This window comes from Sprattus sprattus, assembly GCF_963457725.1.
Source record: "Sprattus sprattus genome assembly, chromosome: 1".
In the NCBI taxonomy this organism is placed as follows: Eukaryota; Metazoa; Chordata; class Actinopteri; order Clupeiformes; family Clupeidae; genus Sprattus; species Sprattus sprattus.
In genome coordinates this window covers 48,791,451-48,935,629 of record NC_137920.1, presented here as the reverse complement: position 1 = coordinate 48,935,629, position 144,179 = coordinate 48,791,451, and the positions used below count along the sequence as shown (strand labels likewise).

At 39.6% G+C, this 144,179-nt stretch overlaps 2 protein-coding genes across 2 annotated transcripts; both read left to right on the top strand.

Annotated features, from left to right (window-relative positions):
- The first annotated feature begins 55,735 nt into the window (after positions 1-55,735).
- Positions 55,736-88,708, top strand: acat1 (acetyl-CoA acetyltransferase 1). Its single transcript, XM_080835927.1, has 12 exons — positions 55,736-55,880; positions 59,053-59,106; positions 62,528-62,645; positions 64,925-65,020; positions 65,102-65,202; positions 75,678-75,821; positions 75,904-76,054; positions 76,143-76,238; positions 76,706-76,819; positions 76,969-77,033; positions 84,005-84,162; positions 87,960-88,708. Exons 1-12 carry the CDS (start codon positions 55,830-55,832, stop codon positions 88,078-88,080), a joined length of 1,269 nt encoding a protein of 422 aa, XP_080692053.1. The 5' UTR covers positions 55,736-55,829; the 3' UTR covers positions 88,081-88,708.
- A 10,709-nt stretch (positions 88,709-99,417) lies between these two features.
- Positions 99,418-137,547, top strand: vaspa (vasodilator stimulated phosphoprotein a). The gene is made up of 13 exons (XM_080854709.1): positions 99,418-99,556; positions 102,665-102,836; positions 118,109-118,289; positions 118,390-118,447; positions 118,609-118,918; positions 119,797-119,891; positions 120,046-120,094; positions 120,426-120,459; positions 122,975-123,014; positions 123,121-123,195; positions 135,818-135,887; positions 136,295-136,352; positions 137,444-137,547. The coding sequence occupies exons 1-13, from the start codon at positions 99,552-99,554 to the stop codon at positions 137,491-137,493; spliced, it is 1,197 nt and encodes a 398-aa protein (XP_080710835.1). The 5' UTR covers positions 99,418-99,551; the 3' UTR covers positions 137,494-137,547.
- The last annotated feature ends 6,632 nt before the right edge of the window (positions 137,548-144,179 follow it).

Sequence of the window (144,179 nt, the reverse complement as noted above, 5' to 3'; positions counted from 1 at the left end):
CACACACTATACATACACACACATACACACACATACAGAGATACACTTACACATACACACGCATGCATATGTACACTTCTATATACACACATACACATACACACATTCAAACAAACACTCAATTACACATATAGACATACACACACACACAGATTCACACACACCTACACACATGGATACACAATCACACAAATACACACATACGCACACAACCATTCAAATACACACACACGATGAGGCCTTTCAAGGCCAGACATAGCCTTTCATCATGTGATAACCAAGAAAATTGGCAGGAGGATCTTTCCTCCCCAAAGCAAAAGTCCCCTCGCAACAGGTGAGGGAGAATATTCTGAGTGGCTAATAATGAGGATAAAACGTGTGAAAGTATGAGGGAATATTATGATTGGGTCATTTTTAGATAAGGGGATGTCCATGACTTGCATAAACTGACGAATTATGAGTATGAAAGACAATGCATTGGGTCTTAGATTCAGAGTTTGCCCGGGGACCCCCACTCTCATATTTGGATGATCTGTCTGCAGGATTGAATAAAACTTCAGTTCATCGGACTCCGGACTTCTGACTCTGATTGAATATTATCTCTAAGTTATTGGAAACAGTTGTATTTTCGCTACAACAACAGTAAGGCTACCGTACAATGGTAGTTACAGTAAGTCACTGGCAGCAGTGTTGCCTATGAGTTACTGTAAAAATACAGTAAAAAGTCTAACAGTGTACTCTCTTCATCAATGTGTTAATGTTAAAATCAAAATGTTAATGTTGACGTCAAAATGTTAATGTTACCGTCTGGAATTGCACGCTGAGCTATTCCCTGATTGAGACCTGTATGCTTTTGCTTCGATTATTGTTGTGTCCCTGTCACGGGGTGACTACGTTCTGTGGGGGAGGAACCACGCCCTCGGGAATTAGGTCCCCAGGGGAACACCTTGAGTGTAGCACCTTGGACCTAGAAACAATAACAGCCCAGGTGTAGCCCATTATCTGTCGTATCAAGCAAACTAGCTACAGCTGCAAAGCAGAAAATAACCTAGCTAGTCATTGGCTAACTGCAGGAGTGGAGTGCTTTTATACACAGGTAACCGTCAGTATGAAAGGGGGGAAGGACTTGGAAGAAGGAAGGAAGAGAAGAAGGAGCCAGAGAGGCTGGGATCTGAACGGGGTACGGCGCCTCAGTCCCAGACGACCAAGGAAGGTCGGACGGACTGACAGACCGACATGCAAGCCACGGAACGGAGCTCACAGAACGGCATACTGCCGGAGCTGGACATCGTGCCCCAGCCAGAAACCGGCATTGTGTCGGAGATGAACGTCACGAGCTTCCCCCAGTAACGCTAAGTAACCTACCTCCTTGTTGTTTTACAGACTGTCAACTTCAGGTTAGCCGTTGGCTAATGGTTAACCTGTACTGTTCTCAAGGAAGCTACCTTTTGTCTCCTGCTGCGTTCGCTTTACCCCTGCTCCCCAGAAATACATTGGTGCACCACCCAGCTAGCCACTGAAGCCTATTGCCCGGACCGTTCCATTTGTTTTACTTAAATCACGTGAGTTCACTGTGTTGAGTGCCACTGTTGGAGTGACGTTACTGAGTTACACGTAAGAGTGATTGTTACAAGTTTCCACCAAGTCCCTGCACTGTCGTCCTACTACAGTTCCGGGTGACTGGCTACACGTAGCCTGGGTAGGCTTTACCAATTCATATACAGGGCTCGCCTGATGACTTGTTTACTATCCGCTAACCTTCCACGGCCTAAGGTCCCCTGCTGTAGGAGGCGAGGAGCAGCATGCACCAACTGCCCCAGGCCCTCTACAGGAGGCATGGGGAACGACCGCCGTGCCACGGACTAGGCACCCACTGCACCATTCCTCGGCCCTCTACACCACCATTATAGAGACTCTTCTTTTTAAACTATTTAATAAAATAAGCTTTTTATATGCTGATTCCTGCAGTCTGACATCATCTTTGGGGTGGGGATACGGTTTTGCTCCTCAGTCAGGGTGACAGTCTAAAGATTTAAGTGGAGGCCCCAGTGCCCCCCCCCCCCCCCACCTGTGACATCCCCTTTGTTGTTGATCTTAATGTTTTTGATATGTTCTTCCACTGCATATTGCAGTCCATTTTGCCTTGATCTGGAGGATATCGCGGATATATTACTCCAAAAAGAATCACTGACACCGACAGATATAGCGCTTGTCCTCGTCCTAGCCATGCTTATACAGTCCTAGGAGTTTTGTCTGACGTAGCAACGGTAAGGGGGCTTTTGCGAACGGTCAAAATCGCATTAACGTGCGCTAGGACAGCTGATTCGCCAAACCTGCTTGGAGTCTGTGTTCTACCACAGTCCCTGACTTTGGTCTCATCACTCTCATGATTATTATTTTTTCTAAAGATGATTCGATTTTGTAACGAGTAACGAAGGTTTCAGGGGAAATGTATCGGAGTAAAAGTATCAGTTTTCTTTGCAAAATGTAGCGAAGTAAAAGTCAACAGAAATATAAGTAGTAAAGTACAGATGTCCAAAAAAAACTACTTAAGTACAGTAACGAAGTATTTCTACTTCGTTACTATACAACACTGCCCGGGAATCGTTGACAGAAAATCGGCAAAGAAAAAATTCGACCAAACCTATATGAGGTTTAGGTTTAGTCGTTTTTTAACTTTTTCTGTTTGCTGATTTTCTGTCAACGATTCCCGGGCAGTGTTGTATAGTAACGAATAATACAGTTATTTTCTGTAAAAAAAATTGAAATCCATGTAATTTGGCATTATCCTTAAAATAGCAGTCGTGTTTTTAATTTATAGTTAACCTTGATTATTATGACCGGCGCGCTGTTTGCCGATTTTCTGTCAACGATTTCCGGGACACTGAAACACCAGGGTGCACGAAATTTGGTGGGCATGTAGCCCTACTAGATTAGCGTGGAACCACTGATTTTCGTTTTGATCCGTTGCACCCCCGTCGGACTGGACCCGTTTTATAGAAGGTGGGGCGATCAGTTTTCTGTGAAGGGGAAAAACCCCTGCGCATTGAGGTTATTTTGGCGAAGCTTGACGGAATTCGGTACACGTCTTCATCATGCATGGACGCACCAAAAAGTCTCTTGACGCCATGGTGGCAGGTCCACAGGAAGTCGGCCATTTTGAGTGGAAGATGCGTTTTGACGGCGTTTGCACACCTCGCATCTGATCGAACTCCTCCGACAGATTTAATGGTAACGCCTTGAAATGTGGTCCGGCTACTCTTCAGCCATGGGCGACTAAAAGTTATATTGGATATTCTCATTAGTCAGAAGGGGTGGGCGTGGCAGACCCTCAAACTTTGCCAACTTGTTAGTGCTTGCCACAAAACACAAAGTGTCTTATAACTCAATTGCATATATGTCGAAGTGCTGGAAAAATTACCAAATTTGCCAGGGACATCAAGCCTGTAACCATCCATCTTCGGTAGAGTTTTTGCCCATGGATGGAGCAAAATGGCTCTGTAGCGCCCCCTAGAACGTTGCAAAAAAACCTGCGCATTGGGGTTATTTTGCCGTAGCTTGACGGAATTCGGTACACGTCTTCATCATGCTTGGACGCAGTCAAAAAGCCTCTTGACGCCATGGTGGCAGGTCCACAGGAAGTCGGCCATTTTGAGTGGAAGATGTGTTTTGACGGCGTTTGCACACCTCGCATCTGATCGACTTCCTCCGACAAATTTAATGGTAACGCCTTGAAATGTGGTCAGGTTACTCTTCAGCCAAGATTTTCTCATTAGTGTGGGCGTGGCAGATCCTCAAACTTTGCCAACTTGCCAGTGCTTGCCACAAAACACAAGCCTCTTATAACTCTTGCGTACATTGTTTGATCCAGAGAAAATGTCTTAGGGTGGACGCTGGATCCAGCCTGAACGTGTACATATGCCTGACTGATATCACCTATAGCGCCACCTGTTGGTGGTTGGAAACTTCACTTTGTTTCCACACCTCTTTATTTGACCTGTTTTAACAAACTACATTGCAAAAGAAAATATACCAAAACAATCCACAAAAAAGTAGTACACAAAACATTACATATTACCAAATCATCAAAATCTATCACAAATAATTCCTTTAATACAAATGAAACACAAACCAATGTACACACACAAAATACATAAAAACAAACAAACACACTGACAACCATGACTCATTCTGTGCCAAAACCTACTGAACAGTTCGGCGTTCGTCAGGCGAGCGTTCGTCATATTTTGTAACGCTTTGTTACGTCTAGTTATACGTAGTTTTGTATACAATTTCACAAAACAGAAAACTACTGTAAAACTGTAAAGTTATTACCTGTAAAATTATTATTATTTTTTTTTTTACAGTGTATGGTAGTTATGACATAAGTACGGTAAATAAATAACATATTGTTGTTTTTGTAATTATGAAGTTTCTTGTATCTTTTTTAGAGATTCATGAAATACATAAACTGACAAAATAAATCTACAAACTTTCAGTAGGGATGTGTCTGTTAACAGGCAAACATATTGGCTAATGATTTGCAGCAACATATATCGCGTGATCACCCTTTCCTATGATTGCTGTGGGACACATTCCAACTCTGTCATGAGGTTGGGAGCAGCTTGCCTATTTGTGGCCTGTAATCACATTTTCTACTCGGTATCTTAATTGGTATGCACTCCTTGACTTTCCTCCTCCCTGTAGTACAACTTGAGAAATACATCTCAACCACAGTCAGACCGTTGAGCCATTCTAGGAGAGTCTACCTTTTCAGAGGCAATGATGAAGTCGTCTGTGTTTGCACTGTTTTTTTTAATACTTGTGGTGCTATCAGTTCAAGGTAAGTTTCATTCTACAACATGTGGTACATTTACTGTGAAATACATTTTTGTAAATTGACTGAATTTGGTGAATTGAATCTCATGTTGGTTTTTGCATGTTTAAGCATAATTTCACATATTCATGTATGAAAAGAACTGGACACATGGAGTCAGTGCCAGTGATATTTTACTCTCTGGTATTAGTTGAAGGGAAACCATTTCCATGGACCTGTGCCAGTCTTAATGGAGTTTGTCGTCAAGGAAAGTGCCTACCTCTTGAGCTTTACTTTGGACCTTTGGGATGTGGCAAAGGATTCCTGTGAGTTTGAACCTAGAATGTAAAATCTATTGCAATCATATAGTCTAGTACAGATGCTAAAAAAGTCTATTCTCTTCACAGATGCTGTGTTACACACTTCTTATGAATTTTGGACACAGGATCCCTACTCTGAGAGCTTGCCCTTGAAGTGGAGCCTGTAATAAAAATTGCTCATCTGCTTGAAAATGTATTCATTCTTTATTTAACAGTCTGCCTTCATGCCTGATTAATTTGAGATCTTTAAGAATACAAAGGTCACTGTGATAGAGCAGTTGAAGTCCCCGTTCAGGCTAGGAGATGCTCTGTAACATTTGTAAAGGCATACATTTGTGTGTTATGTTGCCTCTAACCAAAAGGTCTGTGTCTCCAGCAATGTACGTGTGAAAAGATAATAAAGGATGATGTATTCAACATGTTCAGGTTGTTCTTTCATTGAATGATTTCATGTTAACCCTTAGGATGTTGAAATGATCTGGCTAAGATTGAATGTCTTTGCCTGTTGTAAACAAGGGTGTACACAGAAATGTTTATAACACAGCTTTATAAAACAATTGGGTTCTAGCGCGTAATTTAGCTGTTTCTGATTGGACGAGAGACGTTCCATGCTATAGGTTATTCTTCAACATACCTACAGTTACGGGACTTTTCACAGCTAAAAATAAATCACTCCGCGATGAAACATTCGCATTGATGATAACCGTTAATTCAAAGTTTTTAAAATTCCAAACCAAGACGTTGACAATGGAACTATTTTTTGTTTCGGAGAAACAATGGCGAAATAAACCATTTTTAATCAATAACTTCGTGTTGAAATGTTAATTTGTTGACTGTAGAATTGTTTTATAAAAGCGGCCTCGGTGGCTACGGCCGAACACCACCCGTGGGATTATCCCTTACCTACCCCACTCCCACTCGTGCTATATTGCTTAAGTATACATTCTTGACGGTAACCCGTTCCTAAGAATGTTAATTTAATTTGTCAGTTCAAAACTGCATTAAGGCTCCAGGTTTGCTAAACTTGTTACACTACCAAGTCACTTTGATATTCTAACTGTCACTTCTGTTTAGAAAATTAAATGTTACAACCAGATATTATAAATACAAGAAACAACATTGGTAGGTTTTTCATCTAACTTCAACCTTAGTGTGATAAACACAAGAGATCTGTAGCCTACTTTATAAAAAGTTTGTACAGATTTCATCTTAGAATATGTGTATGCTAAAAGAGGGTTGCTTTCTCATTCTTTTTCTAATTTTGAATATAAGCAGTAGTTGTGCTGGTTGTTTTATTAGCAGCTGTTGCAGTGGTATCACAAGATTGCACTCACACCGCCTATGCTATCGTGTTTAATGGTTTACGGGGATGAAAAGCACAAAATAATTCAAAGTATGTGTGTTCTATTAAAAGTTTGAAATCAGGATAATTGAGAAATCCTTTAAGGTAATTTAGTTAACATGCATTTTGTAGGCCTGAAATTATCAAGTTTAAGTTAACCCAAGCATCTCCTCTTTCTTTATTAATAAGTGTGGCTCTTGGGTGCTCCAGTGTACCTTAAATGGTAAAGCAGAGTTCAGAGTTCACTGTATTTTAGGCCTAAAGGCTAGACAGAGAGTTTTTTACTTACTGTAACTTAAATGTAAATTTAGCAGAATGGCAGCTGTAGCCTACCTAGTCAGACACTCAGACTCTGGCTAAAAGGGGTTGTTTCCCTATTTGGGTAGTGTTAGAGACAATTCATATGTGAAGGTACAATTACATACTATTCTGGGATGCCTGGAAGGTATAAGAACAACTCGTAGTCTGTATTTGTTAGAACGATGACCGGAATCCTTCTCTTGTTGCCTTGGCAATAATAAACCCAGCTCCAGTGTTCTTCAAGCCTTGACTCTCGACTCTTCTGATTATCGAACTCAGATTTATCAATAAGTAATAGTTTAATTCTCTCCAATAATTTCTTGTACAAAGACTTGACGTAGAGTATTTTTCCCTGAGAAACTGATTTTTTTCAACTGACAAAAATGCCCTGAGCTGCAGAAAAAAAAACTGGTAATCCTAATGGTGTTCCAAAAGAACGCCTGGGACAATTTAAAAACATGGTGTACTCCACAGGACTATTATGTAAAACATACACTGATTACTTAAACTAGACGTAGCGCAAAGCGTTACAAAATATGACCGCCAAACTGTTCAGTAGGTTTTGGCACAGAATGAGTCATGGTTGTCAGTGTGTTTGTGTGTTTTTATGTGTTTTGTGTGTATAAATTGGTTTGTGTTTCATTTTTATGCATTAAAGGAATTATATGTGATAGATTTTGATGATTTGGTTATGTGTAATTTTTTGTGGATTGTTTTGGTGTATTTTTCTTTTGCAATGTAGTTTGTTAAAACAGGTCACATAAAGAGGTGTGGAAACAAAGTGAAGTTTCCAGCCACCAACAGGTGGCGCTATAGGTGATATCAGTCAGGCATATGTACGCGTTCGGGCCGGATCCAGTGTCCACCCTAAGACATTTTCTCTGGATCAAACAATGTACGCAAGAGTCATAAGAGACTTTGTGTTTTGTGGCAAGCACTGGCAAGTTGGCAAAGTTTGAGGGTCTGCAACGCCCACACCTTCCGACTAATGAGAAAATCTTATATAACTTTTAGTCGCCCATGGCTGAAGAGTAACCTGACCACATTTCAAGGCGTTACCATTACATTTGTCGGAGGAGTTCGATCAGATGCGAGGTGTGCAAACGCAGTCAGAACGCATCTTCCACTCAAAATGGCCGACTTTCTGTGGACCTGCCACCATGGCGTAAAGAGACTTTTTGATGCGTCCAAGCATGATGAAGACGCCAAAATAACCCCAATGCGCAGGTTTTTTTGCAATGTTCTAGGGGGCGCTACAGAGCCATTTTACTCCATCCATGGACAAAAACTCTACCGAAGATGGACGGTTACAGGCTTGATGTCCCTGGCAAATTTGGTAATTTTTCGAGCACTTCGACATATATGCGATTAAAATACCTCATTTTTGCTTTTGAATTTTTAACTAGGTGGCGCTATACATGTAATGACTGGTTATGGTATGGGTTGACATGGCCCCTTGACACAAACATACAAGAACAATTTGGCCCTCCAAGGCCCTACGGTTCTCGGGATATTCAAAGAAAACTGTATCGCGCCACCTACAGGCCAGTTGGTGTATAATCATATAAATCAATTTACTGCATGCCAACCCCCCCCCCCCCCCCCCCGTGAACGGAATTCCACGAAACTTAACGTGCAGTCAGAAGGTGTCATAATGATCCCACACCTCCGATTTCGTGCAGTTCTGACCTTGTCAACTTACAATTAAAATGTTTTACAACACTCCATTTTTGCTTTTTCATTTGAAACTAGGTGGCGCTATACATGAAATAAGTGGTAGTGGAATGGTTGACGTGGCCTCTTAAGACCAAAATACAAAAAAAAATGTGGTCCTCCTAAGCCCTACGGTTTTCGACTTATTCACAGAAAACTGAATCGCCCCACCCTCTTTAAAAGGGGTCCAGTCCGATGGGGGTGCAACGGATCAACACAGAAATCAATGGTTCCACGCTAATCTAGTGGGGCTACATGCCCACCAAATTCCGGTGCTTCAGTGCAGGGCCGTGCAGAGACCTTTGGAGGGGCAGGTGCTCAAAGTTAAAAAGGGGGCACATGTAGCACAGATTTGTAAAAATGTATTTATCTAGGCCTTTTCTATAGCCTATGTCCACTGGTGTGACGGTCATTTCCACCAGTGTGACGCTGAGTTCATTTCACACTATAGGACAGTGTTATCACCAGCGTCGGAAATTAGCGAGGGCAAAGGGCAAAACTGCCCCTAAGAAATATAGTTTTGCCCCTAAAATGACTAGGAGAGGGGCAAAAAATGCCCCCATAATTTTGTGTTATAATAATTTAATGAACGTGTCAAAAACATCGTAGCCTATATGACCCGGTCAGTTACCATTAAATGTTTTGATTTTCGACTTGACTGATTGTTGCGTGAAGAACCGAACGTTCTAACTAAAAATATTTGGAGCGCTTCCTAATCAGACCTGTGTGACTGCGAGAGTAAGGAGAAATGAGGATCAGCGCAGTCTGTGTAAATTAGATTGGCCTGGGGTGGAGGACGACGACGACGAGAAAAAGACCAGATTTTTTTTTCAAGGCATGTCGGACTTGTGGACAACTAGTTGCCCAAGTCGTTGTCAGCACAGGCAAATGTTTCTGCTGACTTCTTCAAGGGGAGCGAAAACATACAGAAATCCATGGCCTTTCGTCACCAGGCGCCAAGCAACACGCCATCGCCTACGGTGAATGATAACTAGTGATAATACTTTTAGAAATGATTTAGTTCGGTTAAGCTAGTTAAATGTTAGTTAGCTAACGTTAGCTATCTCTGATTGTGCGTTAGCTACAAAGGCTTGCTTGCAAGCTAGTTTACTAGTCTTAACTGTATTTCCTGTAGGCCTACTATGGTAGGTATAACATGATTAAAGGTAACACAAAAATCCATAAATATAATGTGTTATTATTATTAAAAAAAGAAAGAAAAAAACGATTGTTAATAGTTGAATAATTAAATAATAATAATAACAAATAATAACCACAAAGAAATAAGAATAAACGTGAATATGATTGTGTAATTTACGTTGTCTGTTTGGTTTTTCTTCAAAAAATCTTAGAAAACACTTTGAATATGTAGACTAATGCCTAATAGTCTTATTATTGCCATTTAATGACAATTGTTCATATACTTTAAAGTAACACTATGCAACAATTTAACACTTTTTGAGGTATGGTTTTATAGGCAACTAGTTTTGGTACCATCCTCTAATTCATTTTGATCGCATATGGTCATGTGAAGGACAGATCAAGACCTGTGTCTTTCCCACTAGCCATCAAAGATATGCCCTATGTAGTTCTTTGTAACGGGCTGGAACACCCTGCAAAAATGGAAGAAAAGCTTTCACATGCATGACATGCCAGGTACTGCAGAAATACACCAGTTAGTGTGTTGGCAAGCTTCTATCTGTGTCAGCTGGGCTGTTGGTGGTGGTTACAAGGTTTTTTGCATGCCTTTTAGGTAGTTAGCGTACTAGTTTTGGAACAGAATTCCGTATTGCTGCTTTAAGCCTAAATAAGTGTGTTTATTATTTTGAACAAAGGTTACATGTTTTTCACAAGTTTCTAAAAGTGCCCCCAATTTTTTGTGAAATGCCCCTGGATTTCAGTAAGTGGGGGAAAAAATTGCCCCCTAAAAAATATGTAAATTTCCTACCCTGGTTTATACCCCCAGACACATTACAGTGTCTCCACAGCTGCCAACACACACACACACACACACACACACACACACACACACATACACACACACACACACATACATCCATTTCACAAACAGGTGCATACTCATTAGGTTTTAAATGAGCAGGGGAACTATATGGGAACAAGGCCTTTAAACTATAATTTTACAGGCAGCAAGTACTGTAGACAGCTGTGTTTCACTGTGAGTATGAAAGTTGTCAAAAGGGTGCAATGTTTATAGTCAATGTGGGTCCATTTCAACATACAATTTTCAATGAGTGAGATGGATGGAGAGAGAGGGAGGGAGTGAGAGATGGAGATAGTGAGAGAGGGAATGAGACGGATGGAGAGAGGGAGGAGGGGGGGGGGGGGGGGGGAGAGATCCTGCTCAAAACGGATTGTCTGCACTCAAATACACTGTTGCTTGCAAAATTGCCGTGTTTCAGTTTAAGTTGTCGCACTGAAATACACTGTTGCTATCAGAAATTCCCTGTGTTTCATTTTAAGTTCAAAGACTTCTGCTCGCTCTCGCTATCTGGCCCTCTCTCTCTCTCTCTCTCTGATTGATAAGAAAATAACGTTACAAAAATTCACCAACCAATACAAAATCATGACGTGAAATGAACGAAAATGCTCTCAGATTTAAAGACCACGCTCTATATTAAACGATACAAACTTCATACGTTGACAAGTTTATTTACGGGAGTTAATCAACTATTTTTGGCTCATATTTGCATGCAGTCATTTAGCAGACGCTTTTGTTCAAAGCGACGTACAAGAGAGAGGCATATAAGCCCCTATAGCAAACTTTACACCAAGCTATTCCCGAGTCATCATGGCACATTTGGCATCACAAGGCTACTCGGCTTACCTAGAAAACGGGAGCTGTAGAGAAATTGATCCGAGGCGTCGGTCAGCAGGGCACGTCAGGGCAGAGAGAGGGCACGTTGTGGATCATGTGACCGACCAAGGTAGATCTAAATTATTATCATTTCGTTAAATGTATTATTATTTTGGGCCGCACAGACAGACTTTTCACACACAAATTAAAAATAAATAATAACTAGAAAATGCATTTCCTGAAGGAAATACCAGTGCATGAAATGCAAAAGTTAGGAAAGGAAGAAGAAAAGAAAGAAGAGTGAAAGAAGGAAATAAGAATGGAAAGAAGAGTGGAAGAAGGAAAGAAGAAAGGAAAGAAGAGTGAAGAAAGGAGAGAAGAGAGGATGAAGGAAAGAAGAGTGAAAGAAGGAAAGAAGAAAAGAAAGAAGAGTGAAGAAAGGAAAGAAGAGTGGAAGAAGAAAAGAAAGAAGAGTGAAGAAAGGAAAGAAGAGTGAAAGAAGGAAATAATAGTTGAAGAAGGAAAGAAGAAAGGAAAGAAGAGTGAAAGAAGGAAAGAAGAAAGAAAGAAGGAAAGAAGAAAGGAGAGTGAAGAAAGGAAAGAAAAGTGAAAGAAGGAAAGAAGAGTGGAAGAAGGAAAGAAGAAAGGAAAGAAGAGTGGAAGAAGGAAAGAAGAGTGGAAGAGAAAAAGAGAGTGAAAATATTGAAAAAAGGAGATAAAAATGGAGTGAAGAAGAGAGATTGAGTGTGAGAGAAAGTAGACTGAGAGGGATAGAGAGAAAGATGGAGAGAAAAAAAAGTAGAGAATGGCAGGTGTCTTAATGTTCCTAGTTACAGTTAAATTGAGAGAGACAGAGAGAAGGTTCCTTTGATTTGGTGCAGCTGTCAGTGAAGCACAGGTGCAAGCCAGTTTAAAGACTAGTGCTGTAGCGATGCGTCGATGATGTCGACGCGTCGATTTCAAAATTACGTCGACGCCATATTTTTACGTCGACGCTTCGCCACATACACGTGGTTGACCACAGAAACAAACATTGCGCAAGGACTGAAAGAGCAGAAACCCAGGGAATTGCTTGGCGCCATTAGTTGATATTGGCGATCTAACGTAGTGAATCATGATACATACTATAAGCTGACCAACACCATGACTTAGCTCTCTGTGCCGTTTGTTCATGCTTAGTTGCCGTGTTCTGCAGCCGTAAGTTAACGTTAACTAAACTGACACACTAGTAGCTAGCTAACGTTAACTACTAGCAACCAAGCACGAACAAACTGCACGGAGAGCTAAGTTTGCTAGCACCACCGAAGTGCGCAGAGCTCAAGCTACACAACACACTGAACAAACGTTAAATTAATGTAACCAACGTTACTTATTGTCCCCTTCACGAGAGACAATGGGGTGCGTTTCTATCTCCATTCTCAAACGCACCCTATTGTCTCGTATTTAACGTTTGTTCAGTGTGTTGTGTAGCTTGAGCTCTGCGCACTTCGGTGGTGCTAGCTAACTATCTTCTTAGCTCTCCGTGCAGTTTGTTCGTGCTTGGTTGCTAGTAGTTACGTTAGCTAGCTACTATAGCGGCAGCGGCTAGACAGCTGTGTCAGTTTAGTAAACGTTAACTTACGGCTGCAGAACACGCCAACCAAGCACCAACAAACGGCACAGAGAGCTAACTCATGCTGTGGTCATTTACGAGTCAAACACATAACATTAGACTAACATTGGCCAGCTTATAGTATGTATCATGATTCACTACCACGTTAGATCGCCAATGTCAACTAATGCAGCCAAGCAATGTCCAGGACAGGGCTGCACATAAGGTGGTGCGCAGTGCTCATCAATGAATGAATGTTTTTATAAGCACTGAAAACATTTAAATTAATGAGCAGCACCACATCCAAATGTGATAGGGCTCATTTGAGTACCAAACATTTTTACTGTGAACTCTAGATAAACATGAAATGCATTGTTGGACTTTTGCTGTGCAAAACGGTACTCATTAAAGTATATTATTAAGATTTTTTGGGGTATTTATTTGAGATACATTATGGTTTTAATCGAGCAACAGAAAAATAATCGTTAGACTAATCGTCCAATTAGTCGTTAGATTAGTCGACTATTCGATAAAATAATCGCCAGATTAATCGTTTTGAAAATAATCGTTTACCCCCAGCCCTATTAAAGACCCTATTATGATGTCATAATGGCCCAATGTAAGTCAATGGGAAAATTTAGATTCGTTTTTATTTAATATCTTAAAAAGTATAAAGTTTAGAAAAGTGAAAAATACATAGCATAAGTGTCCTTTACAAGACCTACGCGACAAAGTTTGAATGAAGTTTCTACGTTAAGCGGTTCGGGCTGAATTACCGTAATTCTCGGACTATAAGCCGCTACTTTTTTCTCACGCGTTGAACCTCGCGGCTTATACAATGACGCGGCTTATTTATGGATTTTCCCCACTTTCACAAGCTTAATGCCTGAGGGGAGGCAAACAGTAACTCTGCCTAAATGAGGGGGGCGTGCGAGAGCCTGAAACTGGACTTTAAATCGAAACGTGAATGTTAAATAATGGAAGATCAATGCCGGAGCTAACAGGTATGCTTCAAACGACGGGACAGAAAATAACTTGATCGACAACTCACATTTAAAACCAACTTGCTTTTGAAAAATGTTGGAACCTCAAGAATAGATTTGGCTTTAGACGAAGAGCGGAGTCTAAAGCATGAGCAATATTCGCTAACATTACATTGATATCAGAGTGAGCCCTTGCTCTATCGATTTCCCATTATTTCTCTTAGGTATGTTTATATCTATGTGAAGCCATTTAACATTCCACAAGTGGTTGTAATCACGTAGAACCCAAGACTGCTTTTTCAATGGTGAGATGATTTTGAAAAATTAAACTCTGCAGCTTAAGTTGTGTTTCCTGGTTGTTACTGGTTATCGAATTGCTGTGCTAGCTAAGGGAACTTTAAATAACCTCAGCATAAACGATTTAAATGGAAGAGTTACAGTTGCATAAAACGATAGCTAGTCATCTAGTATCCTCGATTTAACTCATAAAATTATAATGGGAAGGGGTATAAGCCCTCAGGGTGCCTGTGCAACTTCGTATGAAATAGTTCATATTCACAGATATTAATACGAGTTCATCACAAGCTAGCAGCTGCCAACTGTATGTACCTTACCTATGTGTGTGAAAATGATAATATGAAATATGATAAACAATAGACAATGTTCGAGCTGCCAATTGAATTATGGTTTTACGTTGCTTGTGCTTACACCTTTGGCTAAAACAACACGGCGACACAACTGTCTTTTATTCTTTTATGGTCGAGATCGGATATTTTGAACTCAAACCGGTTCCAAACAGAGGTGCCACCTTTTTAACCAAATCGTCATCATCCTGCTCTTGAGCAACATCACTTTCTGCGTGTTAACTTATCCTCGATTGTTCACTTTAGCATTTATAATAAGCTAAATATTTGTAAAATTTAATACGTTGCATGCCTACTAACTGTTCTTGTCATGCCGAGTTTCGTTAAAGCCCGTGTAAAGTTAATTTGTTTTCAATGTACCGGTAGGAACCTGCGGCTTATAGACAAGTGCAGCTTATTTATGTTCAAAATAAGTATTTTTTTTTAATTCAGTGGGTGCGGCTTACATTCAGGTGCGCTTAATAGTCCGGGAATTACGGTAATCGCAGAAAAAGGTAACAAGAACTAGAAAATGCATTTCCTGAAGGAAATACCAGTGCATGAAATGCAAAGGTTAAGAAAGGAAGAAGAAAAGAAACTAGAAAATGCATTTCCTGAAGGAAATACCAGTGCATGAAATGCAAAGGTTAAGAAAGGAAGAAGAAAATAAAGAAGAGTGAAAGAAGGAAAGAAGAAAGGAAAGAAGAGTGGAAGAAGGAAAGACAAAAGGAAAGAAGTGTGAAGAAAGGAGAGAAGAGTGGAAGAAGGAAAGAAGAAAAGAAAGAAGAGTGAAGAAAGGAAAGAAGAGTGGAAGAAGGAAAGAAGAAAAGAAAGAAGAGTGAAATAATGAAAGAATTAAAGGAAAGAAGAGTGAAGGAAGGAAAGAAGAGTGGAAGAAGGAAATAAGAAAAGAAAGAAGAGTGAAAGAAGGAAAGAAGAAAGGAAAGAAGAGTGTAAGAAGGAAAGAAGAGTGAAGAAAGGAAAGAAAAGTGGAAGAAGGAAAGAAGAGTGGATGAAGGAAAAAAGAAAGGCAAGAAGAGTGGAAGAAGGAAAGAAAAATGGAAGAAGAAAATAAGAAAGGAAAGAAGAGTGGAAGAAGGAAAGAAGAGTGAACAAGAGTGGCTCTGGATGAAGAGATAAAGAGAGAGTGAAAATATTGAAAAAAGGAGAAAAAAATGGAGTGAAGAAGAGAGATTGAGTGTGAGAGAAAGTTGACTGAGAGAGAAAGATGGAGAGATGGAGAGAAAAAAAATAGAGAATGAATGGTGTCTTAATGTTCCTAGTTACAGTTAAATTGAGAGGGACAGAGAGAGAAGAGGTTCCTTTGATTTGGCACAGGTGTCAGTAAAGCACAGGTGCAAGCCAGTTTAAAGACCCTATTATGATGTCATAATGGCCCAATGTAAGTCAATGGGAGAAATTTATATTCGTTTTTCTTTAATACCTTAAAAAGTATAAAGTTTAGAAAAGTAAAAAATACATAGCATAAGTGTCGTTTACAAGACCTACGCGACAAAGTTTGAATGAAGTTTCTACGTTAAGCGGTTCATGCACTGTAACTAGAAAATGCATTTCCTGAAGGAAATACCAGTGCATGAAATGCAAAGGTTAAGAAAGGAAGAAGAAAAGAAAGAAGAGTGAAAGAAGGAAAGAAGAAAGGAAAGAAGAGTGGAAGAAGGAAAGACAAAAGGAAAGAAGAGTGAAGAAAGGAGAGAAGAGTGGAAGAAGGAAAGAAGAAAGGAAAGAAGGAAAGAAGAAAAGAAAGAAGAGTGAAGAAAGGAAAGAAGAGTGGAAGAAGGAAAGAAGAAAAGAAAGAAGAGTGAAATAATGAAAGAAGAAAGGAAAGAAGAGTGAAGGAAGGAAAGAAGAGTGGAAGAAGGAAATAAGAAAAGAAAGAAGAGTGAAAGAAGGAAAGAATAAAGGAAAGAAGAGTGTAAGAAGGAAAGAAGAGTGAAGAAAGGAAAGAAAAGTGGAAGAAGGAAAGAAGAGTGGATGAAGGAAAAAAGAAAGGCAAGAAGAGTGGAAGAAGGAAAGAAAAATGGAAGAAGAAAGGAAAGAAGAGTGGAAGAAGGAAAGAAGAGTGAACACGAGTGGCTCTGGATGAATAAATAAAGAGAGAGTGAAAATATTGAAAAAAAGAGATAAAATTGGAGTGAAGAAGAGAGATTGAGTGTGAGAGAAAGTTGACTGAGAGAGAAAGATGGAGAGATGGAGAGAAAAAAAATAGAGAATGGATGGTGTCTTAATGTTCCTAGTTACAGTTAAATTGAGAGGGACAGAGAGAGAAGAGGTTCCTTTGATTTGGCACAGGTGTCAGTAAAGCACAGGTGCAAGCCAGTTTAAAGACCCTATTATGATGTCATAATGGCCCAATGTAAGTCAATGGGAGAAATGTATATTCGTTTTTCTTTAATATCTTAAAAAGTATAAAGTTTAGAAAAGTGAAAAATACATAGCATAAGTGTCGTTTACAAGACCTACGCGACAAAGTTTGAATGAAGTTTCTACGTTAAGCGGTTCGGGCTGAATTAATCGCAGAAAAAGGTAACAAGAATAAGAAGAAGAAGAAGAAGCCTAGGAATAACAATACAGGGCATTTCATGCACTGTAACTAGAAAATGCATTTCCTGAAGGAAATACCAGTGCATGAAATGCAAAGGTTAAGAAAGGAAGAAGAAAAGAAAGAAGAGTGAAAGAAGGAAAGAAGAAAGGAAAGAAGAGTGGAAGAAGGAAAGACAAAAGGAAAGAAGAGTGAAGAAAGGAGAGAAGAGTGGAAGAAGGAAAGAAGAAAGGAAAGAAGAGTGAAAGAAGGAAAGAAGAAAAGAAAGAAGAGTGAAGTAAGGAAAGAAGAGTGGAAGAAGGAAAGAAGAAAAGAAAGAATAGTGAAATAATGAAAGAAGAAAGGAAAGAAGAGTGGAAGAAGGAAATAAGAAAAGAAAGAAGAGTGAAAGAAGGAAAGAAGAGTGTAAGAAGGAAAGAAGAGCGAAGAAAGGAAAGAAAAGTGGAAGAAGGAAAGAAGAGTGGATGAAGGAAAAAAGAAAGGCAAGAAGAGTGGAAGAAGGAAAGAAAAATGGAAGAAGAAAATAAGAAAGGAAAGAAGAGTGGAAGAAGGAAAGAAGAGTGAACAAGAGTGGCTCTGGATGAAGAGATAAAGAGAGAGTGAAAATATTGAAAAAAGGAGATAAAAATGGAGTGAAGAAGAGAGATTGAGTGTGAGAGAAAGTTGACTGAGAGAGAAAGATGGAGAGATGGAGAGAAAAAAAATAGAGAATGGATGGTGTCTTAATGTTCCTAGTTACAGTTAAATTGAGAGGGACAGAGAGAGAAGAGGTTCTTTGGATTTGGCACAGGTGTCAGTAAAGCACAGGTGCAAGCCAGTTTAAAGACCCTATTATGATGTCATAATGGCCCAATGTAAGTCAATGGGAGACATTTATATTCGTTTTTCTTTAATATCTTAAAAAGTATAAAGTTTAGAAAAGTGAAAAATACATAGCATAAGTGTCCTTTACAAGACCTACGCGACAAAGTTTGAATGAAGTTTCTACGTTAAGCGGTTCGGGCTGAATTAATCGCAGAAAAAGGTAACAAGAATAACTAGAAAATGCATTTCCTGAAGGAAATACCAGTGCATGAAATGCAAAGGTTAAGAAAGGAAGAAGAAAAGAAAGAAGAGTGAAAGAAGGAAAGAAGAAAGGAAAGAAGAGTGTAAGAAGGAAAGAAGAGTGAAGAAAGGAAAGAAAAGTGGAAGAAGGAAAGAAGAGTGGATGAAGGAAAAAAGAAAGGCAAGAAGAGTGGAAGAAGGAAAGACAAAAGGAAAGAAGAGTGAAGAAAGGAGAGAAGAGTGGAAGAGGGAAAGAAGAAAGGAAAGAAGAGTGAAAGAAGGAAAGAAGAAAAGAAAGAAGAGTGAAGAAAGGAAAGAAGAGTGGAAGAAGGAAAGAAGAAAAGAAAGAAGAGTGAAATAATGAAAGAAGAAAGGAAAGAAGAGTGAAGGAAGGAAAGAAGAGTGGAAGAAGGAAATAAGGAAAGAAAGAAGAGTGAAAGAAGGAAAGAAGAAAGGAAAGAAGAGTGTAAGAAGGAAAGAAGAGTGAAGAAAGGAAAGAAAAGTGGAAGAAGGAAAGAAGAGTGGATGAAGGAAAAAAGAAAGGCAAGAAGAGTGGAAGAAGGAAAGAAAAATGGAAGAAGAAAATAAGAAAGGAAAGAAGAGTGGAAGAAGGAAAGAAGAGTGAACAAGAGTGGCTCTGGATGAAGAGATAAAGAGAGAGTGAAAATATTGAAAAAAGGAGATAAAAATGGAGTGAAGAAGAGAGATTGAGTGTGAGAGAAAGTTGACAGAGAGAAAGATGGAGAGATGGAGAGAAAAAAATAGAGAATGGATGGTGTCTTAATGTTCCTAGTTACAGTTAAATTGAGAGGGACAGAGAGAGAAGAGGTTCTTTGGATTTGGCACAGGTGTCAGTGAAGCATACTAAGGCAGAAGGCAGTAACTTCTATGTTAAAGCTCAGTGGTATGATAACAATGGAATAATGACCCTATTAATTAATCAGTAGTAATACTATTTAATTTATCACAATTACCAATACAATGATTATCTCACACACACACACACACACACACACACACACACACACACACACACACACACACACACACCATTGAATTATCACATTAAGCACATAAAACAATGAACTTGAATTGTCACATGAAACACATAAAACATCTATGTCAGTCCATTGGGGTGTGTGTGTGTGTGTGTGTGTGTGTGTGTGTGTGTGTGAGAGAGAGAGAGAGAGAGAGAGAGAACGATAGAGAATGAGGCCCATTTTCCCCCTCCACATGCCCCCGCTCGCCAAGCGAAGTTACCCGATTTAGATGCACCTTTTTCGGACTAGCCACAGGCACTGGGTGGGGGAATAGCCCGATAGCTTAGCATATCTGCCATGCAATTCTAATGGTAATGCTACCTAGCTTGGTATGCTAACTGTCGGTAGCCTATACATCGTGAAATCAACCAAAATACTGATGTCACTGGCTTTAATTTGATAATGGCATGTTAGTAGTACATTTAATATCAGTACATTTGTTTAATTACTGCTGATATTTTACAAATACGTCAAAAACTCATTTTTGACCAAACTTGAAGTTACGGTCTTTTGCCTTAGCACGGCAGAGTAAAGCACAGGTGCAAGCAGTTTAAAGACCCTATTATGATGTCATAATGGCCCAATGTAAGTCAATGGGAGAAATTTATATTCGTTTTTCTTTAATATTTTAAAAAGTATAAAGTTTAGAAAAGTGAAAAATACATAGCATAAGTGTCGTTTACAAGACCTACGCGACAAAGTTTGAATGAAGTTTCTACGTTAAGTGGTTCGGGCTGAATTAATCGCAGAAAAAGGTAACAAGAATAAGAAGAAGAAGAAGAAGAAGCCTAGGAATAACAATACAGGGCATTTCATGCACTGTAACTAGAAAATGCATTTCCTGAAGGAAATACCAGTGCATGAAATGCAAAAGTTAGGAAAGGAAGAAGAAAAGAAAGAAGAGTGAGAGAAGGAAAGAAGAAAGGAAAGAAGAGTGGAAGAAGGAAAGAAGAAAGGATAGAAGAGTGAAGAAAGGAGAGAAGAGAGGATGAAGGAAAGAAGAGTGAAAGAAGGAAAGAAGAAAGAAGAGTGAAGAAAGGAAAGAAGAGTGGAAGAAGAAAAGAAAGAAGAGTGAAGAAAGGAAAGAAGAGTGAAAGAAGGAAAGAAGAAAGGAGAGTGAAGAAAGGAAAGAAAAGTGAAAGAAGGAAAGAAGAGTGGAAGAAGGAAAGATGAGTGGAAGAAGGAAAGAAGAGTGAAAGAGAAAAAGAGAGTGAAAATATTGAAAAAAGGAGATAAAAATGGAGTGAAGAAGAGAGATTGAGTGTGAGAGAAAGTAGACTGAGAGGGATAGAGAGAAAGATGGAGAGAAAAAAAGTAGAGAATGGAAGGTGTCTTAATGTTCCTAGTTACAGTTAAATTGAGAGGGACAGAGAAGAGTTTCCTTTGATTTGGCGCAGCTGTCAGTGAAGCACAGGTGCAAGCCAGTTTAAAGACCCTATTATGATGTCATAATGGCCCAATGTAAGTCAATGGGAAAATTTCGATTCGTTTTTATTTAATATCTTAAAAAGTATAAAGTTTAGAAAAGTGAAAAATACATAGCATAAGTGTCGTTTACAAGACCTACGCAACAAAGTTTGAATGAAGATTTTACGTTAAGCGGTTCGGGCTGAATTAATTGCAGAAAAAGGTAACAAGAATAAGAAGAAGAAGAAGAAGCCTAGGAATAACAATACAGGGCATTTCATGCACTGTAACTAGAAAATGCATTTCCTGAAGGAAATACCAGTGCATGAAATGCAAAGGTTAAGAAAGGAAGAAGAAAAGAAAGAAGAGTGAAAGAAGGAAAGAAGAAAGGAAAGAAGAGTGGAAGAAGGAAAGACAAAAGGAAAGAAGAGTGAAGAAAGGAGAGAAGAGTGGAAGAAGGAAAGAAGAAAGGAAAGAAGAGTGAAAGAAGGAAAGAAGAAAAGAAAGAAGAGTGAAGTAAGGAAAGAAGAGTGGAAGAAGGAAAGAAGAAAAGAAAGAAGAGTGAAATAATGAAAGAAGAAAGGAAAGAAGAGTGGAAGAAGGAAATAAGAAAAGAAAGAAGAGTGAAAGAAGGAAAGAAGAGTGTAAGAAGGAAAGAAGAGTGAAGAAAGGAAAGAAAAGTGGAAGAAGGAAAGAAGAGTGGATGAAGGAAAAAAGAAAGGCAAGAAGAGTGGAAGAAGGAAAGAAAAAAGGAAGAAGAAAATAAGAAAGGAAAGAAGAGTGGAAGAAGGAAAGAAGAGTGAACAAGAGTGGCTCTGGATGAAGAGATAAAGAGAGAGTGAAAATATTGAAAAAAGGAGATAAAAATGGAGTGAAGAAGAGAGATTGAGTGTGAGAGAAAGTTGACTGAGAGAGAAAGATGGAGAGATGGAGAGAAAAAAAATAGAGAATGGATGGTGTCTTAATGTTCCTAGTTACAGTTAAATTGAGAGGGACAGAGAGAGAAGAGGTTCTTTGGATTTGGCACAGGTGTCAGTAAAGCACAGGTGCAAGCCAGTTTAAAGACCCTATTATGATGTCATAATGGCCCAATGTAAGTCAATGGGAGAAATTTATATTCGTTTTTCTTTAATATCTTAAAAAGTATAAAGTTTAGAAAAGTGAAAAATACATAGCATAAGTGTCCTTTACAAGACCTACGCGACAAAGTTTGAATGAAGTTTCTACGTTAAGCGGTTTGGGCTGAATTAATCGCAGAAAAAGGTAACAAGAATAAGAAGAAGAAGAAGAAGAAGAAGAAGAAGCCTAGGAATAACAATACAGGGCATTTTATGCACTGTAATAAGAAGAAGAAGAAGCCTAGGAATAACAATACAGGGCATTTCATGCACTGTAACTAGAAAATGCATTTCCTGAAGGAAATACCAGTGCATGAAATGCAAAGGTTAAGAAAGGAAGAAGAAAAGAAAGAAGAGTGAAAGAAGGAAAGAAGAAAGGAAAGAAGAGTGTAAGAAGGAAAGAAGAGTGAAGAAAGGAAAGAAAAGTGGAAGAAGGAAAGAAGAGTGGATGAAGGAAAAAAGAAAGGCAAGAAGAGTGGAAGAAGGAAAGACAAAAGGAAAGAAGAGTGAAGAAAGGAGAGAAGAGTGGAAGAGGGAAAGAAGAAAGGAAAGAAGAGTGAAAGAAGGAAAGAAGAAAAGAAAGAAGAGTGAAGAAAGGAAAGAAGAGTGGAAGAAGGAAAGAAGAAAAGAAAGAAGAGTGAAATAATGAAAGAAGAAAGGAAAGAAGAGTGAAGGAAGGAAAGAAGAGTGGAAGAAGGAAATAAGGAAAGAAAGAAGAGTGAAAGAAGGAAAGAAGAAAGGAAAGAAGAGTGTAAGAAGGAAAGAAGAGTGAAGAAAGGAAAGAAAAGTGGAAGAAGGAAAGAAGAGTGGATGAAGGAAAAAAGAAAGGCAAGAAGAGTGGAAGAAGGAAAGAAAAATGGAAGAAGAAAATAAGAAAGGAAAGAAGAGTGGAAGAAGGAAAGAAGAGTGAACAAGAGTGGCTCTGGATGAAGAGATAAAGAGAGAGTGAAAATATTGAAAAAAGGAGATAAAAATGGAGTGAAGAAGAGAGATTGAGTGTGAGAGAAAGTTGACAGAGAGAAAGATGGAGAGATGGAGAGAAAAAAAAATAGAGAATGGATGGTGTCTTAATGTTCCTAGTTACAGTTAAATTGAGAGGGACAGAGAGAGAAGAGGTTCTTTGGATTTGGCACAGGTGTCAGTGAAGCATACTAAGGCAGAAGGCAGTAACTTCTATGTTAAAGCTCAGTGGTATGATAACAATGGAATAATGACCCTATTAATTAATCAGTAGAAATACTATTTCATTTATCACAATTACCAATACAATGATTATCACACACACACACACACACACACACACACACACACACACACACACACACACCATTGAATTATCACATTAAGCACATAAAACAATGAACTTGAATTGTCACATGAAACACATAAAACATCTATGTCAGTCCATTGGGGTGTGTGTGTGTGTGTGTGTGTGTGTGTGTGTGTGTGTGTGTGTGTGTGTGTGTGTGTGTGTGTGTGTGTGTGTGTGTGTGTGTGTGTGTGTGAGAGAGAGAGAGAGAGAGAGAGAGAGAACGATAGAGAATGAGGCCCATTTCCCCCCTCCACATGCCCCCGCTCGCCAAGCGAAGTTACCCGATTTAGATGCACCTTTTTCGGACTAGCCACAGGCACTGGGTGGGGGAATAGCCCGATAGCTTAGCATATCTGCCATGCAATTCTAATGGTAATGCTACCTAGCTTGGTATGCTAACTGTTGGTAGCCTATACATCGTGAAATCAACCAAAATACTGATGTCACTGGCTTTAATTTGATAATGGCATGTTAGTAGTACATTTAATATCAGTACATTTGTTTAATTACAGTGCATGAAATGCCCTGTATTGTTATTCCTAGGCTTCTTCTTCTTCTTATTCTTGTTACCTTTTTCTGCGATTAATTCAGCCCGAACCGCTTAACGTAGAAACTTCATTCAAACTTTGTCGCGTAGGTCTTGTAAAGGACACTTATGCTATGTATTTTTCACTTTTCGAAACTTTATACTTTTTAAGATATTAAATAAAAACTAATCTAAATTTTCCCATTGACTTACATTGGGCCATTATGACATCATAATAGGGTCTTTAAACTGGCTTGCACCTGTGCTTCACTGACAGCTGCACCAAATCAAAGGAACCTCTTCTCTGTCCCACTCAATTTAACTGTAACTAGGAACATTAAGACACCTTCCATTCTCTACTTCTTTTTCTCTCCATCTCTCCATCTTTCTCTCTATCCCTCTCAGTCTACTTTCTCTCACACTCAATCTCTCTTCTTCACTCCATTTTTATCTCCTTTTTTCAATATTTTCACTCTCTTTTTCTCTTCCACTCTTCTTTCCTTCTTCCACTCTTCTTTCCTTTCTTCTTTCCTTCTTCCACTCTTCTTTCCTTCTTTCACTTTTCTTTCCTTTCTTCACTCTCCTTTCTTCTTTCCTTCTTTCACTCTTCTTTCCTTTCTTCTTTCCTTCTTCAACTATTATTTCCTTCTTTCACTCTTCTTTCCTTTCTTCACTCTTCTTTCTTTTCTTCTTCCACTCTTCTTTCCTTTCTTCACTCTTATTTCTTTTCTTCTTTCCTTCTTTCACTCTTCTTTCCTTCATCCTCTCTTCTCTCCTTTCTTCACTCTTCTTTCCTTTCTTCTTTCCTTCTCCCACTCTTCTTTCCTTTCTTATTTCCTTCTTTCACTCTTCTTTCTTTTCTTCTTCCTTTCCTAACTTTTGCATTTCATGCACTGGTATTTCCTTCAGGAAATGCATTTTCTAGTTACTGCTGATATTTTACAAATACGTCAAAAACTCATTTTTGACCAAACTTGAAGTTACGGTCTTTTGCCTTAGCACGGCAGAGTAAAGCACAGGTGCAAGCCAGTTTAAAGACCCTATTATGATGTCATAATGGCCCAATGTAAGTCAATGGGAGAAATTTATATTTGTTTTTCTTTAATATCTTAAAAAGTATAAAGTTTAGAAAAGTGAAAAATACATAGCATAAGTGTCCTTTACAAGACCTACGCGACAAAGTTTGAATGAAGTTTCTACGTTAAGCGGTTCGGTCTGAATTAATCGCAGAAAAAGGTAACAAGAATAAGAAGAAGAAGAAGAAGCCTAGGAATAACAATACAGGGCATTTCATGCACTGTAACTAGAAAATGCATTTCCTGAAGGAAATACCAGTGCATGAAATGCAAAAGTAAAGAAAGGAAGAATAAAAGAAAGAAGAGTGAAAGAAGGAAAGAAGAGTAGAAGAAGGAAAGAAGAAAGGATAGAAGAGTTAAGAAAGGAGAGAAGAGAGGATGAAGGAAAGAAGAGTGAAAGAAGGAAAGAAGAAAAGAAAGAAGAGTGAAGAAAGGAAAGAAGAGTGGAAGAAGAAAAGAAAGAAGAGTGAAAGAAGGAAATAATAGTTAAAGAAGGAAAGAAGAAAAGGAAAGAAGAGTGAAAGAAGAAAGGAGATGAAGAAAGGAAAGAAAAGTGAAAGAAGGAAAGAAGAGTGGAAGAAGGAAAGATGAGTCAAAGAAGCAAAGAAGAGTGAAAGAGAAAAAGAGAGTGAAAATATTGAAAAAAGGAGATAAAAATGGAGTGAAGAAGAGAGATTGAGTATGAGAGAAAGTAGACTGAGAGAGAAAGATGGAGAGAGAAAAAAATTGAGAATGGATGGTGTCTTAATGTTCCTAGTTACAGTTAAATTGAGAGGGACAGAGAGAGAAGTGGTTCCTTTGATTTGGCGCAGCTGTCAGTAAAGCACAGGTGCAAGCCAGTTTAAAGACCCTATTATGATGTCATAATGGCCCAATGTAAGTCAATGGGAGAAATGTATATTCGTTTTTGTTTAATATCTTAAAAAGTATAAAGTTTAGAAAAGTGAAAAATACATAGCATAAGTGTCGTTTACAAGACCTACGCGACAAAGTTTGAATGAAGTTTCTACGTTAAGCGGTTCGGGCTGAATTAATCGCAGAAAAAGGTAACAAGAATAACTAGAAAATGCATTTCCTGAAGGAAATACCAGTGCATGAAATGCAAAGGTTAAGAAAGGAAGAAGAAAAGAAAGAAGAGTGAAAGAAGGAAAGAAGAAAGGAAAGAAGAGTGGAAGAAGGAAAGACAAAAGGAAAGAAGAGTGAAGAAAGGAGAGAAGAGTGGAAGAAGGAAAGAAGAAAGGAAAGAAGAGTGAAAGAAGGAAAGAAGAAAAGAAAGAAGAGTGAAGAAAGGAAAGAAGAGTGGAAGAAGGAAATAAGAAAAGAAAGAAGAGTGAAAGAAGGAAAGAACAAAAGAAGAATAAAAGAAGAGTGGAAGAAAGAAAGAAGAAGGGGAGAAGAAAGGAAAGAAGAGTGAAGAAAGGAAATAAGAAAAGAAAGAAGAGTGAAAGAAGGAAAGAACAAAAGAAGAATAAAAGAAGAGTGGAAGAAAGAAAGAAGAAGGGGAGAAGAAAGGAAAGAAGAGTGAAGGAAGGAATACCAGTGCATGAAATGCAAAGGTTAAGAAAGGAAGAAGAAAAGAAAGAAGAGTGAAAGAAGGAAAGAAGAAAGGAAAGAAGAGTGGAAGAAGGAAAGACAAAAGGAAAGAAGAGTGAAGAAAGGAGAGAAGAGCGGAAGAAAGAAAGAAGAGTGAAAGAAGAAAAGAAAGAAGAGTGAAGAAAGGAAAGAAGAGTGGAAGAAGGAAAGAAGAAAAGAAAGAAGAGTGAAATAATGAAAGAAGAAAGGAAAGAAGAGTGAAGGAAGGAAAGAAGAGTGGAAGAAGGAAATAAGAAAAGAAAGAAGAGTGAAAGAAGGAAAGAACAAAGGAAAGAAGAGTGAAAGAAGAAAATAAGAAAGGAAAGAAGAGTGGAAGAAGGAAAGAAGAGTGAACAAGAGTGGCTCTGGATGAAGAGATAAAGAGAGAGTGAAAATATTGAAAAGAGGAGATAAAAATGGAGTGAAGAAGAGAGATAGAGTGTGAGAGAAAGTTGACTGAGAGAGAAAGATGGAGAGATGGAGAGAAAAAAAAGTAGAGAATGGATGGTGTCTTAATGTTCCTAGTTACAGTTAAATTGAGAGGGACAGAGAGAGTAGAGGTTCCTTTGATTTGGTGCAGCTGTCAGTGAAGCACAGGTGCAAGCCAGTTTAAAGACCCTATTATGATGTCATAATGGCCCAATGTAAGTCAATGGGAGAAATGTATATTTGTTTTTCTTTAATATCTTAAAAAGTATAAAGTTTAGAAAAGTGAAAAATACATAGCATAAGTGTCGTTTACAAGACCTACGCGTCAAAGTTTGAATGAAGTTTCTACGTTAAGCGGTTCGGGCTGAATTAATCGCAGAAAAAGGTAACAAGAATAAGAAGAAGAAGAAGAAGCCTAGGAATAACAATACAGGGCATTTCATGCACTGTAACTAGAAAATGCATTTCCTGAAGGAAATACCAGTGCATGAAATGCAAAAGTTAAGAAAGAACGAATAAAAGAAAAGTGAAAGAAGGAAGGAAGAAAGGAAAGAACAGTAAAAGAAGGAAATAAGAGTTGAAGAAGGAAAGAAGAAAGGAAAGAAGAGTGAAGAAAGGAAAGAAGAGTGGAAGAAAGAAAGAAGAGTGGAAGAAGGGAAGAAGAAAGGAAAGAAGAGTGAAGAAAGGAAATTAGAGTGGAAGAAGGAAAGAAGAGTGGAAGAAGGAAAGAAAAGTGGAAGAAGGGAAGAAGAGCCGAAGAAGATAAGAAGAAAAGAAAGAAGAGTGAAAGAAGGAAAGAAGAAAAGAAAAAGGTAAGAAGAGTGGAAGAAGGGAAGAAGAAAGGAAAGAAGAGTGGAAGAAGGAAAGAAGAAAGTAAAGAAGAGTAGAAAGAAGGAAAGAAGAGAGGAAGAAACAAAGTAAGGAAAGAAGAGTGAACAAGAGTGGCTCTGGATAAAGACAGTAAAGAGAGAGTGAAAATATTGAAAGAAGGAGAAAAAAGTGAAGCAGAGAGATGGAGTGTGAGAGAAAGTAGAGTGAGAGTGATAGAGAGAAAAAAAAGTAGAGTATGGAAGGTGTCTATTAATATTCCTAGTTATACAGTTGAATGGAGAGGTACAGAGAGAAGAGGACCCTTGGAGGCTTGCTGCAGGTGTCAGTGAAGCACAGGTGCAAGCCAGTTTAATTACCCTATTATGATGTCATAATGGCCCAATGTAAGTCAATGGGAAAATTTAGATTCGTTTTTCTTTAATAACTTAAAAAGTATAAAAATACATAGCATAAGTGTCCTTTACAAGACCTACGCGACAAAGTTTGAATGAAGTTTCTACGTTAAGCGGTTCGGGCTGAATTAATCGCAGAAAAAGGTAACAAGAATAAGAAGAAGAAGAAGAAGAAGAAGAAGAAGCCTAGGAATAACAATACAGGGCATTTCATGCACTGTAACTAGAAAATGCATTTCCTGAAGGAAATACCAGTGCATGAAATGCAAAAGTTAGGAAAGGAAGAAGAAAAGAAAGAAGAGTGAAAGAAGGAAAGAAGAAAGGAAAGAAGAGTGGAAGAAGGAAAGAAGAGTGGAAGATGGAAAGAAGAGTGGAAGAAGGAAAGAATAAAAGAAAGAAGAGTGAAGAAAGGGAAGAAGAGTGAAAGAAGGAAAGAATAGTTGAAGAAGGAAAGAAGAAAAGAAAGAAGCGTGAAAGAAGGAAAGAAGAAAGGAAAGAAGAGTGAAAGAAGGAAAGAAGAAAGGAGAGTGAAGAAAGGAAAGAAAAGTGAAAGAAGGAAAGAAGAGTGGAAGAATAAAGGAAAGAAGAGTGGAAGAAGGAAAGAAGAGTGAACAAGAGTGGCTCTGGATAAAGAGAAAAAGAGAGTGAAAATATTGAAAAAAGGAGATAAAAATGGAGTGATGAAGAGAGATTGAGTGTGAGAGAAAGTAGACTGAGAGGGATAGAGCGAAAGATGGAGAGATGGAGAGAAAAAAAAGTAGAGAATGGAAGGTGTCTTAATGTTCCTAGTTACAGTTAAATTGAGAGGGACAGAGAAGAGGTTCCTTGGATTTGGCGCAGGTGTCAGTGAAGCACAGGTGCAAGCCAGTTTAAATACCCTATTATGATGTCATAATGGCCCAATGTTAGTCAATGGGAAAATTTTGATTCGTTTTTATTTAATATCTTAAAAAGTATAAAGTTTAGAAAAGTGAAAAATACATAGCATAAGTGTCCTTTACAAGACCTACGCGACAAAGTTTGAATGAAGTTTCTAAGTTAAGCGGTTCGGGCTGAATTAATCGCAGAAAAAGGTAACAAGAATAACTAGAAAATGCATTTCCTGAAGGAAATACCAGTGCATGAAATGCAAAGGTTAAGAAAGGAAGAAGAAAAGAAAGAAGAGTGAAAGAAGGAAAGAAGAAAGGAAAGAAGAGTGTAAGAAGGAAAGAAGAGTGAAGAAAGGAAAGAAAAGTGGAAGAAGGAAAGAAGAGTGGATGAAGGAAAAAAGAAAGGCAAGAAGAGTGGAAGAAGGAAAGACAAAAGGAAAGAAGAGTGAAGAAAGGAGAGAAGAGTGGAAGAGGGAAAGAAGAAAGGAAAGAAGAGTGAAAGAAGGAAAGAAGAAAAGAAAGAAGAGTGAAGAAAGGAAAGAAGAGTGGAAGAAGGAAAGAAGAAAAGAAAGAAGAGTGAAATAATGAAAGAAGAAAGGAAAGAAGAGTGAAGGAAGGAAAGAAGAGTGGAAGAAGGAAATAAGGAAAGAAAGAAGAGTGAAAGAAGGAAAGAAGAAAGGAAAGAAGAGTGTAAGAAGGAAAGAAGAGTGAAGAAAGGAAAGAAAAGTGGAAGAAGGAAAGAAGAGTGGATGAAGGAAAAAAGAAAGGCAAGAAGAGTGGAAGAAGGAAAGAAAAATGGAAGAAGAAAATAAGAAAGGAAAGAAGAGTGGAAGAAGGAAAGAAGAGTGAACAAGAGTGGCTCTGGATGAAGAGATAAAGAGAGAGTGAAAATATTGAAAAAAGGAGATAAAAATGGAGTGAAGAAGAGAGATTGAGTGTGAGAGAAAGTTGACAGAGAGAAAGATGGAAAGATGGAGAGAAAAAAAATAGAGAATGGATGGTGTCTTAATGTTCCTAGTTACAGTTAAATTGAGAGGGACAGAGAGAGAAGAGGTTCTTTGGATTTGGCACAGGTGTCAGTGAAGCATACTAAGGCAGAAGGCAGTAACTTCTATGTTAAAGCTCAGTGGTATGATAACAATGGAATAATGACCCTATTAATTAATCAGTAGTAATACTATTTCATTTATCACAATTACCAATACAATGATTATCACACACACACACACACACACACACACACACACACCATTGAATTATCACATTAAGCACATAAAACAATGAACTTGAATTGTCACATGAAACACATAAAACATCTATGTCAGTCCATTGGGGTGTGTGTGTGTGTGTGTGTGTGTGTGTGTGTGTGTGTGTGTGTGAGAGAGAGAGAGAGAGAGAGAGAGAGAACGATAGAGAATGAGGCCCATTTTCCCCCTCCACATGCCCCCGCTCGCCAAGCGAAGTTACCCGATTTAGATGCACCTTTTTCGGACTAGCCACAGGCACTGGGTGGGGGAATAGCCCGATAGCTTAGCATATCTGCCATGCAATTCTAATGGTAATGCTACCTAGCTTGGTATGCTAACTGTCGGTAGCCTATACATCGTGAAATCAACCAAAATACTGATGTCACTGGCTTTAATTTGATAATGGCATGTTAGTAGTACATTTAATATCAGTACATTTGTTTAATTACTGCTGATATTTTACAAATACGTCAAAAACTCATTTTTGACCAAACTTGAAGTTACGGTCTTTTGCCTTAGCACGGCAGAGTAAAGCACAGGTGCAAGCCAGTTTAAAGACCCTATTATGATGTCATAATGGCCCAATGTAAGTCAATGGGAGAAATTTATATTCGTTTTTCTTTAATATCTTAAAAAGTATAAAGTTTAGAAAAGTGAAAAATACATAGCATAAGTGTCGTTTACAAGACCTACGCGACAAAGTTTGAATGAAGTTTCTACGTTAAGTGGTTCGGGCTGAATTAATCGCAGAAAAAGGTAACAAGAATAAGAAGAAGAAGAAGAAGAAGAAGAAGAAGAAGAAGAAGAAGCCTAGGAATAACAATACAGGGCATTTCATGCACTGTAATAATAAGAAGAAGAAGAAGCCTAGGAATAACAATACAGGGCATTTCATGCACTGTAACTAGAAAATGCATTTCCTGAAGGAAATACCAGTGCATGAAATGCAAAAGTTAGGAAAGGAAGAAGAAAAGAAAGAAGAGTGAAAGAAGGAAGGAAGGAAGGAAAGAAGAGTGAAGAAAGGAGAGAAGAGAGGATGAAGGAAAGAAGAGTGAAAGAAGGAAAGAAGAAAAGAAAGAAGAGTGAAGAAAGGAAAGAGGAGTGGAAGAAGAAAAGAAAGAAGAGTGAAGAAAGGAAAGAAGAGTGAAAGAAGGAAATAATAGTTGAAGGAAAGAAGAAAAGGAAAGAAGAGTGAAAGAAGGAAAGAAGAAAGGAGAGTGAAGGAAGAAAAGTGAAAGAAGGAAAGAAGAGTGGAAGAAGGAAAGAAGAGTGAAAGAGAAAAAGAGTGAAAATATTGAAAAAAGGAGATAAAAATGGAGTGAAGAAGAGAGATTGAGTGTGAGAGAAAGTAGACTGAGAGGGATAGAGAGAAAGATGGAGAGATGGAGAAAAAAAAAGTAGAGAATGGAAGGTGTCTTAATGTTCCTACACTGTAAAAAAAAAAAAAAAAGTTGGGTGAACTCAAAATTTTAAGGCAACAAACTTCAGTAAAATTTTAAGGCAACAAACTTCAGTAAAATTTTAAGTTTTGCTTTTGAGTTTGCTCAACTCTGAATTCTGATTTTGGTCAACTCAAGAGTAAGTTCTACTAACTCATAATTTTACATTGTAATAACATTTAATCCTTACTTGTGCCAACTCTCCCCTAAGTTGTACTTACTTATTATTTAACATTGTAATAACATTTAATCCTTACTTGTGCTAACTCTCCCCTAAATTGTACTTACTTATTATTTAACATTGTAATAACTTTTAATCCTTACTTCTGCTAACTCTCCCCTAAATTGTACTAACTTATTATTTAATGTTGTAATAACTTTTAATCCTCACTTCAGCTAACTGTCCTGTAAATTGTAGTAATTTATAATTTTACATTGTAATGAGTTCTTATACAGAATTCACTTTAAATGGGTTTAGTTAGTATAGCAGAATAATTTAAGAGGAATTTAAAATCGCACACTGCAATAGTTTATAATGTAACTCAACTTTATAATTTATAACCAGGAACTTCTAATCAAATGTATAGATAATTACAGACGCAACATATACATTCAAAACATTTGTTTTATTTATACTGTATCAAATCCCTTCCAAAAGGGGCAAGTAAATGCAAACTATCGAGACCATGTAACATGTTTCAGAAAAACCAACCAAAAAAAAAATGTTTCAGAAAAAACTAAACAAAATAAGATGCAAAATAAATGTAAAGTGGGAGATCGAGATACACAACAGTTGATTAATTAACATGGAGTTGGATGGACAGAAGGGAACAATTCCAGATCCAAGTAAATGTAAAGTGGGAGATCGAGAATACACAACAGTTGATTAATTAACATGGTGTTGGATGGACAGAAGGGAACAATTCCAGATCCAACACTTTACTTCACTGAAGAAGTTTGTTTTTTAGGGATCTGACCGTTGCAGAGAGGTCCGACCCCAGTTCCATTATGACCTTTCGGACAGTTTCAAAGGTGTATTTCAAATCCTTTGGGTAACTAAGGTTTAATGTATAGATCAGTCCAACAAGGTAGGCAAATGCAGTTGGCAGGTAAGGGAGATCTTGGAGGACAATCTCTTCTTCCAACACAAGAGCAACATTCCTGACACTTTTAGAGACTGCTCTGCTATCATCCTCCAACACAGTGAGGATACCCACAATGAGGCCTTTCGTCTGTCCCTCTTCTGGGTCAGTGTCCTTGTGTTGACAGACAGAAAACACCAAAACATGAATTGCAAGACATTAGTAATTAAAATACTGTGAATCAGAATAAGCTCTTAATCTAAAATAACTCAAAATATTGTATAAACATTTTTTTTCCAAATAGAATTAATTATGAGTTTGACATATTAACTATTTCCATCCCATACACCACAATCAAAAATGTAACCCTCATACACACATCATATGACATCAATTAGGCTACATCAAGTCAAGGGCAGGACAGTGAAACTACAGAAGACACTCTGGACATGGTTAGGGAACCAGGAGGACAGAGAGGTTATGGTTGAAGACAACGTTAAATACAGCACTATAAATACAGTATAATAACATATTTACAATTTCTATTCATAGCCACTCACAGTTCCTGAAGAGCTTCTCCTGACTCTCACGGAGATGCAAGGGAAGGCCCTTTAAAGCTGCAGTTTGTCTATGTGCAGTGATGTCAGATGTCTGAAACAAGAGTTGCATGAAACATTACAAGATGTAATTGACATATAAGAAGTAGAGTAAACATGCAGGCAGCTGTCCTTTTCAATATCCAAAATGATTGCTACGATTACGATTGCTCACTGTGAAGGTATATCCACTGGAGGTGCTTTTTGTGTCACTGACAGGCTCATATCATTATCAGTGTCTGACAACATTATGAAAAGGCTCCCCACAGAGCAATGTCTTTTTGTTTTTAAGATTACAATACCCTTTGTTTAACAAGAAAAAGCCGCTATCACCTCGATTTGAAAACTGAATCAAAAACGTCTAAAAATGACCCATATATTCCACAATTCACACTACATGGACAAAGATGTAAACAGTGTTGTTGGACTGATCATTAACTTCACTGGAGCAATTCCAAGAACGCGATTGGATAACAACGACAAAACGTCACGATTATCGGACCCAAAGTGTAGCTGCCCTCTCCATTTGCCTCGGGAATAAAGTTATCGATAACGACTTAATAAGCAATAACTGCAAGTGGCAACAATTTTTGTCTAAACGTGAATACAAACGTAGAACATATGTACAAAAACATGGCTTCTCCATATCCAGGGAACGTTAAAATGCACGAAATCGCACCTCGGCCCACCAACTACACACGATGGCAGACAATGCTAATATTTGTATGATGTACGCAAAAAATGAGCTCCCCCTCTTTGAAAGATCAGCAGCTGCCACTGGTGGGGCAGGCAGAACCGAGCAGCAACCTGTCGCTGGCCCCGCTCTCTCTCTGCCCCTACTAAACCAGCCTGCTCACCTGCTACCTGGAGCAGAGACGGAGCATGACTACCACTGTGTAGTAACACTACACTTCTGAAAGATGGCATAAAATGTCAGCTAATGTTGCAACCACAATTTTGAGTTAGCATTAATACCATAATGTCTTTTTTGTATCTGTAACAAGCTGGCAAACACGAATTAAAGCAGCACAACGGATCAATAGCTATACGCTAGCTATATGCTATCAGCTAAAACTGACGAAATCTCTTGAAATGTGCTGACTTTGACATTATTACAAACTAGTTATTCAACAACTGTCCTTACACAGTCAAGCAAGTGCAACACAAGACAAAGCAAGATGGCAAATAAGCTTACTAGTTCAGCAGACAGTGGAAAGTTGGGCGGCAAAACTACAAAACGAAGTTATGTGCCTATAGACCCTGCATAGCAATGGCGCGGATGCAATTCTCCATATTAAGAGTCATTGTAGCGCCCCAATTTTTTTCAAGCTGTTATTTTTAGGTTAAACTGATTATCCTAACCCTAATCATGACGTATAATTGTTGCATTGTGTTACTTTAACACAATACCAACAGTCAGAAGATAACATGCCTGTCCTGTTTGAATAGGTTGCCTGACTGATGCTAGCTTTCTCTAATGACTGAAAAGCTTTGTGTAAATGTCTAGGTCGCTTTCTCCATTAAACGACGTACAACATAGGCCTACTGCACAACACAACTCAGAATAAAATTCGTGCATCATTTTAATTTAATTAAAGGTTGATTTAAAACGTACCTGTTTGGACTCCAGCAAGAGGCAGCAGCACAGCCAGAATGAGACTTCAATTGTAAAGTGCCAACGGACAGTTGGCTATTTGGCGCAGCTGTCAGTAAAGCACAGGTGCAAGCCAGTTTAAAGACCCTATTATGATGTCATAATGGCCCAATGTAAGTCAATGGGAAAATTTCGATTCGTTTTTATTTAATATCTTAAAAAGTATAAAGTTTAGAAAAGTGAAAAATACATAGCATAAGTGTCGTTTACAAGACCTACGCGACAAAGTTTGAATAAAGTTTCTACGTTAAGCGGTTCGGGCTGAATTAATCGCAGAAAAAGGTAACAAGAATAAGAAGAAGAAGAAGAAGCCTAGGAATAACAATACAGGGCATTTCATGCACTGTAACTAGAAAATGCATTTCCTGAAGGAAATACCAGTGCATGAAATGCAAAGGTTAAGAAAGGAAGAAGAAAAGAAAGAAGAGTGAAAGAAGGAAAGAAGAAAGGAAAGAAGAGTGGAAGAAGGAAAGACAAAAGGAAAGAAGAGTGAAGAAAGGAGAGAAGAGTGGAAGAAGGAAAAAAGAAAGGAAAGAAGAGTGAAAGAAGGAAAGAAGAAAAGAAAGAAGAGTGAAGAAAGGAAAGAAGAGTGGAAGAAGGAAAGAAGAAAAGAAAAAAGAGTGAAATAATGAAAGAAGAAAAGAAAGAAGAGTGAAGGAAGGAAAGAAGAGTGGAAGAAGGAAATAAGAAAAGAAAGAAGAGTGAAAGAAGGAAAGAATAAAGGAAAGAAGAGTGTAAGAAGGAAAGAAGAGTGAAGAAAGGAAAGAAAAGTGGAAGAGGGAAAGAAGAGTGGATGAAGGAAAAAAGAAAGGCAAGAAGAGTGGAAGAAGGAAAGAAAAATGGAAGAAGAAAATAAGAAAGGAAAGAAGAGTGGAAGAAGGAAAGAAGAGTGAACAAGAGTGGCTCTGGATGAAGAGATAAAGAGAGAGGTAAAATATTGAAAAAAGGAGAAAAAAATGGAGTGAAGAAGAGAGATTGAGTGTGAGAGAAAGTTGACTGAGAGAGAAAGATGGAGAGATGGAGAGAAAAAAAATAGAGAATGAATGGTGTCTTAATGTTCCTAGTTACAGTTAAATTGAGAGAGACAGAGAGAGAAGAGGTTCCTTTGATTTGGCACAGGTGTCAGTAAAGCACAGGTGCAAGCCAGTTTAAAGACCCTATTATGATGTCATAATGGCCCAATGTAAGTCAATGGGAGAAATTTATATTCGTTTTTCTTTAATACCTTAAAAAGTATAAAGTTTAGAAAAGTGAAAAATACATAGCATAAGTGTCGTTTACAAGACCTACGCGACAAAGTTTGAATGAAGTTTCTACGTTAAGCGGTTCGGGCTGAATTAATCGCAGAAAAAGGTAACAAGAATAACTAGAAAATGCATTTCCTGAAGGAAATACCAGTGCATGAAATGCAAAGGTTAAGAAAGGTAGAAGAAAAGAAAGAAGAGTGAAAGAAGGAAAGAAGAAAGGAAAGAAGAGTGGAAGAAGGAAAGACAAAAGGAAAGAAGAGTGAAGAAAGGAGAGAAGAGTGGAAGAGGGAAAGAAGAGTGAAAGAAGGAAAGAAGAAAAGAAAGAAGAGTGAAGAAAGGAAAGAAGAGTGGAAGAAGGACAGAAGAAAAGAAAGAAGAGTGAAATAGTGAAAGAAGAAAGGAAAGAAGAGTGAAGGAAGGAAAGAAGAGTGGAAGAAGGAAATAAGAAAAGAAAGAAGAGTGAAAGAAGGAAAGAACAAAGGAAAGAAGAGTGAAAGAAGAAAATAAGAAAGGAAAGAAGAGTGGAAGAAGGAAAGAAGAGTGAACAAGAGTGGCTCTGGATGAAGAGATAAAGAGAGAGTGAAAATATTGAAAAAAGGAGATAAAAATGGAGTGAAGAAGAGAGATTGAGGGTGAGAGAAAGTTGACTGAGAGAGAAAGATGGAGAGATGGAGAGAAAAAAAAGTAGAGAATGGATGGTGTCTTAATGTTCCTAGTTACAGTTAAATTGAGAGGGACAGAGAGAGTAGCGGTTCCTTTGATTTGGTGCAGCTGTCAGTGAAGCACAGGTGCAAGCCAGTTTAAAGACCCTATTATGATGTCATAATGGCCCAATGTAAGTCAATGGGAGAAATTTATATTTGTTTTTCTTTAATATCTTAAAAAGTATAAAGTTTAGAAAAGTGAAAAATACATAGCATAAGTGTCGTTTACAAGACCTACGCGTCAAAGTTTGAATGAAGTTTCTACGTTAAGCGGTTCGGGCTGAATTAATCGCAGAAAAAGGTAACAAGAATAAGAAGAAGAACTAGAAAATGCATTTCCTGAAGGAAATACCAGTGCATGAATTGCAAAGGTTAAGAAAGGAAGAAGAAAAGAAAGAAGAGTGAAAGAAGGAAAGAAGAGTGTAGAAGGAAAGAAGAGTGAAGAAAGGAAAGACAAAAGGAAAGAAGAGTGAAGAAAGGAGAGAAGAGTGGAAGAGGGAAAGAAGAAAGGAAAGAAGAGTGAAAGAAGGAAAGAAGAAAAGAAAGAAGAGTGAAGAAAGGAAAGAAGAGTGGAAGAAGGAAAGAAGAAAAGAAAGAAGAGTGAAATAATGAAAGAAGAAAGGAAAGAAGAGTGAAGGAAGGAAAGAAGAGTGGAAGAAGGAAATAAGGAAAGAAAGAAGGGTGAAAGAAGGAAAGAAGAAAGGAAAGAAGAGTGTAAGAAGGAAAGAAGAGTGAAGAAAGGAAAGAAAAGTGGAAGAAGGAAAGAAGAGTGGATGAAGGAAAAAAGAAAGGCAAGAAGAGTGGAAGAAGGAAAGAAAAATGGAAGAAGAAAATAAGAAAGGAAAGAAGAGTGGAAGAAGGAAAGAAGAGTGAACAAGAGTGGCTCTGGATGAAGAGATAAAGAGAGAGTGAAAATATTGAAAAAAGGAGATAAAAATGGAGTGAAGAAGAGAGATTGAGTGTGAGAGAAAGTTGACAGAGAGAAAGATGGAGAGAAAAAAAATAGAGAATGGATGGTGTCTTAATGTTCCTAGTTACAGTTAAATTGAGAGGGACAGAGAGAGAGAAGAGGTTCTTTGGATTTGGCACAGGTGTCAGTGAAGCATACTAAGGCAGAAGGCAGTAACTTCTATGTTAAAGCTCAGTGGTATGATAACAATGGAATAATGACCCTATTAATTAATCAGTAGTAATACTATTTCATTTATCACAATTACCAATACAATGATTATCACACACACACACACACACACACACACACACACACACACACACCATTGAATTATCACATTAAGCACATAAAACAATGAACTTGAATTGTCACATGAAACACATAAAACATCTATGTCAGTCCATTGGGGTGTGTGTGTGTGTGTGTGTGTGTGTGTGTGTGTGTGTGTGTGTGTGTGTGTGTGTGTGTGTGTGTGTGTGTGTGTGTGTGTGTGTGTGTGTGAGAGAGAGAGAGAGAACGATAGAGAATGAGGCCCATTTTCCCCCTCCACATGCCCCCGCTCGCCAAGCGAAGTTACCCGATTTAGATGCACCTTTTTCGGACTAGCCACAGGCACTGGGTGGGGGAATAGCCCGATAGCTTAGCATATCTGCCATGCAATTCTAATGGTAATGCTACCTAGCTTGGTATGCTAACTGTCGGTAGCCTATACATCGTGAAATCAACCAAAATACTGATGTCACTGGCTTTAATTTGATAATGGCATGTTAGTAGTACATTTAATATCAGTACATTTGTTTAATTACTGCTGATATTTTACAAATACGTCAAAAACTCATTTTTGACCAAACTTGAAGTTACGGTCTTTTGCCTTAGCACGGCAGAGTAAAGCACAGGTGCAAGCCAGTTTAAAGACCCTATTATGATGTCATAATGGCCCAATGTAAGTCAATGGGAGAAATTTATATTCGTTTTTCTCTAATATCTTAAAAAGTATAAAGTTTAGAAAAGTGAAAAATACATAGCATAAGTGTCGTTTACAAGACCTACGCGACAAAGTTTGAATGAAGTTTCTACGTTAAGTGGTTCGGGCTGAATTAATCGCAGAAAAAGGTAACAAGAATAACTAGAAAATGCATTTCCTGAAGGAAATACCAGTGCATGAAATGCAAAGGTTAAGAAAGGAAGAAGAAAAGAAAGAAGAGTGAAAGAAGGAAAGAAGAGTGAAAGAAGGAAAGAAGAGTGTAAGAAGGAAAGAAGAGTGAAGAAAGGAAAGAAAAGTGGAAGAAGGAAAGAAGAGTGGATGAAGGAAAAAAGAAAGGCAAGAAGAGTGGAAGAAGGAAAGACAAAAGGAAAGAAGAGTGAAGAAAGGAGAGAAGAGTGGAAGAGGGAAAGAAGAAAGGAAAGAAGAGTGAAAGAAGGAAAGAAGAAAAGAAAGAAGAGTGAAGAAAGGAAAGAAGAGTGGAAGAAGGAAAGAAGAAAAGAAAGAAGAGTGAAATAATGAAAGAAGAAAGGAAAGAAGAGTGAAGGAAGGAAAGAAGAGTGGAAGAAGGAAATAAGGAAAGAAAGAAGAGTGAAAGAAGGAAAGAAGAAAGGAAAGAAGAGTGTAAGAAGGAAAGAAGAGTGAAGAAAGGAAAGAAAAGTGGAAGAAGGAAAGAAGAGTGGATGAAGGAAAAAAGAAAGGCAAGAAGAGTGGAAGAAGGAAAGAAAAATGGAAGAAGAAAATAAGAAAGGAAAGAAGAGTGGAAGAAGGAAAGAAGAGTGAACAAGAGTGGCTCTGGATGAAGAGATAAAGAGAGAGTGAAAATATTGAAAAAAGGAGATAAAAATGGAGTGAAGAAGAGAGATTGAGTGTGAGAGAAAGTTGACAGAGAGAAAGATGGAGAGATGGAGAGAAAAAAAATAGAGAATGGATGGTGTCTTAATGTTCCTAGTTACAGTTAAATTGAGAGGGACAGAGAGAGAAGAGGTTCTTTGGATTTGGCACAGGTGTCAGTGAAGCATACTAAGGCAGAAGGCAGTAACTTCTATGTTAAAGCTCAGTGGTATGATAACAATGGAATAATGACCCTATTAATTAATCAGTAGTAATACTATTTCATTTATCACAATTACCAATACAATGATTATCACACACACACACACACACACACACACACACACCATTGAATTATCACATTAAGCACATAAAACAATGAACTTGAATTGTCACATGAAACACATAAAACATCTATGTCAGTCCATTGGGGTGTGTGTGTGTGTGTGTGTGTGTGTGTGTGTGTGTGTGTGTGTGTGTGTGTGTGTGTGTGTGTGTGTGTGTGTGTGTGTGAGAGAGAGAGAGAGAGAGAGAGAGAGAGAGAGAGAGAGAGAGAGAGAGAACGATAGAGAATGAGGCCCATTTTCCCCCTCCACATGCCCCCGCTCGCCAAGCGAAGTTACCCGATTTAGATGCACCTTTTTCGGACTAGCCACAGGCACTGGGTGGGGGAATAGCCCGATAGCTTAGCATATCTGCCATGCAATTCTAATGGTAATGCTACCTAGCTTGGTATGCTAACTGTCGGTAGCCTATACATCGTGAAATCAACCAAAATACTGATGTCACTGGCTTTAATTTGATAATGGCATGTTAGTAGTACATTTAATATCAGTACATTTGTTTAATTACTGCTGATATTTTACAAATACGTCAAAAACTCATTTTTGACCAAACTTGAAGTTACGGTCTTTTGCCTTAGCACGGCAGAGTAAAGCACAGGTGCAAGCCAGTTTAAAGACCCTATTATGATGTCATAATGGCCCAATGTAAGTCAATGGGAGAAATTTATATTCGTTTTTCTTTAATATCTTAAAAAGTATAAAGTTTAGAAAAGTGAAAAATACATAGCATAAGTGTCGTTTACAAGACCTACGCGACACAGTTTGAATGAAGTTTCTACGTTAAGTGGTTCGGGCTGAATTAATCGCAGAAAAAGGTAACAAGAATAAGAAGAAGAAGAAGAAGAAGAAGAAGAAGAAGAAGAAGAAGCCTAGGAATAACAATACAGGGCATTTCATGCACTGTAATAAGAAGAAGAAGCCTAGGAATAACAATACAGGGCATTTCATGCACTGTAATAAGAAGAAGCCTAGGAATAACAATACAGGGCATTTCATGCACTGTAACTAGAAAATGCATTTCCTGAAGGAAATACCAGTGCATGAAATGCAAAAGTTAGGAGAGGAAGAAGAAAAGAAAGAAGAGTGAAAGAAGGAAAGAAGAAAGGAAAGAAGAGTGTAAGAAGGAAAGAAGAAATGAAAGAAGAGTGAAGAAAGGAGAGAAGAGAGGAAGAAGGAAAGAAGAGTGAAAGAAGGAAAGAAGAAAAGAAAGAAGAGTGAAGAAAGGAAAGAAGAGTGGAAGAAGAAAAGAAAGAAGAGTGAAGAAAGGAAAGAAGAGTGAAAGAAGGAAATCATAGTTGAAGGAAAGAAGAAAGGAAAGAAGAGTGAAAGAAGAAAGGAGAGTGAAGAAAGGAAAGAAAAGTGAAAGAAGAGTGGAAGAAGGAAAGAAGAGTGGAAGAAGGAAAGAAGAGTGAACAAGAGTGAAAGAGAAAAAGAGAGTGAAAATATTGAAAAAAGGAGATAAAAATGGAGTGAAGAAGAGAGATTGAGTGTGAGAGAAAGTAGACTGAGAGGGATAGAGAGAAAGATGAGAGAGATGGAGAGAAAAAAAAGTAGAAAATGGAAGGTGTCTTAATGTTCCTAGTTACAGTTAAATTGAGAGGGACAGAGAGAGAAGAGGTTCCTTTGATTTGGCGCAGGTGTCAGTGAAGCACAGGTGCAAGCCAGTTTAAAGACCCTATTATGATGTCATAATGGCCCTATGTAAGTCAATGGGAGAAATTTATATTCGTTTTTCTTTAATATCTTAAAAACTATAAAGTTTAGAAAAGTGAAAAATACATAGCATAAGTGTCCTTTACAAGACCTACGCGACGAAGTTTGAATGAAGTCTCTACGTTAAGCGGTTCGGGCTGAATTAATCGCAGAAAAAGGTAACAAGAATAAGAAGAAGAAGAAGAAGAAGCCTAGGAATAACAATACAGGGCATTTCATGCACTGTAATAATAAGAAGAAGAAGCCTAGGAATAACAATACAGGGCATTTCATGCACTGTAACTAGAAAATGCATTTCCTGAAGGAAATACCAGTGCATGAAATGCAAAGGTTAAGAAAGGAAGAAGAAAAGAAAGAAGAGTGAAAGAAGGAAAGAAGAAAGGAAAGAAGAGTGGAAGAAGGAAAGACAAAAGGAAAGAAGAGTGAAGAAAGGAGAGAAGAGTGGAAGAAGGAAAGAAGAAAGGAAAGAAGAGTGAAAGAAGGAAAGAAGAAAAGAAAGAAGAGTGAAGAAAGGAGAGAAGAGTGGAAGAAGGAAAGAAGAAAAGAAAGAAGAGTGAAATAATGAAAGAAGAAAGGAAAGAAGAGTGAAGGAAGGAAAGAAGAGTGGAAGAAGGAAATAAGAAAAGAAAGAAGAGTGAAAGAAGGAAAGAATAAAGGAAAGAAGAGTGTAAGAAGGAAAGAAGAGTGAAGAAAGGAAAGAAAAGTGGAAGAAGGAAAGAAGAGTGGATGAAGGAAAAAAGAAAGGCAAGAAGAGTGGAAGAAGGAAAGAAAAATGGAAGAAGAAAGGAAAGAAGAGTGGAAGAAGGAAAGAAGAGTGAACACGAGTGGCTCTGGATGAATAAATAAAGAGAGAGTGAAAATATTGAAAAAAAGAGATAAAATTGGAGTGAAGAAGAGAGATTGAGTGTGAGAGAAAGTTGACTGAGAGAGAAAGATGGAGAGATGGAGAGAAAAAAAATAGAGAATGGATGGTGTCTTAATGTTCCTAGTTACAGTTAAATTGAGAGGGACAGAGAGAGAAGAGGTTCCTTTGATTTGGCACAGGTGTCAGTAAAGCACAGGTGCAAGCCAGTTTAAAGACCCTATTATGATGTCATAATGGCCCAATGTAAGTCAATGGGAGAAATGTATATTCGTTTTTCTTTAATATCTTAAAAAGTATAAAGTTTAGAAAAGTGAAAAATACATAGCATAAGTGTCGTTTACAAGACCTACGCGACAAAGTTTGAATGAAGTTTCTACGTTAAGCGGTTCGGGCTGAATTAATCGCAGAAAAAGGTAACAAGAATAAGAAGAAGAAGAAGAAGCCTAGGAATAACAATACAGGGCATTTCATGCACTGTAACTAGAAAATGCATTTCCTGAAGGAAATACCAGTGCATGAAATGCAAAGGTTAAGAAAGGAAGAAGAAAAGAAAGAAGAGTGAAAGAAGGAAAGAAGAAAGGAAAGAAGAGTGTAAGAAGGAAAGAAGAGTGAAGAAAGGAAAGAAAAGTGGAAGAAGGAAAGAAGAGTGGATGAAGGAAAAAAGAAAGGCAAGAAGAGTGGAAGAAGGAAAGACAAAAGGAAAGGAGAGTGAAGAAAGGAGAGAAGAGTGGAAGAGGGAAAGAAGAAAGGAAAGAAGAGTGAAAGAAGGAAAGAAGAAAAGAAAGAAGAGTGAAGAAAGGAAAGAAGAGTGGAAGAAGGAAAGAAGAAAAGAAAGAAGAGTGAAATAATGAAAGAAGAAAGGAAAGAAGAGTGAAGGAAGGAAAGAAGAGTGGAAGAAGGAAATAAGGAAAGAAAGAAGAGTGAAAGAAGGAAAGAAGAAAGGAAAGAAGAGTGTAAGAAGGAAAGAAGAGTGAAGAAAGGAAAGAAAAGTGGAAGAAGGAAAGAAGAGTGGATGAAGGAAAAAAGAAAGGCAAGAAGAGTGGAAGAAGGAAAGAAAAATGGAAGAAGAAAATAAGAAAGGAAAGAAGAGTGGAAGAAGGAAAGAAGAGTGAACAAGAGTGGCTCTGGATGAAGAGATAAAGAGAGAGTGAAAATATTGAAAAAAGGAGATAAAAATGGAGTGAAGAAGAGAGATTGAGTGTGAGAGAAAGTTGACAGAGAGAAAGATGGAGAGATGGAGAGAAAAAAAAATAGAGAATGGATGGTGTCTTAATGTTCCTAGTTACAGTTAAATTGAGAGGGACAGAGAGAGAAGAGGTTCTTTGGATTTGGCACAGGTGTCAGTGAAGCATACTAAGGCAGAAGGCAGTAACTTCTATGTTAAAGCTCAGTGGTATGATAACAATGGAATAATGACCCTATTAATTAATCAGTAGTAATACTATTTCATTTATCACAATTACCAATACAATGATTATCACACACACACACACACACACACACACACACACACACACACACACACACACACACACCATTGAATTATCACATTAAGCACATAAAACAATGAACTTGAATTGTCACATGAAACACATAAAACATCTATGTCAGTCCATTGGGGTGTGTGTGTGTGTGTGTGTGTGTGTGTGTGTGTGTGTGTGTGTGTGTGTGTGTGTGTGTGTGTGTGTGTGTGTGTGTGTGTGTGTGTGTGTGTGTGTGTGTGTGAGAGAGAGAGAGAGAGAGAGAGAGAGAGAACGATAGAGAATGAGGCCCATTTCCCCCCTCCACATGCCCCCGCTCGCCAAGCGAAGTTACCCGATTTAGATGCACCTTTTTCGGACTAGCCACAGGCACTGGGTGGGGGAATAGCCCGATAGCTTAGCATATCTGCCATGCAATTCTAATGGTAATGCTACCTAGCTTGGTATGCTAACTGTCGGTAGCCTATACATCGTGAAATCAACCAAAATACTGATGTCACTGGCTTTAATTTGATAATGGCATGGTAGTAGTACATTTAATATCAGTACATTTGTTTAATTACTGCTGATATTTTACAAATACGTCAAAAACTCATTTTTGACCAAACTTGAAGTTACGGTCTTTTGCCTTAGCACGGCAGAGTAAAGCACAGGTGCAAGCCAGTTTAAAGACCCTATTATGATGTCATAATGGCCCAATGTAAGTCAATGGGAGAAATTTATATTCGTTTTTCTTTAATATCTTAAAAAGTATAAAGTTTAGAAAAGTGAAAAATACATAGCATAAGTGTCGTTTACAAGACCTACGCGACAAAGTTTGAATGAAGTTTCTACGTTAAGTGGTTCGGGCTGAATTAATCGCAGAAAAAGGTAACAAGAATAAGAACTAGAAAATGCATTTCCTGAAGGAAATACCAGTGCATGAAATGCAAAAGTTAAGAAAGAATGAATAAAAGAAAAGAAAGTGAAAGAAGGAAGGAAGAAAGGAAAGAACAGTAAAAGAAGGAAAGAAGAGTGGAAGAAAGAAAGAAGAGTGGAAGAAGGGAAGAAGAAAGGAAAGAAGAGTGAAGAAAGGAAATTAGAGTGGAAGAAGGAAAGAAGAAAGGAAAGAAGAGTGAAGAAAGAGAAGAAGAGTGGAAGAAGGGAAGAAGAGCCGAAGAAGATAAGAAGAAAAGAAAGAAGAGTGAAAGAAGGAAAGAAGAAAAGAAAAAGGTAAGAAGAGTGGAAGAAGGGAAGAAGAAAGGAAAGAAGAGTGGAAGAAGGAAAGAAGAAAGTAAAGAAGAGTAGAAAGAAGGAAAGAAGAAAGGAAAGAAGAGAGGAAGAAACAAAGTACGGAAAGAAGAGTGAACAAGAGTGGCTCTGGATAAAGACAGAGTGAAAATATTGAAAGAAGGAGAAAAAAAGAGTGAAGCAGAGAGATGGAGTGTGAGAGAAAGTAGAGTGAGAGTGATGGAGAGAAAGAAGGAGAGAGAGAAAAAAAGTACAGTATGGAAGGTGTCTATTAATATTCCTAGTTATACAGTTGAATGGAGAGGTACAGAGAGAAGAGGACCCTTGGAGGCTTGCCGCAGGTGTCAGTGAAGCACAGGTGCAAGCCAGTTTAATTACCCTATTATGATGTCATAATGGCCCAATGTAAGTCAATGGGAAAATTTAGATTCGTTTTTCCTTAATAACTTAAAAAGTATAAAGTTTAGAAAAGTGAAAAATACATAGCATAAGTGTCCTTTACAAGACCTACGCGACAAAGTTTGAATGAAGTTTCTACGTTAAGCGGTTCGGGCTGAATTAATCGCAGAAAAAGGTAACAAGAATAAGAAGAAGAAGAAGAAGCCTAGGAATAACAATACAGGGCATTTCATGCACTGTAACTAGAAAATGCATTTCCTGAAGGAAATACCAGTGCATGAAATGCAAAGGTTAAGAAAGGAAGAAGAAAAGAAAGAAGAGTGAAAGAAGGAAAGAAGAAAGGAAAGAAGAGTGGAAGAAGGAAAGACAAAAGGAAAGAAGAGTGAAGAAAGGAGAGAAGAGCGGAAGAAGGAAAGAAGAGTGAAAGAAGGAAAGAAGAAAAGAAAGAAGAGTGAAGAAAGGAAAGAAGAGTGGAAGAAGGAAAGAAGAAAAGAAAGAAGAGTGAAATAATGAAAGAAGAAAGGAAAGAAGAGTGAAGGAAGGAAAGATGAGTGGAAGAAGGAAATAAGAAAAGAAAGAAGAGTGAAAGAAGGAAAGAACAAAGGAAAGAAGAGTGAAAGAAGAAAATAAGAAAGGAAAGAAGAGTGGAAGAAGGAAAGAAGAGTGAACAAGAGTGGCTCTGGATGAAGAGATAAAGAGAGAGTGAAAATATTGAAAAAAGGAGATAAAAATGGAGTGAAGAAGAGAGATTGAGTGTGAGAGAAAGTTGACTGAGAGAGAAAGATGGAGAGATGGAGAGAAAAAAAAGTAGAGAATGGATGGTGTCTTAATGTTCCTAGTTACAGTTAAATTGAGAGGGACAGAGAGAGTAGAGGTTCCTTTGATTTGGTGCAGCTGTCAGTGAAGCACAGGTGCAAGCCAGTTTAAAGACCCTATTATGATGTCATAATGGCCCAATGTAAGTCAATGGGAGAAATTTATATTTGTTTTTCTTTAATATCTTAAAAAGTATAAAGTTTAGAAAAGTGAAAAATACATAGCATAAGTGTCGTTTACAAGACCTACGCGTCAAAGTTTGAATGAAGTTTCTACGTTAAGCGGTTCGGGCTGAATTAATCGCAGAAAAAGGTAACAAGAATAAGAAGAAGAAGAAGAAGAAGCCTAGGAATAACAATACAGGGCATTTCATGCACTGTAACTAGAAAATGCATTTCCTGAAGGAAATACCAGTGCATGAAATGCAAAAGTTAGGAAAGGAAGAAGAAAAGAAAGAAGAGTGAAAGAAGGAAAGAAGAGTGGAAGAAGGAAAGAAGAAAGGATAGAAGAGTGAAGAAAGGAGAGAAGAGAGGATGAAGGAAAGAAGAGTGAAAGAAGGAAAGAAGAAAAGAAAGAAGAGTGAAGAAATGAAAGAAGAGTGGAAGAAGAAAAGAAAGAAGAGTGAAGAAAGGAAAGAAGAGTGAAAGAAGGAAATAATAGTTGAAGAAGGAAAGAAGAAAAGGAAAGAAGAGTGAAAGAAGGAAAGAAGAAAGGAGAGTGAAGAAAGGAAAGAAAAGTGAAAGAAGGAAAGAAGAGTGGAAGAAGGAAAGATGAGTGGAAGAAGGAAAGAAGAGTGAAAGAGAAAAAGAGAGTGAAAATATTGAAAAAAGGAGATAAAAATGGAGTGAAGAAGAGAGATTGAGTGTGAGAGAAAGTAGACTGAGAGAGAAAGATGGAGAGATGGAGAGAAAAAAAAATTGAGAATGGATGGTGTCTTAATGTTCCTAGTTACAGTTAAATTGAGAGGGACAGAGAGAGAAGAGGTTCCTTTGATTTGGCACAGCTGTCAGTAAAGCACAGGTGCAAGCCAGTTTAAAGACCCTATTATGATGTCATAATGGCCCAATGTAAGTCAGTGGGAGAAATTTATATTCGTTTTTATTTAATATCTTAAAAAGTATAAAGTTTAGAAAAGTGAAAAATACATAGCATAAGTGTCGTTTACAAGACCTACGCGACAAAGTTTGAATGAAGTTTCTACGTTAAGTGGTTCGGGCTGAATTAATCGCAGAAAAAGGTAACAAGAATAAGAAGAAGAAGAAGAAGCCTAGGAATAACAATACAGGGCATTTCATGCACTGTAACTAGAAAATGCATTTCCTGAAGGAAATACCAGTGCATGAAATGCAAAGGTTAAGAAAGGAAGAAGAAAAGAAAGAAGAGTGAAAGAAGGAAAGAAGAAAGGAAAGAAGAGTGGAAGAAGGAAAGACAAAAGGAAAGAAGAGTGAAGAAAGGAGAGAAGAGCGGAAGAAGGAAAGAAGAGTGAAAGAAGGAAAGAAGAAAAGAAAGAAGAGTGAAGAAAGGAAAGAAGAGTGGAAGAAGGAAAGAAGAAAAGAAAGAAGAGTGAAATAATGAAAGAAGAAAGGAAAGAAGAGTGAAGGAAGGAAAGAAGAGTGGAAGAAGGAAATAAGAAAAGAAAGAAGAGTGAAAGAAGAAAATAAGAAAGGAAAGAAGAGTGGAAGAAGGAAAGAAGAGTGAACAAGAGTGGCTCTGGATGAAGAGATAAAGAGAGAGTGAAAATATTGAAAAAAGGAGATAAAAATGGAGTGAAGAAGAGAGATTGAGTGTGAGAGAAAGTTGACTGAGAGAGAAAGATGGAGAGATGGAGAGAAAAAAATAGAGAATGGATGGTGTCTTAATGTTCCTAGTTACAGTTAAATTGAGACGGACAGAGAGAGTAGAGGTTCCTTTGATTTGGTGCAGCTGTCAGTGAAGCACAGGTGCAAGCCAGTTTAAAGACCCTATTATGATGTCATAATGGCCCAATGTAAGTCAATGGGAGAAATTTATATTTGTTTTTCTTTAATATCTTAAAAAGTATAAAGTTTAGAAAAGTGAAAAATACATAGCATAAGTGTCGTTTACAAGACCTACGCGTCAAAGTTTGAATGAAGTTTCTACGTTAAGCGGTTCGGGCTGAATTAATCGCAGAAAAAGGTAACAAGAATAAGAAGAAGAAGAAGAAGAAGAAGAAGAAGAAGCCTAGGAATAACAATACAGGGCATTTCATGCACTGTAATAATAACTAGAAAATGCATTTTCTGAAGGAAATACCAGTGCATGAAATGCAAAGGTTAAGAAAGGAAGAAGAAAAGAAAGAAGAGTGAAAAAAGGAAAGAAGAAAGGAAAGAAGAGTGGAAGAAGGAAAGACAAAAGGAAAGAAGAGTGAAGAAAGGAGAGAAGAGTGGAAGAAGGAAAGAAGAAAGGAAAGAAGAGTGTAAGAAGGAAAGAAGAGTGAAGAAAGGAAAGAAAAGTGGAAGAAGGAAAGAAGAGTGGATGAAGGAAAAAAGAAAGGCAAGAAGAGTGGAAGAAGGAAAGAAAAATGGAAGAAGAAAAGAAGAAAGGAAAGAAGAGTGGAAGAAGGAAAGAAGAGTGAACAAGAGTGGCTCTGGATGAAGAGATAAAGAGAGAGTGAAAATATTGAAAAAAGGAGATAAAAATGGAGTGAAGAAGAGAGATTGAGTGTGAGAGAAAGTTGACTGAGAGAGAAAGATGGAGAGATGGAGAGAAAAAAAAATTGAGAATGGATGGTGTCTTAATGTTCCTAGTTACAGTTAAATTGAGAGGGACAGAGAGAGAAGAGGTTCCTTGGATTTGGCACAGGTGTCAGTAAAGCACAGGTGCAAGCCAGTTTAAAGACCCTATTATGATGTCATAATGGCCCAATGTAAGTCAATGGGAGAAATTTATATTCGTTTTTCTTTAATATCTTAAAAAGTATAAAGTTTAGAAAAGTGAAAAATACATAGCATAAGTGTCGTTTACAAGACCTACGCGACAAAGTTTGAATGAAGTTTCTACGTTAAGCGGTTCGGGCTGAATTAATCGCAGAAAAAGGTAACAAGAATAAGAAGAAGAAGAAGAAGCCTAGGAATAACAATACAGGGCATTTCATGCACTGTAAAAAAGGATTCTGAGAAACGTTTTAATGAGGTGCAGTCAATACGCTTATCGTCATAGGACACTTCAAGATGTGGCTGTGTGCTCTGATAAGGCATACCTGAAGACTAGCGTACCAAAGCATATGCTGACTTTGAGGGAGCCCACTGAGGTGTAGTTACTTACTCACATTTCTTCGCGGTGACCACTGCACCGTGTTTCCTGTCGTGCCTTGACACATTTTCAATAACCTGTCCAACAGAAAATCTAATTATTGTGAGACCAGGATTAACTAGAAAATGCATTTCCTGAAGGAAATACCAGTGCATGAAATGCAAAGGTTAAGAAAGGAAGAAGAAAAGAAAGAAGAGTGAAAGAAGGAAAGAAGAAAGGAAAGAAGAGTGTAAGAAGGAAAGAAGAGTGAAGAAAGGAAAGAAAAGTGGAAGAAGGAAAGAAGAGTGGATGAAGGAAAAAAGAAAGGCAAGAAGAGTGGAAGAAGGAAAGACAAAAGGAAAGAAGAGTGAAGAAAGGAGAGAAGAGTGGAAGAGGGAAAGAAGAAAGGAAAGAAGAGTGAAAGAAGGAAAGAAGAAAAGAAAGAAGAGTGAAGAAAGGAAAGAAGAGTGGAAGAAGGAAAGAAGAAAAGAAAGAAGAGTGAAATAATGAAAGAAGAAAGGAAAGAAGAGTGAAGGAAGGAAAGAAGAGTGGAAGAAGGAAATAAGGAAAGAAAGAAGAGTGAAAGAAGGAAAGAAGAAAGGAAAGAAGAGTGTAAGAAGGAAAGAAGAGTGAAGAAAGGAAAGAAAAGTGGAAGAAGGAAAGAAGAGTGGATGAAGGAAAAAAGAAAGGCAAGAAGAGTGGAAGAAGGAAAGAAAAATGGAAGAAGAAAATAAGAAAGGAAAGAAGAGTGGAAGAAGGAAAGAAGAGTGAACAAGAGTGGCTCTGGATGAAGAGATAAAGAGAGAGTGAAAATATTGAAAAAAGGAGATGAAAATGGAGTGAAGAAGAGAGATTGAGTGTGAGAGAAAGTTGACAGAGAGAAAGATGGAGAGATGGAGAGAAAAAAAAATAGAGAATGGATGGTGTCTTAATGTTCCTAGTTACAGTTAAATTGAGAGGGACAGAGAGAGAAGAGGTTCTTTGGATTTGGCACAGGTGTCAGTGAAGCATACTAAGGCAGAAGGCAGTAACTTCTATGTTAAAGCTCAGTGGTATGATAACAATGGAATAATGACCCTATTAATTAATCAGTAGTAATACTATTTCATTTATCACAATTACCAATACAATGATTATCACACACACACACACACACACACACCATTGAATTATCACATTAAGCACATAAAACAATGAACTTGAATTGTCACATGAAACACATAAAACATCTATGTCAGTCCATTGGGGTGTGTGTGTGTGTGTGTGTGTGTGTGTGTGTGTGTGTGTGTGTGTGTGTGTGTGTGTGTGTGTGTGAGAGAGAGAGAGAGAGAGAGAGAGAGAACGATAGAGAATGAGGCCCATTTTCCCCCTCCACATGCCCCCGCTCGCCAAGCGAAGTTACCCGATTTAGATGCACCTTTTTCGGACTAGCCACAGGCACTGGGTGGGGGAATAGCCCGATAGCTTAGCATATCTGCCATGCAATTCTAATGGTAATGCTACCTAGCTTGGTATGCTAACTGTCGGTAGCCTATACATCGTGAAATCAACCAAAATACTGATGTCACTGGCTTTAATTTGATAATGGCATGTTAGTAGTACATTTAATATCAGTACATTTGTTTAATTACAGTGCATGAAATGCCCTGTATTGTTATTCCTAGGCTTCTTCTTCTTCTTATTCTTGTTACCTTTTTCTGCGATTAATTCAGCCCGAACCACTTAACGTAGAAACTTCATTCAAACTTTGTCGCGTAGGTCTTGTAAACGACACTTATGCTATGTATTTTTCACTTTTCTAAACTTTATACTTTTTAAGATATTAAAGAAAAACGAATATAAATTTCTCCCATTGACTTACATTGGGCCATTATGACATCATAATAGGGTCTTTAAACTGGCTTGCACCTGTGCTTTACTCTGCCGTGCTAAGGCAAAAGACCGTAACTTCAAGTTTGGTCAAAAATGAGTTTTTGACGTATTTGTAAAATATCAGCAGTAATTAAACAAATGTACTGATATTAAATGTACTACTAACATGCCATTATCAAATTAAAGCCAGTGACATCAGTATTTTGGTTGATTTCACGATGTATAGGCTACCGACAGTTAGCATACCAAGCTAGGTAGCATTACCATTAGAATTGCATGGCAGATATGCTAAGCTATCGGGCGATTCCCCCACCCAGTGCCTGTGGCTAGTCCGAAAAAGGTGCATCTAAATCGGGTAACTTCGCTTGGCGAGCGGGGGCATGTGGAGGGGGAAAATGGGCCTCATTCTCTATCGTTCTCTCTCTCTCTCTCTCTCTCTCTCTCACACACACACACACACACACACACACACACACACACACACACACACACACACACACACACCCCAATGGACTGACATAGATGTTTTATGTGTTTCATGTGACAATTCAAGTTCATTGTTTTATGTGCTTAATGTGATAATTCAATGGTGTGTGTGTGTGTGTGTGTGTGTGTGTGTGTGTGTGTGTGTGTGTGTGTGATAATCATTGTATTGGTAATTGTGATAAATGAAATAGTATTACTACTGATTAATTAATAGGGTCATTATTCCATTGTTATCATACCACTGAGCTTTAACATAGAAGTTACTGCCTTCTGCCTTAGTATGCTTCACTGACACCTGTGCCAAATCCAAAGAACCTCTTCTCTCTCTGTCCCTCTCAATTTAACTGTAACTAGGAACATTAAGACACCATCCATTCTCTATTTTTTTTTCTCTCCATCTCTCCATCTTTCTCTCTGTCAACTTTCTCTCACACTCAATCTCTCTTCTTCACTCCATTTTTATCTCCTTTTTTCAATATTTTCACTCTCTCTTTATCTCTTCATCCAGAGCCACTCTTGTTCACTCTTCTTTCCTTCTTCCACTCTTCTTTCCTTTCTTATTTTCTTCTTCCATTTTTCTTTCCTTCTTCCACTCTTCTTGCCTTTCTTTTTTCCTTCATCCACTCTTCTTTCCTTCTTCCACTTTTCTTTCCTTTCTTCACTCTTCTTTCCTTCTTACACTCTTCTTTCCTTTCTTCTTTCCTTCTTCCACTCTTCTCTCCTTTCTTCACTCTTCTTTCCTTCTTACACTCTTCTTGCCTTTCTTTTTTCCTTCATCCACTCTTCTTTCCTTCTTCCACTTTTCTTTCCTTTCTTCACTCTTCTTTCCTTCTTCCACTCTTCTTTCCTTTCTTCTTTCCTTCTTTCACTCTTCTTTCTTTCCTTATTTCCTTCTTCCACTCTTCTTTCCTTCCTTCACTCTTCTTTCCTTTCTTCTTTCATTATTTCACTCTTCTTTCTTTTCTTCTTTCCTTCTTCCACTCTTCTTTCCTTTCTTCACTCTTCTTTCTTTTCTTCTTTCCTTCTTTCACTCTTCTTTCCTTTCTTCTTTCCCTCTTCCACTCTTCTCTCCTTTCTTCACTCTTCTTTCCTTTTGTCTTTCCTTCTTCCACTCTTCTTGCCTTTCTTTTTTCCTTCATCCACTCTTCTTTCCTTCTTCCACTTTTCTTTCCTTTCTTCACTCTTCTTTCCTTCTTACACTCTTCTTTCCTTTCTTCTTTCCTTCTTTCACTCTTCTTTCTTTTCTTCTTCCTTTCTTAACCTTTGCATTTCATGCACTGGTATTTCCTTCAGGAAATGCATTTTCTAGTTACTGCTGATATTTTACAAATACGTCAAAAACTCATTTTTGACCAAACTTGAAGTTATGGTCTTTTGCCTTAGCACGGCAGAGTAAAGCACAGGTGCAAGCCAGTTTAAAGACCCTATTATGATGTCATAATGGCCCAATGTAAGTCAATGGGAGAAATTTATATTCGTTTTTCTTTAATATCTTAAAAAGTATAAAGTTTAGAAAAGTGAAAAATACATAGCATAAGTGTCGTTTACAAGACCTACGCGACAAAGTTTGAATGAAGTTTCTACATTAAGCGGTTCGGGCTGAATTAATCGCAGAAAAAGGTAACAAGAATAAGAAGAAGAAGAAGCCTAGGAATAACAATACAGGGCATTTCATGCACTGTAACTAGAAAATGCATTTCCTGAAGGAAATACCAGTGCATGAAATGCAAAATTTAGGAAAGGAAGAAGAAAAGGAAGAAGAGTGAAAGAAGGAAAGAAGAAAGGAAAGAAGAGTGGAAGAAGGAAAGAAGAAAGGATAGAAGAGTGAAGAAAGGAGAGAAGAGAGGATGAAGGAAAGAAGAGTGAAAGAAGAAAAGAAAGAAGAGTGAAGAAAGGAAAGAAGAGTGGAAGAAGAAAAAAAGAAAGAAGAGTGAAGAAAGGAAAGAAGAGTGAAAGAAGGAAATAATAGTTGAAGAAGGAAAGAAGAAAAGGAAAGAAGAGTGAAAGAAGGAAAGAAGAAAGGAGAGTGAAGAAAGGAAAGAAAAGTGAAAGAAGGAAAGAAGAGTGGAAGAAGGAAAGATGAGTGGAAGAAGGAAAGAAGAGTGAAAGAGAAAAAGAGAGTGAAAATATTGAAAAAAGGAGATAAAAATGGAGTGAAGAAGAGAGATTGAGTGTGAGAGAAAGTAGACTGAGAGGGATAGAGAGAAAGATGGAGAGATGGAGAGAAAAAAAGTAGAGAATGGAAGGTGTCTTAATGTTCCTAGTTACAGTTAAATTGAGAGGGACAGAGAAGAGGTTCCTTTGATTTGGTGCAGCTGTCAGTGAAGCACAGGTGCAAGCCAGTTTAAAGACCCTATGATGTCATAATGGCCCAATGTAAGTCAATGGGAAAATTTCGATTCGTTTTTATTTAATATCTTAAAAAGTATAAAGTTTAGAAAAGTGAAAAATACATAGCACAAGTGTCCTTTACAAGACCTACGCGACAAAGTTTGAATGAAGTTTCTACGTTAAGCGGTTCGGGCTGAATTAATCGCAGAAAAAGGTAACAAGAATAAGAAGAAGAAGAAGCCTAGGAATAACAATACAGGGCATTTCATGCACTGTAATAATAAGAAGAAGAAGAAGAAGAAGAAGCCTAGGAATAACAATACAGGGCATTTCATGCACTGTAATAAAAAAACACTCTGACAAAAGGGCACTTTGGGCATCAAGGGCAAAAGGGGCAGGTGCTCAAGCCCCCTTAGCCCCCCCCCCTCTGCACGTGCCTGCTTCAGTGTCCCGGGAATCGTTGACAGAAAATCGGCAAACTGAAAAAGAAAAAAACAAAAAAAACGACTAAACCTCTGCTTTAGGAAATTGACTCTAACTGGACCTCGTTGAATTCTAATTGAATACCCCTGCCCAAAGTGCATGTCTAAGGGGCATATTGAGATCCATGAAGTGGCAGTTATTATGTGGCCTGGCGTGAATGATATGAACAAGAACACGCCGAAGAAGAAAAGGGGGAGGATATTCAGGTCCGTGGAGCTAGCGACAATAAGTGATAGTAGGCGGCAATATTGTGGCAAAAAGCGTCAAAATAAAAGTAAATTTCAAGGTTTTATTTGAAAATACGTTGTTATAATATGAATATTGCATTCGACTCCAAATAACTATGGAATGAGTAAGTTGCTGGTTAGGTACAAAACAAAAAAAGTTTTTTTTCGTTTGTAGATTCTGGCCTACTGTAAAACTTGGCAGTGCAACTTGGACACTGTGGAAGAGGACCTGATGTAGATGTGAAGGGCTCATTCTAGGCTAACAAAAACACGATTCAGTGTTACAGGTCATGTATACACAAAGGAAAACCTATTTCTGAATTCAATTTTCCATTTTTACTAATAGATGCCACCAAAATATATACTCTGTATCTTTGATTCTATTAAAGACCGCCACATCCAGACAGCTGATTAAAACAAAAAAACATGGAATACCCTATCACTGAATAAATTGAGCATATAGACAGTGTTGATTATGAATAGGCAGAACAGAGTTGTGAGTTGAACTTCCCCTATTATATGACCTATTTGAAATGTATACAGATATGTATAACATAATGTTAACACACACAAATACAGAAATACACGTGTGCAATATAAATTTATAACAGCCTCGATGGGGGGAAAAATATTTAAAAAACACACGAAACACACGAACTCGAAATACAACTCCACAAGTTGTATAACACATGCCAATTACTTTTTTTCCTCCATTAAAATCCAATAGATAAGTTTCAGCTTTTATTTTATAAACCATTATGAATGGTGGCCATATTGACATTTCCGTTATTTTCGCTGACTACACAATGCTTCTGCACACAGTCTGTACCTTTGTTGGCTGGTGGTATTGAACGGTCGAAGGTGAAAGTCATCCAAGAGTGCGAAAAGTCGAGAGTGAACCTTGCATCACCATTATGTCATCTTGTGGGCTTTTTGCTGCACACACACAGCTGTACAAGCGGTTGGTAAGTTGCGGCGTTTATTATGAACAGTGTTTTACAGGGTCTGCAGCAAAAGTTGGCACAGACAGATGTAGATAAAAACGCCAGCAGCTACTTGCTAACTTGGCTAAGTAAAATGCATACCAGTATATAAACATATATATATATATATACCTAACGTGGCAAAATTCACTCGAAGAACACCACATTTCTCTGACATATCTTGTCAACAGTAACTACTGTCAAAAATCCAAGGAATATGCTCGTTATCTTAAGTTAAGCGTTCTCCTACACCCATAACATAATTTTCTATGATAATCAGTATTCAGTGACCTCAACACATCATGAATGGGTTCGGTAGACAACTCCAAAAAAGCCGACTGTAGCCGTATACGCAGTGTTTTTTTTAGTGGCTATGGGTATACATTCACTGTAAAACTTCAGTGTACACATGGTGGTGGTGGTGGTGGTGGTGTTACTGGCTATAGTAGTGTTGTCAAGTTTAACACGTGTTTGTCCATTATGTTCCATAAAGCTTTTTAGAATAGGGGTCAATGGAGACTCAATGAATGGTAATTACCCTTTCCCTTGGATTTCATTTTGCCTTTTTGGAAAGGGGATATTTTTTATGATACGTGTAATGTAGGGGACCTTTGGTTTACACTGATTATAGTTTGGGAACATTAAGCCACGTTAAGCATTATAAAAAGACAAGTGACTAGACATGCCTACCAGCTGGCTAGCCTGCTAGCGATAACTAGCGCGCTAGTTCAGTCTGTTATGCTATTTCCAAACGCTACGTCACGCCCACTCAATGCGATGGAAGCGTTTCGCGTTGCTGGCATGTGTTCTTTTGAGGCAATAGGAATAACTGTTGAATGTTTGGAATGTATTTAGGTAGGCAACTTGGTACGTGTCTGTGAAGAATACATTTGGATGCTCTCCTTGTGTAGGCTACAAACAACAAACAACATTTGCTCGTAATACACCAGATAAATATCAATTTTAACTCGAATGTGTCACATCTGCTGTCAAAATACGTATGATGAGCAGGGGCGTAGCCAGAACATTATTTCTGGGGGGGGCGGCTCTGGCCATTCTTTTATTTGGGGTGGCACTTGATTGTCAAAAACTACTATTTTACAACTCACACGCTGCATCACTCAGAGCAGCAGTTTAATTAACGGTTCATCTAGCCATAAACAATGTATTGAACATTCTTATGTACACTAATGATGTTTTATTGATAATCCCATGTTATTGGAATGGGTGCTTTGATAATGTGCAAGTGCGATTTGTCATGACTAGGGAGTTGGTTCGGGACCTTAGCATGAGACGGGGACGTTTTTAGTAAAAGTGACAGACACGATATGAATTGTCATTTTAGGCGATCATTTTTTAAGGGTAAGCTGTAGCATTTTAAGTGCAATATTCCATTAATTTGCAATAATATAAAATATATAAATAGAAAGAAAAGCAAAAACATAACATCACGCACACACATGTCCCATAATACATAAAGAAAAATAAATATCAACAATATGTAAAATGTACATTGAACAGTATCACTACAAACAGTGAACAATATCACTAGCTTACTATATCAAACTGATTGTGGTGCTGAATGAAAACAGAGCACTGACAAACCAGGTCTAGAAGGGGCAATCTCTGTTTGCTTGTGTGTGAGTGAGTGAGTGAGTGAAGATCCATGCCAATTATTTTACAATTGTCCTTTGTGTTTGTTAGAGGTCGGGTCTTCACTTGTGAAGTATCCTAACCAGGGGGGGACTGCCTACCACTCACCCTTAAAGTTCCTGTTTCGTTTTCCCTGGAGTGTCTTGGGGAAATTTAGTTGAGGTTGCGCTGGAGCTTTACCCCTGGACTTGGAAATGTCTGAAAAACACCAAAGAATCCCATTAGTATCAGCTTTTAACATAAGTGCTATCCACTTCCAATTACATGTTGTTCTTTTATTGTTTTTTTTAAGACTAAACATGCAATCATTAACATTTTACAGATTGAATAAATATATGTTTATTATATGGCCAGCCTTAAAATTATTTTAGTTTGCCATAACCCAACCAACCCTGTCCCATTCTTCAGCTACTGATAACCACTCACCTGGTGACCTCAGACTTGTTTATCAGTTCTCCTCTCCCAAAATTGCTCTCCTCTTCCTGCTCTGTCTCTGACAACTAGTCTTCTGAACATTCACTGCCACTGGCTTCTTCCCTTTCTGCAACTGTTCTGCTTTCTCCACTAGCTCCTTCTGTTTCCCTTACATCTATTTCTGCGATATTCTCTGTCGTGCTTTTCCTGTCTTCCCCTGAGGCACTTATCCTTTTCATTGTGCCAATTTAAAGACAAGTTTTACACAACATTAACTATAGACAGATTTATTTCAATTTCAAGTGTAAACTAGCGACAGTGTGTTATCTATGACTAATTGACACCTGGGAATGGACTCTAGCTAACTAGCTAGCGCTAGCTCACTAGCCAGAAACTTTAAGAAACTTTAAAAGTTTCAAAAATAAGCAGCAGCAGCAGCAGCCTAACTCAACTCACTCTGCCACAATTCCTCAACCTCGACACATTCTTAAACATTTAATTGAGTGTGAAGATCACTTTATGAACTTATCATTTCAATGATCCTTTCAAGTATTACTAACTTACTCACCTGTTAGTTACAGTGGTATCCAGTGGTTAGCTGCTAGTCTCCATTGAAACGCTGTCAGAATGCAGGCACAAAATGTTGGTTTGTGTCTTACGCTGTTGATGGGGGCGTGGCCCAACATGTTGTGAATATGGGGCTTGTAGCGTAAGTGACAAATGACAATATAAGACGACTTGATTAAAAAAAAATACAAATGCATTTATTTCAGCTTTATACCTTTTCTGTTCAGGAGGGTTTTTTGTATTTATTTATTTTTTGCCGTGCTGTGAGGTTGGGCAGGGGGGGCCGGCAGGGTGGCCATTCTCTGACCAATGGTGGCCGTGGCCCCCCCTGGCCACCATGTGGCCACGCCCCTGATGATGAGCGATGACTCTGTACACCGTCCTTGGGCAGAAGACTTAAAATGACTTTAAAGGGAATTTATTTTATTTTGCAAGAATAAGTGAATGTTAAACATTTAGCATTAATTAGGGCTTATATTCTGTGGAGTCTAAACTATGTTTGATTATGCTTCCTTTCCAGGTGACCTTACACCAGCGTCTGTCAAGAAACTACACATCACATCCAGCTCTAAATGTGAGTGCTATCAATAATCCAAAATATATTGGCCTAGCAGTGTATATTTTGCCAGTGTTACAGTTCAACTGGTTTCCATGTTAATTGGTAATGGTTGCTAACCTTTTGGCTCCCATTTCTACTGATGTGGACAGCTTTGTCAATTCCAAGTCTAATGTGCAAAGTTAAATTCTAGGCTTTGTAACTTATTTAAGGCTGACCTAAAACTCAATCCCTCCTGCTTTAGACCTACCGTTACCTGAACGGTACACTGTAATATCCATCATACATCAAAGTGTGTAGAATGACATGTTGCCAAGTTTGTTTACCATGTGTTGCAGTCCTTTTTTTGTGACGGTATACTATTAATTAGAGTACATCATTGAACAGTATCAAGTACTTTACTTTTTATAAATATAAGATTCATTACTCTATAAACTGTAGCCTATAGACTATAGTGAAAACTATTTTAATATCTCAAATGTTTTAATAATAATAATGCCTTTGCACTGAAATTATTCTATTAATGAAAATTGTAGCTCTTAGGGTCTAGCGTTGTGGACACAATAGCACTGCTGCTGAAAACCATCCTTGGAAAAACACTTTGCTAATGCACAGTTCGAACAGTCATTTTGATGCACGCAGATTCTGTGTGTTAAGCCACTTGCCCTGCTTTTTTTTTAGAAACTTGAAGTTGACGCAAAACATTAGTAAACAAACAGATCCGTTTGCAAGAATTTTGAAAAACCTAGAAATAATTCAACATCGTGGTGAAATCTAGAAAAAAATATTATGTTGGTTTATATATGTCACCCAGCGTAGTATTTGAACCAGGATTCTTGGTTAACTTAATGATAATTGTGTTCTGTACCAACCTGTCCAGCAAAATTATCTATATATATGGGGAATATTAAGATAGTACACAGTCAAATAGGTAAGGGTTAATGAATGATACAGAGGTAGGGTGGCAGAAAATAATATATGTTTGAGGTGGTAATGCACACCTCGAAAGTAGATTATTTTCTTCTACCAGAACGCCATGGCCATTATCCCACTTATGCCTAGTTTGTTGACTTATTAGGTTGATTGTCGGGTTTATTTTTGTTCTTTCTTGTGCCTCAGGCTATGTGCACACAAAGTCTAGTTTGTCTTCGTCCGCAACGTGCAGAATACGATAGCCCTATCATAAATATGAACACTCTCTATCCGCACACGGTTTCCGCAGCGATCGAAGTCTGGGGTAGAAAGTGAGTAGATTTGAATCGGTACGGGGGCTGGTGTTCGTCTGCACGGTTTCACGCAACCTGATGACGTCATTGCCCCACGTGATCGTTTTGCGATCTCCAACCACAATATATATAGCTTGTTCTCCCTCAAAATCTCACTCGTGGTGGGCCTCGAATTCACTAACATTAACCCAGCCTTCTGATTTTTGATTAGCCTCCTATCTTGATATAATTCTTCTTATTCAGACGTAACATAACTTTCATGACCACAAATATAAATTGGTCAGCGATTTCATTTGCTTTTTTATTCATAAATGTATGTAAAATGGTCGCAGCAAAGGCTCATGGGAAATGGGATGACAGACATGTCATGTTGTACTGTTCCAAACTCTTTATTGTCAATAGAAAAAATAATTATTTTTCTCATATCCTTTAGTCTGACCACTGATTTTATTAACCATCATAATGTAATGTTGTTAATTGGAGCTTGAATGTCTTGTGTAATGTGTTTATCCTTGTGCTGTATAGTCTCTAGGTTTTTCAAGTTTTTTCAGTTGTGTAAATAAAGCGCTAAAGCGCCACCCACAGGTGTGAGGTATGTACTACAGCCCTTTAAACACAATCTGGTGGCTCCGTTTTTACGCAAATCTCTCGTTGCCAGCCTCCGTATTTACGAAATTAAAAGATTCAATTGGTGTGAAAAGTAAATCCGATTCGGAGGCCCTAGACTTCGTGTGCATATGACCTGACATAGTTAACCTTGCTTTAAAACGTATCCGTGTTCTATTTGAGTTCGTTGTATGGCTTTCAAAGGAGTAGAAATTATAATTAGTACAGAGACTAAAAAGCAGCGTCTGTCTAGCTCGCCGCCATTACGGGAAGTATGCCTAGTTTGTTAGTTAGGCCAGCCATTCCTAGTTACACAGTCGTTACCTCAGCAAATTGTCATCCTAGTTAGTTTGCTCTACACTGAGCTCTGGTCTGGTTGAAAATGCTACAGAGAGTAGGAAACTTTGTTCTACTTTTCAAGAATGCTCTGAGCACTCCACTTCCGCCATCAGTCACCTCCCTCTCCTCCGTGGATGGCTTTGCAAGTTCTTTTACTGAAAAAGTTGTCGCCATTAGTGTGCAATTATCCAATCCTCATAAACTGATTTTATCTCGACATCGGAGCATTGTTGGATTCATTGTCCCCTCTCTCCCTCTCCCTCTCTCTATGCTTCTGAAACTGAGTCGTTCTCCAACATGGCCCCTGGACCCCAGTCCACCTCACTCATGTAAAGAATTATAGACCTGTCTCCCTACTTCCCTTTTTGTCAAATATCCTTGAAAAGGTTGTCTTAAAGCCCATTTCTGTCACCCTGGACCCCTCCTTTGGTCATTGGTTCCCATCGCTTCTCCCATCACAGTTATGCGGATGACGCTCAACTGTACTTGTCTTTCCTCCAGGATGACTTCACAATATCGGCTTGAATTTCTGCATTTCTGCATGATATTTTAGTTTGGATGATGGATCGACACCTTCAGCTCCTTGTATTCCCAGCCAACCCGGGTATCCCACAAAATCACGTGTATACTGTCCATTAGGGGGTCTCGAAGCGTGATTTGTATTCATGACAGTCTTGTAAAAGTGAGCTGCACTCCGCAACTTTAGGAAAAGCTCAGTAGCAAAAAATACCGATTCTCTCGTAAAGGGGCGTTTAGGTCTCAAACCATGACATTAGGCCTAATTTGTTAATCATTATTTGAATTGTTGGGACTTGTAAAGCAGGTCAAAAAATGTTATTTGGAATAGTCAGTTCATGACAATTCCAGAAGCAAATTAATTCTCTCAGTCAGTCTTCAAATGTTGTGGTAAAACTCCTCAAACAAGAGCTCCTCTGAGGATCTGAGCTACTGAGGATCTGAATGAACCTGTTTGGTGCCCAATCACTGAGATGATTAACAAATGCCTGTTAAGGGTAGCTGTGGAAGTAAAGATAAGATCCTGAGGCCCAACACTTCAAAACAATCACAATGTACATCCCAGAGCTATTATCCATAGCTGCTGATTGCTGACAAAATATACGCTGCCTGTTGGCCTTGCTGGCAAGTCATATATCAGTAAATGACATTGCTGTCATTACCTTTGTTATATAGTTCAGTTTTTCAACAACACATCCCTTGAGGTCCAACTGATATGTTGCTAATGTTCTGTTTATCTGTATTGACGATAGGAAGTGGTCATCGTCAGTGCTGTTCGGACCCCGATGGGGTCATTCAGAGGAAGCCTCTCATCTGTTCCAGCAACCAGACTAGGTTCCATAGCAATCAAAGCAGCTGTTGAGCAAGCAGGTGAGTAAGACAAAAGACTGTAGGGGCATTTTTAAACCCTCAGGCAAGTTGCCCAGGTCCCCACGTCTGTATCAGTTTTTCCATGATCGTCCTTGAGGTTTTCTGAGGCTCTGTGAAGTCTTAATAATCTGAGAGAGCAGAATGGCATGATTTTGTAATTTTTTTGTTTATTAAAGTACTACAACTTTGGTGTAACATAGTAGGATATCATTTTATACCATATATTGGAGACCAGCCTTGGATTTGTCAGTCATGAATCCAGGTTTATTCTTGAACAATGGTTGCCACCATGAGACAGAGCTTGAGTTCCACTCGCCCAGAGCTTCACCTAAAGATTATCTGCTTATCCCTAAAGGGACAGTCTGAAATTAAGGGGTGTTACCGTCTATTCAAATAGGCCATGGAGACAAAGCTCTTTGTCTCGACATGGGGGGGGGAAGGTGAGAGCCTGGTCTCACCTCACTCCTCAGGTCAACCCAAAGTATCTTCACCCAGCAATGTTAACATGCTAGTTAAATCTAAATGAAAGTAATAATTATAACTAGGTATAAGATACATTGAATTATTGACTATGGCATATCCTTATTGACTATAAATCTCAAATGGCCGGTCCCTTCAAACATTTTCTGTCCAAAGTCAGTGGCCTTCATTATGCATATTGATGTGGTGTCAGCACAGATATTACTCCCCTCTCTAAACTGACAGGTAATGGCCCATATGAAAAAGTCACTAAGATGTAGCAGAATAAAGCATTTCACTTTCTTTAAGGACAGGTGTCACAGCTGTTTCCTTCCATACTCTTAACATACTTCCTTTTAAATATTACCTCACAACGAGTTTTAAAGTTCATAACAAAGCATGTCAAATCTCCTACTTTACTTGAAGCTAGAAGATTACCCTCTGTTTGTTCCTGGGGGATTCAGGTCTTGGGCCTTGTTAAGTGCTATTGTATTGTTTTTAATGAACTGTATCGATTAATATAATTTAATGTATTTGAATATTTACTTTGCCATGTCAGGTGGTCAAACTAAAATAGGGCCCCTATGAAATTCTTTTTTGTTTTTACAGGTGTCATGAGTAAGGGATAATGTAAAGTCTGGCGGTCGAAAAATAAATTCCAACGGGACAAACAGTGTTGTTTCGTTACATTATCCTGCTTATCATACGGTTACTTGTCAAAACGACATTTTGTAAGAAATTGCACCGACAAGTATTTTTATTATTTTGGCTAAATAGCAGAATCCCCTCTGTGTATAATTCAGTACATTACAATGTCCCCTCCCGCACATTTCAGCAGCAAAAACTCTATTAAACATCACAGAGAGAAATTGAAAACGAATTGACACGGACCCCCTATATATCTTTCTCCACTGATAGTTGATCCTCCAGAGCAAATGAAAGCTACCCGACCAGGAGAGACAGAAACAAGGCCTAGCTAGTCATGCTGCCAATTTTCTGAATAGAACGTGTCTGTAGACTATATTCTTTCTGAAATATAAAGAAACCGCACTGTTACCATGGCCAAAAACGGTGATGTATACCGAACCGTGGGCCTACTGTACCGTTGCATCCCTAATAACTTAGGCAGCCAACTCCTAATTAGGATGGATAAGCTGACCAGACATGGTAAAAATATAGCTTCCTGTTCAGTGCTGCGATTCAGTAGCTACGTGAAAACGCAACACATGCTATTTCATGAAGTACATATTCACATAGGCTGGCATAGGCTTATGTGGTCTACAAGAATAGATTTGTTCCAAAAACACATAGTTTCTCTCATACTGTTTTCACCCTCTGAAACACTGTGACTTTAAGCTCCCCCCATGGGCCCAGTGTGCTTTGATCAGTCAACTAGGTGGGCGTTAAGCATTGTGTTGCGTAATGGCGTCATCTTGTAAGTAAGGAAACGTTTCAGGCAGCTGAGAACAGAGTTATTCCCTCTTCCAGTTGGGTTTGAAACCCTAAACCCGATGAACCACATGACCACCAATTTGAAGGGATGAAGCGTAGGCATGTCTTAAAAAGCTCAACGTTTTATAATTTAACGATTTGAATGGGTTTGACCAACAGAAGAAGACCCCGCGGTTTATTCCTCGTCCCTGGGACTCTACTCAGTTTTTTTTTTAGGGTTAGCAGGGAGACAGCATTATTTTTAGATTATTTATATAGCTATAGAGATAAAAACAAATATACTAAATAATAAAACCATTTATATTTCACCGTGTTCTTTCCAGTAGATTGTTTGTGGGCACAAATGCCATGCTTCCCATTTCTAACAGGTATCCCTATGGATGCTGTCCAGGAGGTGTACATGGGAAATGTGCTCCAAGCAGGTGAAGGGCAAGCCCCGACAAGACAAGCTCTCCTTGGTGCAGGTATCCATATTAACACCGTCATGCTTAAATGAACAGAACACACAGCAAAAGGAGCCGGAGATTTATGTTTCCTTTTTGCAGGCCTGCCCATTTCGACACCAGCAACCACAATTAATAAAGTTTGTGCCTCTGGCATGAAGTCAATCATGCTGGCATCTCAAAGTTTGATGTGCGGACATCAGGTAATTGGCTCACACCAGGAAACTCTGTTGTTCATTTGACATAATACTCTAATGTAACTGTGAAATCTCAAATTCAGATTTGTTAAATGTATTTATGTATGTCAAGTAGAATGTTTTCAAATTTCGGTATGAAATTCAAATATGCAATATCATGTATGTGCAATATCAATTAAATGGCAAATTATTTAAAATTGAATCATCTTACATTATAATTGCATTATTTCTGATTTCAACAGTAGAGCATTTTCTCTTATGTAAAATTAAAAACTAACAGTTTTACTGTTTTTTTTTTTTTTGTCATTTAAGTTTTTTATTTGTTTCAAAGATGCAATTCCATATATATATACATAGAGTTTACTCATATATGTTACAAAACATCTCACATTTTAAGAGGAAACACACAAAGAAATAATAAAAAAAGAATAATTAAAATAAAATAAAATAAAAACACACACAAACAAACATAAAACAAAACCTTCAAGGCAGCCCGAATGAAACCCCGCAGCACCCCATACCCCTCACATTTTACATACAAATATGCATTAAGTGTAAAACATATACAACCCTTCTCTAAATATGAATTAAAGTCCTGCATCCCTTCTAAGAGTTTGCAACAATACTGGAGAAAAAATATATCCATGCTTGGCTAGTTTTGCTTGAAATATTCTGCACCCTTCCTATCATGAGTTCAAAAGAGGCTATCTCTGTCATGAGCTTGAGCCACTCTGTAACCTCTGGCCTGTGTGGGCTCTTCCACTTGCGAAGAATAATTCTGGCTGCTACCATAAAACCTGTTATCAACACTCCAGTTATTGCTTTAGACAGGCCTGGTGGCCTTTGAGACCTATCACCTAATAGGCATAACCGTGGAGATTCTGGTAGGGGTTCTCCGAGCCAGCTTTCCAACTTTTGCAGTACTGCCTTCCAAAAAGGCAATACCAAGGAACAATCCCACAAGGCATGGAGGAATGTACCCATTTCTCTGTTACACTTCCAACATTTGTTGTCCTTGGTTAACCCCATTTTAAACAACTTATTTGGGGTAAAATAGTATCTATGAACAATTTTATAATGGATGAATTTATTTCTAGCATCTCTTGTAGTCCTTCCCACATTAGAAATAACATCTAACCACACCTCCTCCTCAATGTCCATACCAAAATCTCTCTGCCATATTACTCTTAAGCCTTCACACATTTTGGGCTCGATACTTGACATTTTCTTATAGAATACTGAAGCAGAGTGTAGAATATGTGGAGAGTTAAAGGTGCATTAAGGATTAATAGCTATTCGCTAAAGGTATGCTAGCAGCTAAAACTACCTAAATCTCTTGAAATGTGCTGACTTTGACATTATGACAAACTAATTACTCAACGACTGTCCTTACACAGTCAAACATCAATCATGTGCAACACAAGACTAAGCAAGACGGCAAATAAGCTACTTACTAGATCGGCAGAAGGTAATCAAAGTCAGGTCGGCGGGCATCGGCAGGCAAAACTACAGAAGGCAGTTATATGCCTATTGACCCTGCTATGCCATTGGCACGGACGAAATTCTCCATATTAAAAGTCATTGTAGCGCCCCAATTTTTTTAAAGCTGTTATTTTAAGGTTAAACTGCTTATCCTAACCCTAATCCTGAAGCATAATTGTTGCATATTGTGCCTTTAAGGAACTCCTGTATCACATTTCTTTTTCCTCTTTCCTTCTTAATCCAAAAACAGCTCCCACACTGCTTCTTAGCTGTAAATACCTCCAAAAATCCCCCCTATCTGTTAAATCAAAATGTTTCTTAAGGTCTTCAAATGACATAAATGATTGTTCTCTGTACAGATCATGAACCGCCCGTATGCCTTTCACTAACCATACTTGCCAGAAGAATACCTTTTTCCCAATACAGATTGAGGGATTATTCCATATTGAGGAATAGCTTTGTTTATATTGTGAGATCCGATCCCCAATATCTTGTGTGCTCTTGCCCATGCCCACTGAGAATGGCGTAGAATTAAGTGTTTCCCTGTTGTCTGACTGTCTGCATTCTTTTGTGACAATAGTTCCATAACACTTAATGGGCATGCAAGCCCCTCTTCTATCTTAACCCACGCAGGACAAGATATGTTAGCTCCCCAATGTCTTGCTAATTTATTTATTTCAAATGCTATGCTATACAGTTCCACATTTGGGAGTGCTAATCCACCGCAATCTCGTGAAGCTAGTAGTTTCTTAAGTCTAATTCTGGCCCTTTTCCCATTCCATAAGAACTCTGTAATTCATTTGTTATATTGCTTGAAGATTCCATCAGAAACTGTCACTGGAATCATCATAGAAATGTAGTTGAATTGTGGAGCCACCACCATATTAATGATACTAATTTTCCCCCACAAAGTCAGTTTAAGTAGCTTCCATTTGTCCAAATTCAGCTTAATTTTCTGTATTAAAGGGGACATGTTAATATGAATTATGTTCTCCAGCTCTGGACACAATCTTATACCTAAATATTTCAATCCAGTTTGGACCCATTTAAACTGAAATCTGGTAAATATTGAATGACTGCATTCTTTCGATATAGGCATACATTCAGACTTACATTCAGCCAATTTATTTTATAGCCTTACAGTTTTGAAAAAGACTCTATTGTTGCCAGAAGATGAGGTATTGACAGTAGAGGATCCTCAACAACCAGTAAAATATCGTCTGCATAGAGCAGTGGTTCTTAACCTGGGTTCGATCGAACCCCAGGGGTTCGTTGAGTCACTTTCAGGGGTTCGGCAGGGGTCAAGACACACACAGTATAGCCCGGTTCACACTAGCAATGTCGGGGCGTTTTTATACATACCTACGTTTTGAAGAAATCATATTTTATTTTTCAAATTACGAAGGGTTCGGCGAAAGCACAGATGAAGCTTGCAGGGTTCAGTACCTCCAATAAGGTTAAGAACCACTGGCATAGAGGAACATTTTGTGTTCCTCTTCCCCCTGTGAGATCCCTTTAATGCTGCTCTCTGCCCTTATTGCAATAGCTAGAGGTTCCAGAAATAATGTATAAAGCAGAGGACTGAGAGGATCTCCCTGCTTAGTTCCACGTGTCAATTTAAAGAAAGGGGATATCAAGCCATTTGTCATTACTGCCGCCCTTGGGTCAGAATAAATGGCATTCACCCACTTAATAAATCTGTCTCCAAATCCAAATTTTTGAAGAGTGTAGTGCAGATAGCTCCATTCCACTCTATCGAACGCCTTTTGGGCATCCAAGGATATGGCGGCTATAGGTGTTTTATTATTATGATTAATCTGCATGAGGTGTAGTAAACGTCTAACATTATCTGTGGATGACCTGCCTTTTATGAAGCCTACTTGATCGGGATGTACTATTTGTGGTAAAATGTTTTCTAGTTTAGTAGCGAGAACTTTTGTTATGATCTTACAGTCCACATTAATAAGACTGACTGGTCTAAAACTCCCTGGATCAGTAGGGTCTTTATCCTTTTAAAGAATTAAAGATATCAGAGCTTCATTAAAGGTATTTGGCAGGTTTCCAACTGAGAATGATTCCTTATACACTTATGTTAAGATGGGAGCTAGTTTGTCACTATATTCCTTGTAATACTCAGATCCAAAACCATCCAACCCAGGCGATCTCCCCACCCTCATAGATGAAATGGCTCTTTTGACTCCATCTACTGATATAGGACGGTCCAATAACTCCTTCTGATCCTCTGATATTTCTGGCAGTTCAATCTTGGAGAAAAAAAGCATCATAGTCACTCCTCCCTGGTTTAACCTCAGATTTGTATAATTGGTTATAAAAGCTTGCAAACACTTTGTTAATATCACCAGTGTTCATCATCAACTCCCCTTTAGAATTCTTAACAGCTGGAATGGCATAACTAGCCTCTTTCTGGCGTAGTTGTCTGGCTAATAATTTGCTAGATTTTTCCCCACTCTCATAGAAATGACCTTTAAGCCTAAACAGGGCATACTCTGCCTTTTTATTGTATATTTCATTTATTTGAAATTTCAAATCACATACTTGTTTCAGTAGAAGATTACTATGTTTCTCAGCCAGAGCCTTCTCCAGATCCTTAAGTTGAGACTCTAGTTTTTGTAATCGTTTCCTTTGCTCTCTTTTCTTCTTACTTGAATGTGCTATAATCTTGCCCCTGATATAAGCTTTAGAGGCTTCCCAAACTGTCCCCACTCTCTCTGTTGTGCCCATATTCGCTGAGAAAAAAGGCAAGTTCTTCTTTAATTTCACTACTAAATATTGGGTCCTGAAGCAGAGATACATTCATTCTCCACCTACTTCCTTTGTTGCCATCTAGCCCCATTAACAGGCCTAAGTGCACGATCGCATGATCAGTCAATGCTATCGGACCTATTGAGCAGTCGGAAACACTGTTAACCAGATCTTTGCTAATCAAAAAATAATCTATCCTTGAGTGAGATTTATGGTTATGTGAATAAAATGTATATTCTCTGTCTCTTGGGTTAACCAACCTCCATATATCTGTCAAACCTATATCCTCCATCAGCAACTCAATGGTCATTCTATCTTTGGGTATGTTATTAGAAAAAGTGGTTTTTATCTAAGGCTCCATCTAAAACCTGATTGAAGTCCGAAGCTATAATCGAATACCCATCACCAACATCTCCTGCTAGTTTGTTTATTTTATGGAAGAAACCTGGGTCCTCTCCATTTGGAGCATAGATATTGCATAAATTGATTTTTACTCCATTAATCTTAGCTTCTACGTATATCACTCTTCCTTCTTCATCCTTTTGCTCTTTTATCAGTAGAAAATTCAGATTCTTTTGCACCAAAATAGCTACTCCATGTTTTTTACTAGAGTATGAGCTATGATATATCTGACCAACCCAGTCTCTCTTTAATTTAACAGCCTCTGACGCAGTCACATGAGTCTCTTGTAAAAATGCAATGTGGACTTGTTGAGACTTGAGGTATGATAAACATTTCTTTCTCTTAATGGGATTTTGTAATCCATTAACATTCCAGGACACTATTCTTACACAGTTACTCATAATTTAAGAAATGGATGTTGTGACTGCCATATTGATATGACATTTCTCGACAAGTGCAGGCCTATATAGACTAAGAGGCCCTTAAAACAGAAATGGGCACATGAAAAAAGAGGGGGTGCTGCCCAGCTGCCAATCAACAATAATAACACATAGTAAACACTCATAAACCCCTTTAGAACAGGGAACATAGAAAATAATCCCATACCCACCCCATATACCCCTCTCTCTACCTTGAGAGACCCCCCACACAATCGGTCCATGAGGCACATTGAAATGGTCATCATCAAACCCCCCCCCCCCCCCCCCCCCCCACCACCACCACCATCAATCCCATCAAAGCATCTGTTTCTTAACAGTCTAATACAAAATATATCACAAGTCCTTGTAGAGGACACAGCCTAGTTACAAATTAGCCTAGTGGCCAGTCAAAGTTAGCCTATATCTAATCTTAACAAACCATTTATTTCAGAACCAAATGAAAATTCGGAGAAAAGAAAGCACAATATTTATGGATAATTTACTTACTGCGTCTTTGATTATGGCAAATTATCTGTTTGCCGGAGAAAAGGAAAAAAAAATACTGGCGTGAGAAGTTCCCATCTTTATAGCCCATTGACTATGTCCACTTTTGCCATCGTATGCGGAATTCAGCTGAATCACTGTCCTAGGTTAGGTTCCTAGTCTCCAGGCTCCTGCATCGGCATCCCGTCCGGTGATCTTTGCTTTTCCGTCTCTTTGTTAAGAAAGTCCATAGCCTCTTTGTCGTCAGTGAACTTCATTCTTTTCCCCTGCCATGTAAAGCGCATCTCTGCTGGATAAGCAAGGGTGAAACGCACATCAAGCCCGTGTAGCCGAATTCGTACATCCTTGAACTTTCTTCTCTTCTCCGCAGTCTCCCTCGTCATGTCAGGGAAAAATGACACCCTTTCCAGACGACCTCTTATTTGTTATTGTACTTTTTCTTTGTGGCCGCCAACACCCTCCCTCTTTCCAAGAAACTGAGAAATCTAATTATTATAGGTCTGGAACCCTCTTTAGGCATTGCTACTGGAGCACGGTGCACTCGCTGTAGCTGTGATCCATCCAGTTCAATTCCAAGAGCTTCGGAGATGATCTTCTTCACGCATTCTGACGGTTAACCGTTTTCAAACTTTTCTGTCAAACCTATGAGTCGTAGATTTTGGCATCTGTCTCTGTTGGCAGCATCTTCAACAGCCTGGTGTAGGTCCTCACACTTCATAGCAGTCTTATCCACTTGCTGGCGGAGGTCATGCTTCTCATCCTCTAGCTGAGAAATTCGGCTTTCTGCTTCATCCAACCGGAGCAGGACACTGTCCATATCTGTTCGTAATCCAACATTAAAGATGCCAATGTCGGATATATCTGCTTGCAATGACGTTAGGAGCTTTCCAACTCTTCCCATCTCCATCATAGCTTTCTCCAAGGACTGTTGCATAGCTGCTAACCAATGTTCTCTCTAAGCTGCGCGCGCACGCCCGCGCAGGCCAGTCGAAGAGGCCGCGCAATAGATTTTGCAGACCGCGCACATTTTTCAGACCACATAAACGATTTTTTTGGGGGGGTTTTCAAAATCTGAGCACCAAAGGGTATGTAGGCTAGGTAATAAACATTTAAAATACTGACATGTCTGACAACCAAGCCGGATGTGCGCTAGAATGTTTACATACAAAATTTCCTTTAGCTCTCTTGCCGGGCTCTGCTCCAGCAGTTATAGGCTACCATGGCGAAAAGACAGGCAAAGCAGGTGCCCCAGAAAAAGGTCTGCCTAACGTTTAAACATGAGCGGCTAGACGAAATAGTCCAAACTGACTCAGGTAGGATAAAACTTTCAGACATATTGACATATGCTCCGAGGCAAACACGAAAAGAAAAGAGTTTGCTCGTGGGAAAACATGCAGTGAACAAAAGTGACATTATTCTGTTTGTCCTTAAAGTTTGTGAGCACTTGGATGCCCGCTTCCCTGAGCTGAGTGGGCTGCCTTTGAGCCGGACACGTTGGATCGCGCAGTTACATTTGATCATGGGCTGAATGACGTGACCAATCTGGCGAAAAGGTTCGAAGCGCTTCTGGAGGAAGCATAATATGCGGTCCCGGGACGCATTTGTCAACAACGTATTCAAGTTCATGGTTATTGAAAAAAGGTGGTCGCTGAAAAGTGAGCATTTTCCAGATCTGGTACAACTTCTTGACATTTGTGGCACATTTCAAGCATCTAGCACCGACTGTGAACGCGGTTTCAGTCTAATGAATGCCACTAAGACAAAATCGTGAGGCGAGAAGATTTGAGGTAGAAATTTCCAATATTTTCAATTAGACCTATAAGGCCCCATTCAAAGTGATCTTGATAACTGCAACAACATTTTGACAAATGTTTAGTCAGAAAGGTGTGTCTTCCATAGGCCTGCAGACAAGATGAGCCACACAGCCAGATAGGCCTAGCTCCAAGCTCCCTCAATGTAATTCAAATGACATGTTTTGTAGCTTAGTTTGTTGCAAACCACTCCAGTTATTAAATCATTTATAAAGGCTTCCATTTAGGAAAAAATACACCATAATTACTATATGTGTTGTAAAGCACTGCATTAGCATTTTTCTTTCAATGAAGTTCTGCTTTAAATGTTGTACCTGCTGAGAAATGAATAAACACCTTGGATACTTTTATTTTGTATAAATATATATATATCATTATCATTCATAACCAGTGAACCAGTCATAAACCCTAAACCTTATTTATTTTCAACCAAAGATCCTTTAAGTTCAACTAAACTGACTGGGCCTCGTTTCCCGATAACGACGTATCTTAACGGCCTACGTGGATTTTCGCGACATCGTACACTAAGTAACACTTTCTATGTACGTGCGTTTCCCAACCATCAACTTAGTCAGGTGCACGAGCGCAACGTGCACGAGTTCTTAAGTAGCTCTTAGGAGCTGTTTACGTCAGGTTAACCTGTTTACGTTAATTGCTGTGAAATTAGCTAGCCTATGCGTGCATCGAACGTGCAATGTGCACTGAATTCGGGGCGGGGATAGTAACGCCATCTCCAGCAGAGTAGCCTATTTAAACTGTGTTCCCATTGTAAGGACATTTATTACGATCTGTCTGAGAGTGGGCTGTCAAAGCTAGCATCATCGAAGTCATACAGTACAGTAGGCTACATACATTCAATAAAATTAACCTACATTTGAGTCCAACTGCATGACCATTCTTACCCTACACTTACCCTTACAATAAAGAAGTGATCCTATTTCAACCATAACTTCATTTTAAATAATGTCTTTCTTTATGACATTTAGTTTATAGTTTAGACAGCAACGTTGACATCTACAGTATATTCAACTGCATCCACTACATAATCTCAAACTTTATTTGTTGGTAACTCTCCAAAAAGGCTACCATTAACACATTTCTTAATGAAAAGGAAACATGCATCACAATAATACTTCAGTGTAACCTGTACCTATGTGGAGTGCAAATATGTCTTGCCATTACACTACCCAACAGCCCTACGTCTGCTAACACTACAGAATGCATAATTCCTACGGGCACTGCACTAGTTTTACATAGCCTAATCTTTATTTTCAAATACTCAATATTCTTTATTTCTATTTTGATGGGAATAGGCAGGTGAAACAATGACATTCTCATGATGTGCTATACACAGAAACATCGTTTGGATTTCTTCTACAATAGGCCGAACGACACCCCTGGAGGGGGTTGAAGCGTACGTCATGCGTGACTGTATGAGCTATGAAACTAGCGATTTTAAAAAAGTTTCAATGAAGAATATGGTTGCAAATATATATATATATACAACCATCTAGCTATAAAGCTACCATATAAGCCAATGGAGTGGTGGCATAAGCGCTAATTGTGCCATAAAACTACTGTTTGAAAGCTTCAGTTAAGACCGACATACTCTGCATTGGTCGCGTAGCACATTTCAGATCAAACCGAGTCATTATAAACATATAAAAAGTTGTGTAGATAGCTTTATTAATGTAAAATATTCCTCGCTTCAAGTAGCCATGTTTTTTTTTTAAAATTCCCCTTTCTTCCGAATGACGGTCGAACGACGCCCCTGGTGGATTAAATCGCTAAGTGTGAAGTTACTACTGGTCCTGACCACACGTAGAATTCTTCTCAACGAAAGATACACTTAAGCTAAGTGTGGCGTTGGGAAACCCCTCTGCAACGTAGGAATCCTCTTACGAGCGATTTCAAGTGCTTTTTAGGCTAAGTGCGCGTTCGGGAAACGAGGCCCTGACTGGTAAAACACCATCATTAAAATGTTCCAAAGTCCAGCCATTATAAAGGATATTGAATTAATATCAACCTTGAAGACATAGTGACGCATTTGCTGTCATCTCTTTGGAAACCTATGGCTAACACAGGCTCGTGGTCATTTTCGTCAGGTTGCGTGGTTTACAAATTGCTCACAGTGCTGAAGTGTGTGGTCAGAATAAATAAGATTTGCTCAGTGCTGAAAAAAATTAGAGGGAACATTGTTGCTAACACATTTTCACTGGCAGCTGCTAACACATTTTCACTATCTTCTTTGCTAGCCCCAGCATTACTCTGTAACTTGCTAGCTCCAGCAGCATGGGTTTTTCTTGTAGTCATAATGCACAAATCACCAGGGCCTAACACAATAAAACCGAGACTATTCGTTTCTATCACTGTATTAAACAAAAAAAAATGTCGAATGTTCACAGTTAACCAGCGAATTTTGGGTAACTTAGGTGGGGTTTGGGAGAACTCCAACTATGCGACCATCTTGCTTGGTGATCTCACGTGACTCCCCAGTTTTACTGTTTTAAAATATAGGCCATACAGTAGAAACTCTGCAACAACAGTCAATACACCTTTAACAAGAGCAATCCGAGATTTCTGACCTCCAGCAAGGAGGTACACAAATCCGGATCCAGATCCGGATCAGCCTGAAATTTTAATGGGGATGTCCCAGGACCAAGATGCACCTCTTGTGAAAATTTCAGAAAGATCCGCCCAGTAGTTTCTGAGAAATCTTGTCCACAGACAGACAAACAGACAGACAAACAGACGGACAAATAAATTAACGGACCCGATCGCATGACCTCCTTGCTGGAGGTAATAATTACTGTCAATACACCTTTAATTACAGTCAATACACCTTCAATTAAAGTCAATACACTGTCAATTACAGTCAATACACCTTCCACTACTGAGATTCAAATATTCTTATGTTCACCTACGATCTTAATCCTCCTCAGCATGTAGCATTTTTCAGCTGCTATCTCCTACCCCTTACTTCAGGCCAAGCTGTGCTTTGGCATCATCAATAGGACATGGATTTTCACCATGAGCCCTACCAGTGTGCTTCACTGAAGATGTTCAAAACAGACTGATCTTGTGTTCCTTCCATCTGCAGGATGTGATGGTGGCAGGGGGGATGGAGAGCATGTCCAGTGTACCATATATAATGGCTCGACAGACACCTTCCTATGGTGGGATACATATGGAGGACCTCATTGTGAGAGATGGTCTCACGGACGTCTATAACAAATTTCACATGGTATTTATAGAACTACTGAAGGATTCTTAGCCAAATGCATTGAGTGAATGCACGTAGTGATGACATTTTCTTTCTATTAAAGGGAAACTGTGCAGAAAACACGGCCAAGAACTGCAGTATTTCAAGGGAAGAACAGGATGCCTATGCCATCAAGTCCTACAGCCAAAGCAAGGCTGCATTTGAGTCAGGAGTTCTTGCTAAGGAGATTGTTCCTGTTACCATTCCTCAAAAAGGTCTCCTTTTACCTGTAAATGGTCTCTAGCTGAAGTTGCTAACATTTCCTCACTGGATAGTAACCCTGAAAATGCATTTGTGTCACAGGCAAGCCTGACGTTGTGGTGAAAGAAGATGAAGAATGGCGAAAAGTGGACTTCAGCAAAGTTCCCAAGCTGAGAGCAGTATTTCAGCGAGAGAATGGTGATTGTCACATTTGTTGCAGAGCATTTTCGATGAAACATACACCACATTATTTAATATTATTGAATTAGCCTGTTATTTAACTATTTCTCTCTTAACTTATCAGCTCCTTGATTAGGTAAACTGCCACATTCTTATTCATTTTTTACCCTTTCATTTCACTTTTGCATTGATAAACAAATCAAATGAATTGTTGACACACCTGTTCAGGTCACAGTGTTTTTTAATTGAAATAACACATCATTTGTTTTAATAGTAATCTAATAAGTATTTATTGTATTTTTTTATAGATAGGCCTAATGTAATTTTAAACCAATAAGTTGCAAAATGCAAAAACTGGAAATTGTCAATCTGACCAGATTGCGAAAAAAAAAGAACACCTTTAATTTAGTTTGAGTATCACACAATAAGACTTTTCATGAACGAAATGAAAGCGTTAAAACAGCGAGGAATGTGTGGTTTCACAGGTACAGTCACAGCTGCAAACGCCAGCACTCTGAATGATGGCGCTGCTGCTCTGGTCCTGATGACTGCGGATGCTGCAAAAAGACTGAATGTCACTCCACTTGCCCGGATTGTTGGTATGACATTTTGTTATTAAATTCCCAATATTTCACCGCCATGATGTAATTGGACCCAGTGGTTGTGTAACCCTATATTTAATGTTATTTTGTAAGTTAAGCATTATTAAATTATGATTTTGTGAGAATATTCTTCCCTTAACTCTCAGGTTTTGCTGATGCTGCAACTCATCCGATTGATTTCCCGATTGCTCCAGCTTTTGCCGTTCCAAAGGTAAGCTGTTGTGTTTTTTGTTGATGTTTTTTATTTCTATTGTTAAGTTGTATTGTCTGTATATTCTGCTTAGTTATCCACAAGTTTCCTGGGGTGGTTACTGGGGCAACGTCAGTGGGCCGAACTTCCGGTAGAGCACTCTTGTGGAGGCTTATCACATCGCAGCTCAGCTGTCTCTGGTAAATAGTATGGCCTTAAAAAGTTCGGGAACAACGTGTGCCGTTCGCGGTTGTACTTATAACCGTACAAAATTAAATAGTTGGTTGAAATTGGAGTGTTTTGACCACAAGCCAAAAACGAAATTAGTGTGTTCTTGCTCGAAATGGTACAGCTTCCATCCACTGCCTAAAGGAGGCTAAAAGAAATTGGCTCAAAAACCTAAACTTAAAACATCCACCGAAATGTTGTTACGTCTGTTCGTTTCATTTTGTGAACAAAGTGCCAACTGAGGAAAACCCTTACCCAACGCTTTATCTGGGTTATGAGAAGCCACCTGAGAAGAAACGCCGAAGAGTCGTCAGGATGATCGTTGACAGTCAAGTTGCAACAACATCAGGTAGGCTTGACAGCTACATTGACGCAATATTTTTTTAATGCAACATTACGTTAGCATAAAATGTACTCACGGTGTTAAAAGCGTCTTGTTTTCTGCGCTTAAACATGTCTTAAATTATACTTACACAGGGGGCAAAGGGATTAAAAACATTGACTAGATCTATGCTGTACACCAGGGGCGTTCAGTAGCCCCCCCAAATGTTTAATTTTTTATTTTGAGATCGTCAAATTCACAACAACCGATTTAGTGAACTTATTTTGTTTTAATTTGTAGAGTTAGAAATAAAATAGTCTTGAGTAGCACAGGACTCCCGCCTGTTTGAGACTAGTGGCAAGCGCACGACTATGTTTGGTCGTGAGTGAGTGAGCCTCGCGAGACAGACAGACATGGATAACGTCTAACAGACTTGTAGCAACTGTCCGACCCAAGCTGCTGAAAGCTGCCATAATCAGCTGTTCGATATAAAGCTATAGCACATGAAGTTTAAAATAGTTAAAAAAAAAAAAAATGGTTAAAATAATAGGTTTTATCTAAGGGGCTTACCCCCCCTCCAATTACCTCCAGTGATGATATGTCTCCATCTTATTATTACTTGCAGACCAAGCTGATGTGATGGAGCAACCTCAGACCTTCAAGAATGCCCAAACACAGTGGATGGATCCAGCTGTGGAGGACCATACCTACTCCAAAGGATCCATCAATATATGCACAATGCCCATCACACCTGCCCCTAAGCTCTCACTGTCCATTGCAGAGCTTACACTGCAAGGTGATAAAGACTGTCTCCTTTACACAGGGATTCCTCTGCAAGTGTTCACCACTCTTGTCTCCTGTCTTCAATTATTTGCGCCCCGGTCATCAACAATGCCAGTGCAAGACCAAGTTTTGTTGACGCTAATGAAGCTTAGACAGAACTTTGTTACTTTAAGATATCAGCAGGTCAGGTCAGTAAAACCCTTAAACACTGGATAGATGTCCTTGCTGAGCACACCAAGGACCTCATTCCATGGCTGCCCCGTGACACTATCAGAGCAACAATGCCACAGGTTTTTCTGCAACATTTCCCTGATGTTACATGTATTATTGACTGCACAGAGAGTGTTCTGCAAAAAGCTAAAAACTTAGACTCGCGCTCAGAGTCTTACTCCCATTACTACGCAAGTAATACTGTAAAATACCTTGTTGCCATTGCCCCATCAGGGATGGTGATGTTTATTTCAGAGGCTTTTGGTGGAAAGTGTAGTGACAGGTACATTACACAGAACTCTGGGTTTCTAGATTGTTTACGTCCTGGTGATTTGGTGATGGGGGACCGTGGGTTCACAATTAGAGATCTTGTTGAGGAGAGGAGGGTTAGGCTTGTAATACCTGCGTTTACACGTAAACAAAGCCAATTAACCAATGAACAAGTGACTCAGATGAGACGAATAGCAAATGTTCGCATTCATGTGGAACGGGCTATAAGGCGTCTCAAAGTCTACAAGATCCTGTCACAAACCGTGCCAATAAGCTTAGTTCCTAAATTTGATCAAATACTTCAGATTTGTGCAGCTCTCGTAAATCTGAGAGGAGAGCTTATATCCAGCAATTAATGTCTAAAAGAATATGTTTTACATATTCTTTCACAACATATTGTATATTTATGAATTTATTTATGTATTCCTATTTTTTAATTGTAAAACAAATAATTGTAAATAAAGTTTTTATTATTTTACATATTAACCATTGTTTGCATCTCACAGAGTGAGACTTACATTGCCAACTGATATGTGGCTTAATTACAAAGAAGTTCGAGGTACTTGGGGCAGAGATGTAGTTTTTTTCCTCCAAAATCATCAGCCAACCTAGGAAGCATATGTAGAAAATAAAATATTTCCAGTTGCTCTACTTGTTTGTCAGTGTAATCTTTGTCGAAGGGAATGTCCAATTCTAAATGTTCCTTTTGTGTCCAGACAACCAGTTTGCAGCTCTGTAGACTGTGAGAAATGAAGGAGGTTTCTTTGTTTCCGATGCAGCAATCTTTATTCCAGTAATGTGCCGTGACGAAGCAGCCTTACTCCGGATTCAGCATGGTAGCACTGAATAACAAGCATTCACAATTCTAGGCATATATACTGTTTTAAGACCACTCCTAGGCCTCTAATGTAAATGAGCTAGGCTTGTAATGCAAACAGGTCTGTCAACCTTTTGTTGTGGTATATGATAATCTGGTTTCTCTGTCTGAGATGGTTCTCAATGGCCTCCCCCATTCCCATACTACGATTAATTGCAGTCACTCACACCTCAGTTTGCTTCCTGACCCCAGGTGTCTGAGGAAATCCAGTGTGGGACTTTCTCTTTGTGACCATGATAAGATAACCATTTTGGGTATTCTGCTGGTGGTCACAGCAGCTGCTTGATCATGAATCTTACAAGACCTAGGCACATCATAGCCACTTGTGTCTAAAAGAATAGAAAATACATTTAATTGGCACCAAATTATGAATATAAGCTCACATTATATTGTTTAACTCTTATAATAATGCAGCTAGTATATCTTGCCCTTGAAAATAATCCAGTTTACCTGAAGGTAGTATCCATCTCTTCCATTTGGACTAATTACGTACTTTCCATCATCCAATATTTTGATGTCACCGTTTGGACGGGTGAGAAGTTCTTCAAGAGACATCTGACTCTTGAAGGGGCACTTGATCTCGAGAAGTTTTGTCCCATCTAGGATCCCATCTGGACTGGCTGCCAACCAGGGGTGGTCAGGATGCACCACAAGGCCTCTGTTGTGCACAGCATGCCCTCTGCTCTCAAGGAGTGTGATGACCCTGACTTCATTTTCAGAGCCATATTTTGTGGCTGCGTTCCCGGTGAAGGTGGGGTACACATGCTCATTCAGGAATTTGTTGGGGTCTGTGGTTAGTCGTTTGGGGACTCGTTTCACTGTGCTTGCAGTAAGACGCAGTCTCCTAGCATCATGCCACACCTGTGACCTACTCTGGGTCTTTGTTTCTAATTCCAATTTAGATACTTGATTGGGGGATAAAGCAATATGTGAATGGTAAAATGAACATTTCCTACATGTCAGATGTGTATTATGATCAGTGTGATTCTCAATTCTCAAATCTGAATTTTGGTTTGGCTCAGTGTTGTTCTCTACATCCGCTCTGTAAGCAAGCTGGATAAGACCATTAGTTTGGAGCTGAAAGAGTGGGGCCATTACTGAGGAGTTGATGTGTGTTTTGAAATCCTCATGGTTTCTGAAAAGTCGGGGAGATGGTGTGGAATTGATTTGTTCTCGCCTTGATGGGTGGGGATATGTGTCCTGGGGTCTGTGGCGTTTAAAATTAATATGCTTTGCCTTGACCAGACCTACATTCTTCTTTGCACCACTATTCCATGTCCTTTTCACATCAGTACATGCTGTCCCTGTCTCACCTTGCCTGACTGCATTCTCAACCTACAAGAATACACATTTTGTAATCACATGCTTAACCTACTTCTATGTTTTAAGTAGACTTTCCAGCGTTTACAAACCTAACACTTTTACACATTTTCAAGATCATGTTACTCTCGTTAGCACTAGCATTACTAACCTTCCACAGTATTGCTGCTGCATGACTACAGGAGCGTCCTGGCCCTGCAATACAAGAACAGCCTGCTGTCTGTATCACTCCTGTCTTCGATACTAATACCCAAGCCTTATGATGGGTTGCTTTTATACTTTGACTTGGCTCTATTTCCGCTTTCAAAAAGACTAGCGCTCTGTTCCGTTTTCCCTACCTACCGTACCTACCATCCTTAGTGTGAGTATGTAGGGTGTTCCGATTTCCCATTTCCGCGTCGAAAAGAAGTATACCCAAAGGACCCGTATCTGTACTCATAACGGTCAAAACGCTGAGTGTGGAAGCAGGGTACACTGTCCATTCTCAACGGCCGCCATCTTGTCAACGTAGCGGAAGAGGCGGACCCAGGCAGAGCCGCTCAGCTCGAAAAAGACGAACGCGGGGCTTGTCGCGATCGTAATTTCCGGTAAGTGCACCACGGAGTATTAGATTTGGAGCAGCACTCACCTGCTGAGAATCTGCGTACCTAGTGAGTGTGTACTGCGTATAAGTATAGGTACGGTAGGTACGGTAGGTAGGGAAAATGGAACATAGCGTAGGTCTTCTGTGATCTCATTTAGCCACACTCGCCCGAATTTCTCGCTGTGTAAGTATTGATAAGCTTCGGAGCTGTTCAGATTCTTCATTGCCTTACCATCACAGTAAAGCAGTAATTGAATTTTCCATCACATCCATCGATAATGTGCAATAACCCATTCTTATAGACAATGGAACAATCACTTGGAACAATGGAACACATACAAAAATCTAACACATGCACAATACCCACCATTTTGACACCTACATGTACTTTGTGTTGTGTAAAACATACCATTTAGAAACACATAAGACCTGAAACAGTGAATTCAAGACAATTCCAACTGAAACAAATCTGAAACAAATCTTAAGAACTTTATGCACAATAGAAGAACGGAGCATCTTCTGAACACGATGCTTAACAGAACAACAGAGCATCTTAGGAACTCGATGCATAAGGGAACAACGGAGCATCTTAGGAACACGATGCTTAACAGAACAACAGAGCATCTTAGGAACTTGATGCATTAGGGAACAACGGAGCATCTTAGGAACTCGATGCTTAAGGGAACAACGGAGCATCTTAATAGGATGTCTATGGTTCCAAGCTTCTAAAGTTTGAATATAGACAGTGCATGACGTGTCATAAAGAAATGGTTACGCCCACTATGTGCATGCAAAATTCACAATGATTATTAAATAATTTTACAATCTTTCAATACCGGATTTTGAATTTGATTCGAATGTCTCAGCCAGTTTCTGTTAGTTCAAAAGTCTGGTGAAATCCAGAATTTTTCATTGTGCCTGAATGGAAAATGATGACTTATTATGTGAAAACTCGACGTGGATGGATGTAGTTTAGCTCAAATATATGCCTAACATGCTCTCTTCCCAAAATACAACTCGCTAGCCATTCTTAAGTCAGTGTCTTCCTTACAGATTCTTCCTGGCTACTTTAGCTGTGTACATCAAACAGCCTCTTCTAATTTTACTGGCCAATCATAGGTGACTTGAGTGGCCTAGCCTATTGCTTTTTAAATATACATCGACAGACATCTTCGCTGTCAAAGTCTGGCCTTTATATAAACCTGTTAGTGCTATCATAAGGTTAAGTTCTTTACTTGTGCCCATCTTTTATTATCCTGACAACCTCTCTCCAAAAGTTTTATTTGTTGTTTATTATGTTACACAGTACACACCATAGCCATACATACACATCGGACTTGATCCTGTTTGGCATTTAGTTGTGTTTGAAGTGGACTTTCTTCTGCTTGCCCTGGCTTCTCTCTAAAACTGAAACTACTGACCATGTGAATGAATAATACTTGTGTGAATGGTGTTTTTACGTAGCCTGGATACCAGCCTGAACTCCGCCCACAAAATTTTTGGTGTGGGAGATTCAGTCTGGAGTCGAGCTAGTTGGGAGGGTTTAAACGGCCCCGAAAAGGGATCTGACCATTCAAATTGTAAGGGCGGGCTTTATACGTTGATGGACAGACATAGATAGAATACCGGTATACATCGAACAAAGATGGCGCCGTCTCGGGAGCTTAGTGGGACATATTTGATATGATTTAAGGTATCTACACGACTTTTTTTATGTCTACATTGACTCGGTTAGTTGTGTATACGCAACACCAATGCTGCCTAGGATTGTAGGTCTTAACTTATGCACTCTAGACCATTATTGAAAGGTTATGCTAACAGCGTAGACAAAAAAAACATTAGAACTAATGGTAGCTTCTAGCCTTGAGTGCTAATTAAGTAACGTGAGCAGGCATATCTAAACAGATATTGACAGCGCATTCATTTTGAAAGAGGAACAGAGAAACGCGATCAAGGCATTTGTCGATTGAAAAGATGTTTTTGCCGTCCTTCCTACGGGATCAGGTAAAATTTTAATCTATCAGATGGTAATAATACTACGTTGCTCTGATTGGTTCTAGGTATCCAATTCAGCGAAGAGGAATTTTCTTTCCTGGTTCGTTGAAACACGCCCCATAATCACAGCCCAGTGGTCCGGTCTCAGACTCATATTCTGACTAGAATTATGAGTATGACATCGTCAGGCTAGTTTTTACGGTCCTATTGCGTAATTCTACATTTCATTTATGTAAGGTACTTTTTAAAATTGACTGCATAGTGCTTTGCAGCAAATATACAAGGTTTTTTCCCTAAAATGTGTTTGATTAAATGTGATCCTTTGTAAGGATATGTTTGAATGTTATATTAGCATCATATATTAGGTGTGCTTTGTGTCATGAATACTCTCTCTATTTCTACAGGTTCTTGAGATGTGTGGGCTGAAGAAAGATGATATTTCAATGTGGGAGATCAATGAAGCATTCAGTGTTGTGGTTTTAGCCAACATGAAAATGCTTGACATTGATCCCAGTAAAGTGAATGTCAATGGAGGAGCCGTGTCTCTTGGCCATCCAATTGGGTAAGAAACCAGAGATTTTCGATTCAAATATCTGTCTTTAGGCATTGTTCAAATGCCAAAATATCAATCTAAAAAAATAGCTCCCGGACACTCTAGTTAAGTGTTATAAGGTTATATGCTCTAACTTATGTATCAGTGTTTCCATAAGCTGCCAATTAGAAAAACTAGTAAAACGATATATTAAAAACTTATCGGACTAAATGTTAGTCACTAATGCTCATACAAAACATTGAAGGTATCCTTCAACACAACATTTGTGTTTTAACCAAAGCGAATAAATCAATAACGGAACTAAATCATATTGAATATTTCACAAAAGTCACAAAATCCAACTACTTCCTAGTCTACTCCCATTAAACAGCGTGGAGAGAAAGCGGATCATATCCAATCACGTTTCATTCTCCATGAAGCTTCAGTCTGCAGTAGTGACAATGAATAGAAAATCTAATTTTGATTGTTAGACATCAGAAACATAGGCACTTTTGTTTGTCCAATGATTTGCAGGAGTTGTATCATCTCATAGTGCTATTTCATTGATGATAATGCTATGTATGCCTAGTTGTAGGCTAGTCTTTAACTTACACCATAGGTTATGCAAAAAATATGGTTTCACAAAGACCTACCTACTCAACATTAAACAGTGCATTCCTGTGGTCCTTTAAAAGCTATAGGCCCACCCCAACCCTGGCTAAACAATAATTTATATTCTTAAGGTGTAGCTTAAAGTTCTTTAGTTTCACGTCTATGGTTGCTAAGCAGGACAGTTTGGCAGTTTAAGGTTGCATCATATTACAATAATTACAACCAGGATTGAGCGGTGAAATTACAGTTGCGGAATTGGAGTGCAGGAGTCCAACATTTTTAGAAGATTTTTAGACTCCATAAAACTGGCTATGAGAGGGGAGCATGTATGGAGGTTACTTTAGATATGATAAAGGGTTTAGGCCCTGATGGCCTCTCGTTACTTTAGATATGAGAAAGGTTTGATTGCCTGCTGTTATTGAGCAGCTGCTCTCCCAGCTTATTAGACGCGAGGTATAGTCAAAATGATGGAAAGTAGGACAGTAAACTAAGATGTGTGTGGATCAAAAACAAACCAAAAGAAGCTATGAGGGTCTGGCACCTGATGGACCCCTCAGTGAGAGGAGGCTTTTAGTTATGATAGTAAGTGTGGCAGGATACACAACAGTGCCCAACTGGTGACAGCCGCAACACGCACCGCATGCTGTACCCGGAATCTTCACAGTACAATATGCGCTGTCTGTAGCCCAGTTTTATTGATATTGGGAATTGTACTGTATAAGTGTTTAGTTGAGGCTTGGTGCATGGGGATTTTTAGTTACAAAAGCATAAAACTAAATGTGTTTGGTGAAAATTCACTCAAGTTACCTCAGGACTGGAGTTGCATATAAGTATATTTATTCAACAACAACTCACCCACATCCTGGCAGGACAGAGAGAGGCACGGGCCCACTCCTAGACTGCAACAGACGAGAGATAAGCTAAATAAAAAACATATCACAAGATTTAAATAGAATGGAATTAGCGTTCTCTGATGCCAAAACACTTTGTCAGTAGGGATAACCAAGTGGTGGGTCTCTGACGTCCAAGGTCAGCTTTGTGCAACGTAATGCAACAGCAAGGCAGAAAAGAAGGACTACCAGTTCTTCTTATCAGTGCTTGCTTACACACACACACACACACACACACATATACGTACACACACACACACACACACACACACACACACACACACACACACACACACACACACACACACACACACACACACACACACACACACACACACACACACACAGAGTTAGAATCAAAGATATACAGAAACAGAAAAGTCATGTTTCAGCAAACAAAGACATATGATTTAACATCATTGGTTAAAGTCAGAGTTATATATTGCACAGCTGGACCCTTCTTATCACCTCTAAGCTCACCCAAGCATAGACAAAAGGTTCCTTCTCTTACGCATATAGCTCCTACACATATGAAGACGAAGTCTAGTTTGTCTGCGTCCGAGATGTTCATAATACAGATAGCCCTATCATTTAGACGAACACTCTATCCGCACACGGTATCCGCAATGATCCGAATCGGATCCGAATAGATAGACAACAACAAGACTTGTTGTCTATCTACATCACACTCATGGTGTGTCTCGAACTCACTCTCATTAATCCAGCCTACTGATTTTTGTTTAGCCTCCTATCTTGATCTAATTTATTTTTATTCAGACGTCACATAACTTTCATAACCACATATATAAATTGGCCAGCGATTTAATTTGCTTTTTTGTTCATAATTAATGTAGAATGGACGGAGCAAAGCCTCATGGGAAATGGGATGACAGACATGTCATGTTGCACTCTTCCAAACTCTTTATTATCAGACAATAGAAATTAGAATTCATTTTCGCATAACCTATAGTCTGCTCTGACCACTAATTTATTTAACCACCATAATGTATTACTGTGCAGATTAAATGTATGCTATGCGGTTAGGCTAAACGTTGCTAATTGTAGCTTGTCTACTGGCTGTTTACCCGTGTCCTCCTGTCTTCTTCTATGTTTTTTCACGTTTTTTCAGTTGTCTGTAGCAGCGCTAAAGCGCCACCAACAGGCGTGTTGGTACCTCGTTACCAGGCTCCATCCTTACGCAAATAAAAGATTCGATTCGTGTGAAAAATGAACCCGATTCAGTGAATCTAGACTCTGTGTAAAGGGGGCCTAAGTGGTGTCAGCACCTAATAATCAAAGTTACACATACACAGAAACACAGAAAAGCCATGTTCCTGCTTACATAAGCACATGATTCATGCAAGGTAATGTATTTATACAAGGCACTTAATTAATATTTTCTTAAGTCATGAACAGGGTTTTTTAGAAATGTATTCCATCAGTAAGGGTGTTAGAGTACAATAGCCGAAAGTGGTACCCGGGATCCCATTCCCAGAGAACCCCAACCCCGTACTTATTTGTCCATACAAATAGCAATGCCTGCTGCAGCAACTCTATCCATACTTCACACAAGGTATCTAGAACATTGCCATTCTTCCAATCCCATCTCACTCCCAACACAGGTACCACCATCATTGCAATTAAAAGGATAGCCCCACCCTTACTGAGGGACCGTCAACTGCACACGTGAGAACACAGTAGGTGCCAGTAACAAAACAAAGGAATAATCAAACTACTTGGGTGTGTCTATACATTTGCGTAACATAATTATCGTCATAATTAAATCCCTTTAAACAAAACATTTGTTTAACAAGAAGCACATCACTTTTGTGACACATTTTCCAGATCACATAATGACAATAAGCAGACAACGGTATTGACAGTATAGCAATGTTAAGTAGAGCCAGAGCGTTAACATGACGTTAGTTGCACAAAACTAAACTGTGACTATTATTTAAAAAGTACAATGTCAGAACATTAAAAAAAAAAAAAACACCACAAACTTTGACATGAAGAGAGTTGTCACACCTACTTCTTAGAGCTCTCAGAAATCTCCCACTTTCCTTGTGGTGTTTACCCAGTTGAAAGGTGTTCAGTTGTATTCTCCCATTTGGAGGTCGGAACTTTCGCACTTCCCAGTTGATCATGAAAGCACCATTAGTACCACTCGGCTGGTAAGATTATGACAGAATATTTTAAACTTGGTGTTTGAACACTGCTGAGATCGAAACTCAATGCTGTTTGAACAGACCTTGTACATGGCTTTGGAATTGGATGAGTTTTGCAAGTTTCACTAACGTGTTTGAATCTTTTCCTTCTTTTTAGCATGTCTGGAGCTAGAATTGTTGGCCACATGGTGCACAATCTGAAGGCAGGGCAGTACGGGCTCGCAGGCATCTGTAATGGAGGGGGTGGCGCGTCAACTATCGTTATTCAGAAATGTTAGTATGTTTAGTCGCTTCAACTCAACTGCAATTCCTGAACCATGTAGACATATAGCCTACTGCTAACGTAGCAGAACAGTGATGCTTGCTGTGTACAAGTCACTAAACATCACCATGAATATAACATAAGAGTACAAGCTTTATGTCTAAGGTTTTGAAACCAATCACTCCAGAACTGACTTTAACTCCATGTTATCTATCTAACTAAACTGCCATAGGAAGGCCTTTAGCGGGTTTATAGTGTGTACACTTAGATCTGTTCCATCTACCTTTCACAGTTCTATTATTGAAAGAACTGAAAGCTGAAGTGGTGCAATGAATCTCAATGGGAATCTTTTGAATGTATCTGTGAATTTGGAAGACGGGAATAATTCCAGGATGCTGGAATTGTATTTATCTGCAGTAAAGGGAAAGGCTTGGACTGCAAATAGAAGCCACCTGAGGGAGTCTCATGGTGCACACATGAGCGCTGATGCCTTCTAGTTTGGCCTGTTTGTTTCCTCTGTTGACATGTTTGTTTCCTCTCTTGACATGTTTGTACTGTATTGCTCTGCTTGTGCTCCAAAACACTCATCATTTTCGGTAGTTGCAAAATAAATCTGAGGTGTTTGATGAAGTGGTATGATTGGATATCATCTAAATTATTTCATTTTTTATAAAATTTTAATTTTAATTAATTGATGATACATTTCATTCTAATGTGACAATTTTTTGAAAAACAAAAATAGTAATGTTTTTGGTTGACTTTAAAGCTGCATACTGCAGTATTGTCGTGATGTGGACTGGGGAATAGGAAGACTACTGACAAACTGACAAGTCTGCCAGGGACAGGAGTGATGACGACACCAGGCCTGTCACTCTGAATAGGAATTATTTCACTTGGTTGAAGTTTCTTTCAAGCTTCTTGAAAATGATGTTGACCCACTGAGGCTGTATTTCTTTTTAAATTTGTATTACAGGTTATTACTGTAGATTTCATGTCTTGTAAAGAACTATGTAGATAAATCTTTAGTTACCGAGTTCACGCCAGTTCAGTCAATAAGGTGAGTACACAAATCCTTTCTAACCATAGTTCCACCAGCTCTGTGGAGAATTCTAATGACTCCATGATTATAATTTGCTTTATACACTGATGAGCCAAAACATCCTGACCACCTGACTACAATACTGTCGGTCTGCCACCTGATATACATATCTCATATAGATATTTGTTTAGATACACAATATACATTCTGGTGCTCTATAGGCATGCTGTACGGTGAGTCTTTATGAGGGAGAATATGCGTAATAAAGTGGCACAAACTGAAAATGCATTCAGTAGTCTGTAACCAAGGCCCTGTTCGGCGTAGAACTGAAGCTAAGATAATCAGTCTAACTCGCCAAATGAGATAATCTAGCTCGCTAAATGAGAACAGGCTATACCGGTCTGGCGACGGGCGCTAAACTACTTTATAGTCAAGTTAATGTGTCCCAGGCTAAACTCGTTAGCTAAATTGCGCCTGCACGTCCTGCTTCAAAAGGCAGGAAAGGTCGATCACCAAAACCATGATTTTTTTTAACGGTACAATAGTCTAAACTCAAAGAAAAAGACTCATTTTTTTCTCCGCTAAGGCAGGATATCACCATGAACGCGTTATGAAGAATTCAAGACCAAAATCATGTCCAAATCCAACACTGCCGCCGCTGCGACAGCAATATAAGAAACTGTTTATAGGCTGTCTAAGACGTGATATCTTTTCCGGTGTTGAATATGTGACTTTGGTGCGGCGGTTAGAGCTCATGGTTTGCATGCAACAGATCGCTAGTTCGATCCCCTTCGCCTCCGTACTAATTGTAGTTTTACATCTCCTTGTAAATCGCTTTGAATAAAACCGTCTGCGAAATTACTAAATGTAAATGTATTAATAAGAAATTCAATGAATTGAAGCAATGAAAATATATTGTGTGTATTTCTATCTTGTTATCATGCATCCACCTTAATCTTTTTCTACAAAAATGATATGATATGGTGTAGTAGACAGAGTACTTTATTCACTACTGCACAATAACTAGACACGTTTGCAAAACTAGACGTTTGCAATGATGTAAGTTGCATTTGTTGATGAAGTATGGTTAATAACATTGTCATTGTAGAAGGGACATGATAAAATCAAGATCTTAGGTAGGTAAAACAACTTTCGCCGATATCTCTAAGGGAGATGGGTTATGTGCTCAAATTTCTTGGGATCAAAGACGTATGTATCCACTCGCAAAAAAGCGCAAGACGTTCAATGTTCGTCTGTGGTGTTTGCAATGAATGACTCGAGAAGGTCTTGTAAATGAATTATTCCTTGTCGGCTGAATCGGTAGCGCTCATACTTGTGGCAAACTTAATCCAGGTACTCTTATTTTAGCCTGCCCTGGAGCAGGTTAGTGCTAAGAGATATGTTACTATGGTAATTTATCAGAAGTTGCTTCGCCGAACCCGATAAAGGGGCTTTCTCTTTTTTTAGCCTGGAATCTAGCTTGCTAAACCGTTTAGCGAGCTACGCCGAACAGTACCCTGATGGCAATCCATTTGTTGTATTTGTTTGCGCTTACAATCATAATAAACCTGTTCAAAAACATGGCCTATTTAATGCTTTTATGATTTTGAGGCTATTGTTAAAATTGTTGTATTGTAAACTGCTTTCATGGAGACCTAATTTAAAAAGCATTTCCCTGCTATGATCAACTTTTGGAGACAAACCTTGACCATGAACATAGACAATTTTAAAGATTAAGGGTGGATTAGATGAACCCTTGTTTTTCTATATGTTATACACTTTCAGTTAGACTTTGTGTTGAATACATTTTATTCATAAAAATGTAACTCTACATCCACAGCAATATAAATGTAGTGGAGGGTGTTTTATTTAGATTTGCCAGGATTCCAGTGAGTTAAATGTTTTATCAAACACAATTTTCATTAATAAAATCAAATTAGAAACCATATGCAAAATTAGAGTTTACGCTTTAAGATGCAGAAAATTTTTTAGATGTAGAAACTAGCTGGTTGGTAAAGTAGAAAGGGATTGATATGATCAGATGTAGAAACTAGCTGGTTGGTAAAGAATAAATGGATTGATATGATCAGCCGCTGTGGCTGTCCTGTCAGGGATGTTTTTTCGAAAGTATCTCCGCAAGGCCGCACTGCCAGGATGATGCTCCCGAACATGGATGAAGTATTCATCTGGTCTTCCAGTGGTGAAGCCACAGTCCTCACACACAAAGATCTTGGAGCGGCGTTGGCGATAGGCGTACTGTTGCCTCACACTGTGAATCTTCCTCAGATGGGACTCCAGAGAACAGCGTTGGGTGAAGGCTTTCTCACAGAGCTCACACCTATAGGGTCGAATGCCTTGCAACAAGGCACACAAGACAGTCATCAAACGGGGGTTCTGAAATGTACTTTTGCTATTGCATACTTGCATAAAGAGGAGACACATGCAATTGTATTGGGAGGAAGACTAGTTGGGGACAGTCAATTGGACTTCAGAATGATAAAAAAAAAACTTTTTAAAAAGCTATACAAAGCAAAGGCAAAATTACATTGTTTTACTTTTTAATTCAAAATATCAACTGAATGACACGAAAAGTGCTATTTATGGATTTTTGACAGTGACAAATGACCAATAGTTGTCTGTAGTTTCAGATAATACCCCTAACTATGTTCTTATACAAGTGTTTGATGTTGTTGGCCAGTTTCAGTAGTGGTGTGTCACTTTTGAAACTGATGAAGCCCCAACATGAATGTGGACGTCTGTAACCATGGACCAAGCGACATGATGTAGTCCCTCCTCTTTTGCATATTGGTTGCAATATCTTTATTTTTACAAGACTAGACAACAGTAAGTCACAAAAGAAGTCCTCTTCAACAGTAAGCATGGCATGGCATAGGATGAGCCGCTTCCACAGCAAAATTAGTGTTTTGCGCACTGCCATGGCGTACTTGGTTAGTGAACCTAATCCAACTGTCAGTTTAACCTACTGTCAGTTTCCACATCTGATGTCTCACAGCTGCCTTTTCCTCCCTTTCATTTATTCCATTCTTCAAGCTTCATGGCAATATAGAAATGCAACAAGAGATGTATCTCCATTATCTTAGACCTCACATTTACAATGGCGGTTCACTGACTAAACTCAGTGGAAGGCATTCAGTTTAATAGTTTGTAATTTCTTGGCGTCCCTATATTTCTGATCTGATCGGTGTGAAAACAACACCAGGTTAGACCCACCCACTCTACTGCACGTTTGAATGGAAGTAAAACATTAGTGGGCTTCTTCTACACATGTTTTTCTCATGACCAATCCCATTAGAGTGGTGCAACATTCAACGGTGATCGCCTCGTTTATACCCTCGCTGGTGTGAGGTGTATGTGCAAGCCTAGGTGACTCTAAAGCAGGGCTGCCCAATTTGGGGCCCGCGGGCCAAATGTGGCCCACGCTGGATTTATTTTGGCCCGCGCTCCGGTCAGAATTATAGTTAGAACGTCATTCGTTAGACAGCATTTTAACCCATTTTTAACAGGGTCTCGGTTTCAATGTCATATTTAACTAAGACTGGTTGCAGTTCACTGCTTGGCCACAGTTTTAACATTGTTTCAGATGGGACAAGGGGGGGCGCTATTGACCTTTTGTCAATACAGATCCATATATATGGTTATCTTGTTGCTATGCTAGCCAACTAGCTAGCTTTTACCTTAACCTTAAACGATTTAAATGGAAGAGCTCTGTTTGCATGAAATGATAGCTAGTTATCTAGCTGATGTTATAGTCTTCTCAACTTACATGTATAATGGGAAAAGGTAGAACAAGTTCATATTCATGAGTTCAAATTCAAAAAATGTCAATACGAGTTTAGCAACTGCCAACTGTAAGTACCTAACTTATGTTTGTGTAAAGAATGTTGATATGAAATATGAAATCAACCAGTAGTCAATGTGCAAGCTCTCTCTCTCTCTCTATCTGAGTTGGGGCAGTCTGTCCTTCAGTTGAGGTTAAGGCATGACGCTCTCTTGCTACAAGTTTCACCTGTTCGTGTTGGCTTAACAAATGTTTGTGGAGGTAGCCTTTGGAGTCAAGGGCTGTCACAGCGCTTGTTTCCACGGCACAGCTTACACATAATATCTTTCTCTTTTGACGGATAAATAGAAAATAATGGGAGTATTTCCATCGAAACATCAGCAGTCACTCTTGTTGCCTGCAAGCAATCATGTTTATTAACCTTTAACTTGCTGTTAGTTGATTGGCCATTATATAAGTCCCCTACCTATCTTCCCTGTGTATACTAATAGATTACATTAAATTAGTATGATATGTTAATAAATGTTTCTTTTTTTACCTGAAGCAAATGTTATCTTTCCTCATTATTTTCATCTTGGAGTATACCAGAATGCTTAATTTACATGTTAAAATAACAAAAAGATCTGGGGGGGATACCCCCAGACCCCCCTACAGGGGCTTGGTTTGTCACCTTTTTTAGCCCTTCTGAGTTTGCAGGTATGTATATTAACGGTAATGTGAATTGGGTACAGATATGCAATACATTTCAATATAATGGGACATGACCTAACATGAAACTCTGGTTTTGGCCCGCGGCCCTCCACTCCGATTAATTTTTGGCCCCTGACAAGAAAGAATTTGGGCACCCCTGCTCTAAAGCAAGAGACTTACAGCAATATGACTTTGAAAGGTTTTCCTGTCACCATACTACATGACATACTACATAATCAAAGTTGAAATATACTGATGTGAAATAATTGAATTCTGAGGAAGCCTGGCTTCTGCTAGGAGTCTTGGCCTACTGCCATGTTATCATCTGTCTCTGTAACATGTTTTTGTATGTTCACCTGTATGAGTACGCATATGCCTCTTGAGGTCAAAGGTGTCATTGAATCCCTTTCCACAAAATCTACAAGGATGCCTCTTCACTACACTGTGGCACTTGAGGTGTCGAGTCAGCATCCGCTGCAGAGGGAACCCCTTGTGGCACACTGGACACAGGAAATCACTGGGGCTGGAGGCAACATGGGCCTGTGAGGAACGGGAGATTGGAAACCAATTACTTTCATAAAATCAGAATCCAAGCTTATTTCTGACCAACACATGATAAATCAGTTACCTTCAGTTGTGGTGCTTCTGGTACAACATTGCTGTAAAAGGGGTTTTGAATCGAATGCTGAATGGGCAGTGAATAGCACTTGTGGAAGGCTTCTAGCATAGCCTTGGTTGGTTGTGGGCGCTGCTCTGCTCCAGGTTCAAGGCGGTCCTCAAGCATAGCCCTCTTGGTTGGGTGTGGCTGCAGTTGAGGTCCAGGCTCAGGGCGGTCCTCTAGCGTAGCCCTCTTGGTTGGGTGTGGCTGCAGTTGAGGTCCAGGCTCAGGGCGGTCCTCTAACATAGCCCTCTTGGTTGGGTGTGGCTGCTGCTGTGCTCCAGCCTCAGGGCTAACAGGAGGTTCTGCTGGGAGGTGGTAATTGCCTGTAATTATATGATCTGATTGGTTTAAATAATGAAATGTTATTTGATGTAGTGCTCCCATAACTGTGTTATTTGTGCAAAAAATCTGAAAAGCTGGTAGAATGGCAACTAACTGGCCCTAAGTGTTATTAACAGCAAATAATTGGTGATCAATTTAGGGAATAGGAAGGGGGGACCTATTCATTAATTAAGGGTCATCAAGTTTGGCCCTTCAGATAAATATTTTAGATTTCCTGCTGATAAGGATTTGAAGAAACGATATTTAGATAAAAAACCTTAGGCTATTTTATCTAAGCAAACTCTTTTGAAGTGAGTGAGCATCTTTTATTTTTTTCCTCAAAGCATTTTGACCTGGGTCATCTTTTATGTAACAGACATATTGACAAAAAGAGATTTATATTTGTATTAAATTAATGTTCATGTTTTTATCACATAAAATCAGTGTTTTTGTCTACGGATGTTTGTCATGTGTTGTACTCTGTTCTTTTCAATCCTACATTGAACCTTGCTTTTTAGGACTAGGATTTACTGCAATCTGTTGTGTTGAAGTTGCAACTGCATCAATGATATTTAATCCAATGGAGTAAAAACTTATCACAGATGTATCCTAGCCTCTGTGCGCAATTAGAATTACTTTTCATACAGTTTTAGAGAATTTCAAACCTAATTCTAATCCCATTCTATAAGTACTGACAAGCATTCGTAATGTACCAAAGTGTGAAGTACAGAGTATTCATTTGTAAAGTATATATGCATTATGGGAAGCAAGAACAGAATATCCAAGATGTTATCCAGGATATATTCCTATTTAATCCAACAAACCCTAGTTAAAGTTCAAATGAAAAGGCAAAATAGAAAAATATGATTTCAAACGTACCCGTTTCTTTGGGTTCTCTCCCCCCAAAAGTAATTCCCTGTTTCCGTTTCACCAAGAATGATCGAGGCATTCTCCTGTTAGAGTTAACACCGTTTTAAAAGAAATATCCCACTAAAGACCTCAACCTCTCAGCCAGCCTCAGTCAGTGCATCAACCTCTTCTTGTACTCTCCTCAGTGTTGACATAGAGAAAATCACTGTCCTCATTTCCATAACTCTTCCTAGGTGCACTGACTGACGTGTACACACCTGTGTGAAGATGCATTTGCACAGCTTTAACTGGCTCCCTACAGGTTTTGCATGCCAGGTAAGAACAATCTGGTCTCCCCATTCAACTAGACCAGATGCAAATGGTCAGCTGCCTGGCCAAGGAGAGGCCTTGGAGGAGTAACAGAAGCATGCACAGCTCCACATGCAAGTAAAAGCATGCTTTCATTTCACTTGAGTCCATTGTCTGATGGATTTGAGTGACTATGGTTCTCAGACAAAAGCCATTCAAATGTGTCTCTTACTGTTTACTGACTGTTAGTCATGTGATAGTTTCTCAAGTGCTCTTAAATACTCCTCCTTCGTGTTTATTAAAACATCAAAAAGACAAAGTTGGTAATGAGATAGTGGTTGTAATGTGGATTTGGTTGGACATAAATGTATCTTCATTTTATTCATTCATCTTTAAAGTGAAAGCCATAATGTGGGAGAGAAGATAATGAAGTGATACTTCATGTATGCCATTGTTTTGTTCTTGTAGGCCGGTTACATCATTTAGCTCAACAGTTGTGCCATAAGTAAGCTGTAGATACAGCACAAACTGCATCTAATGGCTGAGCTGTGAACAGTGCGTGAGGTTCAGTTCTTTGAATACTGAGAGGCAAATGAATTGGCCAGGACACACACCACTCGCTATGCAAATGTCCTCAAGGTCACACCATTACTGAAAAGCTTTTTGATTTGTGATCGTGCTCGACTGTTCCTTCTTGTAGAACACATAGAACATTTGACAAAATCACTCTTTGTCTAATACCGTAATTACATACAAATGCAGTGTTGTTCAGAGGAGTTCAAATCTATAGTGACAAAAAGGCAGAACGACAAAGTAACAGAGAGAAAGACAGAGACAGATGACAAAGAGTGGATAACATCAGGAGGTGAAATTATACTTTAGGATTAAACTAAATCAAATACAACTTCAGGAATGCTTTCAACAGAAAACAAGTCTGAGTGATATTTGCTAATATTATGGAAGGCCTCCAGAGACAAAGACGGTCTTTGGGCATGCACTGTTCTCATTTGATTTGCATAGTAACTTGAGCTATGACCAGGTAAAGGAACCATGTTTGACTGTTAAATGTTGCCTACTGTAATGTGAGCCTTTCCAGTACAACTTTCAAGTTTTTAGTGATTCTAGTATGTGTCCCACAAGGAACATCACACACATGCATCTAAACTCACTTAAATCATCAAGGCCCTCCCTGTCTCAAGTAGAGACATTTACTATTAAAGGATTTGGAATTCTGTAGCTTTCAGAAAATTACCTCTGAACTTCAGGCCCTCAACCTTTGGCATGTGTATTCTTTAATACTTTGAACACTGTTGGATTGGCTGATGGTATTCAGGCTTTATGTTTGGATTGGCTACACAAGACGATGTCTCACTGACAATAGATACCACTCTGTATCAGAATAAATGCCCTTGATGATGATACCAAAACCCTTACTGTTCATTCATCTGGAAATAGTTCAATTGTACTTGGGGACTTCAGAGAAACCATTATTTTGAGCTGCCAGCAAGCAAACTTTTTGTGCTGTGATAAGCTGCTTCACTAGAATGTGTCAAGTCAAATTGGTGTGAAAGAGGGCTTAAGTTGCATGTTGCTATTTTAAATAAATCGATGGTCATAATACTAATCACCAACTGCTTTATATGTCATCTTTAGGCATAATGTGCAATATCCACATCCATCTTCAGAAATCCATAGATTTTCCCACTTGTCTTGGTCTCAATAGTTCAGCCAATGGCTAATACACATGTTCATTCCTATGATTCCATCTAACAACTTTTCAATCATTACAGTTTATTTAAAGGTAGGCTATGTAACTATATAATCTTAAAGGTAGGCTATGTAACTATATAATCTTAAAGGTTGGCTATGTAACTTTATTATCTTAAAGGTAAGCTATGTGACTAATCTTAAAGGTAGGCATCAAAGAGCTGTACCAGGGTAGGGCACAGCCAGAGAGCTACATTCCTTTAACAAGGCTGGATCTGACAGTGTCCCCGCCCTTGAGCCAGCAGCAGATGGTGCCAGCGTTCCCCAGCCTGGACTATAAGAGAGGAGCAAGTCGCCTGCTCCAGCACCTCCAGCTTGGACCTGGGGACCCCGCTGTGACCGTGCCAGAACCGCGGCTGGGCATGCCTGCCAGCCCATAGCGGAGGTAGGACACTGCCACACCGGGACCCCTTGGACCCGCCGCTGCCTCGACTGCCGCCCAGCTAGGGAGCAGATCCGCCTTAGGGCCCCAGCTCTCTGGAGCAAGTGGAGCACATCCTGCGCTCCCCTCTGAACGATATCCCTCTCACCTACCTGGGACACTGGGTCCACTACCTCCTTCGTCCACCCCGGCGTGCTGCCCGGAACCGAAGAGCCACAACCACCAGGCAGGGCAGGCACAGGGCAGGCACCACACTGCTACTGTCCAGAGGGCGTGGGTGAAGAGGAAGAGGTTGCTGCAGGTGAGGGTCACCGGGTAGGCAAACACCATGCCATACCCTTCCCCGAGGGCAGCACGCCAAGACCATACATGCAGCTGAGGATCTGTGCCAGCGGAGCTGCATGAGGCTAGAGGCGAGCAAAGCGACGCCAGCTGTGAGACCCCCTGGAGCAGTGAGAACCCCAGGAGCAGTTCACTGACATCTCCGCAGTCCAGATAAAAAACTGCACATGCACCAACCTGGTCTGGAGATGCACACCCCATCATCCCAGAGGCCCTGTTTGCCTGGTCACTGAACTGCCCTCCTGAGCAACCGTGCTTTTGCTTGTGGACTTTACCGCATCCATGTGCTTTTGGTTTCTCACCCTGTATTTCCAGGTCCTGTTTGTGCGTTCATGCTCTGTGCAACTTCTCTGGTTTTGGACTCTGCCTGGTTTGACTGGATTTACAGCCTGCCTAGCCAGTGAGTTGAATTGCATCTGCTTTCTCTGTTACTGTGTATGACTATGGACCTGCTCTAATTATTCTGGACGTTTTTTTCTATTGATGTATAAAACAATGCAATTCAGAGAAATTAAGTTAAAAAGTATGCACTCTATAGGCTAGCCTACTTCTTAACTCACATATTGTGTACTGTACACACATCATTATTTTACAGTAAAGTTACATCTTCCGTGACAAGATGTTAGAAGCCTACGGCAGAAATCAAAATAAATCCAAAACCTATTGAGACAGGATTAATAATGACCTTTTTAGGTTTAAGCTAGTGTCTGGCCAACATTACAGGTGGCAGGACGTGCACAGACGGGACTTATCTTTCAGAATGCAGCCTAGGTAGCCCAATAAACAGGCACCCGATGTCTTTAGCCTAGGTCTTTATCTATCAGTAAAATGTAACGAGATAATAATTATCTTAGGTCTGCTCATTCCTGTGGAACCGCTGCAGATTATATTAACTGTAACTGATGCGTAACAAATGTGACAAACTTGGTCAGTAGTCTATATAGGCTGTTTTTGACTACGTTGTGCTGAGTACGGTACGAATTTATTGTTTATAAGAAAAGGGACGATGGCTCAGCGGGTTAGGCTCCTTAATGCTGCAGAACACAAGTAGGGGGCGTTTACTGAAAGTTGCATTTTGGGGAATTGATTCATCTGTTTCAATCGCTTTCTCAAGGCTAAATAAAGCCTTCCTCTCTGCGAACCCAGGAAATCGGTTACGGAGCCTTTGTGAGTTCATTTTCACTCAAACACGACGAGGACTGCATGCGTGTAGTTAGTCGTATTAAAGTGTAATGTCCTATGATCTTTTGGAATTTGTACAGAAAAAGGTGTGATACATCAATAATTAGGCTACGTAATCTAAAACTTAGGTTCGGATCTTCGCCACAATGAGGTAAGGATTTTTTGGAAAATATTGGTTCTTCAGTTGTTATAACCTTGTCTTCAGTTTTAGAGATGACAATTGTGACTTTTTTCCCTATTGAGATGTCGTACAAATTTTAGCATAGAACTCTTGACAGATTGACTGTGACATGTGTGCACAGATAAGAAGCCTAGTCTGCAGTTTGAATTGAACCTAGATAGTATAGATTCAGATTAGATAATTTAGGATGTTAATTACAGATGGAAATCATCACTGTTGTTCCACAGAGGCTGCTTTGAATTTGTAGTTATCACCTAAGGAAAGCATTGTAGTTTATCAGTTAAACCACTACAAGTTTATGACAAATTGAGAAATGAAAGTGTCAATCTTAAGGCTACTGAGTGTAGGCCTACTACTCTAAACCAAGGATCATCACACCTGAATTTTCCCTTGGACTGTAGAAAGTAGTTGGTGTGTTGCAAGTACTATGGTTGATTTCACAAACAACTGTTGTTTGGGTGAAGCACAACTTGTTTCCTTTTATGTCGCCCTTCCTTCATGACGGACAAATGTCATACAGCTGTGCTTCTGAGTAACTTGGAAAAAGTCTCGCCAAATGGTCAGTAAAATGTTCCATAATATCCCAGAGTATGTCTATCATGTGGTCTCAGATAGAAATAAGTCAATCAGATCAATTTGGCTACGGAACAGTTATGGCACAGTTTTGTAAGGAAGTTCAGCAGACATGTTGAAGAGGCAGAGGCATTGCATTCACACAGCAAACTTTGTTAACGTGGAAGAAGATTGCTAGGGCGTAAATACACACCTTTTGGTTTTAGCCATTGTGAACCCACATTTTTCTCAATAGAGGTGCTTATATATTTCACTGATTAAAAAAGTACTGCAGCTGTTTTGTGTCAGATTTTGATATCAATGTATATTTATCATTGATTCGTGAATCATTGAATCATGATGATGTAGAGTAGTCCCTTCATTTCATGGTGATCGCCTACGCATACTGATATGTCTATATAGACAACTTAGATAAGACTTGAACTCTAGAATTCTATGTTCTCTATTTGTATCAAGCAGTGGTTAGCCAAATTTAATTTGGTTTAGAAAAAGCATTCAACCCCACAGCCAGTGTCCTCTCAGATCCATACTACAGGTGTGCAGGGTTCCCAGAACAGGAGGTCACACTCATGGCTACCGGAGTTCAGTAGCAGATAAGTTGTGCATGTCAAGTTCCTCTTTCATTCTTTGAAAGGGAACTAATTCTGAAGAGCTACTTAGGCTATTGTATGAAAACACCACATATCAGTCAGCTGATTTCTACTATTGTTTAGAATAAAAGCACTTTCCCTCTGTTTGTTTTCTACAACATACACTTTGCTTCAATCTACAATCTCCATTGGAATTAGGATCCATTATTCTAAGTGTGCTTGAGAAATGAGGTCTGAGAAATGAGGAGAAATGAGATGTGCAGACTGTTGGGTGAAGACTGTGACCGCACATGAGCACTTTGCAGTTTTGCATTGAGGCTGCAGAGGCAATGAACACAAGAGATGATGTGCTTCCAGTGGGAGGTGTAAATGACACACAAATAGATATAATTACATTTGAGAGGTAATAGATTAGTGATTGCTTCGGAGACAGGTTAGGTTGGTAAATGATGTTGAGGATGGGAACATGGTGATTTGCCATGCAACAGCAAACTATTGCATAGCCCCAAAACTATTGCATAGCTCACCACTATTTCCTGTTTCCCCAAATATCTGTTTTGCTGTGTTCGAGCATGTTCCCACAAGGCCCTAAACCTATACTGTTGACTTGCATATTCATATCAGATTGCCTATTCATGTTAGTGCTGACACCGCTTCCATTTCACAACAACAGCAAGCTAAACAACTTGCCAATCCTTATTTGGTGGCTGTGAGAAACTGTAGTGTCGGAAACTTCAGTGGTCAAAATGTCAGTACGGTGTCACAGGAAGTATCACACACAGAGATTCAGGGTTTACATTGCAGGGGGAGAGGAAGCTACTCGCATGCACATCCTGTCTTCAGCTCAGACAGTCTGTTGAATAGAATAGAATATATTTATTTGTCATTGCACAAGTGCAACGAAATTGAGGTGGCAGCTCTCAGACTTCAGTGCAATTGAAGAGTAAAAAACCAATACAAATATATACAATATAACTATACAGATTTACACTATAAATACTCAGCTTAAGTAAAAACACGTTTTAAAAAAACACACAAAACATATTACACATCATACAGACAGACAAATACAGGTTAGTTTTGTGCATTGTTTAGTGCAATGATAGCTCTTGGCTCTCTACCCCACTCTGGATTGCACCACCTGAGAGTGTTTTGACACACGTCACTGCTATGCATGGTGTAAATGTGACCTATTTCTATTTATGGTCATTTTATTACCATCACTTTTCTGTTTGTGAGAATGCCTCCTCAGTCAATCTGGATACTTACTAATGTTTGTCTGGATACGTGGATTGTTCTCCTTCATGGCGTGGAGGCGGCTTAGACAAATCTCTCCGTCAAAGCATAGACGGTTTGGGGCATTGAGCTCCAAGGGGAAGCATACAGAACATCCACCACTGTCCACCCACTGCTTCTCCTGGCTGGGCAAAGGTTGTAGTTGTGGTATAATATGATGTGTCAAAATACAGGGTTTAGGTTGTTTGGTTAAGATTACTTGAATGTAAGGCGTGGGAGAACCCAGACCAATAGCACAAGGATTTGAACTTTATTTAGTCCTGTGTAGAACTGAAATTATTCATATTTTTTTTTTATCATGTGTTTTACGACTGGATCTTGAGGAAAAGTCTCAGAGATGATAGAATTGAATTGTGATTAGACTCAAGTTAATATTACACAGAACCACCAGTACAGACATGACCCAGTGTTTCCTGTTCTGTCCACCAAATGGGTTTCTCTGCACTAGAGTTAGCATTGGAATCATTCATAGCAAGCAATGTACTGTATCTTACTGTATACACAGTATTTTCAGTCTTATCTTTTGTATAAGTACATAAATAATTCACTTGTTCAAACTAAATGTGGTCATATGTTTCTGAATCCTATCTGGCCCTCTCCAATGTCTCTCTCATGCCAGTGAGACCAGCATCTGCCAGGCTCGAGCTACAGTCATGCTGTATGAGGATGCCACTAAACGGTGGATACCTGCAGGGCCAGGTGTTCAAAGTGTTAGCCGGCTCCAAATATACCACAATACCAGCAACAACTCCTACAGAGTCGTGGGCCGCAAAATACAGGCAGACCAGCAGGTATGATAACTGATGGAGATAATTTCCAAGCAATGTTAATGACTTTAGAATATAATAATCAAGTGCCTTGTATTAATACATTCATTGTATGAATCATGTGCTTATGTCAGCAGGAACATGGCTTTTCTGTCTTTCTGCGTGTGTGTTACTTCGGATATTAGGTGCCACTTAGTCTGCATACAGGGGTGGAGATCCCATTTCAGTGTAGGGGGGGACAATACATGTTAACATTTCAGAGAGTAATCCCGGGGGGGGGGGGGGGGGAGACATGAAAAAAATAGCTTTCACGAGAGCTAGCATAAACTTCTAAATACCGAATTATCTTATCACATCGACAAACATAAAAAAAAATACTCACAGACAAATAATGTTCAAAGTTCAAGAGAACTTGATGCTCAAAATAAGTTCTAAACAGGTTAAGGACGCTCCAATCAACTGAGAATTGAACTAGCAACCTTCTGATTATGATACGACCTCTCTACCCACTGAACCACTCTCACCCCATGCTGATAATACCAGCATTGTTCATGGACCGGACAAAAAAAATGACTAATTAACCTTCAGTTAATTTAACTAATCTGGAGAGGCACTGAGATGAACCCTACATTTATTAACAAGCATTAACCTGCCCTAACTGTCTAGCTAGCTATCGTAAGGGTGTTAATTACAGGTGTTATCGGCAAACGTTCACGTTGTCATATCAATCCATTATTAAACGTATGAATACTTGTGCATATCGATTGGAACTTCGTAAATGGAGTTTAGAAAAACTTCTTCTAACACGTTCTTACTGCGTTTCGAGAATGAGGTAAATATCTTTACATATTGTGTATCATAGCGGGAGAGGGAGGGAGGAAGAAACAATCTCACAAACTGACCGGTGTGGGCAGATTGACTCTCTGGAACACGGAGCTGTCCGTGCCTGGGTGCCATCCGTTTGTACGCGTTACACTGACTGCTGCCTTCTCGCTGAACAAACATTTGTTCAGCTTGATCAGTGGAACGCGTACAAACTAGTGATGTGTCGTTCGTGAACGATTCGTTCATTTTGAACGAATCCTTACAACGACTCGAGAGTAACGAGTCCTCTCAAAAAAAGATTCGCTCTTTTTCTCGTTCATGACCGCGCATCGGGACAACTGGGACTGTTGCATTGGCTAAGCCAAGGAAACAGAATTGATTTGTTGAATGCAGGTCACGTGAAAAATGATCCAAAGACCCGTATCCGAGAGACCCAGTCGGAAAAAGAACGAATCATTTCTGTTTCCTCTAGCTGACTATGCAGGTCACATGGAAAAGGATCCAACGACCCATATCCGGCAGATGAACGAATCATAGATCCAAAGACACGGTTGGCGAAAGAACGAATCATTGACCCAAAGACACGTTTGGCAAAAGAACGAAACATTGAACGAAAGACTGATATCCGGCAAAAGAACGAATCATTGAACGAAAGACCGATATCCGGCAGATGAACGAAACGTTGATCCAAAGACGGTCGGGAGGTGAACGATTAGGTCATATGCCGGATACAAGTATTTGGATCATTTTTCACGTGATCTGCATAGGCTCAGCATGGGAAGCTAGAGAAAACCGAAATGTTTCGTTCATTTTGACTGGGTCTTCGGATACGGGGCTCTGGATATTTTTTTCACGTAACCTGCATAGGCTCAGAAGAGGAAACAGAAAGGACTTATTAACCTCGTTCACTTTCGAGTGTCTATGTTTAGTAAGACGTGAATGATATTCATTCACAAGAAATAATTACAGGTTTAGTTATTTTAACTTTTTAAAACTTTACTTACAGTTCAGTGCAGCGTAATTGTTTGCCGTGATAATTAAATGCTTATGTGATAATAAATGACCATTTCATCCAAACTTTCATAATATATTATTTGAATGCAGGAATTAGTATCTACTGGTTTACATGTAGTAACCTCCATGAAAATATGATACGTGTTTGTAGTGGACGTATTTACGCCAGTGAATTGGCTATAAAATTTAAAAATGTTGAGTAGCACCCCCTCCCCCCACCCCCCCGTTGAAATGAACGAATGACTCGACGAGATTCAAAGATTCGAGTCGGTAAAATGATCCGAACTTCCCATCACTAGTACAAACGGATGGCACCCAGGCTACGGAGCTGTAGCTCCGCCCTTTGGAAACAGCATGTGAACCGATCCACTTTGAGGAATAGGGGGATCATGATTTTTCAACACTTAAAAAGCACATTATTTTACGTTTATAATAACCCTAACCCTAGTTTATTTCATATTACTATATAAATATATATTTTTTTCAAATCTGTTGGGGGGGGGGGACAACTTTATGCGAGGGGGGGACACATCCCCCCGTCCCCCCCGGGATCTCCACCTATGAAATATGAACAAGAGCATGTTTAGACCAGAGGTGATAAGAAGGGAATTGTGTTTCTTCCGACCTTGTGCCTTGGACGTGAGAAATCCACCACGTGGTTATCACTGCTGAAAGCTTAACTTCTGTCTGTATAAACCTTGTGCGATGGGTTTATCATTGCCTTCACTTTCAGCCTTGTCCTGGGAGGGGAGCCCGATTAGTAGGGATAGGCGCGCTCTACTTCCAAAAAATAAATGCGTTTTCGGGTGCGAGTAAAATAATGTTAACTTTGAGTAGAATAAAACCGCACTCTCAAGCTTTTCTCTTTGCTATTTAGACCAGTTTATTTCCAGACACGTTTCGGCATAAGCCATCGTCAATTTGCTGAGGTAACGACTGTGTACCTAGGAATGGCTGGCGTAGCTAACAAACTAGGCATAAGTGGGATAATGGCCATGGCGTTCTGGTAGCAGAAAAGAATCTACTTTCGAGGTATGCATTAGCCTACCACCTCAAACATATATTATTTTCTGCCACCCTACCTCTGTATCATTCATTAACCCTTACCTATTTGACTGTGTACTATCTTAATATTCCCCATATATATAGAGCATTTTGCTGGACAGGTTGGTACAGAACACAATTATCATTAAGTTAACCAAGAATCCTGGTTAAAATAACTCACCGAAGGTGACTACGCTGGGTGTTATATATAAACCAACATAATATTTTTTTCTAGATTTCACCACGATGTTGAATTATTTCTAGGTTTTTCAAAATTCTTGCAAACAGATCTGTTTGTTTACTAATGTTTTGCGTCAACTTCAAGTTTCTAAAAAAAGCAGGGCAAGTGGCTTAACACACAGAATCTGCATGCATCAAAATGACTGTTCGAACTGTGCATTAGTGTTTCTCCAAGGATGGTTTTTAGCAGCAGTGCTATTGTGTCCACAACGCTAGACCCTAAGAGCTTTTTTAACTACAATTTTCATTAATAGAATAATTTCTTAATAAAGTGCAAAGGCATTATTATTATTAAAACATTTGAGATATTAAAATAGTTTTCACTATAGTCTATACAGTTTATAGAGTAATGAATCTTATATTTATAAAAAGTAAAGTACTTGATACTGTTCAATGATGTTCTCTAATTAAGAAATATAGCACGAGTGGTAGTGGGGTAGGTAAGGGATAATCCCACGGGTGGTGTTCGGCCGTAGCCATCGAGGCCGAAGGCCGAGTGGCGTAGGCAACAACACCCGTGGGATTATCCCTTACCTACCCCACTCCCACGAGTACTATATTTCTTAATTAGAGAACATCATCAAACAGTATCAAGTACTTTACTTTTTATAAATATAAGATTCATTACTCTATAAACTGTATAGACTATGGTGAAAACTATTTTAATTTATTCCGGTTAGCGAGAAGTTCCGGAAGACACAACAGACGTTCCGATCAGCTGTTTTGGTTTTTCACGTGAATGATATAGAATCTTCATGTCACGACGAACATTACTAGGGAATTACGGCGATAAATACGTATCAAATAACTTAATATCACCTATTCTGTTTATTTAAAGCTCGCTTTGGACGTCTCAAACTTAACAAGGACTCCTCCTATATAGACTAGTTTGGCTGTGAACTCAAAGCTATCGCAGTTGTTCTTAAACTTTTATGTCCTGGCACCGTACAACACAAAAAAGACTGACAGGACTATATAGGGCGACAATTCAGTTTCACTTTGAATGACGAGACATGTTTTATGTTAAACTCTGATGTAGAAAATGCCTACCGTATAGAATAGATATGGTTTAAACACGGTTTATCAGTTGTCACGATCTTTCACACCAACGAACAGACACTTACCTATTGAGCAGATGGAAAACTTCTCCCGTCTTTACAGAAATGCTAACAAACGCCTAATCTACTTCTCTGAAAGTGTTTGGAAAACTCGTTGCAACTATTTCACACCACCCAATGTTTCATTGTTTATGCAATTGCGAAAGACAGAACATACGGGCACAGAATATTTTATATATGTGCAGAAATTAATTTACACGGTAGTAAATATCATAATACATTTACCCAATTAAAAGTTAACGTCCATTCTCCCACCTAGCCAGCCATCTTGCTCCATAAATAAGCTAATACCTTATGTAAAACATTTTTGAGTTATTTGGCCATTTCAATGGAACGTTTTTCCATCAACAAATCCCATGATAAAGAAAGAGTTCCTGCACTCTTAAGATGGCACTTTGACTTGTTTTATGGTGTGTGCACCACCTTTATTTGAGAACATAATTTAACCAATTGAAAACTCTTTAGCATACATAGGTAAGCAACACTTAACCAGCACTTGATAGTAATACATATTTAATAATGTTTTTCCCCAAACAACCCACAATTTCATTATCGCTGTTACCGTAAAGGTAATAGGACGGCAGAGGCTTTTGGAATGCAATCACAACATGATAGATTTATTTAATAATTAAAGTTGATCACAAAGTGATCAGTTGTTGTAATGTGTGGAATGTGCTGTGTGCATGTCGAATGTTCCAGAGTCATGAAATGCGATTCAGGTCACAGGGGCAGCTCCTTCACGCTGGTGTAGTCGATCAGCTGTTAAGTGACAGTCCTGCCCACGATCACACCTGGAACCGCTAAGGGACACAGAGAAAGGCAGCAAGTAACAGAGAAGGCCTGATGACAAGGCGTGATCACAAAAAAACGTAGATGTGCACTCAGATACATGGATGTGGCATGTCGTTTCTAAGGCCTGTTTTAGTAGAAAGCCCTCTCACCAACGTCAAGGTACAGGCCATAGAGAGGTTTTTTTTAGTTTTGCATCACTCAATATTTTAGCAACACCACCCTAATTCCCCCTATACTGTATGTATGATTGACACATAAAACTATTTAAACAATTTAAATTAGGCAATAACTAATAATTAAACCTATTCTAATGATTAATACTAGAGCGAAATCTTCTGTTTTTTATTCGTTTTTTTAATAAATAATAATCATATAAAAAGATCAGATGAACTTTAACTGATTACCTTTGCATGTACGGTTGCTGAACCCCCTGATCCTCACTGACTTCCATGACCAGTTAGAGACACATTTATTCTGTGTCTCAGACTTGTTAACTCCATGGAGTAAACCGGAACAGCAGAGGCACTCTTCCTCGTGCTGGGGAATGGCGCTAACTGGCCAGCCTGTAAAGAGGAACAGAGATGAGTCCGCATGTGGTCTTGGTGGTACCGTGAGAGGATCCTCACCTCTGCAGAGAGTAAGACTGTTTGCAATGGCAAACAGTCCACAATCTGCACCCCCCTTCTGTCCCTGGACGTCTGGCCACTGCAGGCGAACTGTCTTCCCTGCAAACTGAAGAATGCCAGTGACTTGGGCAGCAAAGTCATCGGTGCAAGTACGATACAGGGAATCAAAGATGCTTACTTCTCCTACCCTGCAGCCGACATTACTTACCACAACCCAGTGATTCCCACAAATATTCATTATTTGTACGAATCCCTGGGTTGGTGCTGGTAGAGGTGTCAATAGGGCCAGGGAGGTGGTGGAGAGGAGGCCTCCGACATGGGGGTATTGGAACCTCTGGAGTGCCATGGCATGATCGACGGCAGAGTCATCCAACCAAGACTGGGGCTGGAGCAGCATCGCCCTGATGATGTCCATCCTGTCACTCAGTGACGCCAGAACAGGTTTGCCTGACTGGACACCAGAGATGATAACATCACCGCCCTGAGAAACACACAAAACAGTAGCTGGCTAATGAATATGAGAATAACAATAGCAATATTATCCAGCAGTTAAGTCTGGCCGAACCAGACTATTTTTACATGTCTGTTTGTGATATTACCTCCAGCCTGTAGTCCTCTGTCACATGTCCGGGCAGACCATAAGACTGTCCGGTCTCTTCTTGTGGGGACGGTGTGCCAGGAGGTACACTGCATCTCACCTGAAAGAGAACATGCCGCTGTTGTGAAGGCACAGTTTGGTTAATTTTTAGAATGACGAGCTGGTAATACTTAAGCAATATGGCACATGTGATTGTGAGGGTTGGTAATGGATATTCCCATAGGTGTTCACATGTGAATTTCAACGCACCTCAAGGGTGTCGCTCCCCGACATAGAGCTGTCAGAGGAAACCTCTACAGTCTCCTCAATGGGGTGACCTGTCTGGGACCCTGGCAAAAGAGAAAAGGCGTGAACTTCATTCTCTCTAACTACTGTGCACACATAAATGACAAATTTGGAAATGCACCAGAGCAAGTAAGAAAAGATGTTTAAGCATAGCAGACTAACATTAGTATGAGTATAAGTAGAGCACATACTGATACGAACTGGCTTCACTAATTCAGACCTCTCTGGCAGCATCTGGGGTAAATGTACATGGGTCTACAATCAGACGAAAATTGAATAGACATGACATTCATGATCGGGTTGCTAGAAGGAAGCCTCTGCTCTCAAGAAAGAACAAAACTGCCCGTTTCAACTTTGCCCGAGAGCACTTGGATAAACCAAAGGCCTTCTGGAAGTCCCTTCTTTGGACAGATGAGTTATTTTGTCAAGATCAAAACCAACAATTTTCGTCTGATTGTAGACCCATGTACATTTACCCCAGATGCTGCCAGAGAGGTCCGAAACTCTTTAGAGGTGATGTGTGGGTTGACTTTTACCTGATCTATTCTTCTTCTGGTGCTTCTTGGTGATGATCTTGATGGGCGTCCACTTCTAGGCAGAGATGCGGTAATGTTGAATGCCCTCCATTTCAAAATGATTTGTCTTGGATGGATGGATGGAGCTGGAATCTTTTGGAGATGGTCTTATAGCTTTCCCAAGACTGATGGGCTGTCAGTACCTTCTTCCTGATGTTCTCGAATATCTCGTTTCCTCTCGGCATTGTTGATCTGTGTGGGTACACCTTGGCACTACAGTAGTTTGGTTGGTTCCCTCTCTCTTTTAATCTGTGTTGCCCAAACCTTTCCCTAAGGATGTCTCAGATGATCGGTTTGCTCAATTGACTAATTAATCACCCAAATAAGTTGCACTGAATCTGTTACCTGCTAGACTTTATCAATTCAGCTGGGGGTTCACTTACTTTTGAAATGGACTAATTCCATGTTTCATGTAGTTTTTTGGGTACTCAAACAATTTCCTCTAAACAAGTACATGCAAATGATAAACATAAACCTGACATTTCATCTATGGAAAATTGGTGATAAAAAAATGAAAAATCATGGTAAAACAACAGAAAACGCTTAAGTGCTCAAGGGGTTCACATACTTTCAACTGGCACTGTATGTAAATCAAGTGTATGACTGACATAGGTCTAGGGCTTTAACTCATGTTAGACGACATTTCGAGGGTGTGCTTTCAGACTAACTGTTATGCTGCCTCTATGTTTTAACTATACTAGTGCAGTGCCCGTAGGAATTATGCATTCTGTAGTGTTAGCAGACATAGGTGTCTGTTGGGTAGTGTAATAGCAAGACATATTTGCACTCCACATAGGTACAGGTTACACTGAAGTATTATTGTGATGCATGTTTCCTTTTCCTTTAGAAATGTTTTAATGTTGTATAGCCTTTTTGGAGATACACCAACAAATAAAGTTTGAGATTATGTAGTGGGTGCAATTGAATATAGATGTCAAAGTTGCCGTCTAAACTATAAACTAAATGTCATAAAGAAAGAAATAATTTAAAATGAAATTATGGTTGAAATAGGATCACTTCTTTATTGTAAGGGTAAGTTTACGGTAAGAATGGTCATGCAGTTGGACTCAGATGTAGGTTAATTTTAATGAACGTATGTACTGTACTGTATGTATGATGAACTTTTCAACAGTGGAAAATACATAGCTGCAAGCTAATGTATCTAAATGATGAGTTAGTTTAGCCTGGTGGTCAACCTGTTGACATCGTATCTTGGTCGCATCGGGTTTAATACAGTTTGACACGTCTCTTACCTTGAACGTCTACTCCTCATGTCACAAAGTTGCTACAATAACTGTCCGTAACACTATGCACAATTTCAAAATATACACAAAACAATAAAGCACATCGATATACAACCTAGAAATACTAAGCCCCCTGAACTCCTATGCTTTGTTATGTTATTGTAATCAGTTTGCGTGGAAAAATATGTCTGCAAAGAAAAGAGCAACCTTAAAGAAGCTTAAAAATAAACGAATATATAAAATCAATCACTGTCTTAAGATTAACTGAGCAAAAGTCTGTATCTGTTCACCAAGAAGAATTTGAATGCGGACCTCCTTATCGTATCCAACGCTATTCTGAACTTGTGAGTGAAGGCAGGATAGTTTTAATACCGCTAATATTGTTTGTGACGTAATTTGTGACGTAATTTCGGTGCTACGGGAAACGATAACCCATTAGTGCCTTCGGGAAACGGTAAAATACAAATATCTCGCGAACTATCAATTCAAAAATCTTCAAAATCAAGGATGCACAGGTTCATGACATGCGTAAGCTACATGCGAAATCTCATAATACCGCTAATATTGTTGACGTCATTTCGGTGCTACGGGAAACGATAGCCCATTAGTGCCTACGGAAACGGTAAAATACAAATATTTCGCGAACTATGAATTCAAAAATCTTCAAAATCAAGGATGCACAGGTTCATGACATGCGTAAGCTACATGCGAAATCTCATAATACCGCTAATATTGTTTGTGGCGTAATTTGTGACGTCATTTCGGTGCTACGGGAAACGATAACCCATTAGTGCCTTCGGGAAACGGTAAAATACAAATATCTCGCGAACTATGAATTCAAAAATCTTCAAAATCAAGGATGCACAGGTTCATGACATGCGTAAGCTACATGCGAAATCTCATAATACCGCTAATATTGTTGACGTCATTTCGGTGCTACGGGAAACGATTACCCATTAGTGCCTACGGGAAACGGTAAAATACAAATATTTCGCGAACTATGAATTCAAAAATCTTCAAAATCAAGGATGCACAGGTTCATGACATGCGTAAGCTACATGCGAAATCTCATAATACCGCTAATATTGTTTGTGGCGTAATTTGTGACGTAATTTCGGTGCTACGGGAAACGATAACCCATTAGTGCCTACGGGAAACGGTAAAATACAAATATCTCGCGAACTATGAATTCAAAAATCTTCAAAATCAAGGATGCACAGGTTCATGACATGCGTAAGCTACATGCGAAATCTCATAACTAACGTAACTACCGTCAGGGAGATACGCCCTAGTCAGACTGACACACACACAGAGATTCCTGGATATATAGATAGATGTAACAATTCACAGGCACAGTCAAAGAGATCCACGAGAAAACTCTTTTAGTTCGTTCTATCACTTCAGCTAGTCTGGTTTATTACAAATGAGAATTTATACATGATACAGGTGCCACTTAGTGATCACTATCAACGAAGCAGCATTCATCTTCGTAAATAACTCTTACCTTCTCCTCTTTAGACCACAAATTGTTTCCCAAAGTGTCCGTAAATCGGCATCAATGTCCTACTGTCTGTCAAAACTACTTCATAACATCATTTCTGTAAAAAGCCAAGCTTGCTGGCTGTTGTCGTCGACCAAATAGTCCGGTAGCATTTCAAACACTTTGCTAGCACTGAGCTAGAGCTCTATCAGTTACCTGAACTCTACTCTTGGCACTCTGAGGTAAATTTAGCTAGCTACTACTAACTACAGGTGGGGAATTGCTACATGCCTTCTAACCTTGTAATACAGACTGTATACATAGCAATTAAATATAACCGCGGGTGTTTTTATATACTTCGTGATGTTTTCTTATTAGCCGAGCAGTTCAAAATGCATATTAAGAGTAATTGAAGTAGTGCTAAACAATGTTCAAAGACAGCTAGCTTTAACCATCTCTGCTCTGGATCTTCCCGAAGTAATAACAACAAGAGCAATCCGAGATTTCTGACCTCCAGCAAGGAGGTACACAGATCCGGATCATCCTGAAATTGTAATGGGGATGTCCCAGGACCAAGATGCACCTCTTGTGAAAATTTCAGAAAGATCCGCCCAGTTTCTGAGAAATCTTGTCCAAAGACAGACAAACGGACAAATAAATAAATTAACGGACCCGATCGCATAACCTCCTTGCTGGAGGTAATTAAGCTTTCTGTTCATAACAACCTTTAAGAACCACGTCGGTATTTCATGTAAAAATTAAAGGTATCAATCAAGTTGGCTAAAGGTGAACGATTATTTTTGGCACAAGCAGCTAATTGCTGACCTACCTTGGACACAGTAGGCTTTTGCAGCCTTCCTTTTTGCTCTTTTGCCGGACTCTTCCGTCCCTGGCTTGTATCTGTCCTGACCTACAAGATAAAATAAAATATCTTCAAATGATACCATGTTCACAATGTTTTTAAACGATTAGAAATACGTGTAAATATGTCATTTAAATAATGTCTCTGTCTCCGTCTCTGCCGCTGTCGCTGTCAGCTTGTGTGTTCCTGAGGTGTATGACAGCTTCTCGCAACTCGCATGTCAACCGCTCATAGCAACCATCATAGCAACGACGCCAAGATTCTTTGAGAAACAGCTGATCGGTCTCTGTTGCGTCATCCGGAACTTCTGGCTAGCCCGGAACTTTTCGCTCATGACAGCGCCCGATTGCAATTGTTGTTGTTTGTCTAATAAATATACTTACATGCAGCTCCGGAGTCCTGAGGTAACTAGGGTGAATTTTCACCTATCAATAACAGGCAGCCCACTATAGTTATAGTGTGTTGTTTTCTAATCACAATGATTATTTATATCATATCATGCGGTATGATTTCAAATCTACCCACAGCCCAGTATAAAACATTAAACAGTAAAGTGAAAGTGAAAATATTTGCTGTGCATATATAGATGAGGAAAAAGTCATGGACAAAAATATTGGCACCCCTGCACTTCTGTCAGATAATGTACCAATTCTCCCAGAAAAAAATCGCAATTACAAATGCTTTGGTATTCACATGTTGATTTCTATAGTTTGCATTGGAACAACACAAAAAGCAGAGAAGAAAAGCCAAATCTGACATTATTCCACACAAATCTCCAAAAGCGGACTGGACAAAATTATTGGCACTCTTTCAAAATTGTAAGAAATAATTGTATGTCAAGAATGTGATGTTCCTTAAATCTTTATGTAAACTTACAAGCATCTGTAGCTTGCCACAGGTAATATAGAAATCACATTTGCAACCAGTTAAAATGGAGCAAAGTTGACTCAACCTTTGTGTTGTGTGTCTGTGTATACCGCACTGAGCAAGGAGAAGAGAAAGAAGAGCTGTCTGAGGATTTGAGAACCAAAATTGAAGAAAAGCATGGGCAATCTCAAGGCTACAGGTCCATCTCCAGAGATCTAAATGCTCCTGTGTCCACTGTGCACAGTGTCATCAAGAAGTTTACAGCCCATGGCATTGTCACTAACATCCCTGGATGTGGAAGGAAGAGAAACATTGATGACAGAATGCAACAAAAGATTGTTTGAATGGTGGATAAAAAACCTAGAAAAACTTCCAAATAAATTCAGGCTACACTGCAGACACAGGGTACAACAAAATCAGCTCAAACTATCCGTCGCCTTTTGAATGAAATGGGATGCTATGGTAGGAGATCCAGGAGGTCCCCAATGCTGACACAGAAACATAAAAAAAACCAGACTGGACTTTGCCTAAACCTTCCTGGGGAAGCCAAAATCATTCTGGGAGAACGTCCTGTGGACAGATAAGACCAAAGTAGAGCTTTTTGGTAAAGCAGTTTACAGACAACGAAATGAGGCCTTCAAAGAAAAGCGCATGGTCCCTACAGGCAAATATGGTGGAGCTGGACCGATGTTTTGGGGTTGCTTTGCTGCTTCTGGAACCCGATGCCTTGACTGTGTGCATGGCATCAGGAAATCTGAGGACTACCAAATCATTTTTGGGCGCAACGTAGGGCCCAGTGTCAGAAAGCTGGGTCTCCGTCAGAGCAGGACAATGACCCATAGCACCAAGGGGGTGCAACGGCGGACTCTTGGATGTCCGCACAGGAGGCCATTTTAAGGACGGTATAGCTTCCGGGAGGGATCAGTGGTACGTTAGGTAACGTCAGTGATCTTCACAATCGTTTACACTCTTATCTCGCGGAAATCTTGACGGATTTACAAATTACTTGATTTACAAACGTCATTACCTTGGTAATAATTCTCGATGCTTGAACATGTTGAAATGTGCAGCTTTATTGTGTATCACGGCTATTGTGTTTCAATCATTTTACATCAATTGGCGAGGCATAATTGTTCTTTCTTTTCAATACAACTTAAGTTGCACATAATAAAACTGAAGTTGCACATGATTTCCAATCGGGTTGGTTTGTTAAACATCTACATTATGATTTCCACAGGAAATTGCTGACTTTATTGCCAATGAAGATGCCAGAATTTTGTGCAGTCTGTTCTATTGAACGTTCCCTTGAAACGAGATCCCGTGGGATCACCTGTATTTTATTGTATCAGTAATATTGCTTTTAAAAAGGTGATAATAAAAGTATACATTTATCTCCTGTTGCCATTCTGTATGCTGAGTTTTAGTAGCCTATTGATTTTACATAAATAGCTTGTGCATGTGTATTTATGGCACCTATCTGAGCGAGCTATTGCGTCTCAAAATGGCCGAATTGTGCGGACATTTGACTCCGTCGGCCAGCAACACGGGCAACTTATCTAGCCTTTATCTAAGATATCTATGCATTGCACACTTCAAAAAGCACCCAGAAATGGTATAGTAAAGACAAAGCACTGGAGAGTTCTGAAGTGTCCGAGATGAGTCCAGATCTTAATCCCATGGCACAACTGGGGCGTGATCTCAAATCAGTAGTTGGGAGAAGGGACCTGGAGCAGTTGGCAAAAGAAGAGTGGTCCAAAATTCCAGGAGAGAGGTGTAAGACACCTCATTCATGGTAACAGGAAGCAATTGATTTCAGATATTTTTATTTCTTTATTTTTAAGGGTGTTCTACCCATTATTAAGTTGAGGGTGCTAATCATTTTGTCTGGTCCATTTTTGGAGTTTTGTGTGGAATAAAGTCAGATTTGGCATTATTTTTAATAAATAAACATGTGAATACAAAAGCATTTGTAATTGCAACAATTTTCTGGGAGTTGTGGTGCATTATCTGACAGAAGTGCAAGGGTGCCAATATTTTTGTCCATGACTGTATAATATACCATTACGCATACTTATTGGAGATTTCTGTATAGTACTATTTTGTACAGTGAGTCATGGAGAGTGGTTTAAGTTATGGAAGAGTGGAAGTTTGAAACCTGACTTAACAAAAAATAATTGGGCCATCACAAACCAAAGAAGCTTTAGAAGGGTGGTTATTTAAAATGTCTTATCCATTATACTGAAAACACTAAGTTTGGGAGCTATCAAGATCACTCGACTTGGTTTGATTTAGCACAGCCAGATAGCCTAAGGTTGGGTTTTACAATTACAATTACAACTTAAACATTATGTTTAGTAAGGCATAATAACACTGGTTGTAATTACCATCTTTTTATAAGGATTTTAATATTGTAATGAATGCTTTCAATTTCACTTGCATTTTAAGTTTAAGCCTGCTATAATGCTTCTGTTATTAAAACTTTAGTGCAGGGGTTTTCAACCGGGGGTCCGCGCACCCCCCCCCCCCCCGCCCCCCCCGCGACGGTATTGCAGGGGGTCCACGATTTAAAATAAATAAATAATAATAATAATAATAATAATAAATATTTGCTTTGGTAATTCAACACATTTCCAGATTACTCTTGAAAATGTCTGAAATAAGAAAAATATGTCTAAAATAATATAAAGGTGATTCACGCTGACAGAATGTAGCCTTGCACCTATCCAGTCTATGGTAGCCTGTGATGCTGATGTTAATGCATTGCGTTGGTAACGTCACGCCATACCGGATAATTCATTACGTACAGTCTCGCGTGCGAAGTTGACAAGCATCTGCAGTTAAGCATAGCCTACAAGTACTTTTGAAGTTTAGTCCAAAAAGTAAAACTTTTGGTGAATGACTGAAGTTATCAACTGTCCTTAGCTAACATTTCGTTCTACCATGGAGTTAGCTGGTCAGAAGCACCAATGGATCGGTGTTTAGTGAGGAGAGACAGGCTGCCACGACAATGGTACACCTTCACAGGATACAGGGAAACAAAGTCAACAAAGAAAAAGAAAAAACAATGAGGAATACATCAAATACGGATTTACAGTGATGATAGCCAGAGCAGGAGAGGAGGTACCACTGCGTTTTGTGTGTTCAACATTACTGTCAACTGAAGCTATGAAGAAGTCGAAACTATCGCGGCATATGGAGACGCATTACGTTTTCTTGAATGCCAAGCTTATTGAGTACATGCAACAGATGTTGCGTGATTTTCATATGACTTAAGTTCTGGATAAGTTGCCAGACCGAATTTCCAGAGCTTGCTGCAAAAGCAATGAGGTGTATTTTGCAAACTTTCAAACTACCTGTGTGAGAGCATTTTTTTTGCGTACTTGAAGAATAAGTACAGGGCAAGAGAATGATATGAGACTGTCGGTGTTCACCACGAATAGACAGCCAGTGTGGACTTCACCATGCCCAGATATTACACTGACAGGTCTCCCCTCTCCCCACACATGCACGAACGAACACACGCACGCACGCGCGCAGGCACATCAGTGGGCCGCGGATTACTTTCTAGTCAAAATGGTGGTCCCTGGGACAAAACCAGTTGAAAACCCCTGCTTTAGTGGATAGGAATTGTAGATAATGAAGTGGAACGTGAAACAGTTATCATGCTCAATATCATACTCTTGTATCAGGTATAATTGTAAAGTTAGTAATTTGACCTGCTTTTAGGTAGTGATGAATTGCCCAGTTGCGAAAGGGCAGAGGTACAACCAGGCCACACCCAACTTCCACCAATGGCGGGACACTCGCCAAGTGTGGGGTCTCAACTTCAGCACCAAAGAGGATGCCTCCCTTTTTGCCAATAGTATGACAAGCGCCCTTGAAGTGATAAGTGGGCTGTCAAGCACAGGTGAGATGCATTCTGGACAGTGGAGTTTTCCGCTTTTGTTTAGCTCTGATTATATGTTTAATATGTTCACTTGTTTTTCTATTGTTATGTACTTCTTCAGTGCCGCCCCCGCCTGTGCAGAACGAACCCTCGATAGAGGAACAGGAAGAGCAGAAGAGGTGCTGAGTACCAGGCTCTCGTTACAAACACATCAAATCCTTGCCTTCTAGAGAACAGTGTTACTAAAAAAAACGAGGCATCTGAGTACACATACTTGTAGCTCTCTTTTTCATGAAGACAATTATGAATAAAAACAGAATGTTTGCCTTTGTATCACTAGACTGGAGAGGCAAAGGCAAGAACAGATGGAGAGAGAAAGACAGGCGGCGGCTGCACCTCCAGCCCCGCCCCCTGCTCCTGCTCCGGCTGCTGCACCTGCAGCCCCTCCACCACCACCTGGACCTCCACCACCACCTGGACCTCCACCTCCTCCATCATCAGCACCTCCCCCTCCTGGGCCCCCGCCACCACCTGGGTCAGGCCCCCCTCCCCCACCCCCACTGCCCTCTGGTGGAAGCGGTGGTGGTGCTGGTGGTCTTGGTGGACTTGCAGATGCCCTTGCTGGGGCTAAACTACGTAAAGCATCCAGGGTGAGACAGAACTGGTACAGATCACTTGTTTCTGTTATGTAAATGTGTTCATCAGAGGTTCATGGGTAACTCGTAGCTGTTTAATACAGCAATAAGAAACCGAAGTATATCCCGTTTTTATATCTCCTTAGGCATCAGTAATGTTATACCACCATGGTTGAAGTCTAATACCCAACCAGTGAACATGTCCCATTTGTTGGTGTCTGTCCACACAGTTCTCTCCACACCAAACCCAAATACACCATGTATACTGTATATTGGTTTAAACCCTATGAATTAATTTCTCTATTAGTGTAAACCCTATGAATTAATTTATCTATTGTTTTAAACCCTTTGAATTAATTTATCTATTGGTGTAAACCCTATGAATAAATGTATCCATTGGTTAAAATCCTATTAATTAATTTACAGACATCCAGTTGCCAGGTGGAGCATCACAAATTAATACAAACAGTGTCTCTACAATAATCATTTTTATCACAGTTTACCTCCTTACGGTTTTCATATGTGCCACAATGAAATGTCCATGATATTTATTTGACTGACATCTTACTGTGTGAAAAGTGGACTGTTGACTGGGGGTGGAGATCTATTCTAGCCGCATTAGCTTACATGTTAGTTAGCTTCAGTGGAGATCTATTATAGCCGCATTAGCTAACAAGTTAGTTAGCTTCAGTGGAGATCTAATATAGTCTCATTATCTAACATGTTAGTTAGCTTCAGTGGGTATCCATTCTAGCCGCATTAGCTAACATTAGCTAACATCCATTCTAGCCGCATTAGCTAACATGTTAGTTAGCTAACATGTTAGTTAGCTTGGGGGGCATGTGTGTGAACACAATTGCAGTGATATTTGGGATAATCATTTTGTCATGTAGGTTGAAAGTGAATCTAAAGCCTCAGACAGCCAAAGTAGTGGCGGCGGAGGAGGAGGAGGCCTCATGGGGGAAATGAGTGCTATGCTCGCACGACGGTTGGTTCCCTACAAGTTTCTCCTTTCACAATACTCTTTTTTATTACTTCTGTCTCTAAACTAAATGTTACATGTGCTCAATTACAATTTCAAATACCTCCCATCTTCTGTCATTCCCTCCCTACTCCTCCTCCTCCTTCTCCTGTGTTTTAAGGAGAAAAGTTACTGATAAACCTGCTGCCTTAAAAGAGGACCATCCCAGTGTAAGTTTCCAGTAAACTCCTATCCGACCTGGTCCCAATGGCTAAAGTCAGGGGTTCAAAACTCAGTAATATCTGTACCAGAAGAAATATTCAAAAATATCTAGTCAAATTCAAGCAGTTCTTTGGTAGACTAGGTCCAGCTCTCTAACTGGATCCACTAAGACTCTGATGAGCCCTGTATGTGGTTCCAGCCCAGCAGTCTTTGTCTTTTCCTACACTTGAAATATTACATGCTAACATTTGTCATCATTACTGTTCATTTTCATGATAATTCCGTTTTAAGGAGAATAATAGAAATAACTAATAATGCATTTGTACTGCTGCTACACAGGAGTCCTCTGCCTCTAAATTGCCTGTTCAAAATGGTGAGTTCAGTGACCATAATCTGTTACTTTTTTTATCTTTCTAGTTTGTCTGTCTGTCTATACACACACACATACACACACACACATACACCCACACACATACATGTATGTGCACACACAACATTATTTAGGGTTGCGAAAGTTGCGTAATTAGTAGTGCTGTCAGTTTAACGCGTTATTAACGGCGTTAACGCAAACCCATTTTAACGGCGTAAATTTTTTTATCGCGCGATTAACGCATTGTAAAAAAAAATAAAAAAGGCTAACGTTGCGTTTCATTGAATGGTGAGCACGATACGGCGAAATGGATGATAAAAAGCTTCTGAATAGAAAGTTTACCTTTAAAAGTTGTGTTGTGCAAAAGAAGCGAGCTTCACTGTTGTCTGAAAATGTCACAGAAGAAGTAGGCTTACCTGTTATTGGTTACCTAACTGTTACGGTTCATTGTTTTTTAAATAAGAGGCCTGACTTCTATGTTCACAGCAAACTTGAAAAAAAGAAAATATTAAGCCATGGTTCAACTGCACTATAGGCTGAGTCATTAAATCTGAAATGTGCCCTTTATATTTTTATTTTGTACCGCCCTGTTTGGCAATGTTGTTTTTCAGTAAAATAAAACATTGCATAAAGCAAGCCAATCCACTTTTACATGTTGATAAGAGCATTAAAATAAAATAAAAATGATGGAAAAAAAATGATTGAAGGGACATTTAGAATAGATACAAATTTGCGATTAATCCCGATTCATTTTGAGTTAACTATGACAAAAATACGATTGATCGCGATTAAATATTTGAATCGTTTGACAGCACTTGTAATTAGTTGTGAATACAATCCAATGGAAATATATCAATTATGGACTCACAAAACTGTTGGGGAAATTTGCTAATGCAAACTAGAAAGATTTTGAGTATATAACAGGGTTTTTCCTGCATAGAGAAAATGTGGGCGCGCGCCGAAGCCGTTTTGCCTAGCGCCTATGAAAAATCCCGACCGCCTAAAGGTAAAAAAAGTGCGCGATGGAAAAAAAATCTATGCGTCACGCATGCAATGCCTGTCAGGGAATAAGTTCTCAATATTATATTTCAAGAGTCCTACAGCCGAATTATCGTTCTGCTTTGATCAGTAAACGAGTTGATAAGTGTGTCTTTTTCTTGGCTGATCAACACGCAACTGTGAGTTGCGCGAATGGACAGAGCGGCCAGCTGCCAATCACTCAATCTGCGTATGCATCCTGACTGTCGGTCGGCGGTGATTTTGAGCATAACATTCCATTTTCGGTATTCATGGCTTTAAATTTAATAAAATATCTGTTATGTTGAGGACCTAATGGATTTGTCTATCCGTTTGAACGAGTAACAGTAGACTCCGGGACCTCGGGAGAGGCAGACAACCGCATTTGTTTATCAATGAAAGCTCAGCTCGTTCTGAGGAGATTTGTGTTGCATCTCGAATATAATTCAGGGCTCTCAAGTGTCAAGCATTGAGCGTGACAGTCACTAATTTTGGTCTTTAATAACGCACTCCCGCCACACATCGTATTTCTCACGCTGAAAAAAACCTCTAAGCTATTTAATGTGCCGCAGCGCGCAAACATGACCTGGCCACGCTGCCCTCACCATGGAGGAATCAAGCACGTCTCCCCGAATCCACTGTAGGACTGCCGTGAGGTGCCACTTATCAGCCTATCAAAAAAAAAGAAATGGGCTTCACAATAGCCAATCAGAAAAACCGTATCTTTTTTATCTGTTGTATCTGGGTAAGATTTAATCCAGCAACCAATGAAAATAAAGCATCCTGGAATTGCGCGCAATTGATCTTCTAAAAGCTTCGTTCACCTGAGGAAACCACTAGAGCTCCGAGCCTCAGTCTTCTACAAGGAGTAAGTCGTCTCCTGTTTTAATGTGACGACAAATTCACAATGGTTTGACACAAGCAATGACAACTTGACTGCAGTTAGAGACTATTTCCCAGATAATTACCATCGGTTTTTAATGAGTGTTTGTAGCCAACACACTTTTAGGCTACATCCTGCCTTTTCACTATAGCTTTGACTCTGAACTTCGTTAATAAATAAAATTCGAGTAGGCCTATTAAAGATATATGTAGGCTAAAATTACCATGAACTTGTTAAATCATTTTACCAGGGCACCAAAAGGCGGAGGGTGGAATGTTCACAGGCTGGTTGTGACCTCTGTACCTGACTTTAAAATAAAATAAATAATATTTTCCCGCAATTGAGTCCTCCTTGGTTTACACACATCAGCACTTTACCATAGCCTCAATTATTTCTGAAATGGTGAAAAAAAAGTACATAAATATCTACTAATAAGCTGTGACGGTTAACACTTTTTTTGGGGGGGAGCACCGAAGACCCATTTCGACCCAGGAAAAACCCTGTATAACTGCTGCTATTTTCTCCAATTCTGGGCCTTCATCTGGACTTATCTTATCTTTCCACTTGTATAGTCTAGCAGAAATCTTTCTATATAATAATTAATACATTAAATTTCAGATGTCAAAAAACCCTGGGAGAAGTCTTCCACAATGCCAAGGTAAGAGCTGGTCAGGTACTCGTCTTGTAATCTGGTGGACTGTGATTCTTGAACTTTTTCCTGTAATTAGATATGCAGTCCTCAGTACTCTAACTGTTTCAAACAGGACAACATCTGCTCCTCGATCTCAGGAGAGTAGCCCAGTGTCACACTCCCCTTCCACTTCCATCCCAGTGTCAAGGTATTCTCACTGGCTTTCTGGGAAGACAGAGCAGAGTCTGCTATACTCTCAACAACTAATCCCCCATGGCTGCTGTTGGTTTTCTTGCTCTGTGTGCTAGCCAGCTTACATTGTAGTGCAGTCAAAATACATATCATATCAAACTTTATTTGTACGGCGCATTTCATACGCAAAGGTAACACAATGCGCCTCACAGTAGGAAAGAAGGGAAATAAAGGTTACAAATACTTGTAAAGAGACATAGATAGATAAATAAGTAAATGTTCCATAAATGTAAAATAGATTCATTTTACATGATAACAGGGCATCACATGACATCAGGGCATCACATAACGCATGTCAACAGGGCATCACATGTCAACAGGGCATCACATGACAACAGAGCATCACATGACAACAGAGCATCACATGACAACAGACCATCACATGACAACAAGGCATCACATGACAACAGGGCATCACATGACAACAGGGCATCACATGACAACAGGGCATTTTGTTTTCTATTGTGTTCTGTTTGCCGGGGCCGTACATGCATCCACTCGGCAAACAGGAAACACATTTCAGACAGGAAACTCTCAGAGAAAAGATAAAAGATAAAAGATTTTATTAATGTAAGTACAAGGTAGTATGTTTGGTCATGGCGCCCTAGATCTGCTCAAGCTGCTGCTGCAAGATAAAGTTGCACATTGCAACTGCTGCAGCAAGATAAAGCTGCACATTGCAACTGCTGCTTAAACACAATTTACACTGTAAATTACTGCCACAATAAATACAAGCAGGATTTAACGAAAACCCCAACATAGCAGACGGACGCCAGACATGTGTGCTGCTGCAATATGTTTCAGTTTCAGTGACCTATAAATGAAACCCAGCCTTGGTGAAAGCATGGGCAAGCTAAGTGAACTAAAATACCAGTGTCGATAACTAGTGACAATGTGTGTACCTCAGGTCGAAGACGGAGGTTGCTAATGACCTACCAGTGAATGTGATAAATAGAAAGAAGAATAGAATAAGAGAATGCCTGAACGATGACACACTTGGTCATTTCAGACAGGAACTCTCAGAATAAGTAAAAGATTTTATTAATGTAAATACAAGGTAGTATGTTTGGTCATGGCGCCCTAGATCTGCTCAAGCTGCTGCTGCAAGATAAAGCTGCACATGCAACTGCTGCAGCAAGATTAAGCAGCAGCTTGAACACAATTTACACTGTAAATTGCTGCCACAATAAATACAAGCAGGATTTAACGAAAACCCCGACATGGCAGATGGACGCCAGACATGTGTGCTGCTGCAACATGTTTCAGTTTCAGTGACCTATAAATGAAACCCAGCCTTGGTGAAAGTATGGGCAAGCTAAGTGAACTAAAACTGCTTTAGGATCCAAGCCGCAGCTGGCAAATGGACTCCAGCTTTTTGAAGACCAGGCTCTGGTCATGGGCTTTGCGTCCAGTGTGAGGAACAGGGGCTCATCGGGGGCAGCAGAACATCGGGAGGCGCGATATGGAAGATAAGGGACAGAAATCATTGTTAGAGGCAGAAATAATGATAGGCACACCCTTGCAAAATTTATCAGTTTGAGTTTTAAAATTAGAGTGAGTGGTCGTGATCTAATAAGAGATCGGACATGGTAAGGTCCGAAGTGGGATTGAAAGCCCAACATAACTTACAGCGAGAATTGCGCATATTTCGTGGACTCCGTAGTACAGATGGAAAAGCAATGTACAATCTGAAAGCCTCCGAGGCTTTATCAATATAGCTACCATTTGTAGTGGTGTAGTACTCCACCCTTTGCTTGTGATTTTGATGGCACCCAGCCCTTTATTCATGCTCTGACAGGTTAAATGAACCCAGAGCAAGGCGATCACACACAGTATCTTCCGAATGACAGCCTCTCCCAGCCAGGGAAAAGCAGACTGAGTTTATATTATTACAAATTGAGAAAACAAAGTACACACGAATTACAACAGATACATCGGGACACATCGGAATCCTCTCTCATTGCGTCAGTTGATGCATGACGCATGGTTACTGGTCTAGCTAACCAGCACGTTGATAGAAGCTCTTATACGAATACATCAACTACAATATACTACTTAACATGGTAATGAGAGTTGGTTACATGCCAGGCCCATACGCATCAGCTGGGTAACATCTATGACACCGACTGTTCTATGACTGACATCATTCACGTCGCACGGGTCCGCCCATAGTGCCTCACTACCCATAGTGCCTACCGCAACGGTAAATACAAATATCTTGCAAACTATGAATTCAAAATCTTCAAAATCAAGGATGCACAGGTTCACGACATGCGTAGCTACAAGCGAAATCTCATACTAACGTAAATACCGTCGGGGAGATACGCCCTAGACGGATGCACCGACACACAGAGATTTCTGGATTAATAGATAGATGCACAATGAAGGAGTTTATAATCGGAATGTTTAAACAGCGTGAAAGCAGCACAGAAGGAGGTGAAGTGAGACCAAGCAATGTCATAGGAATTCAGTGTTGATTTGGCCATCCCCAACCTCATATAGTGTGCAGCTGAAGAGAGAAACAGCGGACTGAAGACTGAATCATTCCCCTATACAAAGTAATTTAACCTCGGGAAGGGAAGCCCGCATATACGCTACCCAACAGAACCTACGCTGTAATATAACTTGCATGTGTATGCCAACAATTTTTCAGCAGACACAACTCAAATCCTTCGTTTGGCTTTCAACTTGTTATTAACAGTAATCTCAACCATTTCAGCGATTTAACATCGTTAATTTACATTAGAGTTCCACATTAGAACTCCACATTGGAGTTCCACATTAGAACACCACATTAGAGCTCCACACTAGAACTCTACACCAGAGCTCCACATCAGAGCTCCACACCAGAGCTCTGCATTAGAACTCCACATTGGAGCTCCACACTAGGGGCCTGATTTACTAACAGGATTGCGCCCATTTCTGGCGTAAAATAGCGGTCGTAAACATAAAACGGTATTTACTAATGGGCCGCAGTGCATATTAACGCCTGTGGGTGTGAACAGGGGAGGTAACTTGGAGGTGGGTGGTAACGTAGGCGTGAGGCGCAATTTACATGGGTGGAGACAAGGTAAGTGCGCCTAATGATGTCATGCGTGGTATTTACTAAACTGCCTGTGGAGCGCACGTCTCCAATTTGCAGGCTAATTCTCCGCCTCATAAAAGCACGTCTTAACCAAGTGCAATTTCATTGAGTCTGAAAACGTTGATATGGCAGCAGTGATAAGAGCAAGGCGAAGAAAGAAGACAGAGACAGCACACAGAAATAATTTTTTCAACTCGCATAACACATTTTCAGTTAAATGAACCACAAATCATTAGACGGTACAGGTTAACCAGCCACGCAATACTTAAATTACTGAACCAGATCAGAGATGACATATAACCCTCCAACCGGAGATCACATTCCATTCAATCAGTTGGTAAACATTGCAAATATTGGCACCGGATCATTTCAAACAGTTATAGTATCAGCAGTTGATATATCTCAGCCTTCACAAATATTCACACAGGTACTCGAAGCATTGCTATGGCGCACTGGTCAATACATTTCCCCACTGCCACAGCCGAAATTTTAGACATCAAACAGGATTTTTTTTTAAATCGCAAACTTTCCGAACGTAATTGAAACCATTGATTGCACCCACGTCCATATATATTGTAGTGAACCCATGTCCCTTGTAGAAATTATTAATCTCGCCATGTACACATCTATATTGTTATAATAGACAGTTTATGCATTAATGCCACCAATAGCATATTCTTTATAATCGTGTTCTTTTAAACATCTCGCTGTAGGTGATGACGGGCAGAACAACAATATAGCAGCGCACACATTGAATCAGGTTCAGTGATTGAGCGAACGTGAACCAATACATATACCTCCACTTCGCTGAACCTTCATTTTCTCTTCCTAAATAAATACCACGGAAAATGCGCAAAAACACCGTGCGTTAATGTGCGACAGCAGTTTAAGCAGCGGTCGCAATGTTAGTAAATCAGGCCCTATATAGGGCGGAGTAAACACAGATTGCCCAGCGCGGATCTGGTTTGATAAATACCACGGAAAATGCGCAAAAACACCGTGCGTTAATGTGCGACCGCAGATTAAGCAGCGGTCGCATGTTAGTAAATCAGGCCCTAGAACTCTACACTAGAACTCCACACTGGAGCTCCACACCATAACTCCACATTAAAGTACCACACTAGAACTCCACATTGGAGCTCCACTCTACACTAGAACTCCACATTAGAGTTCCACACTAGAACTCCACATTGGAGCTCCACTCTACACTAGAACTCCACATTAGAGTTCCACACTAGAACTCCACATTGGAGCTCCACTCTACAGTATAACTCTACATTGGAGCTCCACTCTACACTAGAACTCCACATTAGAGTTCCACATTAGAACTCCACATTAGAGCTCCACATCAGAGCTCTGCATTAGAACAACACAGGAGCTCCACATTAGAACTCCACATTAGGAGCTCCACATTAGACAGAAGTGCCTGTTACAAGGTTGGATAAAGCATGTAACATAATTCATGTAGTCCATTATCATTCTTTGTTATCAGTATCATTTATCATTTTTATCATCATATTCATTTCCTGCTGATAGTAATGTTAGATAGTGCATGTAGAATTAGGCTACTGGTTGTAGCTCATATTGTTATTTTGTGAATTGCTGCTGGAATTCATCTTTGTCATTAAAGTAACCTTACATTGAGGAGTGTATTTCTTCAGGCACAACAAAATCTTAACCAGATTGACATCATTACCTGAGAGGAGTAGTGGGTTATACAGTCCTTCAACGGAGAGGAGTAGTGGGTTATACAGCCCTTCAACGGAGACGAGTAGTGGGTTATACAGCCCTTCAACGGAGAGGAGTAGTGGGTTATACAGCCCTTCAACAGAGAGGAGTAGTGGGTTATACAGCCCTTCAACAGAGAGGAGTAGTGGGTTATACAGCCCTTCAACAGAGAGGAGTAGTGGGTTATACAGCCCTTCAACAGAGAGGAGTAGTGGGTTATACGCCCTTCAACAGAGAGGAGTAGTGGGTTATACAGCCCTTCGACAGAGAGGAGTAGTGAGTTATACAGCCCTTCGACAGAGAGGAGTAGTGGGTTATACAGCCCTTCAACAGAGAGGAGTAGTGGGTTATACAGCCCTTCAACAGAGAGGAGTAGTGGGTTATACAGCCCTTCAACAACTTGATGTTTGTGACTTCAAATGAGCATGAAGATAGGCGTTCCATGGCATCCTCTCCATTATCCTCGTCCTCTCCATCTTCGCCACTGCACCCCATTCCAAACACAGATTAGAAAGCAGTATAGTCACTTTCGTCTGCAGAGACAACGGCGGTCTTGCCTTATCTGGCGATTTACTTCCTCTAGACTCATTCTTACGTGTAACGCGTCAGTTCAAAGCGCTCAATAGAACTGCACGATTGACAACATCCGACAATAGCCCATGCACGACACGCACAGCACAGCACAGCACTTTTAAGATGTTCCGAGTTAATTTAACAGCACAGCAAGTGGCCTAATCATCCAGCAGCATTAGAACAGTCTTTCATTTCAATCTCCAAGTCCCCAGATTTCCAATACCGTCGGCAAGAAATAATGTTTTACCCACCAGCTTCCGTGATTGCGGCCTGCTCGCAGTAGGGATTCAACGGCGTTAGGACTTACATACGTTGCGATTAAGACGTACGGCTCCGCTTCAGGTTGGCAATCCATTGAAATACACAATCCTTCGAATATCCAAACGTATCCAAATCACGATTCGTATCCATCGATGAGGAAAAGGTCTTACAGTGTGGCTATCCTATAAGCCTCGGTGTGGACGGCAAGTGTTCTCAACGCGTAGCAAATCTTTGTCCAGGCATGAGCTCTCTTTGCGTGGTGTTCCCGTTAAATATAAAGTTACAGAAGTGAACATAATTAGTCCTTTTTACCAGGTGCTGTTTGCATATTAAAACAGGAGTCTTTCTGTGAAGTGGGTTTCAGGCTACGGTAAGACCGTGTGTTCCCCACCATCCACACCTTTCCAGCAAATAAGCGGCATCATACTCAAGCTGAGTGAGCCTGGAGACCGGAGGATTTAAACTAGCGCGGGCGTATGAGAGCGAATGTGATTGGATAGGTTGTGTTGTCACTAATTAGGGGCGTCTCTCCCGTTTCCTGTATGAACTTGGTCATTTGATGTAGCGGTACTTAATTGGGGATTACAAACACTTGTAAAGAGACACGGATTCGTAAATAAATAAATGTTTCAAATATGTTAAATTAATACATTTTTACAGTGAGTGATAAGCCAGATCAAAGAGGTATGTCTTGAGTGTATGTTTAAATGTATCAACCGTTTCAGCCATTCTTAGGTATTCTGGCAGAGTATTCCAAAGGCTGGGGGCATAGAAGCTAAAAGCTGCTCTCCATTGTCTCTTAGTCCTGGCTTTTGGTACTATTAGGAGATCAGTGCCGGAGGACCTCAGGGTTGTAAAACGATGTTTTCCTGGACCAAAAAAGGGACCGGGTCGTCTGGAAGGTTTTGAGTGAATTCTTCTCTCGCTTGGATTTGCTGAAAATGTAACAGTTTATTAAAACATCTCTCTTTATTAATACCTCTTATCTGACTCCATTTCTTGTCTGACCCCACTCTTTGAGGAGCTCAGTCTTAGCTCCGTATTTCGAATGCATATAAATACCGGGTTTGGTAGGCTGATCTCCAACTCATTTAATTGTATACCTATCGTCTGTAATATGAAAACCTCCCTTACTTTTTAATAATCGGTTTTGTCTCGGACTAATGTCGCTTAGGATAATGCCACAGCTGATTGACATACCCACGGCACAGACTGTAACTATTCTGGGTAACTAACTCAGAGGTCCTATACTGCTGCTACGGGACCTTACAGCTTGATAGTTGACCTGGTCCAGGGACGGGTGACTGACTGTAATGCGATCCCGTATAACCATTCAATCTAGAACAGAGGCTGTTCGGTAAACCCTCACTATATAATACCACTAACAGTTCAGTAGAACATGTCTAGCCCAGGTGAGGATAGCCAGTTGCCTCGCAGGTTTACGCTTACGGCCACTGTGGGTCTGGAGCCACCTCTAGTTCGACTTCTGTGGAAACACCGTACCTGAGAGTACTTCTCTGATTAAGAATTTCTTAAGAGGACACGTGGGTCAGAATATAACAATTTATTATGACAGGCACAAGTTACTTAATTATAATACATTCAAACAAGTCTTAATATGAAGAAATAAAGCTAACCTAAAAGATTCTAAGTCTACAAGAAAACTAAGTATAAAATCTTACAAGACCCAATAACAAGTAAGAGGACACGAACATACCAGGCTGCTTGACGTCGTCTACACACGAAAACGTGCGGGTCTCTGCTGCAGATGACCTTTGACTCATCTCTACCCTCCCTTTAAATACCCATTCTATTGCTTAATAATTAAACTTAAGACAACTGGTTATTCATGATATTTGCCCCCCTTTACTGCCCGAAACCAAGAGGGGGGAGAAGGACCCCCTCAGCCAGGAAGGGGTGTAACCTCCTTGGCTCAAAGCCTTTCTGACTTTTCACAGATCCCACCTGGATCAGATCTTTGTGATCTATCTTCTAACTAATATGTACACTTCTAGGATTGAGACCATGTTTCCACTCAGACTGATACCATTAAAATAAGTCTAAACATCATACCAAAATTACTTTGCACTCTTCCATTCTATTTTAACCCTTCTCCTCTCCAGCCCCTTGTCTCAAGCTGTGATCTGGGTACGTGAAAACTCCCAGAGAACAGTTGAATCCACAGGGTGTGTGAGATAAGGCTCCTTGCCAGGGAGAGGTGTCGATTATTATGCAAACCATATGCTCAACCTTTTGTGAGTGGCCCCATAAACCGATCCTTGCCCCCCAGCACTGAGTTCATTATCCTAACACAGATAGAGTTCAAAGCATCCTTGAGAACAATGGGTTCCTTCCTGGTCACAACTTTCTCAGCAGACTCTCCGGATCCACCCCAAATGCCTTACAGGGTTCTACTGGGTGTGTACCTTGAGAGCATGTCTGTTATATATTCAGGTGCTTGACTATGGAGTGATTTATAGACTAGTAGGAGAATCTTGAAATCTATTCTAGAACTAACAGGTAACCAGTGCAGGGTTTTTAATACTGGTGTGATGTGCGCTCTCCGTCTTGTTTTAGTGAGGACTCGCGCTGCTGCATTCTGTATGGTTTGTAGTTGACTAATGGCTTTTTTTGGTAGACCAGACAAAAGAGAGTTACAGTAGTCTAGCCTGCTTGTGATAAACGCGTGCATCAGTCTTTCGGTGTCAGCCTGAGCGAGAAACGGTTGCACCTTAGCAATGTTTCTTAAGTGATAAAAAGATGTTTTAATTATATTTTTGATGTGGGTTTCAAAATTGAGATCTGAGTCTAATATGACACTTAGGTTTCTGGCTTGGTGCTTGGTGTTAAGTGCTAGTGTTTTTAAATGTGCAGATAGTTTATCTCTTTCATTTCTTTCACCAATGACTAATACCTCTGTTTTATCTTGGTTGAGCTGGAGAAAGTTTTGTGACATCCATACATTTATATCAGAAATGCAATTTACCAAGCAATCAATAGAGCTGTAGTTATTGGGTGTTACAGAAATATAGAGCTGGGTGTCATCCGCGTAACTATGATAGTCGATGTTGTGCCTCCTTATTACACTACCAAGGGGTAGCATGTAAAGACTGAAAAGTAAGGGCCCTAAAATGGATCCTTGAGGGACCCCACAGGTCATAGAAATGTTTTTGGAGCTGTGGTCTCCGAGGGCAACAAAGTATTCCGTGCCTGTTAGATAGGTCCTAAACCAGTTTAGGACTGGACCAGCGAGGCCAACCCAATTTTCAAGTCTGTCAATAAGGATATCATGATCAACAGTATCAAATGCTGCACTAAGATCCAGAAGGGCCAGGACAGATAGCTTTTTGGAGTCAGCATTAATCCTGAGATCATTTACAACCTTGACTAATGCCGTTTCTGTGCTATGATAGGATCGAAAACCAGATTGAAAAGTGTCAAAGACACAATTAGCATCTAGGAAAATATTTAACTGTTTAAAGACAATTTTTTCTAGGATTTTGCTAAGAAAAGGAAGGTTGGAGATTGGTCTATAATTGTTTAGAACAGAAGAGTCTAAACTGCTTTTTTTCAACAGTGGTCTCACCAGGGCAGTTTTAAGTTCTGATGGGAAAACACCTGTAAGCAAGGAACAGTTAATAATGGCTAGAATGTCCTTAGACACAGAGTCAGAGATGGTTTTAAAAAAATTGGTGGGAATGGGATCAAGAGAGCATGTAGACAGCTTTATTTGTGACACTACTTTGTTCAGCGTTTCTATATCAGTCAGTGCAAAAAAGCTAATACTGGTACAGCATGGTGGAGGGGGATCGGAAAACAAAATTTCTTGAGCAAAATTATTTCAAATTTTTGTTATCTTATCTCTGAAAAATGCTGCAAATTCCTCACATTTGAAGATGGAAAAAAGGCTATCATCTACTTTGGGTGCAGGGTTTATAAGGCTATCTATTGCTGAAAAGAGGACTCTGGAATTGTTAGAGTTTATAGATATCAACTTAGAGAAATTATCCTTCCTAGCATTTTTTATAGCTTTATTAAAAACTGAGAGTTGATCCTTAAAAATATCAAGGTGGACCTGTAGCTTGGTCTTTCTCCATGTACGCTCAGACCTTCTGCAGGATCTCTTAAGTTTAATAATTTCCTCATTTCTCCATGGAGCTTTTTGTTTGGCTAAAACCTTTTTTTGTTTCAATGGTGCTACAGAGTCAAGTGCTGTCCTTAATTTTGTATTTAGAGTAGTTACTAGATCATTAACACATGATGGCCCCGCCTCTGGCGTTTTTGTATTAGTTATGTCTTGTCTAGTTATCATTATTTTGAAATTTTCAGCTGCTGCAGAGTTAAGATAGCGTTTCTTAATAAAACTTTCGGCACTATTTTTAACTTTATGTACCAGTGCTGTAAAGAAAATACAAAAGTGGTCTGAAAGAGCAAGGTCACAGATAGACGATATAACAGTCGTAAGACCCTTTTTAATAACTAGATCAAGGGTGTGGCCATGGTTGTGAGTGGGTTCAGTGATGTGTTGGGTAAAGTCCATGGAATTTAAGAGATTCATAAAATCCCGGGCCTTTGAGTCGTTCCCATTATCAATATGTATGTTAAAATCGCCAGTGATAATAATCTTATCGTAGTTTGTGTGGATAATGGAGAGTAGTTCTGAAAAGTCTGTTAGAAAAGTGGGACATTGCTTGGGTGGCCTATACACAGTTACTGACAGAACAGGAGGCTGGCACTTAAGAACTATGGCATGATATTCAAATGAGGCAAACTCATCGAAGGAGATGCTCCTGCAGCACAGGGCATCCGTGGCTATGGTGGCTGTCCTGCCCCCTTTTTTACCATTTCTAATGGACTTAGAAAAGCTGTAATTGGGAGGGGACGCTTCAATAAGAGCTGCAAACCCATTTATGTTTAGCCAGGTTTCTTTTAAAAACATAGTCTAATTTATGTTCACATATAAGATCATTAATGAGAAATGTTTTGCCTGATAGTGACCTAATATTTAGTATTGCTATTGAAATATTTTCTGGATACAGTGGGTCACAGGAAGGAGGAATATGCCGGGGTATAGATAGAATATTTGCTGGGCTTCTATTTTTACTATTGTAACTATGGCCTTTGTTTTTAATTAGGCGTCGAGTAGAGATTAAAACTGGAATAGGATTATAGGTGCATGCCATAAAATTATATGAAGCAGCCTGTTCTGAGGTAGTGGAATCATATAATGCTATCCGCATATTCAGCTTTGCTTGTTACTGATAGACAGTGATTCATGTAGAAAAGTATATGTATGGGGTATTTAATAAACTTAAAGTCTTTTGCATTGTATTTTATACATTTGTATTTGAAATGTTGTGGGCGGGTATTGAGATTTATATTGTGTGAAACAAACTGTTATGTTACACATTTAGAGGGGATAAATTCAGATTGCAGAAATCCAGGTCACTAAAATACAAATACAGTATCTGTCCAGGACTGTTTACAGGGTTGGTTGATGCGCATGGTTGCCCGCAGCTTTTGTAAATTCTGCATTCTACATCTGGCGCTTTTAAGATGTTTAAGTTGTATTAAAACTGTCTGACTTTGTGCTTTCTCTCAACCAACTCGCACAGCATATTTCTGTCTGCCAACACAATTTCCTTTTTGTTAATAACAGAATACTCACACACAAACACACATAAACAGGTAATGGGCTACACATTTACAATGAACCGCTGTTGGCTGAGGCTCCCTCTTCTGACAACCAGGGTCCAGCCATCCTGTGGGCCCTGGGCCTTCAGCTCCCCTTAGCCATGTTGTTCATCTGGGCCTTCAGATCCCCTTAGCCATGTTGTTCATCTGGCCCTGGGCTTTCAGCTCCCCTTAGCCATGTTGTTCATCTGGGCCTTCAGATCCCCTTAGCCATGTTGTTCATCTGGCCCTGGGCTTTCAGCTCCCCTTAGCCATGTTGTTCGTCTGGGCCTTCAGCTCCCCTTAGCCATGTTGTTCATCTGGGCCTTCAGCTCCCCTTAGCCATGTTGTTCATCTGGTCCTTCAGCTCTCCTTAGCCATGTTGTTCATCTGGGCCATCAGCTCCCCTTAGCCACGTTGATTATCTGGCCCTGGGCCTTCAGCTCCCCTTAGCCATGTTGTTCATCTGGGGCTTCAGCTCCCCTTAGCCATGTTGTTCAACTGGCCCTGGGCTTTCAGCTCCCCTTAGCCATGTTGTTCGTCTGGGCCTTCAGCTCCCCTTAGCCATGTTGTTCATCTGGGCCTTCAGCTCCCCTTAGCCATGTTGTTCATCTGGTCCTTCAGCTCTCCTTAGCCATGTTGTTCATCTGGGCCATCAGCTCCCCTTAGCCATGTTGTTCATCTGGTCCTTCAGCTCTCCTTAGCCATGTTGTTCATCTGGGCCTTCAGCTCCCCTTAGCCATGTTGTTCATCTGGTCCTTCAGCTCTCCTTAGCCATGTTGTTCATCTGGGCCATCAGCTCCCCTTAGCCACGTTGATCATCTGGCCCTGGGCCTTCAGCTCCCCTTAGCCATGTTGTTCATCTGGGGCTTCAGCTCCCCTTAGCCCTGTTGTTCATCTGGCCCTGGCTGCCCCCATGTGCTTGTTGAGTCAATAACATAGGTCCATTCCATGTCTTTTTAAATTGGATTCACAAGACCTCAAGTTGATGCTGTAATGAACCCATGAAGAGATGTGTAGCCTTCATTTGAAAACCAGCCCATGTTAAGATTTTAAACAATGAACCTTTGTATCATGACAGTGTGTTTGATTTGAAAGTTTTAAAATATTGTTTGTAAGATTTATCATTTCTGAATATCCTGCTATTATATGCCATGCATAGATTCACAAAAAGTCAGCATTTTGTATTTCTCTCTCTGATCATGCTTAAATTCTTTGTGCTTTTTAACATCTGGCCACACACCACCAACACGAAAAGGACCAAGTCATCAAACAGCACCAATGAAATAGGCTCATATAGTGAGTCTCTGTTGGAGAAATTTAAGGAGGTGAGTCGGCCTGTTATGCATAAAGAGATTTACATTCATAAGCTTAAAATAAATCTGTTTTAGTAGCATTACCACTCACTTGTCTATAGTCCAGATATACATTACAATTTATATCTGGCGACAACCTTGTTGTTTGGCCTAAATGTGGATGGTTTATGTTTGTGTATTTACCACTTTTGAAATCTCAATAAGACCTCTCATGAAGGCACTGATTTTAAGAGAGAACAAAAGTGGTGAATGATGCCTACCCAAGATGAAACATTCAACAGGTTATCACCGAGTGTCAAACTCACGTTTGGTCCTGCAGCACTACATTGCCACACCTGGACAACACTATTTTGTTTTCTAAATGTCTTTGTTTAAATGGCATTCAGGTCACTCTGGTTTCTGTGTGTATGTGTATTAAGGACATCCTTGAGGAAATCCGCAAAGAACTGCAGAAAATAAAGGATGAAATCACTGAAGGTAAGAATATGCATTTACTGCACTAATGAATAATTAATGCATATTGCAATGCCTAATGTAATATGCTAATTGGTTCGATTCCCATGTAGCACCGGACTGTATTGCATGTTTCATATTATGTTTTCAGATGACCACTTGCATCCTGTCTTCTTAACAGGTTAGGATAGGTGCACCAACAGTGTGGTGTCTTGTGTTGAAAGTTTTCCCATTTACTGCCCAGTTTGCTTCCCAATAGGTGATGCCATCAGTGAATAAATGAAGTTTCAGCCAGCGGTAGTGATCGGGATTCCTTTGACTTTGCAAACGATACTCGTAACTTCCATGAATATAACAAAACAATTGGTATCAATTGTCCCAATTCCTAGAGCATCAGAAATAACATACAGTTGCAATCAAACTTATTGAACCTCCATTTAGGTTTACCTCTATTAGGTATATTGGCAAATTATACAATTTCTCAGCTGTTTGCAATTAACAAATAACACAAAAATTGTTTAAGTAGCTTGCCAATAAACCTTATGTGCAATGGGGGTTGAATAATTTTGATTGCAACTGTAGATCATATTCACGTTAATGCACAGTCATCAGTACAAACAGAAATATTGTACCCAAGCAGTATCATCATACAGTACACTATGCAAACATGCAAACAACATCTACTGAATGAATGAACCGCCACACACTGTTAAAGTTAACTGAAGAAGATAATACTAAAATCAACACTATGATCAAACACATGGAGGCTGTAAGCTTTATGCCAAAGACAATCAAGCAAACAACTAAAATCTATTTACGTCTTGAAGGAACAGAGATAAAAACTGAAGGTTGACTGGCACAACTGAATGTTGAAGCAGTGCTTCCACATTCATTTCAATAAGTTCAGATAGTTAATTTTAACAGATATGATAAGACATCCAAACTACATAAGCCCAATGGGCAAAGATCTTCTACAGTGTGAATTTAGGAAATATGCAGTAAAGAAAAGTCACTGTTGTCTATGAATAATTAAATTAATTTTGGTCAGTAAATGTCCTTAATCAATTTTGCTGACATCAGTATTTAGTCACAATGTCTCCTTTGTTTTGAATCAGCTGTCATTCAAGAGCTGCAGAAGAATGTTGCTTCGCAAGATGCAGAGTGAGATCAACTGGCTGTTTGGAAAAATGGTGTACCTGTTTAAACATCAAGACTACCAGCACTACCACGCAGAGATTAAACCTCCTGTAAAGGTTTATGGAACCCTTAGCCTTGAATATTTCATGAGCTGGCCTGTCCTGGCATAGGCATGGATAGACTTCATGAATCAAAACCATGATCCTGTCTCACATAATCTTGGTGGTCTTGTAAGTTCATGTTCATTTATAGCTTTAGAAAAGCAAACACAAAAGTGTATCATTTCCAGCAGTTTTGTCACCTCTTATTTAGTTTCATCCTGTCTTAAGGACCGCATTTGTCAAATCACAGAAGTCACACCTGTGAGAAGATATTTTGGTTACAGAAATACAAAATTATTTGTACAGTCCTTTACAGTAAATGTACAGATACCGGACTGTGCATGAATACCAGAGGTTTTTTTTTTGCACACTGGACTAGAGCAATGTGAGGAAATATTTTACTGAATGCGATGATTTGATCTATTAGAATTAAGGACTGAACCTGAACAACTGCTTTACCCAATTAAGTTTTCTTTCAGAAATTTGACTTTGTAATGATATTTCAGGATGTTTCCTTGCTGTTCAGACTTTGACTATTATGTCTACTATGACTGATTTTCCCACAGGTTTCATCAGAGTTGAGTTTACACTGTGACCCTTTGTTTTTCCTAGACTTCAGTCTTAGACATTGCAGCTTTGAAGTAAAATACTTTGGGAATATGCCTTTTTTATTGTGTAATACATCTGTTCCTTTGTATTTTGTTTTGTACGACATAGCCAGTTTTAAATGCGTATCCTTAGATTCATTGAAATACAAAACTCTTGGCTCTTTTGAAATGCATGTGATGCTGTGTCCATTATTTTGTGTTATCTTTTGTCGATGGGAACTGATGTAATATGCACCAACACTGACATTTTGGGAACTGCATTACAGTAATCATTTGCTTATTCTAATGTATGAGAGTCCTACAAAAAGGATGGCAGACTATTGCAACAAATAGAAACATTCGCTTTGCACGCTGTCCCTCCAGTAGGCTATAGGCCAGATTTGCATTTGTACAGGAAAACCTATGTTAAGGCCACCATCATTTGACAGTGCAAGACAGCCAAAAGTGTCACCAAATTGACAGCAGACTGGGAGGCTTAAGAGTGACTGAACTTTATGGGGCAGAAAATGCATTAGAGTGGTAAAGGTCGCAGAACATGCGATTAATACATACATAATCTCCATTTCCATACATTACCACCAAGCGATCTAGAGGTATTGTCCTGTGTCTTAAGGCCATGTCCTTTTGCTCAACTGACCCTTTTAGTTGGCTGTTTGCTGCTGAATAGCACAGAGGTGTCCTGGAGGCTGATTTATATGCTGAACTAAAGTGAAATCTCTATTTAAAAAATACAACCATGGCAGCTACTTCAGATTGCAATGAAACCATGATCAGATTGCTGCCCACATCACAAGGATGAATTAAAGACCAAACATGATCAAACAGACCAAATATTTAACCCCATATCAGAAGAAGTTGGGACAGTATGTTCAATTAAAATTGAAACTGAAAACAGTGATTTGTAAACTATGTTTGACACATTACATTGAAAACAATACAACAGCACATTATTTGATGTTTTACCTCATGAATTTTATTGTTGTAAAAAAAATAAACACTCAATTTCAATTCTTGCAACATATTTCCCAAAAAGTTGGGACAGTAAAGCATTTACCACTTAATATGACACTAAGGGCCTGATTTACTAAGATTGTGACCGCAGCCTAATCTGCGATCGCACATTAACGCACGGTGTTTTTGCGCATTTTCCGTGGTATTTATTTAGGAAGAGAAAATGAAGGTTCAGCTAAGAGTTGAATATATTGGTTCACGTTCGCTCAATCACTGAACCTGATTCAATGTGTGCGCTGCAGGCACGGCGCCAGAAATTCAGCTTCGGGTGGGCCATAACATTTTTGGGTGGCACTTCATAAACATAAAGTCGTCAAAAACATGTTGACCCAATAAGGGCTCAAATACACATACGCGTCTTTTTTCAGGCAGAAATGCTTCAGTAACGCCTTGGCAAAGTGCTGCGACCAAAACAGAAGCGGTGCGCTTCCCTGCCTTGCGCTGGAAAGTTGAGAATAGTTCAACTTTTAAGCGCACCTAAAAAACGCTTCATAGACGCAACGCGTGGTGGAGAAGGGGCGCGCACGCTAAACGCGCCGTACCATATATCAATGCATTTGCTCGCGTCCCGTTTAAAAAAAAACGCGTATGTGTATTTGAGCCCTAACGTGTCTGATTGTCACTGCAAGTCTAGGTGGCACTGCGGCCCGAATCTATTTTCAAGCATCACGCGACTCTTCCATCACTTTGAAGACTTCTACAATGTTTCAAAACAAAACCATATGAGCCCAAGTAAATGTGCCACAGCAGTGGGCAAAATGAATAACCAAACGTCCTACCTTAAAACGTTGTCTTGATAGCAGGACTTCTTGCGATTATTCCATTTTAATCCAGACACGGTTTAACACAACCAGCACTGCTAGCGAGCCTTGTGGATGATGTGCTAACATTTCACTGCTACTTCACATCTTTTTTCTTCCGTTTCTTCAGACATTAGCCTACCCACATCCAAAATGTGTCACATAGGCTACCACATGCATGTATATGCTAATTATATTATTTAAACTATAAGGAGGTGTGACAAATCAATATCATCATATCAAATCCCACTACTACACACATACTGAAAACACAACTGTTGGTTTACAGTACAGATCTCACGGGAGTAAACTGGAACTTGGTAACGTAACGTACCCCAGGCTAATTCTACGAGGTGCCTTACGGGACATAAATGTTGCAGCTTCTCACAATAAGCAATAAGAGCAAGTTGATAATTATTATCCAGAAAATCAAAGATGACACAGATACAGTTTGTTGAAATGAATTGGTTTTCTTTTTCATTCAGAATATTCCAAATACAATACAAATTTAGACAAGAAGGCTAAAAGACTTATTCACATTTTAACATTGCTAGCAGCAGCTGGTCCTGATGATCCGGATGGACCCTGGGGTGTGACAGTGACTTCACTGACTTTTGGCTCATTTTGTGGTTTGAGTGTTTAAAAGTATCGCAATAAAGTAGCCATAGGGCCTACTTGTTTGGCACTGAAATCAAAATACACCGAACCGAACTAAACCTGCACACAGGAGAAATACCAACTTCCGAAAGCTCGACTGCTGCTCTGAGGTAGAACGCGGCCAAACATTCAACTGACGCTAATGACAAGACTTGGTCCACGTCGCAACCGTCATAAGCATCACTTTTTTTAATACAAATTATATCCACACAATTCGTACATGCTTACAATTTCTTTGATCGTAGACTTGGAAAATATAATACATTGTATAATCTTGTATATATTTTTTTTCCTTCTTTGAAAGATTCGGGTGGGCCTGGCCAGAAATGGGCGGGCCCAGGCCCACCCAGGCCCACCCATGGCGCCGTGCCTGGTGCGCTGTTATATTGTTGTTCTGCCTGCCATCACCTACAGCGAGATGTTTAAAAGAACACGATTATAAAGAATATGCTATTAGGGGCATTAATGCATAAACTGTCTATTATAACAATATAGATGTGTACATGGCGAGATTAATAATTTCTACAAGGGACATGGGTTCACTACAATATATATGGACGTGGGTGCAATCAATGGTTCCAATTACGTTCGGAAAGTTTGCGATTTCAAAAAATGTCCTGTTTGATGTCTCTAATTTCAGCTATGGCAGAGGGGAAATGTATTGACCAGTGCACCGTAGCAATTGGTCGAGTACCTGGGTGAATATTTGGCTGAGTGAAGGCTGAGATATACCAACTGCTGACGCTATAACTGTTTGAAATGATCCGATGCCAATATTTGCAATGTTGTCCGGAGATTAACAACAGATGGAATGGAATGTGATCTCCGGTTGGAGGGTTCGATGTCGTCTCTGATCTGGTTCAGTAATTGAAGTATTGCGTGGCTGATTAACCTGTACCGTCTAATGATTTGTGGTTCGCTTAACTGAACAATTGTTAAACGAGTTGAAAAAAATATTTCTTTGCGCTGTCTCTGTCTTCGCCTTGCTCTTATAACTGCTGCCATATCAACGTTTTCAGGCTCAGTGGAAATGCGCTTCCTGGTTAAGACGTGCTTTTATGAGGCGGAGAATTATCCCGCAAATTAGAGACGTGCGCTCGCTAGGCAGTTTTAGTAAATACCACGCAATACATCATTAGGCGCACTTACCTTCTCTCCTCCCATTAAATTGCGCTTTTTGCCACGTTCCACCCACGTTTCCGTGCCCTCCCACGTTCACACCCCCAAAGCGTTAATATGCGACTCTACTCAAATGCGCCCCCTTAGTAAATACCGTTTTATGTTTACGACCGCTATTTTACGCCAGAAATGGGCGCAATCCTGTTAGTAAATCAGGCCCCAAGTGATGAAGCATTTCAGGTGTAACTTTGTCCAATTCTACCTGCAATCAAGTCTTAAGGTATGTAATGGTACAGGATCTTCATTTTTTTTTAACATTCTCCATTGGGGACAAATCAGGACTGCAGGCAGGCCAGGCCATTCCAGCACCCACACCCTCTTCTTCCACAGCCATGCCTTTGTAATGTGTGCAGAATGTGGTCTTGCATCGTCTTGTTGAAATATGCATGGGCGTGCGTCCCTGGAAAGGATGTCGTCTTGAAGGCAGCATATGTTGCTCCAAAATCACTGGGCACTGACACAACACCATACCATGACAGACGACCCTGTCCCTTTGGACTTGTTGCTGGTAACAGTCAGGATGGTCCACGGCGTCCATTTAAAAAAACAAAAACAACAACACACGCAACACAAGACATAGTAAGACAGCTATCAAGTTATTACTGACTAGTCAAACAGACAGAAGACAAGCTCGGCATCTGACTTGCTTGATTACAAGTTTTGAAGCCAGGCAAGAGTGACGTATCCCTGACCATGGCCCGACCCGCCCACATTCCACTCTCCCCGCCCCTGCCGTATGCCCACAGACCAGCCCCCCCCCCCCCCCCCCCCCTTGTAACAATACAAGTACATTACTTAGCAGTATTTTGTCCATGTCATGGATGAATGTCTTATACATGCCATAGTCATAGAATTGGATGTATTAATTGGGGAAAATGGTATTCTTGTACATAGTCAACCTTATGCATTTAAATGTACCTTGACCTCTCGTACACTCATCTCTGCAGTCAATGGCAAGTAAACGTTTTTGACTGTGCTGGTTGACTTCAGTGCCTGCTGTTTGGCCTGATGCCCCTTACTGCCTATGCGCCTTGTCACATCCCGCACACCTTGATGGGCACAGGAGTTCTCTTGGCTGCAGATAGAGCACCAGTATACTAATTTGTTTTTTACCTGACATCATTGAAAGACATATGCAATGATTAATGCATCCATGGCCAGGATATTTATAACATGCTATGCCTAATGACTTCGCGATTCACAACTTCACCAGGCGTGAAGAAGCCTCGGAATCTGAATATGATGTTCAAGCAAACACATTTGCAAAAAATAATGCCCATAACATCATTGAATATTAAGGTCTGCCTAATATACGTTCAAATGAAAGGCTATATGTATATTGAATAGGCCTAATCGAATTTATTACAGCCTATTAACAAAGTTCAGAGTCAAAGCTATAGTGAAAAGGCAGGCTGTAGCCCTAAAACTGTGTTGGCTACAAACACTCACTAAAAACTGATGCTAATTATGTGGGGAAAATTCTCTAACTGCAGTCAAGTTGTCATTGTTTGTATCAAACCACTGTGAATTTGTCGTAACATTAAAACAGGAAACGACTTACTCCCTGTAAGACTGATGCTCAAAGCTCCAGTGGTTTTCTCAGGTGAACGAAACTTTTGGAAGATCAATCGTGCGCAATGCCAGGATGCTTTATTTTCATTTGTTGCTGGATTAAATGTAACCTAGATACAACAGATACAAAAGATAAGTTTTTTCTGATTGGCTATTGTGTAGCCCATTTCTTTTTTTTTGATTGGCTGATAAGTGGCAGCTCACGGTAGAAATCCAGGGGATTCGAGAGGCCGATTTTCTGTCAACGATTCCCTGGACACTGAAACACCGGGGTGCACGAAATTTAGTGGGCATGTAGCCCCACTAGAGTAGCTGTAAGATACTGAAAGTCACTGAATACACAACGAGTCACGGAGGCACAGTTCACGACTTTATTGAGTGTAGCATAATACAACAGTGCCACGAATCAAGGCAGACCCAATATACAGCCGCGGAAAAAATTAAGAGACCACTTCAAAATTATCAGGTCCTGATCTGGTGATACTCCATCCACACCTCTGAGAAGTGTTTTTTCCAGCAGGGCAATGCTCCATGCCACACAGCCAGGCCAGTAAAGGTGTGGATGGAGTATCACCAGATCAGGACCCTGTCATGGCCAGCCCAATTTCGAGACCTGAATCCCATAAAAAAACTCTGAAATGTGATCAAGAGGAAGATGGATGGTCACAAGCCATGAAAAGAAGCCGAGCTGCTTGAATTCTTGCGCCAGGAGTAGCATAAAGTCACCCAACGGCAATGTGAAAGACTGGTGGAGAGCATGCCAAGACACATTAAAGTTGTGATTTT

Excerpts from the sequence above, each read along its gene's own strand:
- acat1 (XM_080835927.1), top strand. The coding sequence starts at position 55,830 with ATGTCATCTTGTGGGCTTTTTGCTGCACACACACAGCTGTACAAGCGG. Across the intron at positions 76,820-76,968 it reads TCCACTTGCCCGGATTGTTG|GTTTTGCTGATGCTGCAACT; the intron begins GTATGACATTTT and ends CTTAACTCTCAG. Across the intron at positions 84,163-87,959 it reads TCTCTTGGCCATCCAATTGG|CATGTCTGGAGCTAGAATTG; the intron begins GTAAGAAACCAG and ends CCTTCTTTTTAG.
- vaspa (XM_080854709.1), top strand. Across the intron at positions 118,919-119,796 it reads AACTACGTAAAGCATCCAGG|GTTGAAAGTGAATCTAAAGC; the intron begins GTGAGACAGAAC and ends TTTGTCATGTAG. Across the intron at positions 135,888-136,294 it reads TGTTGGAGAAATTTAAGGAG|GACATCCTTGAGGAAATCCG; the intron begins GTGAGTCGGCCT and ends ATGTGTATTAAG.